The sequence below is a fragment of the Rhinoderma darwinii genome, chromosome 13 (assembly GCF_050947455.1).
Source record: "Rhinoderma darwinii isolate aRhiDar2 chromosome 13, aRhiDar2.hap1, whole genome shotgun sequence".
Classification (NCBI taxonomy): Eukaryota; Metazoa; Chordata; class Amphibia; order Anura; family Rhinodermatidae; genus Rhinoderma; species Rhinoderma darwinii.
In genome coordinates this window covers 70,993,444-71,137,622 of record NC_134699.1, presented here as the reverse complement: position 1 = coordinate 71,137,622, position 144,179 = coordinate 70,993,444, and the positions used below count along the sequence as shown (strand labels likewise).

Below are 144,179 nucleotides of genomic sequence, written 5' to 3'. Positions count from 1 at the left end.
TGCTGTGCGGTGTGTAGTGATACAGAGGTGACGCTGTGCGGTGTGTAGTGATACAGAGGTGATGCTGTGCGGTGTGTAGTGATACAGAGGTGATGCTGTGCGGTGTGTAGTGATATAGAGGTGATGCTGTGCGGTGTGTAGTGATACAGAGGTGATGCTGTGCGGTGTGTAGTGATACAGAGGTGATGCTGTGCGGTGTGTAGTGATACAGAGGTGATGTTGTGCGGTGTGTAGTGATACAGAGGTGATGCTGTGCGGTGTGTAGTGATACAGAGGTGATGCTGTGCGGTGTGTAGTGATACAGAGGTGATGCTGTGCGGTGTGTAGTGATACAGAGGTGATGCTGTGCGGTGTGTAGTGATACAGAGGTGATGCTGTGCGGTGTGTAGTGATACAGAGGTGGTGCTGTGCGGTGTGTAGTGATACAGAGGTGATGCTGTGCGGTGTGTAGTGATACAGAGGTGATGCTCTGCGGTGTGTAGTGATACAGAGGTGACGCTGTGCGGTGTGTAGTGATACAGAGGTGATGCTGTGCGCTGTGTAGTGACACAGAGGTGATGCTGTGCGGTGTGTAGTGATACAGAGGTGATGCTCTGCGGTGTGTAGTGATACAGAGGTGATGCTGTGCGGTGTGTAGTGATACAGAGGTGATGCTGTGCGGTGTGTAGTGATACAGAGGTGATGCTGTGCGGTGTGTAGTGATACAGAGGTGATGCTGTGCGGTGTGTAGTGATACAGAGGTGATGCTGTGCGGTGTGTAGTGATACAGAGGTGATGCTGTGCGGTGTGTAGTGATACAGAGGTGATACTGTGCGGTGTGTAGTGATACAGAGGTGATGCTGTGCGGTGTGTAGTGATACAGAGGTGATGCTGTGCGGTGTGTAGTGATACAGAGGTGATGCTGTGCGGTGTGTAGTGATACAGAGGTGATGCTGTGCGGTGTGTAGTGATACAGAGGTGATGCTGTGCGGTGTGTAGTGATACAGAGGTGATGCTGTGCGGTGTGTAGTGATACAGAGGTGATGCTGTGTGGTGTGTAGTGATACAGAGGTGACGCTGTGCGGTGTGTAGTGATACAGAGGTGATGCTGTGCGGTGTGTAGTGATACAGAGGTGATGCTGTGCGGTGTGTAGTGATACAGAGGTGACGCTGTGCGGTGTGTAGTGATACAGAGGTGATGCTGTGCAGTGTGTAGTGATAGAGGTGATGCTGTGCGGTGTGTAGTGATACAGAGGTGATGCTGTGCGGTGTGTAGTGATACAGAGGTGATGCTGTGCGGTGTGTAGTGATACAGAGGTGATGTTGTGCGGTGTGTAGTGATACAGAGGTGATGCTGTGCGGTGTGTAGTGATACAGAGGTGATGCTGTGCGGTGTGTAGTGATACAGAGGTGATGCTGTGCGGTGTGTAGTGATACAGAGGTGATGCTGTGCGGTGTGTAGTGATACAGAGGTGATGCTGTGCGGTGTGTAGTGATACAGAGGTGGTGCTGTGCGGTGTGTAGTGATACAGAGGTGATGCTGTGCGGTGTGTAGTGATACAGAGGTGATGCTCTGCGGTGTGTAGTGATACAGAGGTGATGCTCTGCGGTGTGTAGTGATACAGAGGTGACGCTGTGCGGTGTGTAGTGATACAGAGGTGATGCTGTGCGGTGTGTAGTGATACAGAGGTGACGCTGTGCGGTGTGTAGTGATATAGAGGTGACGCTGTGCGGTGTGTAGTGATACAGAGGTGACGCTGTGCGGTGTGTAGTGATACAGAGGTGATGCTCTGCGGTGTGTAGTGATACAGAGGTGATGCTCTGCGGTGTGTAGTGATACAGAGGTGACGCTGTGCGGTGTGTAGTGATACAGAGGTGATGCTCTGCGGTGTGTAGTGATACAGAGGTGATGCTCTGCGGTGTGTAATGATACAGAGGTGATGCTCTGCGGTGTGTAGTGATACAGAGGTGATGCTCTGCGGTGTGTAGTGATAGAGGTGATGCTGTGCGGTGTGTAGTGATACAGAGGTGATGCTCTGCGGTGTGTAGTGATACAGAGGTGATGCTGTGCGGTGTGTAGTGATACAGAGGTGATGCTGTGCGGTGTGTAGTGATACAGAGGTGATGCTGTGCGGTGTGTAGTGATACAGAGGTGATGCTCTGCGGTGTGTAGTTATACAGAGGTGATGCTGTGCGGTGTGTAGTGATACAGAGGTGATGCTCTGCGGTGTGTAGTGATACAGAGGTGACGCTGTGCGGTGTGTAGTGATACAGAGGTGATGCTGTGCGGTGTGTAGTGATAGAGGTGATGCTGTGCGGTGTGTAGTGATAGAGGTGATGCTGTGCGGTGTGTAGTGATACAGAGGTGATGCTGTGCGGTGTGTAGTGATACAGAGGTGATGCTGTGCGGTGTGTAATGATACAGAGGTGATGCTGTGCGGTGAGTAGTGATAGAGGTGATGCTGTGCGGTGTGTAGTGATACAGAGGTGACGCTGTGCGGTGTGTAGTGATAGAGGTGATGCTGTGCGGTGTGTAGTGATACAGAGGTGATGCTCTGCGGTGTGTAGTGATAGAGGTGATGCTGTGCGGTGTGTAGTGATACAGAGGTGACGCTGTGCGGTGTGTAGTGATACAGAGGTGATGCTGTGCGGTGTGTAATGATACAGAGGTGATGCTCTGCGGTGTGTAGTGATACAGAGGTGATGCTGTGCGGTGTGTAGTGATACAGAGGTGATGCTGTGCGGTGTGTAGTGATACAGAGGTGATGCTGTGCGGTGTGTAGTGATACAGAGGTGATGCTCTGCGGTGTGTAGTGATACAGAGGTGATGCTGTGCGGTGTGTAGTGATATAGAGGTGACGCTGTGCGGTGTGTAGTGATATAGAGGTGATGCTGTGCGGTGTGTAGTGATACAGAGGTGATGCTCTGCGGTGTGTAGTGATACAGAGGTGATGCTGTGCGGTGTGTAGTGATACAGAGGTGATGCTGTGCGGTGTGTAGTGATACAGAGGTGATGCTGTGCGGTGTGTAGTGATACAGAGGTGATGCTGTGCGGTGTGTAGTGATACAGAGGTGATGCTGTGCGGTGTGTAGTGATACAGAGGTGATGCTGTGCGGTGTGTAGTGATACAGAGGTGATGCTGTGCGGTGTGTAGTGATACAGAGGTGATGCTGTGCGGTGTGTAGTGATACAGAGGTGATGCTCTGCGGTGTGTAGTGATAGAGGTGATGCTGTGCGGTGTGTAGTGATACAGAGGTGATGCTGTGCGGTGTGTAGTGATACAGAGGTGATGCTCTGCGGTGTGTAGTGATACAGAGGTGATGCTCTGCGGTGTGTAATGATACAGAGGTGATGCTCTGCAGCCTTATTATAAAGGTGTGGTCCTGTGGGGTCTTGGAGTTCCTGTTCTGCCGGTGCAGGTATTTTGCAGATTATTGCCCCTGGGGTGACCGCTCCCTTTGACCCCGGCCCTCTGGGGCATTTCACAGCCGCTGATTCGCGCCTCACAGATTTGTTTTGGGATCTGGATAATTTGCGGAGGTTTCGGAGACGTGTGCTGCGCAATTCCTGCTCTCAGGTCACGTGATGCGATATTCAACGACTCCACACCGGAGGTTACAACCCCCATCATCCCACTAAAGAGTGCAGTCTCCTGCACACGAAGCGTCGTCATGTTACCCAGAGCGACCAATCACAGCGCAGCTCGCGCGTCAGAAGCTTCTGGAAACACGAAAGCTGCATTGTGATTATGGAAAAGAAGGTCTGTTTTACTGTGAGCTAGATGCTTGCTGTCTGTGAATGGGAACATTCATTATTTACATCCAGAGGTTAAAAACTGTCCTGACCTAATGAATCTTACATCTGATACATTGTAACAAATCCTCAGCTGTGAGAAGTGTTTTCCGGACTGATTCAGGAATGATGAGGAATTGGAAGGAAAGTTTATTAGGAAGTTGCAGAAGTTTTCATTGTAGACGAATGACATAAAACCTGGTGTATGGCGCCGCTTATACTGGGGGCAGACCATTGGATCAGCGGACGTGTTAGAGCCCCTGCCGTCCCCCATACACATTACATGGTGGTCCGCTAGATCCAGTGGCCCCTGAGGGCCCCTCCCTGTACTGGATCCTATCACTACTATTCCTCTACAGATGTGGCCCCCAACCTGTGTGAGACGGTCACCCTGTTACTCCCATCCTTCTATCCAGGTCTCCAATTCCTTGTCTGAAGAGCTAGCACTCTATGCAATAACCGTAGCGACCAATCCGAATCCAGATCTCCCTGTAACTAGGGTATGAAACAATGTATCAGGTGTTGCCGTGGAGACGGGTGATTACACCGGTATGTGACACGCTGGTGTGGTGCGCCGGGCGTGTAGTAACGGTGGCTCCGTGGCCGCCGTCACCCTATCGCTGCCCCGTTACTTCCCCACCCACCTACCTCCGGGAAGGCTGAGGGGGCCGCACGGTTTGCTGATCACGTCGTTCCCATCCACAAATATCTTCTTGGTGCACAACCGCCACAAGCCGAAATGCGCCATCTGGCAGGGCTCCTCGTGGTTGTCCACTTTGGGGCTCATGACGGCCCAGTGGTCACTCATCACGGCGGCCAACATCAGGGACATCCCGACCAGGATGATGCAGAAGGTGATCCGGATCTTCAGGGCTTTGAGGTCGTTCATGGCGGGGGTCTCGTGGTGAGTTTGTCCTGTCGTCTCCTCCGCTCGCGTGTGTCTGAGGCTGGAGCTGAGATTGGAGATGACACTGGGACGGGCCCCGCAGCTGTTGGGATCTGTCAGTGTAGGTTACACACGGAGCAGGGGCTCCTGGGAAGTTCTATTATTGTTGGTTTTCTTGCTGTAAATAATGACGTCGCCGCTTCCTGCTGTTTGTTTATCGTTATTGCGCCATTCTTTATGGTAATAAGTCGCCGTTTTCAGGGTGGGGGGGGGCAGAGCTTTATTGGGAAGGGTTTGTGCCCCTCAATGCTGAGAGAAACTTCATCAAAATAAAAATATCTCCAAAAATGTCAGGGAATTGTAACGGCCGGAGTGGGCACACGTATGTGGGCAGGGCCGGGGAGGGGTGCCTGTGACTGGCACCGATGTCATCTACGTAGGTGTAGACGGGTGACAATGGTGCGGCATGACATATCTGCTGGGTGACAACCGTGTCGAGAGCCGGGAGCCTGGGTCAGGGGTGCCTATGTTTAGTGATAATGACTGGTGGGCTCCTATGTCAAGTGGTGGGCACCTATATTAATTCAAGTGATGGGCATCTATATTAATTCAAGTGGTGGGCACCTATATTAATTCCTCGAGTTGATATTGGGTGATGAGCTCTGGTATTGGGCTATGTTGAGTGATGAGGGTCTCCCCAGGGTGATGGGCTTCTGGGTTGGGTTATAGGAGCCTATGTCAAGTGAAGGGCATCTACATTGGCAGTAGGGCACCTATGATATAGTGGTGGGTACCTATATTAATTCCTCGAGATGATATTGGGTGATGAGCTCTGGTATTGGGCTATGTTGAGTGATGAGGGTCTCTCCAGGGTGATGGGCATTTGGGTTATAGGAGCCTATGTCAAGTGAAGGGCATCTACATTGGCGGTAGGGCACCTATGATATAGTGATGGGCACCTATATAAATAAAGTCCTGGGAGATCATATTGGGTGACAGCCCCTCACATTGAGTGGTGGGTTACGGGGGTGTATGGTGAGTGGTGGTCCGCTATATCTGGTGTTAGGGGTTAGTATATAGGGTTATGGGGAACGGGTATATATATATCTATATATCCTGTGGACCCCTTCCTGTCTTGCACGCGTCCCTCTTCAGGAGTCCTTGCCCTCAGATAACCCACCTGAAGACCCCGAGTTCTGGGCTGTTCCCTGAGATCCTGGAGCCGGTACTGAGCGGTCCCGGGGCAGGTGAATTACCATTATGTGCCCCCCTGGGTCACCTCGGCTCTGGGTGAGGTCCTGCTGTGACTCTGTGGGTATGAGATGGCACTGCAGACTCCTCTCAGGACTGGGTCATCATTACTGACCCCTCTGCCAGCTCACCTCCCCCTCCCCCTCCTGAAGACGCCTGTCCGAGCCCACCAGATGTCTCACTGCTCAGGATGATGTGGGGGTGGACATCACACTGCCCTACCGATTATATTACATGTCCCAGCTGCTGTGTAGTATGAGGTTCTGCAGCAGCTGAGGTGTGTTATGAGGTTCTGCAGCAGCTGAGAAGTGTATTATGAGGTTCTGCAGCAGCTGAGGTGAGTATTATGAGGTTCTGCAGCAGCTGAGGTGTGTATTATGTGGTTCTGCAGCAGCTGCTGTGTATTATGAGGTTCTGCAGCAGCTGAGGTGTGTATTATGAGGTTCTGCAGCAGCTGAGGTGTGTATTATGAGGTTCTGCAGCAGCTGAGGTGTGTAGTATGAGGTACTGCAGCAGCTGAGGTGTGTGTTATGAGGTTTTGCCTCAACTGAGGTGTGTGTTATGAGGTTCTGCCGCAGCTGAGGTGTGTATTATGTGGTTCTGCAGCAGCTGCTGTGTATTATGAAGTTCTGCAGCAGCTGAGGTGTGTATTATGAGGTTCTGCAGCAGCTGAGGTGAGTATTATGAGGTTCTGCAGCAGCTGAGGTGTATATTATGCGGTTCAGCAGCTGAGGTGTGTATTATGAGGTTCTGCCGCAACTGAGGTGTGTATTATGAGGTTCTGCAGCAGCTGTGTGTATTATGAAATTCTGCAGCAGCTGAGATGTGTTATGAGGTTCTGCAGCAGCTGAGGTGTGTGTTATGAGGTTCTGCAGCAGCTGAGGTGTGTATTATGCGGTTCAGCAGCTGAGGTGTGTATTATGAGGTTCTGCAGCAACTGAGGTGTGTGTTATGAGGTTCTGCAGCAGCTGAGGTGTGTGTTATGAGGTTCTGCAGCAGCTGAGGTGTGTGTTATGAGGTTCTGCAGCAGCTGAGGTGTGTATTATGCGGTTCAGCAGCTGAGGTGTGTATTATGAGGTTCTGCAGCAACTGAGGTGTGTATTATGGGGTTCTGCAGCAGCCGAGGTGTGTTTATGAGGTTCTGCAGCAGCTGAGGTTTATATTGTGAGGTTCTGCAGCAGCTGAGGTGTATATTATGAGGTTCTGCAGCAGCTGAGGTGTGTATTATTAGGTCCCGTGTTCTCCTCTCCTCTGGCCTCATTTCGTAATCTGATAATATCTCCCAGGAGGCCACATGTCTGAGTCACAGCTGCCCCCCTCCCCAATCTAAATCCGCCTCAGCCCAGATAGATGGAGAAAACAGCTGAGACTCCTGCAGACCGGATACAGAACTGACCCGAAACCGGAGTCCTCCCGTGTGTATGGGGAGGATGGAGGCTGCAGTGATGTCATCACACTGGAGCAGTGACGTCATACAATACATATGTCACCCACCCAACATCAATGATGTCCATACCGCCCAACCGTCCTGGATTCAGCGGGACAGTCTGGATTTTGGGCAGTGTTCGGCTGTCCCGGGCGGAGGGTGGCATGTCCCGGACTCCCGGCGTCAACTGAATCTGTGTCCTTCAGGATGCAGATACAGTTGAACCCAATGCTGAAGCATGGAACCGTCACCTCCCTGCGTCAGCATTAGTACAGACACTGAGCCCGGGGAGGCCCTTGACGTTACTGTCCATATAAGGACTGTGACGTCAGTAGCTCCTCCCGGAGCGGATCCCCGGCCAGAGTGTGGCCGATGCTCTGGCTGGGCATGCCGCCCCTAGAGGGAGTCCCAATGGCTACTTGGGGGATAGCGCTGTCTACAGGGGGGTGACACTTTCTTTAAGGGGATATGTGGGCGCTGGCACTAGGGGCAGCTAAAGGGGCATTATACTGTGTGGGGGCATTATACTGTATGGGGGAAGCTATAGGGCATTATGCTGTATGGGGGAATTTGTTTTGGCATTATACTTTATGGGGGCATCTGTGTGGGCATTATGCTGCATGGTGGCAGCTATGGGAGCATTTTACTGTATGGGGCAGCTATGGAGGCATTATACTGTACGGGGCAGCTGTGGGGCATTATAATGTATGAGGCAGCTATGGAGGCATTATACTGTATGGAGCAGCTGTGGGGCATTATACTGTATGAGGCAGCTATGGGGGGCAATATACTGTATGGGGCAGCTGTGGGGCATTATATTGTATGGGGCAGCTATGGGGGCATTATACTGTATGGGGCAGCTGTGGGGCATTATACTGTATGGGGAAGCTGTGGGGGCAATATACTGTATGGGGGCAGCTGTGGAGGCATTATACTGTATGTGGCAGCTGCAGGGGTATTATACTGTATGGGGGCATTATACTGTGGGGCAGCTGTGAGGCATTATACTGTATGGGGGCAGCTAAGGAGGCATTATACTGTACGGGGGCATTATACTGTATGGGGCAGCTGTGGGGCATTATACTGTATGGGGCAGCTGTGGGGCATTATACTGTATGGGGAAGCTGTGGGGCATTATACTGTATGGGGAAGCTGTGGGGGCAATATACTGTATGGGGGCAGCTGTGGAGGCATTATACTGTATGGGGCAGCTGCAGGGGTATTATACTGTATGGGGCAGCTGCTGGGGCATTATACTGTATGGGGCAGCTGCAGGGGCATTATACTGTATGGGGCAGCTGCGGGGGCATTATACTGTATGGGGCAGCTGCGGGGGCATTATACTGTGGGGCAGCTGTGAGGCATTATACTGTATGGTGGCAGTTATGGGGCATTATACCATGTGGGCTGAATCAAGTGTGTATGGGCGGGAATTGGGCGGGATTAGAGGCGTGACTTAAAAGAAAAAAAAAATTGGTGCGCTAAGCATCGGTTGACCTTCTTTGCGTTACTTGAAAGTTGGGAAGTATGAAGATGTCACATGACGCAGCCGTCACCCACCATCAATGACGTCACATGAGCTGTAACGGCAGACATATTTGTTGTCACCCAGCTTTCTTAAGAACGGACATAACTAAGAAAAGATTAAATAGAAATGTTAACATGAAATTTTTAGGAGAGCTCCGCCTTCTGCGATGACCTCATCACTTATTACACTGTGGCTCTTATGTCACTGTGGGGGCCCCAGGGTCTAGGACCCGGTTCTGATTATAACGCCTTCCTCCTGGGTGTGTCCCTTTTTTCAGGGCATGGTTCTGATAACCCCTTCCTCCTGGGTGTGTCTCTTTTCTCAGGGCCCGATTCTGATGATAACCCCTTCCTCCTGGGTGTGTCTCTTTTCTCAGGGCCCTGTTCTGATGATAACCCCTTCCTCCTGGGTGTGTCTCTTTTCTCAGGGCCCGGTTCTGATGATAACCCCTCCCCCTGGGTGTGTCCCTTTTCTCAGGACCCGGTTCTGATGATAACCCCTCCCCCTGGGTGTGTCCCTTTTCTCAGGGCCCGGTTCTGATGATAACCCCTCCCCCTGGGTGTGTCCCTTTTCTCAGGACCCGGTTCTGATGATAACCCCTTCCTCCTGGGTGTGTCTCTTTTCTCAGGGCCCTGTTCTGATGATAACCCCTTCCTCCTGGGTGTGTCCCTTTTCTCAGGGCCCGATTCTGATGATAACCCCTTTCTCCTGGGTGTGTCCCTTTTCTCAGGGCCCGATTCTGATGATAACCCCTTTCTCCTGGGTGTGTCCCTTTTCTCAGGGCCCGGTTCTGATGATAACCCCTTCCTCCTGGGTGTGTCTCTTTTCTCAGGACCCGATTCTGATGATAACCCCTCCCCCTGGGTGTGTCTCTTTTCTCAGGGCCCTGTTCTGATGATAACCCCTTCCTCCTGGGTGTGTCCCTTTTCTCAGGGCCCTATTCTGATGATAACCCCTTTCTCCTGGGTGTGTCCCTTTTCTCAGGGCCCGGTTCTGATGATAACCCCTTCCTCCTGGGTGTGTCTCTTTTCTCAGGACCCGATTCTGATGATAACCCCTCCCCCTGGGTGTGTCCCTTTTCTCAGGGCCCGATTCTGATAACCCCTTCCTCCTGGGTGTGTCTCTTTTCTCAGGGCCCGGTTCTGATGATAACCCCTTCCTCCTGGGTGTGTCTCTTTTCTCAGGGCCCGATGCTGTTGATAACCCCTCCCCCTGGGTGTGTCCCTTTTCTCAGGGCCCGGTGCTGATGATAACCCCTCCCCCTGGGTGTGTCCCTTTTCTCAGGGCCCGATTCTGATGATAACCCCTTCCTCCTGGGTGTGTCTCTTTTCTCAGGGCCCGGTTCTGATGATAACCCCTCCCCCTGGGTGTGTCCCTTTTCTCAGGGCCCGATTCTGATGATAACCCCTTCCCCTGGGTGTGTCGCTTTTCTCAGGGCCCGATTCTGATGATAACCCCTTCCTCCTGGATGTGTCTCTTTTCTCAGGGCCCGATTCTGATGATAACCCCTTCCTCCTGGGTGTGTCTCTTTTCTCAGGGCCCGATTCTGATGATAACCCCTCCCCCTGGGTGTGTCCCTTTTCTCAGGGCCCGATTCTGATGATAACCCCTTCCCCTGGGTGTGTCGCTTTTCTCAGGGCCCGATTCTGATGATAACCCCTTCCTCCTGGTTGTGTCTCTTTTCTCAGGGCCCGGTTCTGATGATAACCCCTTCCTCCTGGGTGTGTCTCTTTTCTCAGGGCCCTGTTCTGATGATAACCCCTTCCTCCTGGGTGTGTCTCTTTTCTCAGGGCCCGGTTCTGATGATAACCCCTCCCCCTGGGTGTGTCCCTTTTCTCAGGACCCGGTTCTGATGATAACCCCTCCCCCTGGGTGTGTCCCTTTTCTCAGGGCCCGATTCTGATGATAACCCCTTCCTCCTGGGTGTGTCCCTTTTCTCAGGGCCCGATTCTGATGATAACCCCTTTCTCCTGGGTGTGTCCCGTTTCTCAGGGCCCGGTTCTGATGATAACCCCTTCCTCCTGGGTGTGTCTCTTTTGTCAGGGCCCGGTTCTGATGATAACCCCTCCCCCTGGGTGTGTCCCTTTTCTCAGGGCCCGGTGCTGATGATAACCCCTCCCCCTGGGTGTGTCCCTTTTCTCAGGGCCCGATTCTGATGATAACCCCTTCCTCCTGGGTGTGTCTCTTTTCTCATTCATGGAGTTCTATACTGGGAACAGGTGTCGGGCTATCAGATGGCAGATTAGAGGATCACAGTGTGGGTGCCGGTGTTTATACGGTATCTCATCAGGTCGCGTCCGACCTCAGTGGTTGATGATAACCATCCCAGTGTGGAGAAAGACGCCATGACCGCGAGAAATGTGCGCACGTCTCCATCATGATCTCACCCCGACCGATCCTATAAGCGAGCTGTGATCATTACATACGAGACGCCAGGACGCAGCGCGGGGCCACTCTATAACTGGCGCACGGAGGCGGTGAGCGCTCTCTATATGCGGAGCCTCTCGTTTTGTATTGGATCCATTGTTTGAGGATGAGAATAAACGGCGCGCGATACCCGTGACATAATTACTATCTCTCCGGAGGACGATCAGCGTCGCGTTTTAGCCGGAAAATGGATTCATTTCACATCTATAAATCCAGATCTGTAGCCGCCGCGCTGCTTGTGTAACAATCCTAACCACGCTGATCAGGGGACTGACCCTGCGACGCTTCTCTTTACACCATGGGGTCACAGGGGTTAAAGGTCACTGACGTGCTCTGCACTGCGGGCGGTTATATGAGATAGAAAGAGGCCGATCAGATGTTTAGTAATAAGAGGAAGACGGGAGAGCAGACAACGGCTCAGCAGACAGTATCACACATGATAGGATTAGATACACGGCTCAGCAGACAGTATCACACATGATGGGGATTAGATACAGGGCTCAGCAGGCAGTATCACACATGATAGGATTAGATACAGCTCAGCAGACAGTATCACACATGATAGGATTAGATACACAGCTCAGCAGACAGTATCACACATGATAGGATTAGATACAGCTCAGCAGACAGTATCACACATGATAGGATTAGATACACGGCTCAGCAGAGAGTATCACACATGATGGGATCAGATACACGGCTCAGCAGACAGTATCACACAATATAGGATTAGATACACAGCTCAGCAGACAGTATCACACATGATAGGATTAGATACACAGCTCAGCAGACAGTATCACACATGACAGGATTAGATACACGGCTCAGCGGACAGTATCACACATGATAGGATTAGATACACAGCTCAGCAGACAGTATCACACATGATAGGATTAGATACAGGGCTCAGCAGACAGTATCACACATGATAGGATTAGATACACGGCTCAGCAGAGAGTATCACACATGATGGGATCAGATACACGGCTCAGCAGACAGTATCACACAATATAGGATTAGATACACAGCTCAGCAGACAGTATCACACATGATAGGATTAGATACACAGCTCAGCAGACAGTATCACACATGATGGGATCAGATACACAGCTCAGCAGACAGTATCACACATGACGGGATCAGATACACAGCTCAGCAGACAGTATCACACATGATGGGATCAGATACACAGCTCAGCAGACAGTATCACACATGATGGGGATTAGATACACAGCTCAGCAGGCAGTATCACACATGATAGGATTAGATACACGGCTCAGCAGACAGTATCACACATGATAGGATTAGATACACAGCTCAGCAGACAGTATCACACATGATAGGATTAGATACACCGCTCAGCTGACAGTATCACACATGATAGGATTAGATACACAGCTCAGCAGACAGTATCACACATGATAGGATTAGATACACGGCTCAGCAGACAGTATCACACATGATAGGATTAGATACACCGCTCAGCTGACAGTATCACACATGATAGGATTAGATACAGCTCAGCAGACAGTATCACACATGATAGGATTAGATACACAGCTCAGCAGACAGTATCACACATGATAGGATTAGATACAGCTCAGCAGACAGTATCACACATGATAGGATTAGATACACGGCTCAGCAGAGAGTATCACACATGATGGGATCAGATACACGGCTCAGCAGACAGTATCACACAATATAGGATTAGATACACAGCTCAGCAGACAGTATCACACATGATAGGATTAGATACACAGCTCAGCAGACAGTATCACACATGATGGGATCAGATACACAGCTCAGCAGACAGTATCACACATGATAGGATTAGATACACAGCTCAGCAGACAGTATCACACATGATAGGATTAGATACAGCTCAGCAGAGAGTATCACACATGATAGGATTAGATACACGGCTCAGAAGACAGTATCACACATGACAGGATTAGATACACGGCTCAGCAGACAGTATCACACATGATAGGATTAGATACACGGCTCAGCAGACAGTATCACACATGACAGGATTAGATACACAGCTCAGCAGACAGTATCACACATGACAGGATTAGATACACGGCTCAGCAGACAGTATCACACATGATAGGATTAGATACACAGCTCAGCAGACAGTATCACACATGATAGGATTAGAGACACAGCTCAGCAGACAGTATCACACATGATAGGATTAGATACACGGCTCAGCAGACAGTATCACACATGACAGGATTAGATACACGGCTCAGCAGACAGTATCACACATGATAGGATTAGATACACAGCTCAGCAGTCAGTATCACACATGATAGGATTAGATACACAGCTCAGCAGACAGTATCACACATGATAGGATTAGATACACAGCTCAGCAGACAGTATCACACAGGAGAGGATTATATACACAGTTCATCAGACAGTATCACACATGATAGGATTAGATACACGGCTCAGCAGACAGTATCACACAATATAGGATTAGATACATGGCTCAGCAGACAGTATCACACATGATAGGATTAGAAACACAGCTCAGCAGAGAGTATCACACATGATAGGATTAGATACACAGCTCAGCAGACTGTATCACACATGATAGGATTAGATACACAGCTCAGTAGACAGTATCACACATGATAGGATTAGATACAGCGTCTCAGCAGACAGTATCACACATGATATGATTAGATACACCTCTCAGCAGACAGTATCACACATGATAGGATTAGATACAGTGACTCAGCAGACAGTATCACACACGATAGGATTAGATACAGTGACTCAGCAGACCGTATCACACATGATAGGATTAGATACAGTGACTCAGCAGACAGTATCACACATGATAGGATTAGATACACAGCTCAGCAGACAGTATCACACATGACAGGATTAGATACACGGCTCAGCAGACAGTATCACACATGATAGGATTAGATACACAGCTCAGCAGATAGTATCACACATGATAGGATTAGATACACAGCTCAGCAGACAGTATCACACATGACAGGATTAGATACACAGCTTAGCAGACAATATCACACATGATAGGATTAGATACAGCTCAGCAGAGAGTATCACACATGATAGGATTAGATACACGGCTCAGAAGACAGTATCACACATGACAGGATTAGATACACGGCTCAGCAGACAGTATCACACATGATAGGATTAGATACAGTGACTCAGCAGACAGTATCACACACGATAGGATTAGATACAGTGACTCAGCAGACCGTATCACACATGATAGGATTAGATACAGTGACTCAGCAGACAGTATCACACATGATAGGATTAGATACACAGCTCAGCAGACAGTATCACACATGACAGGATTAGATACACGGCTCATCAGACAGTATCACACATGATAGGATTAGATACACAGCTCAGCAGACAGTATCACACATGACAGGATTAGATACACGGCTCAGCAGACAGTATCACACATGGCAGGATTAGATACACAGCTCAGCAGACAGTATCACACATGATAGAATTAGATACACAGCTCAGCAGACAGTATCACACATGATAGGATTAGATACAGTGACTCAGCAGAGAGTATCACAAATTATAGGATTAGATACACAGCTCAGCAGAGTATCACACATGATAGGATTAGATACACAGCTCAGCAGACAGTATCACACATGACAGGATTAGATACACAGCTCAGCAGACAGTATCACACATGATAGGATTAGACACACAGCTCAGCACACAGTATCACACATGATAGGATTAGATACACAGCTCAGCAGACAGTATCACACATGATAGGATCAGATACACAGCTCAGCAGACAGTATCACACATGATAGGATCAGATACACAGCTCAGCAGACAGTATCACACATGATAGGATTAGATACACAGCTCAGCAGACAGTATCACACATGATAGGATTAGATACACAGCTCAGCAGACCGTATCACACATGATAGGATTAGATACACAGCTCAGCAGATAGTATCACACATGATAGGATTAGATACAGGGGCTCAGCAGACAGTATCACACATGATAGGATTCGATACACAGCTCAGCAGACAGTATCACACATGATAGGATTAGATACACAGCTCAGCAGACAGTATCACACATGATAGGATTAGATACACCGCTCAGCAGACAGTATCACACATGATAGGATTAGATACACAGCTCAGCAGACAGTATCACACATGATAGGATTAGATACACAGCTCAGCAGACAGTATCACACAATATAGGATTAGATACACAGCTCAGCAGACAGTATCACACATGATAGGATTAGATACAGGGGCTCAGCAGACAGTATCACACATGATAGGATCAGATACACAGCTCAGCAGACAGTATCACACATGATAGGATTAGATACACCGCTCAGCAGACAGTATCACACATGATAGGATTAGACACACAGCTCAGCACACAGTATCACACATGATAGGATTAGATACACAGCTCAGCAGACAGTATCACACATGATAGGATTAGATACACAGCTCAGCAGACAGTATCACACATGATAGGATTAGATACAGGGGCTCAGCAGACAGTATCACACATGATGGGATCAGATACACAGCTCAGCAGACAGTATCACACATGATAGGATCAGATACACAGCTCAGCAGACAGTATCACACATGATAGGATTAGATACACGGCTCAGCAGACAGTATCACACATGATAGGATTAGATACACAGCTCAGCAGACAGTATCACACATGATAGGATCAGATACACCGCTCGGCAGACAGTATCACACATGATAGGATTAGATACACAGCTCAGCAGATAGTATCACACATGATAGGATTAGATACACAGCTCAGCAGATAGTATCACACATGATAGGATTAGATACACAGCTCAGCAGACAGTATCACACATGACAGGATTAGATACACAGCTTAGCAGACAATATCACACATGATAGGATTAGATACAGCTCAGCAGAGAGTATCACACATGATAGGATTAGATACACGGCTCTGAAGACAGTATCACACATGACAGGATTAGATACACGGCTCAGCAGACAGTATCACACATGATAGGATTAGATACACAGCTCAGCAGACAGTATCACACATGATAGGATTAGAGACACAGCTCAGCAGACAGTATCACACATGACAGGATTAGATATACAGCTCAGCAGACAGTATCACACATGATAGGATTAGATACACGGCTCAGCAGACAGTATCACACATGACAGGATTAGATACACGGCTCAGCAGACAGTATCACACATGATAGGATTAGATACACAGCTCAGCAGACAGTATCACACATGATAGGATTAGATACACAGCAGACAGTATCACACATGATAGGATTAGATACACGGCTCAGCAGACAGTATCACACATGACAGGATTAGATACACGGCTCAGCAGACAGTATCACACATAGGATTAGATACACAGCTCAGCAGTCAGTATCACACATGATAGGATTAGATACACAGCTCAGCAGACAGTATCACACATGATAGGATTAGATACACAGCTCAGCAGACAGTATCACACAGGAGAGGATTATATACACAGTTCATCAGACAGTATCACACATGATAGGATTAGATACACGGCTCAGCAGACAGTATCACACAATATAGGATTAGATACATGGCTCAGCAGACAGTATCACACATGATAGGATTAGAAACACAGCTCAGCAGAGAGTATCACACATGATAGGATTAGATACACAGCTCAGCAGACTGTATCACACATGATAGGATTAGATACACAGCTCAGTAGACAGTATCACACATGATAGGATTAGATACAGCGTCTCAGCAGACAGTATCACACATGATATGATTAGATACACCTCTCAGCAGACAGTATCACACATGATAGGATTAGATACAGTGACTCAGCAGACAGTATCACACACGATAGGATTAGATACAGTGACTCAGCAGACCGTATCACACATGATAGGATTAGATACAGTGACTCAGCAGACAGTATCACACATGATAGGATTAGATACACAGCTCAGCAGACAGTATCACACATGACAGGATTAGATACACGGCTCAGCAGACAGTATCACACATGATAGGATTAGATACACAGCTCAGCAGATAGTATCACACATGATAGGATTAGATACACAGCTCAGCAGACAGTATCACACATGACAGGATTAGATACACAGCTTAGCAGACAATATCACACATGATAGGATTAGATACAGCTCAGCAGAGAGTATCACACATGATAGGATTAGATACACGGCTCAGAAGACAGTATCACACATGACAGGATTAGATACACGGCTCAGCAGACAGTATCACACATGATAGGATTAGATACAGTGACTCAGCAGACTGTATCACACACGATAGGATTAGATACAGTGACTTAGCAGACCGTATCACACATGATAGGATTAGATACAGTGACTCAGCAGACAGTATCACACATGATAGGATTAGATACACAGCTCAGCAGACAGTATCACACATGACAGGATTAGATACACGGCTCATCAGACAGTATCACACATGATAGGATTAGATACACAGCTCAGCAGACAGTATCACACATGACAGGATTAGATACACGGCTCAGCAGACAGTATCACACATGACAGGATTAGATACACAGCTCAGCAGACAGTATCACACATGATAGAATTAGATACACAGCTCAGCAGACAGTATCACACATGATAGGATTAGATACAGTGACTCAGCAGAGAGTATCACAAATTATAGGATTAGATACAGCTCAGCAGAGAGTATCACACATGATAGGATTAGATATACGGCTCAGCAGACAGTATCACACATGATAGGATTAGATACACGGCTCAGCAGACAGTATCAGACATGATAGGATTAGATACACGGCTCAGCAGACAGTATCTCACATGGTAAGGTTAGGTACACAGCTCAGCAGACAGTATTACACATGATAGGATTAGATACACCGCTCAGCAGACAGTATTACACATGATAGGATTAGATACACCGCTCAGCAGACAGTGTCACACATGATAGGATTAGATACACGGCTCATCAGACAGTATGACACATGAAAGGATTAGATACACAGCTCAGCAGACAGTATCACACATGATAGGATTAGATACACAGCTCAGCAGACTATATCACAAATTATAGGATTAGATGCACAGCTCAGCAGAGAGTATCACACATGATAGGATTAGATACACAGCTCAGGAGACAGTATCACACAGGATAGGATTAGATACACAGCTCAGCAGAGAGTATCACACATAATATGATTAGATACACAGCTCAGCAGACAGTATCACAAATTACAAGATTAGATACATGGCTCATCAGACAGTATTACACATGATAGGATTAGATACACGGCTCAGCAGACAGTATCACACATGATAGGATTAGATACACAGCTCAGCAGACAGTATCACACATGACAGGATTAGATACACAGCTCAGCAGACAGTATCACAATATAGGATTAGATACACCGCTCATCAGACAGTATCACACATGACAGGATTAGATACACAGCTCAGCAGACAGTATCACACATGATAGGATTAGATACACGGCTCAGAAGACAGTATCACACAATATAGGATTAGATACACGGCTTAGCAGACAGTATCACACATGATAGGATTAGATACAGCTCAGCAGAGAGTATCACACATGATAGGATTAGATACACAGCTCAGCAGACAGTATTACACATAGGATTAGATACAGCTCAGCAGAGTATCACACATGATAGGATTAGATACACGGCTCAGCAGAGTATCACACATGATAGGATTAGATACACCGCTCAGCAGACAGTATCACACATGATAGGATTAGATACACCGCTCGGCAGACAGTATCACACATGATAGGATTAGATACACAGCTCAGCAGACAGTATCACACAGGATAGGATTAGATACACAGCTCCGCAGACAGTATCACACATGATAGGATTAGATACACAGCTCAGCAGACAGTATCACAAATTATTGGATTAGATACACGGCTCGGCAGAGAGTATCACACATGATAGGATTAGATACACGGCTCAGCAGACCGTATCACACGTGTTAGGATTAGATACATAGCTCAGCAGACAGTATCACACATGATAGGATTAGATACACAGCTCAGCAGAGTATCACACATGATAGGATTAGATACATCACTCAGCAGACAGTATCACACATGATAGGAATAGATACACAGCTCAGCAGACAGTATCACACATGATAGGATTAGATACACAGCTCAGCAGACAGTATCACACATGATAGGATTAGATACACAGCTCAGCAGACAGTATCACACATGATAGGATTAGATACACAGCTCAGCAGTCAGTATCACACATGATAGGATTAGATACACAGCTCAGCAGAAAGTATCACACATGATAGGATTAGATACACAGCTCAGCAGACAGTATCACACAGGATAGGATTAGATACACAGCTCAGCAGACAGTATCACACATGATAGGATTAGATACAGGACTCAGCAGAGAGTATCACACATGATAGGATTAGATACACAGCTCAGCAGACAGTATCAGACATGATAGGATTAGATACACAGCTCAGCAGACAGTATCACAAATTATTGGATTAGATACACGGCTCGGCAGAGAGTATCACACATGATAGGATTAGATACACGGCTCAGCAGACCGTATCACACGTGATAGGATTAGATACATAGCTCAGCAGACAGTATCACACATGATAGGATTAGATACACAGCTCAGCAGACAGTATCACACATGATAGGATTAGATACACAGCTCAGCAGACAGTATAACACATGATAGGAATAGATACACAGCTCAGCAGACAGTATCACACAATATAGGATTAGATACACGGCTCAGCAGACAGTATAACACAATATAGGATTAGATACACGGCTCAGCAGACAGTATCACACATGATAGGATTAGATACACGGCTCAGCAGACAGTATCACACATGATAGGATTAGATACACGGCTCAGCAGACAGTATCACAAATTATAGGATTAGATACACAGCTCAGCAGAGAGTATCACACATGATAGGTTTAGATACACGGCTCAGCAGACAGTATCACAAATTATAGGATTAGATACACAGCTCAGCAGAGAGTCACACATGATAGGTTTAGATACACAGCTCAGCAGACAGTATCACACATGACAGGATTAGATACACAGCTCAGCAGACAGTATCACACAATATAGGATTAGATACACGGCTCAGCAGACAGTATCACACAATATAGGATTAGATACACAACTCAGCAGACAGTATCACACATGATAGGATTAGATACACGGCTCAGCAGAGCATCACACATGATAGGATTAGATACACAGCTCAGCAGACAGTATCACACATGATAGGATTAGATACACCGCTCGGCAGACAGTATCACACATGATAGGATTAGATACACAGCTCAGCAGACAGTATCACACATGATAGGATTAGATACACCGCTCGGCAGACAGTATCACACATGATAGGATTAGATACACCGCTCGGCAGACAGTATCACACATGATAGGATTAGATACACAGCTCAGCAGACAGTATCACACAGGATAGGATTAGATACACAGCTCCGCAGACAGTATCACACATGATAGGATTAGATACACAGCTCAGCAGACAGTATCACAAATTATTGGATTAGATACACGGCTCGGCAGAGAGTATCACACATGATAGGATTAGATACACGGCTCAGCAGACCGTATCACACAGGATAGGATTAGATACACAGGTCAGCAGACAGTATCACACATGATAGGATTAGATACAGGACTCAGCAGACAGTATCACACATGATAGGATTAGATACACTGCTCAGCAGACAGTATTACACATGATAGGATTAGATACACAGCTCAGCAGACAGTATCACACATGATAGGATTAGATACACAGCTCAGCAGACAGTATCACACATGATAGGATTAGATACATGGCTCAGCAGAAAGTATCACACATGATAGGATTAGATACACGTCTCAGCAGACCGTATCACACAGGATAGGATTAGATACACAGCTCAGCAGACAGTATCACACATGATAGGATTAGATACAGGACTCAGCAGACAGTATCACACATGATAGGATTAGATGCACAGCTCAGCAGACAGTATCAGACATGATAGGATTAGATACACAGCTCAGCAGACAGTATCACACATGAAAGGATTAGATACAGCTCAGCAGACAGTATCACACATGATAGGATTAGATACACAGCTCAGCAGACAGAATCACACAGGATAGGATTAGATACACAGCTCAGCAGACAGTATCACACAATATAGGATTTGATACACGGCTCAGCAGACAGTATCACACATGATAGGATTAGATACACGGCTCAGTAGACAGTATCACAAATTATAGGATTAGATACACAGCTCAGCAGATAGTATCACACATGACAGGATTAGATACACGGCTCAGCAGACAGTATCACACATGACAGGATTAGATACACAGCTCAGGAGACAGTATCACACAGGATAGGATTAGATACGTGGCTCAGCAGAGTATCACACATGATAGGATTAGATACACCGCTCGGCAGACAGTATCACACATGATAGGATTAGATACACCGCTCAGCAGACAGTATCACACATGATAGGATTAGATACACCGCTCGGCAGACAGTATCACACATGATAGGATTAGATACACAGCTCAGCAGACAGTATCACACAGGATAGGATTAGATACACAGCTCTGCAGACAGTATCACACATGATAGGATTAGATACACAGCTCAGCAGACAGTATCACACATGATAGGATTAGATACACAGCTCAGCAGACAGTATCACACATGATAGGATTAGATACACCGCTCAGCAGACAGTATCACACATGATAGGATTAGATACACAGCTCAGCAGACAGTATCACACATGATAGGATTAGATACACCGCTCAGCAGACAGTATCACACATGATAGGATTAGATACACAGCTCAGCAGACAGTATCACACATGATAGGATTAGATACACAGCTCAGCAGACAGTATCACACAATATAGGATTAGATACACAGCTCAGCAGACAGTATCACACATGATAGGATTAGATACACAGCTCAGCAGACAGTATCACACATGATAGGATTAGATACACAGCTCAGCAGACAGTATCACACATGATAGGATTAGATACAGGGGCTCAGCAGACAGTATCACACATGATGGGATCAGATACACAGCTCAGCAGACAGTATCACACATGATAGGATCAGATACACAGCTCAGCAGACAGTATCACACATGATAGGATTAGATACACGGCTCAGCAGACAGTATCACGCATGATAGGATTAGATACACAGCTCGGCAGACAGTATCACACATGATAGGATCAGATACACCGCTCGGCAGACAGTATCACACATGATAGGATTAGATACACCTCTCAGCAGACAGTATCACACATGATAGGATTAGATACAGTGACTCAGCAGACAGTATCACACACGATAGGATTAGATACAGTGACTCAGCAGACCGTATCACACATGATAGGATTAGATACAGTGACTCAGCAGACAGTATCACACATGATAGGATTAGATACACAGCTCAGCAGACAGTATCACACATGACAGGATTAGATACACGGCTCAGCAGATAGTATCACACATGATAGGATTAGATACAGGGGCTCAGCAGACAGTATCACACATGATAGGATTCGATACACAGCTCAGCAGACAGTATCACACATGATAGGATTAGATACACCGCTCAGCAGACAGTATCACACATGATAGGATTAGATACACAGCTCAGCAGACAGTATCACACATGATAGGATCAGATACACAGCTCAGCAGACAGTATCACACATGATAGGATTAGATACAGTGACTCAGCAGACCGTATCACACATGATAGGATTAGATACACAGCTCAGCAGATAGTATCACACATGATAGGATTAGATACAGGGGCTCAGCAGACAGTATCACACATGATAGGATTCGATACACAGCTCAGCAGACAGTATCACACATGATAGGATTAGATACACCGCTCAGCAGACAGTATCACACATGATAGGATTAGATACACAGCTCAGCAGACAGTATCACACATGATAGGATTAGATACACCGCTCAGCAGACAGTATCACACATGATAGGATTAGATACACAGCTCAGCAGACAGTATCACACATGATAGGATTAGATACACAGCTCAGCAGACAGTATCACACAATATAGGATTAGATACACAGCTCAGCAGACAGTATCACACATGATAGGATTAGATACACAGCTCAGCAGACAGTATCACACATGATAGGATTAGATACACAGCTCAGCAGACAGTATCACACATGATAGGATTAGATACAGGGGCTCAGCAGACAGTATCACACATGATGGGATCAGATACACAGCTCAGCAGACAGTATCACACATGATAGGATCAGATACACAGCTCAGCAGACAGTATCACACATGATAGGATTAGATACACGGCTCAGCAGACAGTATCACACATGATAGGATTAGATACACAGCTCGGCAGACAGTATAACACATGATAGGATCAGATACACCGCTCGGCAGACAGTATCACACATGATAGGATTAGATACACCTCTCAGCAGACAGTATCACACATGATAGGATTAGATACAGTGACTCAGCAGACAGTATCACACACGATAGGATTAGATACAGTGACTCAGCAGACCGTATCACACATGATAGGATTAGATACAGTGACTCAGCAGACGGTATCACACATGATAGGATTAGATACACAGCTCAGCAGACAGTATCACACATGACAGGATTAGATACACGGCTCAGCAGACAGTATCACACATGATAGGATTAGATACACAGCTCAGCAGATAGTATCACACATGATAGGATTAGATACACAGCTCAGCAGACAGTATCACACATGACAGGATTAGATACACAGCTTAGCAGACAATATCACACATGATAGGATTAGATACAGCTCAGCAGAGAGTATCACACATGATAGGATTAGATACACGGCTCAGAAGACAGTATCACACATGACAGGATTAGATACACGGCTCAGCAGACAGTATCACACATGATAGGATTAGATACAGTGACTCAGCAGACAGTATCACACACGATAGGATTAGATACAGTGACTCAGCAGACCGTATCACACATGATAGGATTAGATACAGTGACTCAGCAGACAGTATCACACATGATAGGATTAGATACACAGCTCATCAGACAGTATCACACATGACAGGATTAGATACACGGCTCATCAGACAGTATCACACATGATAGGATTAGATACACAGCTCAGCAGACAGTATCACACATGAGAGGATTAGATACACGGCTCAGCAGACAGTATCACACATGACAGGATTAGATACACAGCTCAGCAGACAGTATCACACATGATAGAATTAGATACACAGCTCAGCAGACAGTATCACACATGATAGGATTAGATACAGTGACTCAGCAGAGAGTATCACAAATTATAGGATTAGATACACAGCTCAGCAGACAGTATCACACAGGAGAGGATTAGATACACAGCTCAGCAGACAGTATCACACATGATAGGATTAGATACAAAGCTCAGCAGACAGTATCACTCATGACACGATTAGATACACAGCTCAGCAGACAGTATCACACATGATAGGATTAGACACACAGCTCAGCACACAGTATCACACATGATAGGATCAGATACACAGCTCAGCAGACAGTATCACACATGATAGGATCAGATACACGGCTCAGCAGACAGTATCACACATGATAGGATTAGATACAGTGAGTCAGCAGACCGTATCACACATGATAGGATTAGATACAGGGGCTCAGCAGACAGTATCACACATGATAGGATTCGATACACAGCTCAGCAGACAGTATCACACATGATAGGATTAGATACACCGCTCAGCAGACAGTATCACACATGATAGGATTAGATACACAGCTCAGCAGACAGTATCACACATGATAGGATTAGATACACAGCTCAGCAGACAGTATCACACATGATAGGATTAGATACAGTGAGTCAGCAGACCGTATCACACATGATAGGATTAGATACAGGGGCTCAGCAGACAGTATCACACATGATAGGATTCGATACACAGCTCAGCAGACAGTATCACACATGATAGGATTCGATACACCGCTCAGCAGACAGTATCACACATGATAGGATTAGATACACAGCTCAGCAGACAGTATCACACATGATAGGATTAGATACACCGCTCAGCAGACAGTATCACACATGATAGGATTAGATACACAGCTCAGCAGACAGTATCACACATGATAGGATTAGATACACAGCTCAGCAGACAGTATCACACAATATAGGATTAGATACACAGCTCAGCAGACAGTATCACACATGATAGGATTAGATACAGGGGCTCAGCAGACAGTATCACACATGATGGGATCAGATACACAGCTCAGCAGACAGTATCACACATGATAGGATTAGATACAGCTCAGCAGAGAGTATCACACATGATAGGATTAGATACGCGGCTCAGCAGAGTATCACACATGATAGGATTAGATACACAGCTCAGCAGACAGTATCACACATGATAGGATTAGATACACCGCTCAGCAGACAGTATCACACATGATAGGATTAGATACACCGCTCGGCAGACAGTATCACACATGATAGGATTAGATACACAGCTCAGCAGACAGTATCACACAGGATAGGATTAGATACACAGCTCCGCAGACAGTATCACACATGATAGGATTAGATACACAGCTCAGCAGACTGTATCACACATGATAGGATTAGATACACAGCTCAGCACACAGTATCACACATGATAGGATTAGATACGCAGCTCAGCAGACAGTATCACACATGATAGGATTAGATACAGGGGCTCAGCAGACAGTATCACACATGATAGGATTAGATACACAGCTCAGCAGACAGTATCACACATGATAGGATTAGATACACGGCTCAGCAGACAGTATCACACATGATAGGATTAGATACACAGCTCAGCAGACAGTATCACACATGATAGGATCAGATACACAGCTCAGCAGACAGTATCACACATGATAGGATTAGATACAGGGGCTCAGCAGACAGTATCACACATGATAGGATTAGATACACAGCTCAGCAGACAGTATCACACATGATAGGATTAGATACACAGCTCAGCAGATAGTATCACACATGATAGGATTAGATACACAGCTCAGCAGACAGTATCACACATGACAGGATTAGATACAGCTCAGCAGAGAGTATCACACATGATAGGATTAGATACACGGCTCAGAAGACAGTATCACACATGACAGGATTAGATACACGGCTCAGCAGACAGTATCACACATGATAGGATTAGAGACACAGCTCAGCAGACAGTATCACACATGATAGGATTAGATACACGGCTCAGCAGACCGTATCACACATGACAGGATTAGATACACGGCTCAGCAGACAGTATCACACATGATAGGATTAGATACACAGCTCAGCAGTCAGTATCACACATGATAGGATTAGATACACAGCTCAGCAGACAGTATCACACATGATAGGATCAGATACACAGCTCAGCAGACAGTATCACACATGATAGGATTAGATACACGGCTCAGCAGACAGTATCACACATGATAGGATTAGAAACACAGCTCAGCAGAGAGTATCACACATGATAGGATTAGATACACAGCTCAGCAGACTGTATCACACATGATAGGATTAGATACACAGCTCAGTAGACAGTATCACACATGATAGGATTAGATACAGCGTCTCAGCAGACAGTATCACACATGATATGATTAGATACACCTCTCAGCAGACAGTATCACACATGATAGGATTAGATACAGTGACTCAGCAGACCGTATCACACACGATAGGATTAGATACAGTGACTCAGCAGACCGTATCACACATGATAGGATTAGATACAGTGACTCAGCAGACAGTATCACACATGATAGGATTAGATACACAGCTCAGCAGACAGTATCACACATGATAGGATTAGATACAGTGACTCAGCAGAGAGTATCACACATGATAGGATTAGATACACAGCTCAGCAGACAGTATCACACATGATAGGATTAGATACTCAGCTCAGCAGACAGTATCACACATGATAGGATTAGATACACGGCTCAGCCGACAGTATCACACATGATAGGATTAGATACACGGCTCAGCAGGCAGTATCACACATGATAGGATTAGATACACAGCTCAGTAGACAGTATCACACATGATAGGATTAGATACAGTGACTCAGCAGACCGTATCACACATGATAGGATTAGATACACAGTTTAGCAGACAGTATCACACATGATAGGATTAGATACACAGCTCAGCAGACAGTATCACACATGATAGGATTAGATACTCAGCTCAGCAGACAGTATCACACATGACAGGATTAGATACACGGCTCAGCAGACAGTATCACACATGATAGGATTAGATACACAGCTCAGCAGACAGTGTCACACATGATAGGATTAGATACACAGCTCAGCAGACAGTATCACACATGATAGGATTAGATACACAGCTCAGCAGACAGTATCACACATGATAGGATTAGATACACAGCTCATAACACAGTATCACACATGATAGGATTAGATACAGTGACTCAGCAGACCGTATCACACATGATAGGATTAGATACACAGCTCAGCAGACCGTATCACACATGATAAGATTAGATACACAGTTCAGCAGACCGTATCACACATGATAGGATTAGATACACAGCTCAGCAGACAGTATCACACATGATAGGATTAGATACACAGCTCAGCAGCCCGTATCACCTATAAGAGGCTTAGATACAGGAACATTTGTGTGTACAGGTCAGTAAGTTTGTGCCCCCTGCAGGCGCAGTAAATAAACATTCGCTTGGACACACAGAACTTGGAAATATTCTTTAAAAACACAACAATGCAGGAAAGACCCTTCCAAAATCACAAACCCCTCCAGGTGGGGACATATTGCTGTGTTAACCCTTTGCTGCATTCTGTCGGGAGCCTTTGTGGCCGGGGTCCGGGTCCGTGTTACTGTAGGAAGCGCCTCTTATCTGGAGACATCATGGATTTGATCGCCGGCCCATCACCCTGACCCGGTTCTCAGCGTTGTCTGGGGGATAGGAGCTTTGATGAAATATGTTCCTCTTGTCCTACAGACCCAGCCATTGACCTTCCTGGCCCGAACCCCCGGGGGCCACAGTGTAGAAGTCCATAATATGCCCGGCAGGGATGATGTAATGGAGAATGATCCCAGTTCTGCTTCTTGAGGGTTGTGTTGTAGGAACCTGAAGCATCTCCATGGTGCAACCTTGTCCATATATAATGTAATGGGACTGTCCACGTGTCTCTTCTGTAGACGGTGGTGGAGTTGACTCTTCCAATTTGTTTAAGATCCGGACAGTGGACCTCAATGTCCTTATGTAGAACATCACAATGGATTTTGTGGTTTCCACCTCGACAGGTTTCGGAAGATCACAGTGTAGGACTTTACCAATATAAAGGAGGCAATGGAGATTACGAAGTCTCTAGACCACATGATCTGCTGGCATTCCTGAGTTTTTAAGGGTATTGGTTGATCATTGTCTTAGAGGTTTGGCCACAATCAATAGTGGAGAAGACCTTCGAGTTGGGTGGTTGGCAAGACCTATTTGGCACAGAAGACGTATTTCTAGTTCCTTAAGACTTCCCACTACGATCACATTGATATGGACGTTGTCAACATAGATATATTGATTCGACCCAAGACTTCTTCAAGACGCGGCACTGGCATGGCCGCAAGTTGTGGTGAATTGGTTGAGAAATACGAATGTTGACCAAACCCATGGCTACCATAACTAATGAGGGAGCCCTTAATGATGGTGGTTGGACTAACTGGAGGTAGAGATGATGGGTTTACTGATATTTAATGATTATTAATGGCCGACTGGGAATTTAGTAAGGCATTCTCCTCAAGACGAAGGAGAACTTCACACGGGTGGGATGCAGGACCCCTATCACCCCGATACTTATTCAAGTTTTAGTCAATGATATGTTTAGTTTAAGGACTAGCTTATAGTAGCAGCACTGACCCTAATACAAGTTTATGACTCCTTCAAGATTATGGTCGAATTTCCAGCCAAGCCCATGAGGGACCTAAGTGGTGTTGGGTTGGAAGGGCTAATTTTGAGGACCATGAATAGACCTAAGAGGTGGTGGGTTGGAAGGGCTAATTTTGAGGACCGTGAATATAACAACACTTAACGGAGACTCATGGTCAAAGCAATATTGTTATGAACTATTTAAGGAGTCCTATCATTTGTGAGCCGTTGTAAAGTTATTTTTGCCATAGGTTCTGATTGCCTGGGTCAGGAGGCTGCATGTAAAGCAACATTAATTTGGTATGTGTTTTGATGTGGTAAAAAAGTTGTACTTGTGGTCGAAAACATTTGTTTTGATGGATGGAAATGACTTAAAGGGTATGAACACAAAAAATAGTCTTGAATAAAAATAAATCCTTTTGTGTATAGAGCTTCTATACAAACCTATGTGTCTCCATGGTTACAGACTACAAACAATCCTGTGTAGTCAGATCCTGCATTTAAACTCTGTCCCCTACTTCAGATAGAAGGGAGTAAGAGTGCAGAATCAGACTACACATGTTTCGTTTGTAGTCTTTTTCCACGAAGACACATAGGTCTGCATAGGTGCTGTATACGAAAAACGGAAAAAACTTCTAATCAAGGCTATTTTCACAGTTGCTTCATTTTTAATTTGAGATATATTGGCACATTAAATTAAATGGTTGCCAAAGTGTTCATGCCCTTCATTGTGTACATAAGTCCCATACAACAGTTTTGTCATTGATTAACAGTCGTGTTGTTTATAACAGTCCGATCAGATTCTAAATTACTTACAAAAATTAACAAGCAAGACGGGGTTCTGTGAAGAGGCCAAATATTGTCCCCGGTTGGTGCCACCGTCATCTCACCAGTTCAATATCTATTTAATAATATTAGAAATCCAATACTGTATCCAAACAAGTTCTCCATCTGACCTGGATTTTTTGCGCGTATTTTTGGGATTCTTGTTATTAATGGCTTATTTGTGGATTTCGGCTCTCGCTATCGAATTTCCACTCATTCTTCCCCTCTCTATTGTCTGACCTGAAGACCAAAGTGCATTACTTTATAGTAGGGAGGGAAGGGTAAAACATCACACGAATGTGGGGTCAATCTTTACCCCATTGCGGTGCCACTTTTTCCTCTATGTACACCAGATGCCTGGAATCCTGCCTACCCCATCCTAATCCTTCTGAACTCTTTATCCAAATGTAACACTGGTTGGAGTCATGATCCCCAACCCTGGCCGACCCCTCCCATATTCTATCCATCAGGGTAATAAGCTTTGGTCAAACAGGGGTTGTCCTGCGGTTTACCACACTGATGTTAAAACCTTCCTTCAGTTCTTTCTGAAAGCAGTTATGGACTTGCATAAAACTGACGTCTTGGTCTGGGTTAAAGCTGGCAGCTGTTGTGATTTTCAAAGGTTCCCTGGAGAGAGTATACATGGAAATGTCACCCATCGGGATGGCACTGGCATACTTGATGGCAAGTGGAGACACTTCCCGGGACGGAGAAGTTTCTGTAGACCTGGAGCTTGACCTGGAGCGTCTTCGGCGATACCTGTAGCTCGGCATTCTGGCGTAGGGGGAGGAGGACGTGGTCTTTATGAATTCCCTCTTGGACTTGAATCTTATCTCTTTGTTCCTTTCTATATAGATATTTACAGCCAGGACCCCGATAGTCTCTGCCACAATAAAGGACAGCGCCCCGAAATAGAAGGACCAGCCGTAGTTATAATGGTTCTTCTTATCCTCGTCCTTCTTATCGCTGGGGTCTCCGGCGTTGCTGGAAATATAAACTATGATCCCAATGATATTACTGAGTCCTGTGAACAGAAAGAAAAGCATTAAGCTGTGAGGAGACACCGGAGGCGGAGTCCAGACTACCTAAGACTCCAATAGACAATGTAGGGGAGGTGGAGTCTGTTCCGTTAGAGCACCGCCATGATCAGAACGGCAGTTTAAAGCATAGGGGAGGGACAGAGCAGCAGCCTTAACCTCTGAGACTGGAGGCGGAGTCCAGACTACCTCACACTCTGATTATAGCTTTGCCTTAATGAAACAGAGCTGCAGTTTAAAGTATGGCGGTAGGACAGAGCAGTATCCTCTGACACTAGAGGTGCAGTTTAGACTACATCAGACTCCAGTAGACCATGCAGATGATCTGGAGTCCCTGATTATAGCTGAACGAGGCGGCAGTTTAAAGCATGGGGAAAAGACAGAGCAACAGCCTGAGCTTTTGATGAGACTGGAGGCAGAGTTTAGACGACCTCAGACTCCAATAGACAAGGTAGATGAGTTGTAGTCACCGATCATACCTCAATCATACCTATGGCGTAATGCTACAGAGCTGCAGTTTAAAGTATGGGGGAGGGAGAGAGCAGCAGCCTTAACCTCTGAGACTGGAGTCCAGACTACCCAAACTCCTAGATACTCCATAGTGATCACATTGCTGGTGATGGGGCAATGATTACAATGGGTTAATAATAGGTCTATAATATAATATTACTCACCAGCTGCCACGAAGAGGATGCCCGCGCTCAGGATAATGTTATTCCTCCTGTTATAGATGCGTCCTGCCCCGACACACAGGCCGCCCAGTAATAGTAAGATGGTGCTGAGGATGGGGAACACGCTGGAGGCGCGGACGATACCTGCAGGGAATAGAACGGGGACAGTATTACAGATCAGAGCTGGATGATGGGGATTGGACTCCTCACTGCCATGTCATCACCCGCCCCATCATGTTCCTTGCCATTAGCAGAGTTCGGGCCCGTGCTGGGTAATTGCTCGTAGTCTCCTGACAGATAAGTGAGTGACGGGCGCCCGGCAGCGTCTACGGTCAGTGATTGGAGGGTCAGGGCTCCGGGGCGTCACGCAGCATCAGCTTCAATCTGTAACCAGCTCAGATCACAGGGGCGCAAAATCTGCAGAATATAGCAAGCATTACACTCCACAGCCCACAGGGGGCGCTCTATGTAACGGGTGTATGTACCTACTATGGAGGCCGGGGCCAGCAGTCCAACCGCCCGAAAGGCAAGCATTGAAATCCGTGCTGGGGAGGTCTGGCCCGGTGCCCTCCGATGACACTGGGCTCGGTGCCCTATGGAGAAGGGTTACAGGTGCTGGAAGAGGAAATAGGGGTTCAGGGGCCATGGAGGGTGTGCAGTGTGGGGCAAGAGGGTTTAGGGGCTCACAGGGTTCATGAGGGGGATGATCAGGTTATTGAGTAGTGGGGTCAGAGGATACAGGGCAGTGGGGTTACAGGGTTCTGCGGCTACCATGGAGTTTCTGTGGGTCAGTGAGACAATGCGGTGTCGGGACTGATGGGGGCGCTGTTGGCGTTCAGGCTGCTGAGGGTGCGGATGGTGGGACAATGTGGGTCAGGGGCAAATGGGGCTGTTGTCAATGATTGGTCTGCCGGGTGAGGGTTGGGGAACCTGCTTTGTTGCTATGAGCCCCCACCCTGCGTTACTGGAATTCATAAAAGGCCTAAGGAATTTTTGATAAATTTCTGAGCTTTTCCATTGGTCGCAGATCTAGATCAGCCGCATTATTGCTTCACCTCCGGGCGGCCGGGTCACCGCTCGTTACGTTGTATTGTGAGATTGGTGTCCGTGTAGTGTGGGGGAGGGGTAACGCGTCAGTGTAGTGTGGGGGAGGGGTAACGCGTCAGTGTAGTGTGGGGGAGGGGTAACGCGTCAGTGTAGTGTGGGGGAGGGGTAACGCTTCAGCGTACTGTGGCGGAGGGGTAACGCGTCAGTGTAGTGTGGGGGAGGGGTAACGCGTAAGTGTAGTGTGGGGGAGGGGTAACGCGTCAGTGTAGTGTGGGGGAGGGGTAACGGTTCAGTGTAGTGTGGGGGAGGGGTAACGCGTCAGTGTACTGTGGGGGAGGGGTAACGCTTCAGTGTAGTGTGGGGGAGGGGTAACACGTCAGTGTAGTGTGGGGGAGGGGTAACGCGTCAGTGTAGTGTGGGGTGCGGCGGTCTGAGCGGCTCTCGGGGGTCCGGCGGTCTGGGCGGCTCTCCGGCGGTCTGAGCGGCTCTCAGGGGTCCGGCGGTCTGAGCGGCTCTCGGGGGTCCGGCGGTCTGGGCGGCTCTCGGGGGTCCGGCGGTCTGGGCGGCTCTCCGGCGGTCTGAGCGGCTCTCAGGGGTCCGGCGGTCTGAGCAGCTCTCAGGGGTCTGGCGGTCTGAGCGGCTCTCGGGGGTCCGGCGGTCTGAGCGGTTCTCGGGGGTCCGGCGGTCTGGGAGCGGCTCTCCGGCGGTCTGAGCGGCTCTCAGGGGTCCGGCGGTCTGAGCGGCTCTCGGGGGTCCGGCGGTCTGGGCGGCTCTCCGGTGGTCTGAGCGGCTCTCAGGGGTCCGGTGGTCTGACCAGCTCTCAGGGGTCTGGTGGTCTGAGCGGCTCTCGGGGGTCCGGCGGTCTGAGCGGTTCTCGGGGTCCGGCGGTCTGGGCGGCTCTCCGGCGGTCTGAGCGGCTCTCAGGGGTCCGGCGGTCTGAGCGGCTCTCGGGGGTCCGGCGGTCTGGGCGGCTCTCCGGCGGTCTGAGCGGCTCTCAGGGGTCCGGCGGTCTGAGCGGCTCTCGGGGGTCCGGCGGTCTGAGCCGCTCTCAGGGGTCCGGCGGTCTGGGCGGCTCTCCGGCGGTCTGAGCGGCTCTCTGGGGTCTGGCGGTCTGAGCGGCTCTCGGGGTCCGGCGGTCTGAGCGGTTCTCGGGGGTCCGGCGGTCTGAGCGGTTCTCGGGGGTCGGTTCTCCGCTCGTCTGTGTTTGGCTCTTTGCGTGGAAATCTCCGATATGTTTTTAAATAAAACAGAGAAGGATAAAAAATAGGAGGGGTCTCCGGTCTGGGGTCTATTTACGGGGTCTGTATTTATTTGGGGGGTCTGTATTAGTTTAGGGATGTGATGAAGGGGCATCACACACTACTTGTGACTCATATGCCGTAGGTTAGGGGCGTGTCGTCTGTTAATAGGCGGGGCATAATTCCCAATGTTTTGGAGCACCGCTCCCTGTTGTCCCTTCTCAAAAGTTGGAAAATGTAAAATAAAGTTTATTGAATAAAGTGAGCGGGGGAGCAAGAGACTTCTCTTCAACAAACTTTATTTATACTTACACTTGGCTTAGTGTCAGTAAGCTGTTGGTAAAGGAGTGTTCATTTATGTCGTGATGTAGTGATGGGCAAAGCCGTACATCCTATAGAGGGAGCACAAGTGGCTGCTGCGGGGCCCTTAGAGAGTGGGGCTCAGCCCTAGTTAGTCCTCAATCCCCTTTGCGATTAAGTGCTGGACTCTCCTGCGTCGTTAGAAAAGAAGGGGGAGGGGTAATTGGCCGAAGTGTCACGGAGGAGGAAACAAACACCAGACCCTTCTGTCCTGGGTGGCAAATCTGATATAATGGGGGCCCCGGTTTGACCCCCTCTCTTCTATGTATTTGACTGGTGATGCGTCAGGAGGCTACAAACTGCTCTTCTTGGTCCCCGTGTAATTGCTCTTTTTTTTTTCTTTCCTTTAAATCTGAATAACTGCAAAATAGTGAAAAAACCGCACGTATGTCGCTCAGAGAGGCAGCAAGAGCAGTGATCGCCGCTGCCGGTGCAGCAAATGAGGTGTGAAGGAGTAGACGTGCGCGGTAATGACAGCGATCATCCGAGAAAACCTCTCCCCGAGCGACCGTGACATCACAAAGAGACCGCCAATTACACCGCAAAATGTCTATAAAAAGCGTCATCACATCTGTGCGACAAGAAACCCGAGACGTGACCGCAGCGTAATCACCCAACTATTATATCTATATACAACTATTACTACTGACAACCAGCCTGTATATCATGTGTGAGAGGTTGTCACAGCCCCGCCCCCTGTTACTGACATCACTGATATATAATATAATTACATGTGATCAGACATGAGATCCACACATCTTATATACAGTAACAGCTATTCATCTATTACTACTGACAACCAGCCTGTATATCATGTGTGAGAGGTTGTCACAGCCCCGCCCCCTGTTACTGACATCACTGATATATAATATAATTACACTGTGATCAGACATGAGATCCACACATCTTATATACAGTAACAGCTATTCATCTATTACTACTGACAACCAGCCTGTATATCATGTGTGAGAGGTTGTCACAGCCCCGCCCCCTGTTACTGACATCACTGATATATAATATAATTACATTGTGATCAGACATGAGATCCACACATCTTATATACAGTCACAGCTATTCATCTATTACTACTGACAACCAGCCTGTATATCATGTGTGAGAGGTTGTCACAGCTCCGCCCCCTGTTACTGACATCACTGATATATAATATAATTACATTGTGATCAGACATGAGATCCACACATCTTATATACAGTCACAGCTATTCATCTATTACTACTGACAACCAGCCTGTATATCATGTGTGAGAGGTTGTCACAGCCCCGCCCCCTGTTACTGACATCACTGATATATAATATAAGTACATTGTGATCAGACATGAGATCCACACATCTTATATACAGTCACAGCTATTCATCTATTACTACTGACAACCAGCCTGTATATCATGTGTGAGAGGTTGTCACAGCCCCGCCCCCTGTTACTGACATCACTGATATATAATATAATTACATGTGATCAGACATGAGATCCACACATCTTATATACAGTCACAGCTATTCATCTATTACTACTGACAACCAGCCTGTATATCATGTGTGAGAGGTTGTCACAGCTCCGCCCCCTGTTACTGACATCACTGATATATAATATAATTACATTGTGATCAGACATGAGATCCACACATCTTATATACAGTGACAGCTATTCATCTATTACTACTGACAACCAGCCTGTGTATCATGTGTGAGATGTTGTCACAGCCCCGCCCCCTGTTACTGACATCACTGATATATAATATAATTACACTGATCAGACATGAGATCCACACATCTTATATACAGTAACAGCTATTCATCTATTACTACTGACAACCTGCCTGTATATCATGTGTGAGAGGTTGTCACAGCCCCGCCCCCTGTTACTGACATCACTGATATATAATATAATTACATGTGATCAGACATGAGATCCACACATCTTATATACAGTCACAGCTATTCATCTATTACTACTGACAACCAGCCTGTATATCATGTGTGAGAGGTTGTCACAGCCCCGCCCCCTATTACTGACATCACTGATATATAATATAATTACATTGTGATCAGACATGAGATCCACACATCTTATATACAGTAACAGCTATTCATCTATTACTACTGACAACCTGCCTGTATACCATGTGTGAGAGGTTGTCACAGCCCCGCCCCCTGTTACTGACATCACTGATATATAATATAAGTACATTGTGATCAGACATGAGATCCACACATCTTATATACAGTCACAGCTATTCATCTATTACTACTGACAACCAGCCTGTATATCATGTGTGAGAGGTTGTCACAGCTCCGCCCCCTGTTACTGACATCACTGATATATAATATAATTACACTGTGATCAGACATGAGATCCACACATCTTATATACAGTCACAGCTATTCATCTATTACTACTGACAACCAGCCTGTATATCATGTGTGAGAGGTTGTCACAGCCCCGCCCCTGTTACTGACATCACTGATATATAATATAATTACATTGTGATCAGACATGAGATCCACACATCTTATATACAGTAACAGCTATTCATCTATTACTACTGACAACCAGCCTGTATATCATGTGTGAGAGGTTGTCACAGCTCCGCCCCCTGTTACTGACATCACTGATATATAATATAATTACATTGTGATCAGACATGAGATCCACACATCTTATATACAGTCACAGCTATTCATCTATTACAACTGACAACCAGCCTGTATATCATGTGTGAGAGGTTGTCACAGCTCCGCCCCCTGTTACTGACATCACTGATATATAATATAATTACATTGTGATCAGACATGAGATCCTCACATCTTATATACAGTGACAGCTATTCATCTATTACTACTGACAACCAGCCTGTGTATCATGTGTGAGATGTTGTCACAGCCCCGCCCCCTGTTACTGACATCACTGATATATAATATAATTACACTGTGATCAGACATGAGATCCACACATCTTATATACAGTCACAGCTATTCATCTATTACTACTGACAACCAGCCTGTATATCATGTGTGAGAGGTTGTCACAGCCCCGCCCCCTGTTACTGACATCACTGATATATAATATAATTACATTGTGATCAGACATGAGATCCACACATCTTATATACAGTAACAGCTATTCATCTATTACTACTGACAACCAGCCTGTATATCATGTGTGAGGGGTTGTCACAGCCCCGCCCCTGTTACTGACATCACTGATATATAATATAATTACATTGTGATCAGACATGAGATCCACACATCTTATATACAGTAACAGCTATTCATCTATTACTACTGACAACCAGCCTGTATATCATGTGTGAGAGGTTGTCACAGCCCCGCCCCCTGTTACTGACATCACTGATATATAATATAATTACATTGTGATCAGACATGAGATCCACACATCTTATATACAGTCACAGCTATTCATCTATTACTACTGACAACCAGCCTGTATATCATGTGTGAGAGGTTGTCACAGCCCCGCCCCCTGTTACTGACATCACTGATATCATGTGTGAGAGGTTGTCACAGCCCCGCCCCCTGTTACTGACATCACTGATATATAATATAATTACATGAGATCCACACACCTTATATACAGTCACAGCTATTCATCTATTACTACTGACCACCAGCCTGTATAACATGTGTGAGAGGTTGTCACAGCCCCGCCCCCTGTTACTGACATCACTGATATATAATATAATTACACTGTGATCAGACATGAGATCCACACATCTTATATACAGTAACAGCTATTCATCTATTACCACTGACACCAGCCTGTATATCATGTGTGAGAGGTTGTCACAGCCCCGCCCCCTGTTACTGACATCACTGATATATAATATAATTACACTGTGATCAGACATGAGATCCACACATCTTATATACAGTCACAGCTATTCATCTATTACTACTGACAACCAGCCTGTATATCATGTGTGAGAGGTTGTCACAGCCCCGCCCCCTGTTACTGACATCACTGATATATAATATAATTACATGTGATCAGACATGAGATCCACACATCTTATATACAGTCACAGCTATTCATCTATTACTACTGACAACCAGCCTGTATATCGTGTGTGAGAGGTTGTCACAGCCCCGCCCCCTGTTACTGACATCACTGATATATAATATAATTACATTGTGATCAGACATGAGATCCACACATCTTATATACAGTAACAGCTATTCATCTATAACTACTGACAACCAGCCTGTATATCATGTGTGAGAGGTTGTCACAGCTCCGCCCCCTGTTACTGACATCACTGATATATAATATAATTACATGTGATCAGACATGAGATCCACACATCTTCTATACAGTAACAGCTATTCATCTATTACTACTGACAACCAGCCTGTATATCATGTGTGAGAGGTTGTCACAGCCCCGCTCCCTGTTACTGACATCACTGATATATAATATAATTACATGTGATCAGACATGAGATCCACACATCTTATATACAGTCACAGCTATTCATCTATTACTACTGACAACCAGCCTGTATATCATGTGTGAGAGGTTGTCACAGCCCCGCCCCCTGTTACTGACATCACTGATATATAATATAATTACATGTGATCAGACATGAGATCCACACATCTTATATACAGTCACAGCTATTCATCTATTACTACTGACAACCAGCCTGTATATCGTGTGTGAGAGGTTGTCACAGCCCCGCCCCCCGTTACTGACATCACTGATATATAATATAATTACATTGTGATCAGACATGAGATCCACACATCTTATATACAGTAACAGCTATTCATCTATTACTACTGACAACCAGCCTGTATATCATGTGTGAGAGGTTGTCACAGCCCCGCCCCCTGTTACTGACATCACTGATATATAATATAATTACACTGTGATCAGACATGAGATCCACACATCTTATATACAGTAACAGCTATTCATCTATAACTACTGACAACCAGCCTGTATATCATGTGTGAGAGGTTGTCACAGCTCCGCCCCCTGTTACTGACATCACTGATATATAATATAATTACATGTGGTCAGACATGAGATCCACACATCTTATATACAGTAACAGCTATTCATCTATTACTACAGACAACCAGCCTGTATATCATGTGTGAGAGGTTGTCACAGCCCCGCCCCCTGTTACTGACATCACTGATATATAATATAATTACATTGTGATCAGACATGAGATCCACACATCTTATATACAGTCACAGCTATTCATCTATTACTACTGACAACCAGCCTGTATATCATGTGTGAGAGGTTGTCACAGCCCCGCCCCCTGTTACTGACATCACTGATATATAATATAATTACATGTGATCAGACATGAGATCCACACATCTTATATACAGTAACAGCTATTCATCTATTACTACTGACAACCAGCCTGTATATCATGTGTGAGAGGTTGTCACAGCCCCGCCCCCTGTTACTGACATCACTGATATATAATATAATTACATGTGATCAGACATGAGATCCACACATCTTATATACAGTGACAGCTATTCATCTATTACTACAGACAATCAGCCTGTATATCATGTGTGAGAGGTTGTCACAGCCCCGCCCCCTGTTACTGACATCACTGATATATAATATAATTACACTGTGATCAGACATGAGATCCACACATCTTATATACAGTCACAGCTATTCATCTATTACTACTGACAACCAGCCTGTATATCATGTGTGAGAGGTTGTCACAGCTCCGCCCCCTGTTACTGACATCACTGATATATAATATAATTACATTGTGATCAGACATGAGATCCACACATCTTATATACAGTCACAGCTATTCATCTATTACTACTGACAACCAGCCTGTATATCATGTGTGAGAGGTTGTCACAGCCCCGCCCCCTGTTACTGACATCACTGATATATAATATAAGTACATTGTGATCAGACATGAGATCCACACATCTTATATACAGTAACAGCTATTCATCTATTACCACTGACACCAGCCTGTATATCATGTGTGAGAGGTTGTCACAGCCCCGCCCCCTGTTACTGACATCACTGATATATAATATAATTACACTGTGATCAGACATGAGATCCACACATCTTATATACAGTAACAGCTATTCATCTATTACTACTGACAACCAGCCTGTATATCATGTGTGAGAGGTTGTCACAGCCCCGCCCCCTGTTACTGACATCACTGATATATAATATAAGTACATTGTGATCAGACATGAGATCCACACATCTTATATACAGTCACAGCTATTCATCTATTACTACTGACAACCAGCCTGTATATCATGTGTGAGAGGTTGTCACAGCCCCGCCCCCTGTTACTGACATCACTGATATATAATATAATTACATTGTGATCAGACATGAGATCCACACATCTTATATACAGTCACAGCTATTCATCTATTACTACTGACAACCAGCCTGTATATCATGTGTGAGAGGTTGTCACAGCCCCGCCCCCTATTACTGACATCACTGATATATAATATAATTACATTGTGATCAGACACGAGATCCACACATCTTATATACAGTAACAGCTATTCATCTATTACTACTGACAACCAGCCTGTGTATCATGTGTGAGATGTTGTCACAGCCCCGCCCCCTGTTACTGACATCACTGATATATAATATAATTACACTGTGATCAGACATGAGATCCACACATCTTATATACAGTAACAGCTATTCATCTATTACTACTGACAACCTGCCTGTATATCATGTGTGAGAGGTTGTCACAGCCCCGCCCCCTGTTACTGACATCACTGATATATAATATAATTACATGTGATCAGACATGAGATCCACACATCTTATATACAGTCACAGCTATTCATCTATTACTACTGACAACCAGCCTGTATATCATGTGTGAGAGGTTGTCACAGCCCCGCCCCCTATTACTGACATCACTGATATATAATATAATTACATTGTGATCAGACACGAGATCCACACATCTTATATACAGTAACAGCTATTCATCTATTACTACTGACAACCTGCCTGTATACCATGTGTGAGAGGTTGTCACAGCCCCGCCCCCTGTTACTGACATCACTGATATATAATATAAGTACATTGTGATCAGACATGAGATCCACACATCTTATATACAGTCACAGCTATTCATCTATTACTACTGACAACCAGCCTGTATATCATGTGTGAGAGGTTGTCACAGCTCCGCCCCCTGTTACTGACATCACTGATATATAATATAATTACACTGTGATCAGACATGAGATCCACACATCTTATATACAGTCACAGCTATTCATCTATTACTACTGACAACCAGCCTGTATATCATGTGTGAGAGGTTGTCACAGCCCCGCCCCTGTTACTGACATCACTGATATATAATATAATTACATTGTGATCAGACATGAGATCCACACATCTTATATACAGTAACAGCTATTCATCTATTACTACTGACAACCAGCCTGTATATCATGTGTGAGAGGTTGTCACAGCTCCGCCCCCTGTTACTGACATCACTGATATATAATATAATTACATTGTGATCAGACATGAGATCCACACATCTTATATACAGTCACAGCTATTCATCTATTACAACTGACAACCAGCCTGTATATCATGTGTGAGAGGTTGTCACAGCTCCGCCCCCTGTTACTGACATCACTGATATATAATATAATTACATTGTGATCAGACATGAGATCCACACATCTTATATACAGTGACAGCTATTCATCTATTACTACTGACAACCAGCCTGTGTATCATGTGTGAGATGTTGTCACAGCCCCGCCCCCTGTTACTGACATCACTGATATATAATATAATTACACTGTGATCAGACATGAGATCCACACATCTTATATACAGTCACAGCTATTCATCTATTACTACTGACAACCAGCCTGTATATCATGTGTGAGAGGTTGTCACAGCCCCGCCCCCTGTTACTGACATCACTGATATATAATATAATTACATTGTGATCAGACATGAGATCCACACATCTTATATACAGTAACAGCTATTCATCTATTACTACTGACAACCAGCCTGTATATCATGTGTGAGGGGTTGTCACAGCCCCGCCCCTGTTACTGACATCACTGATATATAATATAATTACATTGTGATCAGACATGAGATCCACACATCTTATATACAGTAACAGCTATTCATCTATTACTACTGACAACCAGCCTGTATATCATGTGTGAGAGGTTGTCACAGCCCCGCCCCCTGTTACTGACATCACTGATATATAATATAATTACATTGTGATCAGACATGAGATCCACACATCTTATATACAGTCACAGCTATTCATCTATTACTACTGACAACCAGCCTGTATATCATGTGTGAGAGGTTGTCACAGCCCCGCCCCCTGTTACTGACATCACTGATATCATGTGTGAGAGGTTGTCACAGCCCCGCCCCCTGTTACTGACATCACTGATATATAATATAATTACATGAGATCCACACACCTTATATACAGTCACAGCTATTCATCTATTACTACTGACCACCAGCCTGTATAACATGTGTGAGAGGTTGTCACAGCCCCGCCCCCTGTTACTGACATCACTGATATATAATATAATTACACTGTGATCAGACATGAGATCCACACATCTTATATACAGTAACAGCTATTCATCTATTACCACTGACACCAGCCTGTATATCATGTGTGAGAGGTTGTCACAGCTCCGCCCCCTGTTACTGACATCACTGATATATAATATAATTACATTGTGATCAGACATGAGATCCACACATCTTATATACAGTCACAGCTATTCATCTATTACTACTGACAACCAGCCTGTATATCATGTGTGAGAGGTTGTCACAGCCCCGCCCCCTGTTACTGACATCACTGATATATAATATAAGTACATTGTGATCAGACATGAGATCCACACATCTTATATACAGTCACAGCTATTCATCTATTACTACTGACAACCAGCCTGTATATCATGTGTGAGAGGTTGTCACAGCCCCGCCCCCTGTTACTGACATCACTGATATATAATATAATTACATGTGATCAGACATGAGATCCACACATCTTATATACAGTCACAGCTATTCATCTATTACTACTGACAACCAGCCTGTATATCATGTGTGAGAGGTTGTCACAGCTCCGCCCCCTGTTACTGACATCACTGATATATAATATAATTACATTGTGATCAGACATGAGATCCACACATCTTATATACAGTGACAGCTATTCATCTATTACTACTGACAACCAGCCTGTGTATCATGTGTGAGATGTTGTCACAGCCCCGCCCCCTGTTACTGACATCACTGATATATAATATAATTACACTGATCAGACATGAGATCCACACATCTTATATACAGTAACAGCTATTCATCTATTACTACTGACAACCTGCCTGTATATCATGTGTGAGAGGTTGTCACAGCCCCGCCCCCTGTTACTGACATCACTGATATATAATATAATTACATGTGATCAGACATGAGATCCACACATCTTATATACAGTCACAGCTATTCATCTATTACTACTGACAACCAGCCTGTATATCATGTGTGAGAGGTTGTCACAGCCCCGCCCCCTATTACTGACATCACTGATATATAATATAATTACATTGTGATCAGACATGAGATCCACACATCTTATATACAGTAACAGCTATTCATCTATTACTACTGACAACCTGCCTGTATACCATGTGTGAGAGGTTGTCACAGCCCCGCCCCCTGTTACTGACATCACTGATATATAATATAAGTACATTGTGATCAGACATGAGATCCACACATCTTATATACAGTCACAGCTATTCATCTATTACTACTGACAACCAGCCTGTATATCATGTGTGAGAGGTTGTCACAGCTCCGCCCCCTGTTACTGACATCACTGATATATAATATAATTACACTGTGATCAGACATGAGATCCACACATCTTATATACAGTCACAGCTATTCATCTATTACTACTGACAACCAGCCTGTATATCATGTGTGAGAGGTTGTCACAGCCCCGCCCCTGTTACTGACATCACTGATATATAATATAATTACATTGTGATCAGACATGAGATCCACACATCTTATATACAGTAACAGCTATTCATCTATTACTACTGACAACCAGCCTGTATATCATGTGTGAGAGGTTGTCACAGCTCCGCCCCCTGTTACTGACATCACTGATATATAATATAATTACATTGTGATCAGACATGAGATCCACACATCTTATATACAGTCACAGCTATTCATCTATTACAACTGACAACCAGCCTGTATATCATGTGTGAGAGGTTGTCACAGCTCCGCCCCCTGTTACTGACATCACTGATATATAATATAATTACATTGTGATCAGACATGAGATCCTCACATCTTATATACAGTGACAGCTATTCATCTATTACTACTGACAACCAGCCTGTGTATCATGTGTGAGATGTTGTCACAGCCCCGCCCCCTGTTACTGACATCACTGATATATAATATAATTACACTGTGATCAGACATGAGATCCACACATCTTATATACAGTCACAGCTATTCATCTATTACTACTGACAACCAGCCTGTATATCATGTGTGAGAGGTTGTCACAGCCCCGCCCCCTGTTACTGACATCACTGATATATAATATAATTACATTGTGATCAGACATGAGATCCACACATCTTATATACAGTAACAGCTATTCATCTATTACTACTGACAACCAGCCTGTATATCATGTGTGAGGGGTTGTCACAGCCCCGCCCCTGTTACTGACATCACTGATATATAATATAATTACATTGTGATCAGACATGAGATCCACACATCTTATATACAGTAACAGCTATTCATCTATTACTACTGACAACCAGCCTGTATATCATGTGTGAGAGGTTGTCACAGCCCCGCCCCCTGTTACTGACATCACTGATATATAATATAATTACATTGTGATCAGACATGAGATCCACACATCTTATATACAGTCACAGCTATTCATCTATTACTACTGACAACCAGCCTGTATATCATGTGTGAGAGGTTGTCACAGCCCCGCCCCCTGTTACTGACATCACTGATATCATGTGTGAGAGGTTGTCACAGCCCCGCCCCCTGTTACTGACATCACTGATATATAATATAATTACATGAGATCCACACACCTTATATACAGTCACAGCTATTCATCTATTACTACTGACCACCAGCCTGTATAACATGTGTGAGAGGTTGTCACAGCCCCGCCCCCTGTTACTGACATCACTGATATATAATATAATTACACTGTGATCAGACATGAGATCCACACATCTTATATACAGTAACAGCTATTCATCTATTACCACTGACACCAGCCTGTATATCATGTGTGAGAGGTTGTCACAGCCCCGCCCCCTGTTACTGACATCACTGATATATAATATAATTACACTGTGATCAGACATGAGATCCACACATCTTATATACAGTCACAGCTATTCATCTATTACTACTGACAACCAGCCTGTATATCATGTGTGAGAGGTTGTCACAGCCCCGCCCCCTGTTACTGACATCACTGATATATAATATAATTACATGTGATCAGACATGAGATCCACACATCTTATATACAGTCACAGCTATTCATCTATTACTACTGACAACCAGCCTGTATATCGTGTGTGAGAGGTTGTCACAGCCCCGCCCCCTGTTACTGACATCACTGATATATAATATAATTACATTGTGATCAGACATGAGATCCACACATCTTATATACAGTAACAGCTATTCATCTATAACTACTGACAACCAGCCTGTATATCATGTGTGAGAGGTTGTCACAGCTCCGCCCCCTGTTACTGACATCACTGATATATAATATAATTACATGTGATCAGACATGAGATCCACACATCTTCTATACAGTAACAGCTATTCATCTATTACTACTGACAACCTGCCTGTGTATCATGTGTGAGAGGTTGTCAGAGCCCCGCCCCCTGTTACTGACATCACTAATATATAATATAATTACATGTGATCAGACATGAGATCCACACATCTTATATACAGTAACAGCTATTCATCTATTACTACTGACAACCAGCCTGTATATCATGTGTGAGAGGTTGTCACAGCTCCGCCCCCTGTTACTGACATCACTGATATATAATATAATTACACTGTGATCAGACATGAGATCCACACATCTTATATACAGTAACAGCTATTCATCTATTACTACTGACAACCAGCCTGTATATCATGTGTGAGAGGTTGTCACAGCCCCGCTCCCTGTTACTGACATCACTGATATATAATATAATTACATGTGATCAGACATGAGATCCACACATCTTATATACAGTAACAGCTATTCATCTATTACTACTGACAACCAGCCTGTATATCATGTGTGAGAGGTTGTCACAGCCCCGCCCCCTGTTACTGACATCACTGATATATAATATAATTACATGTGATCAGACATGAGATCCACACATCTTATATACAGTCACAGCTATTCATCTATTACTACTGACAACCAGCCTGTATATCGTGTGTGAGAGGTTGTCACAGCCCCGCCCCCCGTTACTGACATCACTGATATATAATATAATTACATTGTGATCAGACATGAGATCCACACATCTTATATACAGTAACAGCTATTCATCTATAACTACTGACAACCAGCCTGTATATCATGTGTGAGAGGTTGTCACAGCTCCGCCCCCTGTTACTGACATCACTGATATATAATATAATTACATGTGGTCAGACATGAGATCCACACATCTTATATACAGTAACAGCTATTCATCTATTACTACAGACAACCAGCCTGTATATCATGTGTGAGAGGTTGTCACAGCCCCGCCCCCTGTTACTGACATCACTGATATATAATATAATTACATTGTGATCAGACATGAGATCCACACATCTTATATACAGTCACAGCTATTCATCTATTACTACTGACAACCAGCCTGTATATCATGTGTGAGAGGTTGTCACAGCCCCGCCCCCTGTTACTGACATCACTGATATATAATATAATTACATGTGATCAGACATGAGATCCACACATCTTATATACAGTAACAGCTATTCATCTATTACTACTGACAACCAGCCTGTATATCATGTGTGAGAGGTTGTCACAGCCCCGCCCCCTGTTACTGACATCACTGATATATAATATAATTACATGTGATCAGACATGAGATCCACACATCTTATATACAGTGACAGCTATTCATCTATTACTACAGACAATCAGCCTGTATATCATGTGTGAGAGGTTGTCACAGCCCCGCCCCCTGTTACTGACATCACTGATATATAATATAATTACACTGTGATCAGACATGAGATCCACACATCTTATATACAGTCACAGCTATTCATCTATTACTACTGACAACCAGCCTGTATATCATGTGTGAGAGGTTGTCACAGCTCCGCCCCCTGTTACTGACATCACTGATATATAATATAATTACATTGTGATCAGACATGAGATCCACACATCTTATATACAGTCACAGCTATTCATCTATTACTACTGACAACCAGCCTGTATATCATGTGTGAGAGGTTGTCACAGCCCCGCCCCCTGTTACTGACATCACTGATATATAATATAAGTACATTGTGATCAGACATGAGATCCACACATCTTATATACAGTAACAGCTATTCATCTATTACCACTGACACCAGCCTGTATATCATGTGTGAGAGGTTGTCACAGCCCCGCCCCCTGTTACTGACATCACTGATATATAATATAATTACACTGTGATCAGACATGAGATCCACACATCTTATATACAGTCACAGCTATTCATCTATTACTACTGACAACCAGCCTGTATATCATGTGTGAGAGGTTGTCACAGCCCCGCCCCTGTTACTGACATCACTGATATATAATATAATTACATTGTGATCAGACATGAGATCCACACATCTTATATACAGTAACAGCTATTCATCTATTACTACTGACAACCAGCCTGTATATCATGTGTGAGAGGTTGTCACAGCTCCGCCCCCTGTTACTGACATCACTGATATATAATATAATTACATTGTGATCAGACATGAGATCCACACATCTTATATACAGTCACAGCTATTCATCTATTACTACTGACAACCAGCCTGTATATCATGTGTGAGAGGTTGTCACAGCCCCGCCCCCTATTACTGACATCACTGATATATAATATAATTACATTGTGATCAGACACGAGATCCACACATCTTATATACAGTAACAGCTATTCATCTATTACTACTGACAACCAGCCTGTGTATCATGTGTGAGATGTTGTCACAGCCCCGCCCCCTGTTACTGACATCACTGATATATAATATAATTACACTGTGATCAGACATGAGATCCACACATCTTATATACAGTAACAGCTATTCATCTATTACTACTGACAACCTGCCTGTATATCATGTGTGAGAGGTTGTCACAGCCCCGCCCCCTGTTACTGACATCACTGATATATAATATAATTACATGTGATCAGACATGAGATCCACACATCTTATATACAGTCACAGCTATTCATCTATTACTACTGACAACCAGCCTGTATATCATGTGTGAGAGGTTGTCACAGCCCCGCCCCCTATTACTGACATCACTGATATATAATATAATTACATTGTGATCAGACACGAGATCCACACATCTTATATACAGTAACAGCTATTCATCTATTACTACTGACAACCTGCCTGTATACCATGTGTGAGAGGTTGTCACAGCCCCGCCCCCTGTTACTGACATCACTGATATATAATATAAGTACATTGTGATCAGACATGAGATCCACACATCTTATATACAGTCACAGCTATTCATCTATTACTACTGACAACCAGCCTGTATATCATGTGTGAGAGGTTGTCACAGCTCCGCCCCCTGTTACTGACATCACTGATATATAATATAATTACACTGTGATCAGACATGAGATCCACACATCTTATATACAGTCACAGCTATTCATCTATTACTACTGACAACCAGCCTGTATATCATGTGTGAGAGGTTGTCACAGCCCCGCCCCTGTTACTGACATCACTGATATATAATATAATTACATTGTGATCAGACATGAGATCCACACATCTTATATACAGTAACAGCTATTCATCTATTACTACTGACAACCAGCCTGTATATCATGTGTGAGAGGTTGTCACAGCTCCGCCCCCTGTTACTGACATCACTGATATATAATATAATTACATTGTGATCAGACATGAGATCCACACATCTTATATACAGTCACAGCTATTCATCTATTACAACTGACAACCAGCCTGTATATCATGTGTGAGAGGTTGTCACAGCTCCGCCCCCTGTTACTGACATCACTGATATATAATATAATTACATTGTGATCAGACATGAGATCCACACATCTTATATACAGTGACAGCTATTCATCTATTACTACTGACAACCAGCCTGTGTATCATGTGTGAGATGTTGTCACAGCCCCGCCCCCTGTTACTGACATCACTGATATATAATATAATTACACTGTGATCAGACATGAGATCCACACATCTTATATACAGTCACAGCTATTCATCTATTACTACTGACAACCAGCCTGTATATCATGTGTGAGAGGTTGTCACAGCCCCGCCCCCTGTTACTGACATCACTGATATATAATATAATTACATTGTGATCAGACATGAGATCCACACATCTTATATACAGTAACAGCTATTCATCTATTACTACTGACAACCAGCCTGTATATCATGTGTGAGGGGTTGTCACAGCCCCGCCCCTGTTACTGACATCACTGATATATAATATAATTACATTGTGATCAGACATGAGATCCACACATCTTATATACAGTAACAGCTATTCATCTATTACTACTGACAACCAGCCTGTATATCATGTGTGAGAGGTTGTCACAGCCCCGCCCCCTGTTACTGACATCACTGATATATAATATAATTACATTGTGATCAGACATGAGATCCACACATCTTATATACAGTCACAGCTATTCATCTATTACTACTGACAACCAGCCTGTATATCATGTGTGAGAGGTTGTCACAGCCCCGCCCCCTGTTACTGACATCACTGATATCATGTGTGAGAGGTTGTCACAGCCCCGCCCCCTGTTACTGACATCACTGATATATAATATAATTACATGAGATCCACACACCTTATATACAGTCACAGCTATTCATCTATTACTACTGACCACCAGCCTGTATAACATGTGTGAGAGGTTGTCACAGCCCCGCCCCCTGTTACTGACATCACTGATATATAATATAATTACACTGTGATCAGACATGAGATCCACACATCTTATATACAGTAACAGCTATTCATCTATTACCACTGACAGCAGCCTGTATATCATGTGTGAGAGGTTGTCACAGCCCCGCCCCCTGTTACTGACATCACTGATATATAATATAATTACACTGTGATCAGACATGAGATCCACACATCTTATATACAGTCACAGCTATTCATCTATTACTACTGACAACCAGCCTGTATATCATGTGTGAGAGGTTGTCACAGCTCCGCCCCCTGTTACTGACATCACTGATATATAATATAATTACATGTGATCAGACATGAGATCCACACATCTTCTATACAGTAACAGCTATTCATCTATTACTACTGACAACCTGCCTGTGTATCATGTGTGAGAGGTTGTCAGAGCCCCGCCCCCTGTTACTGACATCACTAATATATAATATAATTACATGTGATCAGACATGAGATCCACACATCTTATATACAGTAACAGCTATTCATCTATTACTACTGACAACCAGCCTGTATATCATGTGTGAGAGGTTGTCACAGCCCCGCCCCCTGTTACTGACATCACTGATATATAATATAATTACATGTGATCAGACATGAGATCCACACATCTTATATACAGTCACAGCTATTCATCTATTACTACTGACAACCAGCCTGTATATCATGTGTGAGAGGTTGTCACAGCCCCGCCCCCTGTTACTGACATCACTGATATATAATATAATTACATGTGATCAGACATGAGATCCACACATCTTATATACAGTCACAGCTATTCATCTATTACTACTGACAACCAGCCTGTATATCGTGTGTGAGAGGTTGTCACAGCCCCGCCCCCTGTTACTGACATCACTGATATATAATATAATTACATTGTGATCAGACATGAGATCCACACATCTTATATACAGTAACAGCTATTCATCTATAACTACTGACAACCAGCCTGTATATCATGTGTGAGAGGTTGTCACAGCTCCGCCCCCTGTTACTGACATCACTGATATATAATATAATTACATGTGATCAGACATGAGATCCACACATCTTCTATACAGTAACAGCTATTCATCTATTACTACTGACAACCTGCCTGTGTATCATGTGTGAGAGGTTGTCAGAGCCCCGCCCCCTGTTACTGACATCACTAATATATAATATAATTACATGTGATCAGACATGAGATCCACACATCTTATATACAGTAACAGCTATTCATCTATTACTACTGACAACCAGCCTGTATATCATGTGTGAGAGGTTGTCACAGCCCCGCTCCCTGTTACTGACATCACTGATATATAATATAATTACATGTGATCAGACATGAGATCCACACATCTTATATACAGTCACAGCTATTCATCTATTACTACTGACAACCAGCCTGTATATCATGTGTGAGAGGTTGTCACAGCCCCGCCCCCTGTTACTGACATCACTGATATATAATATAATTACATGTGATCAGACATGAGATCCACACATCTTATATACAGTCACAGCTATTCATCTATTACTACTGACAACCAGCCTGTATATCGTGTGTGAGAGGTTGTCACAGCCCCGCCCCCTGTTACTGACATCACTGATATATAATATAATTACATTGTGATCAGACATGAGATCCACACATCTTATATACAGTAACAGCTATTCATCTATAACTACTGACAACCAGCCTGTATATCATGTGTGAGAGGTTGTCACAGCTCCGCCCCCTGTTACTGACATCACTGATATATAATATAATTACATGTGGTCAGACATGAGATCCACACATCTTATATACAGTAACAGCTATTCATCTATTACTACTGACAACCAGCCTGTATATCATGTGTGAGAGGTTGTCACAGCCCCGCCCCCTGTTACTGACATCACTGATATATAATATAATTACATTGTGATCAGACATGAGATCCACACATCTTATATACAGTCACAGCTATTCATCTATTACTACTGACAACAAGACTGTATATCATGTGTGAGAGGTTGTCACAGCCCCGCCCCCTGTTACTGACATCACTGATATATAATATAATTACATGTGATCAGACATGAGATCCACACATCTTATATACAGTCACAGCTATTCATCTATTACTACTGACAACCAGCCTGTATATCATGTGTGAGAGGTTGTCACAGCCCCGCCCCCTGTTACTGACATCACTGATATATAATATAATTACATGTGATCAGACATGAGATCCACACATCTTATATACAGTAACAGCTATTCATCTATTACTACTGACAACCAGCCTGTATATCATGTGTGAGAGGTTGTCACAGCCCCGCCCCCTGTTACTGACATCACTGATATATAATATAATGACATTGTGATCAGACATGAGATCCACACATCTTATATACAGTCACAGCTATTCATCTATTACTACTGACAACCAGCCTGTATATCATGTGTGAGAGGTTGTCACAGTCCCGCCCCCTGTTACTGACATCACTGATATATAATATAATTACATTGTGATCAGACATGAGATCCACACATCTTATATACAGTAACAGCTATTCATCTATTACTACTGACAACCAGCCTTTATATCATGTGTGAGAGGTTGTCACAGCCCCGCCCCCTGTTACTGACATCACTGATACTACAGTAATCGCTATTCATCTATTAATGTTGAACTTTTTGTATGTAACTTGATCCCCGTCCTCCCCGCATCCTAGTTGAACCCTACAGACATATTGGGCGTTGTACTCACGCAGCAGATATTCAGAGCTGTCATGGTCGTAGTCGTTGTCTTCTGGAAAGTGATTGATCCGGTAGCAGTTTCCTTTGTAGAGACCTGTAGATAGAGAATAAAACATGGCGGATGTTTATTCGGCTTTACGTTATGTAATAATAAACTACGGAAACTTCCAATGAAAATTTTTGCACACATCTGAAAGTCTCCGTCCAGTAAAATTCTCCAGTGTCCCCAGAACCGGCTCCTGTACGTCTGTACTACCTCCTGTCACAGGTACATATATGATTAAAGCTATTACCCCCCAGCTGCTCAGACATTGCCTTTATAATAGTGCGGGAGCGTTATAGGAGGAGCGGCTGATATCAGTGACATATAGAAGGCTCTCAGCACTGGAAACATGTGACATAAATAGTGTGAGATGTATTACTAGTCTGTCCCCCTAATCCCTCAGCTCTGCGCTCACTCCATGACAAGTCAATTGTCTCTCCATGACTTGCCTTCCCATAATGCCTAGCAATCTTCTACTGTCACTTCCATTGTCTTCTCCTGTCCCCGCTCCTTCACATTATGGGTCAGAACTTTTTTGGACTCTTGGAAGGTTTCCTTTTTCTTCTATGGGGAGCAACTTTTATGGAGACAGCAATGTTTCAGCACGATACAACTATTGTCCGCACTGTTGGGTCACACACTATTGCACATAATGCATCATCTGGGTCATTCATGGTGACCCACTATTCATACCTTCTGGCCATCCCATTACAACCGTCAGTCACTACAGAAGAACAGAAGACGTCCCGAGGTCCACACTCCTGGGGCTCCAATTATGTCACTCTTTATTAATGAAGAAAGGACGTGCTAGATATAACGGGTTCAGAGGTAGCAGTCGCTCCCGGGCCTTGGTGCTTAACGGGACCACAGAATCCTGTGCCACATTAGGAGACACCAGTATTATAAATTACACATAGTGGGTGGGGGAACTGCGTTACACATTTTGTTTTGGAGCCCAGATGTTCCAAGCTCCACTTCTTAACGTGAAGGACTAATGCTAGCAACAACTAGAGATGATGATGGTCCAGAATGGAAGAGAGAAAGAAGTCCTGAATTGTGGGGAAGTCAACAGTTTGTTAAAAAGGAAATGAACAAACCACCAAAGTAAAATACTCGGCTACCGCAGTTGAAGACCTAATTACAACAGAAGACCTAGTTGCCTTTGTAGAGGATCTAAACATCACAGTAGAATGCCATACCACCACAATACCATACCCATCTTCCACAGTAAGAGATCCAGCCACCTCAGAAGACCCAACCACCACATTAGAAAACCTAATCGTGACAGTAGAAGACCCAAACATTGCCAACGAAAACCCATTCATTTCAGCAGAAGGCCTAACCACCGCTGGAGGATATCCTAAACACAACAGCAGAAAACCCGACCACCACTGTAGAAGATCCACACATGCCAGTAGAAGACCTGCCGCAATAGAAGACCTAACTGTGACAGTAGAAGACAGGCACCTTGGTAGAAGGCAGACTCCTCTGAAGACCCAAACAACACACTAAAAAACTTAGTCATCTCAATAGAGGCATCCTTCACCTCATTAGAAGGACCAGCCACAACTACTTAAGAATTAATCATCTCAATGGAAGACTTATTCACCTTAACAGAAGACCCAAATACCACGGTAGAGGACTTGACCATCACAGTAGAAGACCCAAATTCCATGGTAGAAGACCCGACCATCAGAGTAGAAGACCTAACTATCATAGTAGAAGACCCAAATACCACGGTAGAAGACTCGGACATCAGAGTAGAAGACCTAACTATCATAGTAGAATACCCAAATACCACGGTAGAATACTTGACCATCAAAGTAGAAGACCTAACTATCATAGTAGAAGACTCAAATACTACGGTAGAAGACTCGGCCATCAGAGTATAAGACCTAAACATCATAGTAGGAGACTCAAATACTACTTTAGAAGACTCGGACATCAGAGTATAAGACTTAACTATCATAGTAGAAGACCCAAATTCCATGGTAGAAGACTCGGCCATCACAGTAGAAGACCCAACTATCATAGTAAAAGACTCAAATACTACGGGACAGTACTCGGCCATCAGAGTAGAAGACCTAATGTAACGTCTGTGGTCGCTGACCACAAACTCCTTCCATCCAGTCGACGTCCTTTTCTCAAGAGATGTTTGCACATACGGCCGTCCTGCTCCACAGTAACCACCAGTCACGATCTCAGTCCAGACTTGAGAAGCCAGAGCGCAAGCATGTTTGTGATTGAGCTAATTGGTCCAGAGTACCCTGGTCTATAAGAAGGTTCCAGCCCATCCTCCCACGCCTGAGCTTTGTTGTGTATTCCTAGTCTGTCTTGCATATGGCCCCCTAGTGGTTCCTGCTCCTAGTGTTCCTGTTCCTGTATCCTATACTTGTATCCTGATCTAGTGCCGTGCTGAGCTGTAGTCGTGCTGTGCTGTATACCACACCTGTCCTGCTTCTCCACGCCTGACGTCCACCTGCTGCCAAGTTCCTGCCAAGCCTGCCTTGCTACTGTCAGAGCTGCCACAGGTACCCTAGACGAACTATAGACTTTTTCCTGCGTCGTGTTGGCCAGCTGCCTTACCGCCAAGACGGTATGGTCCAGTGGGTCCACGAACCCTACGTGACACCTAACTATCATAGTAGAAGACCAAAATACCACGGTAGAAGACACAGCCATCAGAGTAGAAGACCTAACTATCATAGTAGAAGACCCAGATTCCATGGTAGAAGACTCGGCCATTAGAGTAGAAGACCTAACTATTATAGTAGAAGACCCAGATTCCATGGTAGAAGACACGGCCATCAGAGTAGAAGACCTAACTATCATAGTAGAAAACTCAAACACCATGGTAGAAGACGCAGCCATCAGAGTAGAAGACCTAACTATCATAGTAGAAGACTCAAATACTACAGTAGAAAACTCGGCCATCAGAGTAGAAGACCTAACTATTATAGTAGAAGACCCAGATTCCATGGTAGAAGACTCGGCCATTAGAGTAGAAGACCTAACTATCATAGTAGAAGACCCAGATTCCATGGTAGAAGACACGGCCATCAGAGTAGAAGACCTAACTATCATAGTAGAAGACTCAAATACTACAGTAGAACTCAGCCATCAGAGTAGAAGACCTAACTATCATAGTAGAAGACCCAGATTCCATAGTAGAAGACTCAGCCATCAGAGTAGAAGGCCTATCGATCATAGTAGAAGATTCAAATACTACGGTAGGAAACTCGGCCATCTGAGTAGAAGACCTAATTATGATAGTAGAAGACTCAAATACTACGGTAGAAGAGTCGGCCATCAGAGTAGAAGACCTAACTATCATAGTAGAAGACCCAAATACCACGGTAGAAGACACAGCCATCAGAGTAGAAGACCTAACTATCATAGTAGAAGACGCAAACACCACAGTAGAAAACTCGGCCATCAGAGAAGAAGACCTAACTATCATAGTAGAAAACCCAGATTCTTTGGCAGAAGACTCGGCCATTAGAGTAGAAGACCTAACTATCATAGTAGAAGACGCAAACACCACGGTAGAAGACTCGGCCATGAGAGTAGAAGACCTAACTATCATAGTAGAAGACTCAAATACCACGGTAGAAGACTCTCCATCAATGTAGAAGATCTAACTATCATAGTAGAAGACTCAAATACCACGGTAGAAGACTCGGCCATCAGAGTAGAAGACCTAACTATCATAGTAGAAGGCTCAAATACCACGGTAGAAGACACGGCCATCAGAGTAGAAGACCTAATTATCATAGTTGAAGACTCAATTACCACGGTAGAAGACTCGGCCATCAAAGTAGAAGACCTAATTATCATAGTAGAAGACCCAGATTCCATGGTAGAAGACTCGGCCATCAGAGTAGAAGACCTAACATAGTAGAAGACTCAAATACTACGGTAGGAGACTCGGCCATCAGAGTAGAAGACCTAATTATCATAGTAGAAAACTCAAATACTACGGTAGAAGACTCTGACATCAGAGTATAAGACCTAATGTAACGTCTGTGGTCGCTGACCACAAACTCCTTCCATCCAGTCGATGTCCTTTTCTCAAGAGATGTTTGCACATACGGCCGTCCTGCTCCACAGTGACCACCAGTCACGATCTCAGTCCAGACTTAAGAAGCCAGAGCGCAAGCATGTTTGTGATTGAGCTAATTGGTCCAGAGTGCCCTGGGCTATAAGAAGGTTCCAGCCCATCCTCCCACGCCTGAGCTTTGTTGTGTATTCCTAGTCTGTCTTGCATATGGCCCCCTAGTGGTTCCTGCTCCCAGTGTTCCTGTTCCTGTATCCTATACTTGTATCCTGATCTAGTGCCGTGCTGAGCTGTAGTCGTGCTGTGCTGTATACCACACCTGTCCTTCTTCTCCACGCTTGACGTCCACCTGCTGCCAAGTTCCTGCCAAGCTTGCCTTGCTACTGTCCGAGCTGCCACAGGTACCCTAGACGAACTATAGACTTTTTCCTGCGTCCTGTTGGCCAGCTGCCTTACCGCCAAGACGGTATGGTCCAGTGGGTCCACGAACCCTACGTGACACCTAACTATCATAGTAGAAGACCAAAATACCACGGTAGAAGACACAGCCATCAGAGTAGAAGACCTAACTGCCATAGTAGAAGACCCAGATTCCATGGTAGAAGGCTCGGCCATTAGAGTAGAAGACCTAACTATCAAAGTAGAAGACCCAGATTCCATGGTAGAAGACACGGCCATCAGAGTAGAAGACCTAACTATCATAGTAGAAGACTCAAATACTACAGTAGAAAACTCGGCCATCAGAGTAGAAGACCTAACTATCATAGTAGAAGACCCAGATTCCATGGTAGAAGACTCGGCCATCAGAGTAGAAGGCCTAACTATCATAGTAGAAGATTCAAATACTATGGTAGAATACTCGGGCATCAGAGTAGAAGACCTAACTATCATAGTAGAAGACTCAAATACTACGGTAGATGAGTCGGCCATCAGAGTAGAAGACCTAACTATCATAGTAGAAGACTCAAATACTACGGTAGATGAGTCGGCCATCAGAGTAGAAGACCTAGCTATCATAGTAGAAGACCCAAATACCACGGTAGAAGACTCGGCCATCAAAGTAGAAGACCTAATTATCATAGTAGAAGACTCAAATACTACGATAGAAGACTCGGCCATCAGAGTAGAAGACCTAACTATCATAGTAGAAGACTCAAATACCACGGTAGAAGACTCGGCCATCAAAGTAGAAGACCTAATTATCATAGTTGAAGGTTCAAATACCACGGTAGAAGACACGGCCAACAGAGTAGAAGACCTAACTATCATAGTAGAAGACTCAAATACTATGGTAGAAAACTCGGCCATCAGAGTAGAAGACCTAAACATCATAGTAGGAGACTGAAATACTACGTTAGAAGACTCAGACATCAGCGTATAAGACCTAATTATCATAGTAGAAGACTCAAATACTATGGTAGAAGACTCGGCCATCAAAGTAGAAGACCTAATTATCATAGTAGAAGACCCAGATTCCATGGTAGAAGACTCGGCCATCAGAGTAGAAGACCTAACTATCATAGTAGAAGACTCAAATACTACGGTAGGAGACTCGGTCATCAGAGTAGAAGACCTAATTATCATAGTAGAAGACCTAGATTCCATGGTAGAAGACTCGGCCATCAGAGTAGAAGACCTAACTATCATAGTAGAAGACTCAAATACTATGGTAGAAGACTCGGCCATCAAAGAAGAAGACCTAATTATTATAGTAGAAGACCCAGATTCCATGGTAGAAGACTTGGCCATCAGAGTAGAAGACCTAACTATCATAGTTGAAGACTTAAATACCACGGTAGAATACTCGGCCATCAAAGTAGAAGACCTAATTATCATAGTAGAAAACTCAGATACTACGGTAGAAGACACGGCCATCAGAGTAGAAGACCTAACTATCAGAGTTGAAGACTCAAATTCCACTGTAGAAGACTAGGCCATCAGAGTAGAAGACCTAACTATCATAGTAGAAGACCCAGATTCCATGGTAGAATACTCGGCCATCAGAGTAGAAGACCTAACTATCATAGTTGAAGGTTCAAATACCACGGTAGAAGACACGGCCATCAGAGTAGAAGACCTAACTATCATAGTAGAAGACTCAAATACTATGGTAGAAAACTCGGCCATCAGAGTAGAAGACCTAAACATCATAGTAGGAGACTGAAATACTACGTTAGAAGACTCAGACATCAGAGTATAAGACCTAATTATCATAGTAGAAGACTCAAATACTATGGTAGAAGACTCGGCCATCAAAGTAGAAGACCTAATTATCATAGTAGAAGACCCAGATTCCATGGTAGAAGACTCGGCCATCAGAGTAGAAGACCTAACTATCAGAGTTGAAGACTCAAATTCCACTGTAGAAGACTAGGCCATCAGAGTAGAAGACCTAACTATCATAGTAGAAGACCCAGATTCCATGGTAGAAGACTCGGCCATTAGAGTAGAAGACCAAACTATCATATTAGAAGACCCAGATTCCATGGTAGAAGACACGGCCATCAGAGTAGAAGACCTAACTATCATAGTAGAAGACTCAAACACCACGGTAGAAGATGCGGCCATCAGAGTAAAAGACCTAACTATCATAGTAGAAGACTCAAATACTACAGTAGAAAACTCGGCCATCAGAGTAGAAGACCTAACTATCATAGTAGAAGACCCAGATTCCATGGTAGAAGACTCGGCCATCAGAGTAGAAGGCCTAACTATCGTAGTAAAAGATTCAAATACTATGGTAGAATACTCGGGCATCAGAGTAGAAGAACTAACTATCATAGTAGAAGACTCAAATACTACGGTAGATGAGTCGGCCATCAGAGTAGAAGACCTAACTATCATAGTAGAAGACCCAAATACCACGGTAGAAGACACGGCCATCAGAGTAGAAGACCTAACTATCATAGAAGACTCAAATACTACGGTAGAAGAGTCGGCCAACAGAGTAGAAGACCTAACTATCATAGTAGAAGACCCAAATACCACGGTAGAAGACTCGGCCATCAAAGTAGAAGACCTAATTATCATAGTAGAAGACTCAAATACTACGATAGAAGACTCGGCCATCAGAGTAGAAGACCTAACTATCATAGTAGAAGACTCAAATACCACGGTAGAAGACTCGGCCATCAAAGTAGAAGACCTAATTATCATAGTAGAAGACCCAGATTCCATGGTAGAAGACTCGGCCATCAGAGTAGAAGACCTAACTATCATAGTTGAAGGTTCAAATACTATGGTAGAAAACTCGGCCATCAGAGTAGAAGACCTAAACATCATAGTAGGAGACTGAAATAGTACGTTAGAAGACTCAGACATCAGAGTATAAGACCTAACTATCATAGTAGAAAACTCAAATACTACGGTAGAAGACTCGGCCATCAGACTAGAAGACCTAATTATCATAGTAGAAGACCTACATTCCATGGTAGAAGACTCGGCCATCAGAGTAGAAGACCTAACTATCATAGAAGACTCAAATACTACGGTAGAAGAGTCGGCCAACAGAGTAGAAGACCTAACTATCATAGTAGAAGACCCAAATACCACGGTAGAAGACTCGGCCATCAAAGTAGAAGACCTAATTATCATAGTAGAAGACTCAAATACTACGATAGAAGACTCGGCCATCAGAGTAGAAGACCTAACTATCATAGTAGAAGACTCAAATACCACGGTAGAAGACTCGGCCATCAAAGTAGAAGACCTAATTATCATAGTAGAAGACCCAGATTCCATGGTAGAAGACTCGGCCATCAGAGTAGAAGACCTAACTATCATAGTTGAAGGTTCAAATACTATGGTAGAAAACTCGGCCATCAGAGTAGAAGACCTAAACATCATAGTAGGAGACTGAAATAGTACGTTAGAAGACTCAGACATCAGAGTATAAGACCTAACTATCATAGTAGAAAACTCAAATACTACGGTAGAAGACTCGGCCATCAGACTAGAAGACCTAATTATCATAGTAGAAGACCTACATTCCATGGTAGAAGACTCGGCCATCAGAGTAGAAGACCTAACTATCATAGTTGAAAACTCAAATACCTTGGTAGAAGACTCGGCCATCAAAGTAGAAGACCTAATTATCATAGTAGAAGACCCAGATTCCATGGTAGGAGACTCGGCCATCAGAGTATAAGACCTAACTATCATAGTAGAAGATTCAAATACTACGTTAGAAGACTCAAATACTATGGTAGAAGACTCGGCCATCAAAGAAGAAGACCTAATTATTATAGTAGAAGACACAGATTCCATGGTAGAAGACTCGGCCATCAGAGTAGAAGACCTAACTATCATAGTAGAAGATTCAAATACTACGGTAGAAGACACGGCCATCAGAGTAGAAGACCTAATTATCATAGTAGAAGACCCAGATTCCATGGTAGAAGATTCTGCCATCAGAGTAGAAGACCTAACTATCATAGTAGAAGACTCAAATACTATGGTAGAATACTCGGCCATCAAAGTAGAAGACCTAATTATCATAGTAGAAGACTCAGATACTACGGTAGAAGACACGACCATCAGAGTAGAAGACCTAATTATCATAGTAGAAGACCCAGATTCCATGGTAGGAGACTCGGCCATCAGAGTAGAAGACCTAACTATCATAGTTGAAGACTTAAATACCACGGTAGAATACTCGGCCATCAAAGTAGAAGACCTAATTATCATAGTAGAAAACTCAGATACTACGGTAGAAGACACGGCCATCAGAGTAGAAGACCTAACTATCAGAGTTGAAGACTCAAATTCCACTGTAGAAGTCTAGGCCATCAGAGTAGAAGACCTAACTATCATAGTAGAAGACCCAGATTCCATGGTAGAAGACTCGGCCATTAGAGTAGAAGACCTAACTATCATAGTAGAAGACCCAGATTCCATGGTAGAAGACACGGCCATCAGAGTAGAAGGCCTAACTATCGTAGTAAAAGATTCAAATACTATGGTAGAATACTCGGGCATCAGAGTAGAAGACCTAACTATCATAGTAGAAGACTCAAACACCACGGTAGAAGATGCGGCCATCAGAGTAAAAGACCTAACTATCATAGTAGAAGACTCAAATACTACAGTAGAAAACTCGGCCATCAGAGTAGAAGACCTAACTATCATAGTAGAAGACCCAGATTCCATGGTAGAAGACTCGGCCATCAGAGTAAAAGGCCTAACTATCGTAGTAAAAGATTCAAATACTGTGGTAGAATACTCGGGCATCAGAGTAGAAGACCTAACTATCATAGTAGAAGACTCAAATACTACGGTAGATGAGTCGGCCATCAGAGTAGAAGACCTAACTATCATAGTAGAAGACCCAAATACCACGGTAGAAGACACGGCCATCAGAGTAGAAGACCTAACTATCATAGAAGACTCAAATACTACGGTAGAAGAGTCGGCCAACAGAGTAGAAGACCCAAATACCACGGTAGAAGACTCGGCCATCAAAGTAGAAGACCTAATTATCATAGTAGAAGACTCAAATACTACGATAGAAGACTCGGCCATCAGAGTAGAAGACCTAACTATCATAGTAGAAGACTCAAATACCACGGTAGAAGACTCGGCCATCAAAGTAGAAGACCTAATTATCATAGTAGAAGACCCAGATTCCATGGTAGAAGACTCGGCCATCAGAGTAGAAGACCTAACTATCATAGTTGAAGGTTCAAATACCACGGTAGAAGACACGGCCAACAGAGTAGAAGACCTAACCATCATAGTAGAAGACTCAAATACTATGGTAGAAAACTCGGCCATCAGAGTAGAAGACCTAAACATCATAGTAGGAGACTGAAATAGTACGTTAGAAGACTCAGACATGAGAGTATAAGACCTAACTATCATAGTAGAAGACTCAAATACTATGGTAGAAGACTCGGCCATCAAAGTAGAAGACCTAATTATCATAGTAGAAGACCCAGATTCCATGGTAGAAGACTCGGCCATCAGAGTAGAAGACCTAACTATCATAGTTGAAGACTCAAATACCACGGTAGAAGACTCGGCCATCAAAGTAGAAGACCTAATTATCATAGTAGAAGACCCAGATTTCATGGTAGGAGACTCGGCCATCAGAGTAGAGGACCTAACTATCATAGTAGAAGATTCAAATTTACTGCCTGAAGTAGAACGATTAAAATATTGTTTAATTGATAAATCTTTAAAAATGAGCTATCCTAGCCCTCATTACAATAGAACAGGCTTCAGATAAGGTGGTCAGTAATTAGGAGAGGAATACTAGTGTGATGATGTTATTCCAACCACCAAGCAAAACCTCTCCTCTTATAGTATATTGCACTGACACACCTCACTGAAATAGGGGATAATCCAACGCGTTTCCGTGCCACTAATACAGGTGACACATCATCAGGGATTATCAAATCAGTTTATTTATCGTTTCATCTATTACTGCCGTTGAGCACAGTTGTGTGCTAAGATGAACCTCACGGCGCGTGTACGACTCTAATGCATTGGCCGCACACGCGCCGGCGAAGTTCCGGTCTATTTGACAGGCCAAAGCCCACCCACTCAGCTGACGTAGCTGAGGCCAGGCACCAACCCGCAGTGGCCACGTCAGAATATGACGTTGCAGGAGGAATGCCGAGCCTCCTATCCAGCAGCCAATCAGCTGTTCATTTCAACGCTACAGCGTCCCACGTTGCCTAGGAGATCTCCAGGCGGATCATATTCACTGCCGTATGAATTCAAAACCTGCAAACCAATGCAGCTCAAACGAGAGACACAGAAAAACACGAAGCGCAACAAAATCGCCACACAAAGACATAGGGAAGAAACCCAAAGATCGCTGATAAGGAGATGGGCACGTTCCCAGATTGGGAAAAATGTCCACATGTCGCTGAAAAAACCGCATATCAAACCGCATGTCAAAACACTTGTCACAAGATACCTGTATTTAATATCCTTGGCAAAAAACCAATAGATAGTTCGTATATATGATCTAATGCTCGATAAATTTAGTTGTGCTTATATGATCCATGTCTTACCATATAGTTATGTACAGGAAACATAAAAACACAAAAACACAAAAAAACACACAAACAAGAAGACCGATGAAAACCCAAAAAAAAATTATGGACAGATCTTGGAGTGACATTGGTAGCCTAAATGACAAAAAAATTGACAAAAAATTATTTTTGTCAGATGTCCATGAGATTCTGCAAAGTAATTATTAATCTTTGTGATAATGTATAACTCCAAAAAAAACCGTATAAAAAACCGTATAAGAACTTGGGGATATACAGCAAATAATAGATTTTACATATGAGTTTGAACGAGTATTTAGACGTACTAGGGAAATATTATAAGAAGCAGGCAAAGGAGATCTGTTCATTTAAACCTTGGGGACAAATAGTCTGAAGACGATGGATCCATTGCGCTTCTTTTTGCATAATCCTTTTATCCACGTCACCACCTCTTATTGTCTGTCTGATGCATTCCACCCCTTGAAATTTAAGGTTTGAGGAGTCACCCCCATGACATTCCCAGACATGACGGGCCACTGAGGTATCCTCTTGTCGCCTAACATCCCCAATATGCTCTCTAATCCTCCTTCTGAACTCCCTTTTGGTCTTCCCTACATATTGCTTTTTACAGTCGCAGGTGATGAGATACACCAGCCCCTTGGTTTTGCAATTTATGTAGGACCTGTTCTCAAAACTTTTCCCCGTAATGGTACTTCTAAAATTGCTGCTGCATAGTATTGACTCACAAGCTTTGCAGGACCCACATCTAAAGCTTCCTTTTAAGCCACGATTCAACCAGGTGCCAACAGAATCCTGGATATTTAAATGGCTATGAACTAACCGATCCTTAACATTACATCCACGTCTATAGGTGATCATGGGAGATTTTCCTACCAAACCCCCAATGTCTGGGTCGGCTTGCAGAATGCCCCAAAAACGTTGTAGGATGGACCTAACCTCCACACTAGAGGAGTCAAAGGTACCAATAACCCTCACCATTTCCTCCTCCACTTCCTTCGGTTTAGGGTTCAATAAGTCATCCCGATTTCTACCTAATGCATTCTGATATGCGGCTTTGAGTACTTTTCTCGGATACCCTCTCCGCCGAAATCTGTTTTCTAATTCATGAGCCGAAATCTTATAGTCGGATATGGTCGAGCAGTTTCGGCGTGCCCTCAGGTATTGGCCCTTTGGGATGCCCCGTTTCAAATTTACGGGATGACAACTTTCCCATCTCAAGAGACTATTTGTGGCAGTGGATTTCCTAAACATATTGGTTTGAATGGCTCCTGAGGGTGTCTTAGAAATCGTGACGTCGAGAAATGTGATCTTATTATCATTAATCTCTGACGTAAAAAAGAGACCTAGGTTGTTTATGTTAAGGGCACCTACAAACTCCATGAATTGTGCCTTTGTTCCTTTCCACAAGATCAGAATGTCGTCTATGAATCTAATCCATAGAAGGATACAGGAGGTCCATTGTTCCATCAAATCCGTAAAGACACATTCTTTTTCCCACCAGCCTAAATACAAGTTGGCATAAGTCGGGGCACATGGACTTCCCATGGCTACCCCTTTTAGCTGGTGGAAAATCTTTTGATTGAACAAAAAGAAGTTATGCTCCAATACAAATTTCAACAATAAAATGACAAATTCATTGTGGGCCCTAAATTGTGTGCCCTTGTCTCTCAAAAAATAGTCAATGGCACAGCATCCCTGCTCATGGGGAATAGAGCTATACAACGCCTCCACATCTAATGAGGCAAGAAGCACATCATGATCAAGACGGATGCCTTCAAGTTTCCTCAGGGCATCCATAGTATCCCTAATATATGAGGGTAGTGATAATACAAAAGGTCTGAGGATACGATCCACATATACACTGGCATTTTGCGTCAAACTGTCTATCCCAGATACAATTGGGCGACCCTTGAGAGGGGTCGTCCCTTTGTGAATTTTAGGTAGACTGTAAAATGTTGCAACTTGCGGAAAATCGGTATACATAAATTTAAATTCTTTTTCGTTTATCAAATTTAAAGCTTTTGCTGAATCCAAAATGTCCTTCAATTGACTTTTAAAAATCTTAGTAGGATCAGACTCCAGAACCCTATAACAATGTTGATCCTGCAAAATATGAAGACACATTGTTATATAGCGGCTACGATCCATGACCACAATATTTCCGCCTTTATCAGACGGCTTTATAACAATTGTGTCATCGATTTCAAGGGATCGTAGTCCCGTCATTTCCTCCTTAGTTGTGTTGAAATGACCTATCCTGCAGTCATCAAGTGACCTAAGTTGGTCTTCAACAACTTTTACGAACACATCAATGGGGGTGTTGTCATTTAAAGGTGCAAATTTTGTCGATGGGGCCCTCAGGTCTGTAAATGGACCCTCACCTATTTCTCTTTGGCCTTCCTCCCATAGTCCTTCCAATAATCTAAGGTCTGGTAACTCATCCTCCGTTATGCCCAATTCTAGACATTTACGACGATCATGCGTCAGAAAGAATTTTTTCCATTTTAATTTTCGAGCAAATAAATTAATATCCTTTACCCAGGTGAACAAATTAAATCTGTTTGTAGGGACAAATGACAACCCTCTTTTTAGGATACCAATTTCATCACTTGTAAGTACGCGAGAGGATAGATTAATAACCTGGGACTCATCCTCATCAGATCTGGACCTATGGCTTAGATGTCCCTTCTGTCTCTCAAGAGGTAATCCGAGATAGGGTGGCTTTTGGCTAAAAAACCACCCCCGCGGCCTTGTCCTTTTCCTCTACCTCTTCCCCTCATGTTAGCACGGGTGGGATAACGAGTCTGATCCATCCCTCCCCGTTGTCTCCTAAAATGGTTTCTCCCTGGTTCAGAATCAGAGTATTCCTGCTCTGACGATGAAATGTCAGTTTCAGGTTCGAGAGTGGTGCTAGATTTTATGCTATAATCGAATATTTTTCCTTCCTTAAAATCAAGCGTGTCACGAACAAATTGATAATGTTTTCGCTCTTTTATATGGTTCGTAAATTTTTCCACTGCTTGCTGTAGGACGATTTCTTTCCTCTCGTACTCTATATTAGTGGAGAACCCCAGACTTATTGAAGAAATGGGAAACTGAGTCTATTGAGTCTTCATTAAGATTCATGGGTCTGTTATTAGAGGAGGAAAAAAATGGTCTGGTCAAAAGCACACAACAACTTAAAGAAGCGATAATATCGGCACAAAAATTCTCCCAGGTTATTAATCTATCCTCTCGCGTACTTACAAGTGATGAAATTGGTATCCTAAAAAGAGGGTTGTCATTTGTCCCTACAAACAGATTTAATTTGTTCACCTGGGTAAAGGATATTAATTTATTTGCTCGAAAATTAAAATGGAAAAAATTCTTTCTGACGCATGATCGTCGTAAATGTCTAGAATTGGGCATAACGGAGGATGAGTTACCAGACCTTAGATTATTGGAAGGACTATGGGAGGAAGGCCAAAGAGAAATAGGTGAGGGTCCATTTACAGACCTGAGGGCCCCATCGACAAAATTTGCACCTTTAAATGACAACACCCCCATTGATGTGTTCGTAAAAGTTGTTGAAGACCAACTTAGGTCACTTGATGACTGCAGGATAGGTCATTTCAACACAACTAAGGAGGAAATGACGGGACTACGATCCCTTGAAATCGATGACACAATTGTTATAAAGCCGTCTGATAAAGGCGGAAATATTGTGGTCATGGATCGTAGCCGCTATATAACAATGTGTCTTCATATTTTGCAGGATCAACATTGTTATAGGGTTCTGGAGTCTGATCCTACTAAGATTTTTAAAAGTCAATTGAAGGACATTTTGGATTCAGCAAAAGCTTTAAATTTGATAAACGAAAAAGAATTTAAATTTATGTATACCGATTTTCCGCAAGTTGCAACATTTTACAGTCTACCTAAAATTCACAAAGGGACGACCCCTCTCAAGGGTCGCCCAATTGTATCTGGGATAGACAGTTTGACGCAAAATGCCAGTGTATATGTGGATCGTATCCTCAGACCTTTTGTATTATCACTACCCTCATATATTAGGGATACTATGGATGCCCTGAGGAAACTTGAAGGCATCCGTCTTGATCATGATGTGCTTCTTGCCTCATTAGATGTGGAGGCGTTGTATAGCTCTATTCCCCATGAGCAGGGATGCTGTGCCATTGACTATTTTTTGAGAGACAAGGGCACACAATTTAGGGCCCACAATGAATTTGTCATTTTATTGTTGAAATTTGTATTGGAGCATAACTTCTTTTTGTTCAATCAAAAGATTTTCCACCAGCTAAAAGGGGTAGCCATGGGAAGTCCATGTGCCCCGACTTATGCCAACTTGTATTTAGGCTGGTGGGAAAAAGAATGTGTCTTTACGGATTTGATGGAACAATGGACCTCCTGTATCCTTCTATGGATTAGATTCATAGACGACATTCTGATCTTGTGGAAAGGAACAAAGGCACAATTCATGGAGTTTGTAGGTGCCCTTAACATAAACAACCTAGGTCTCTTTTTTACGTCAGAGATTAATGATAATAAGATCACATTTCTCGACGTCACGATTTCTAAGACACCCTCAGGAGCCATTCAAACCAATATGTTTAGGAAATCCACTGCCACAAATAGTCTCTTGAGATGGGAAAGTTGTCATCCCGTAAATTTGAAACGGGGCATCCCAAAGGGCCAATACCTGAGGGCACGCCGAAACTGCTCGACCATATCCGACTATAAGATTTCGGCTCATGAATTAGAAAACAGATTTCGGCGGAGAGGGTATCCGAGAAAAGTACTCAAAGCCGCATATCAGAATGCATTAGGTAGAAATCGGGATGACTTATTGAACCCTAAACCGAAGGAAGTGGAGGAGGAAATGGTGAGGGTTATTGGTACCTTTGACTCCTCTAGTGTGGAGGTTAGGTCCATCCTACAACGTTTTTGGGGCATTCTGCAAGCCGACCCAGACATTGGGGGTTTGGTAGGAAAATCTCCCATGATCACCTATAGACGTGGATGTAATGTTAAGGATCGGTTAGTTCATAGCCATTTAAATATCCAGGATTCTGTTGGCACCTGGTTGAATCGTGGCTTAAAAGGAAGCTTTAGATGTGGGTCCTGCAAAGCTTGTGAGTCAATACTATGCAGCAGCAATTTTAGAAGTACCATTACGGGGAAAAGTTTTGAGAACAGGTCCTACATAAATTGCAAAACCAAGGGGCTGGTGTATCTCATCACCTGCGACTGTAAAAAGCAATATGTAGGGAAGACCAAAAGGGAGTTCAGAAGGAGGATTAGAGAGCATATTGGGGATGTTAGGCGACAAGAGGATACCTCAGTGGCCCGTCATGTCTGGGAATGTCATGGGGGTGACTCCTCAAACCTTAAATTTCAAGGGGTGGAATGCATCAGACAGACAATAAGAGGTGGTGACGTGGATAAAAGGATTATGCAAAAAGAAGCGCAATGGATCCATCGTCTTCAGACTATTTGTCCCCAAGGTTTAAATGAACAGATCTCCTTTGCCTGCTTCTTATAATATTTCCCTAGTACGTCTAAATACTCGTTCAAACTCATATGTAAAATCTATTATTTGCTGTATATCCCCAAGTTCTTATACGGTTTTTTATACGGTTTTTTTTGGAGTTATACATTATCACAAAGATTAATAATTACTTTGCAGAATCTCATGGACATCTGACAAAAATAATTTTTTGTCAATTTTTTTGTCATTTAGGCTACCAATGTCACTCCAAGATCTGTCCATAATTTTTTTTGGGTTTTCATCGGTCTTCTTGTTTGTGTGTTTTTTTGTGTTTTTGTGTTTTTATGTTTCCTGTACATAACTATATGGTAAGACATGGATCATATAAGCACAACTAAATTTATCGAGCATTAGATCATATATACGAACTATCTATTGGTTTTTTGCCAAGGATATTAAATACAGGTATCTTGTGACAAGTGTTTTGACATGCGGTTTGATATGCGGTTTTTTCAGCGACATGTGGACATTTTTCCCAATCTGGGAACGTGCCCATCTCCTTATCAGCGATCTTTGGGTTTCTTCCCTATGTCTTTGTGTGGCGATTTTGTTGCGCTTCGTGTTTTTCTGTGTCTCTCGTTTGAGCTGCATTGGTTTGCAGGTTTTGAATTCATACGGCAGTGAATATGATCCGCCTGGAGATCTCCTAGGCAACGTGGGACGCTGTAGCGTTGAAATGAACAGCTGATTGGCTGCTGGATAGGAGGCTCGGCATTCCTCCTGCAACGTCATATTCTGACGTGGCCACTGCGGGTTGGTGCCTGGCCTCAGCTACGTCAGCTGAGTGGGTGGGCTTTGGCCTGTCAAATAGACCGGAACTTCGCCGGCGCGTGTGCGGCCAATGCATTAGAGTCGTACACGCGCCGTGAGGTTCATCTTAGCACACAACTGTGCTCAACGGCAGTAATAGATGAAACGATAAATAAACTGATTTGATAATCCCTGATGATGTGTCACCTGTATTAGTGGCACGGAAACGCGTTGGATTATCCCCTATTTCAGTGAGGTGTGTCAGTGCAATATACTATAAGAGGAGAGGTTTTGCTTGGTGGTTGGAATAACATCATCACACTAGTATTCCTCTCCTAATTACTGACCACCTTATCTGAAGCCTGTTCTATTGTAATGAGGGCTAGGATAGCTCATTTTTAAAGATTTATCAATTAAACAATATTTTAATCGTTCTACTTCAGGCAGTAAATTTGAATAATTAACGGAACGTAACAACCTTATCATTGTGCACATTTTGCTAGAAGATTCAAATACTACGTTAGAAGACTCGGACATCAGAGTATAAGACCTAACTATCATAGTAGAAAACTCAAATACTACGGTAGAAGACTCGGCCATCAGACTAGAAGACCTAATTATCATAGTAGAAGACCTACATTCCATGGTAGAAGACTCGGCCATCAGAGTAGAAGACCTAACTATCATAGTTGAAAACTCAAATACCTTGGTAGAAGACTCGGCCATCAAAGTAGAAGACCTAATTATCATAGTAGAAGACCCAGATTCCATGGTAGGAGACTCGGCCATCAGAGTATAAGACCTAACTATCATAGTAGAAGACTCAAATACTACGGTAGAAGACACGGCCAACAGAGTAGAAGACCTAATTATCATAGTAGAAGACCCAGATTCCATGGTAGAAGATTCTGCCATCAGAGTAGAAGACCTAACTATCATAGTAGAAGACTCAAATACTACGGTAGAAGACACGGCCATCAGAGTAGAAGACCTAATTATCATAGTAGAAGACCCAGATTCCATGGTAGAAGATTCTGCCATCAGAGTAGAAGACCTAACTATCATAGTAGAAGACTCAAATACTATGGTAGAATACTCGGCCATCAAAGTAGAAGACCTAACTATCAGAGTTGAAGACTCAAATACCACGGTAGAAGACCTAACAACCATAGAAGATAATACAACCATATTTCTACTAATTATAATAAGACTGTATAGAATCTCATTAACTATTTTTGGGTGTAAACTCCTCGTCCTACCAAGACCCCGTCTCTCACCTCCAGGTGGTCACGTGAGCTCTGTAGTGACACTTCGCTGCATCGTGACTACGTTTCGGAAGTGATATCTAAATGCATTTTTTAAAGTGTCTAAAATGTTCACACCTTGAGCTGTTAGGAAGAGTTTTGTGTAAAACTAGGGCACGTCTTCACCGGAAAAAGTGAGAACAGCGTCAGGTAATGGCGCTTACAGGGTGGGAGACGTTCTGGCCTGACATAAATGGGGCTTTTTAGAAGGAAATAAAGTAGCGTGTTGTCAGGGAGCTGCGCTGAGGGCGGACATGTGTCTCCAGCGCCGGGGCTCAGATGTGACTCAGCGCACAGCTCCAGGAGATGGGATAACAAGGCTTCCTAGTGACGTGACGGGGGCAGAGCTCGGGGCATCTCCTGCCGGCAAACGCCTGTCCCTGATTCCTTGTCAAATGCCACGACTCAGATACAAGTGCGCGGCGTCGTGTTTACGGCTGTCGGCTACGATAATCATTCATCCCGACACATTTATTTTCCATACCATGAACCGCTGGATTAACGAAGGCAGAAGACATTACGTCATGTTCATTACCTCCACACATTATTTGTGCGGCTACCATCATTCATTCGCTCTCCAGATAGCTACTTTCAGGAAGACGACGCAGGAGGGCGCCCTTTTGTGCAGCAAAGCTAAGACGTAATCGTATGAAAAGTATAATTGTAATTTTCTAACAAAAGCACAAGGAAAATGTTCACTGTACAACTTCTCTTATACTGTATACATATACACTGCACAGTACCACTTCTCTTGTCCTGTATACTGGGTGTAATTCTCAGTATCTGTATTATTCTGTATACATATACACTGCACAGTACCACTTCTCCTGTGCTGTATACTGGGTGTAATTCTCAGTATCTGTATTATTCTGTATACATATACACTGCACAGTACCACTTCTCCTGTGCTGTATACTGGGTGTAATTCTCAGTATCTGTATTATTCGGTGTATATATGGACACTGCACAGTACCACTTCTCCTGTCCTGTATACTGGGTGTAATTCTCAGTATCTGTATATATAGACACTGCACAGTACCACTTCTCCTGTCCTGTATACTGGGTGTAATTCTCAGTATCTGTATTATTCTGTATATATATACACTGCACAGTACCACTTCTCCTGTCCTGTATACTGGGTGTAATTCTCAGTATCTGTATTATTCTGTATATACACTGCACAGTACCACTTCTCCTGTCCTGTATACTGGGTGTAATTCTCAGTATCTGTATTATTCTGTGTATATATATACACTGCACAGTACCACTTCTCCTGTCCTGTATACTGGGTGTAATTCTCAGTATCTGTATTATTCTGTATATATATACACTGCACAGTACCACTTCTCCTGTCCTGTATACTGGGTGTAATTCTCAGTATCTGTATTATTCTGTATATATATACATTGCACAGTACCACTTCTCCTGTCCTGTATACTGGGTGTAATTCTCAGTATCTGTATTATTCTGTATATATACACTGCACAGTACCACTTCTCCTGTCCTGTATACTGGGTGTAATTCTCAGTATCTGTATTATTCTGTATATATGGACACTGCACAGTACCACTTCTCCTGTCCTGTATACTGGGTGTAATTCTCAGTATCTGTATTATTCTGTATATATATACACTGCACAGTACCACTTCTCCTGTCCTGTATACTGGGTGTAATTCTCAGTATCTGAATTATTCTGTATATATATATATACACTGCACAGTACCACTTCTCCTGTCCTGTATGCTGGGTGTAATTCTCAGTATCTGTATTATTCGGTGTATATATGGACACTGCACAGTACCACTTCTCCTGTCCTGTATACTGGGTGTAATTCTCAGTATCTGTATATATAGACACTGCACAGTACCACTTCTCCTGTCCTGTATACTGGGTGTAATTCTCAGTATCTGTATTATTCTGTATATATATACACTGCACAGTACCACTTCTCCTGTCCTGTATACTGGGTGTAATTCTCAGTATCTGTATTATTCTGTATATACACTGCACAGTACCACTTCTCCTGTCCTGTATACTGGGTGTAATTCTCAGTATCTGTATTATTCTGTATATATATACACTGCACAGTACCACTTCTCCTGTCCTGTATACTGGGTGTAATTCTCAGTATCTGTATTATTCTGTATATATATACACTGCACAGTACCACTTCTCCTGTCCTGTATACTGGGTGTAATTCTCAGTATCTGTATTATTCTGTATATATATACATTGCACAGTACCACTTCTCCTGTCCTGTATACTGGGTGTAATTCTCAGTATCTGTATTATTCTGTATATATATACACTGCACAGTACCACTTCTCCTGTCCTGTATACTGGGTGTAATTCTCAGTATCTGAATTATTCTGTATATATATATATACACTGCACAGTACCACTTCTCCTGTCCTGTATGCTGGGTGTAATTCTCAGTATCTGTATTATTCGGTGTATATATGGACACTGCACAGTACCACTTCTCCTGTCCTGTATACTGGGTGTAATTCTCAGTATCTGTATATATAGACACTGCACAGTACCACTTCTCCTGTCCTGTATACTGGGTGTAATTCTCAGTATCTGCATTATTCTGTATATATGGACACTGCACAGTACCACTTCTCCTGTCCTGTATACTGGGTGTAATTCTCAGTATCTGTATTATTCTGTATATACACTGCACAGTACCACTTCTCCTGTCCTGTATACTGGGTGTAATTCTCAGTATCTGTATTATTCTGTATATATATACACTGCACAGTACCACTTCTCATCTTTTTTAATAAATGTTAACAAACATACACATGCCATAAATCCGCACATACAATACACGGGTCATAAACCAACACAAAATTAACAAGTTATAAACACATTATGAATCTCGGCCGCCTCCTCTCTGGTCCAGATCACATTCCTACCAGCACTCAGTCTTCTGTATTATAACTCACATCATCCACACATCACTCATCATCCACACATCACTCATCATCCACACGTCACTCACATCAGTATAAATACAAATACACAAAACTCATAGTCACAAAATCAATCCAGACGCCTCAAAAGAACAAAATCAGTAACAGTCTAAAAAATAAAATTGTTAAACCACAATAAACCAAAAACTGACCCTAACCGGTCCACGTGCCCATCAAAATATATTAACCAAGGAAAATGAGAAATTTCTACATGAGAAAACACAACATGAGCCCAATCTGCAAATAACCCCCCCTTTTTTTTTTTTTTTTTTATAATTTTTTTTTTTTTTTTTTTTTACATTTTATTATTTTTTTTTTTTTTTTCCCTCCACCCTTTTTCTTAACCACAAATCCGCAATATGAATACCAATTAGTAACCAATATATACAATATATACAAAACAATACTGAACATACATTTATATATATAATATCTACATTATACCCAATTCAAGACCAATGTCCAGTCCAAAGTCCGTACCTTTAAGCTCCGACCGACACCATCGTCCATCCTTCAATGTCTCTTTGATCGGGCCCGGCTTTTTCTTATTATTTGTACCACCCCTCCCCCCCTTTCCCCCCTCCCCACCTAACACCTAACCCCCTCACATCTATACAAAAATACTACACTCTACAAGATATAGTAAGTAAAGACTCAGCCTGTACAATGGCATACATTACCTGACATAACACATAACACATCCTTAACAAATCCTACCCACAAGGCCCTGGTTCGGTACCTGCAAGCCCTATATCCGTCATCAACTATACAGAAAACAAAAAGCTACAGTGACAGCATTAGCCCCCCACCAGGAATAGAGACGACTAGACTAGGGCACGCTGAAGGAGAAACCCCTCCAAAGCATGGAGGCCCTACTCGTGCCCAGTCTCTCGAACTCCAAAGAACGAACCTTCCCCAGGTCACCGAGAATGTTCCTCACCACCTCTTCCTCCGGGAGGGTTTTTTGTCTGGTTGATACAAAACACCGTGAGTTCCACGTGCCGTACCTGACCGCTAAGCTGACTAAGAATAAAGTGCCCCGATCTCGACCACCCAGGTGTCTGAATGTTCCATAGGCCCATTCCGCATAGGAGAGACCGGTCAGACCAGGCCAACCAATGGAGGCACCCACCCTGCTGTAGACCCCTGTATTGAGGGGACAATGAAGCAGGAAGTGCTCCATGCTTTCCAGCACGCCGCCACACTCCTCCCGGGGACAACCCCTTTCCTCAGGGTTCCTGTGTTTCAAGTTGTCCCTCACATACAGTTTCCCATGGAAGCAACGCCAAGCCAAGTCCCAAAACTTTAAAGGGATCCTACTAGAATTTAAAACCCTCAAACCAACCTCCAGATCCCGACTTGGGCAGTCCCTGAGCGCCAGGGGCTTCTGGAAATGGGTCAACAGAACTCTGTTGTCAAGGAGCCTCCTTGACAGAGTCCTGATCTCCCACATCCCCAGACCCCACCGGCGAATTGTTTTCAGAACCACGGTAGCGTAAGCCGGAAGATGCCCATGCGGCGTGCGAAGGTCCTTCACTTGCCCTCCTGTCTCCCATTCCTGGAAGAAAGGCCGAAACCACCCCCTGCAGGAGACTACCCACGGAGGAGCCCTCTCTTGCCAGAGGTTTGACATGTTGATCTTTACAAAGGTATTAACCAGGAATACCACAGGGTTGACCATACACAACCCCCCTAGTCTCCTCGTACGGTATGTCACCTCCCTCTTGACTAGGTTCAGCTTATTCCCCCATAACATCTGGAAGAACAAGCTGTAGACCCGAGTCCAGAGAGGTTCTGGCAAGATGCAGACACTGCCCAAATAGATTAACAAAGGGAGCAGGTAAGTTTTGATCAAGTTGACCCTTTCCCTGAGGGTCAAAGACCAACCCTTCCACTGGTCGACCTTCTGAGCGGCGATCTTTAGCCTGCTGTCCCAATTTTGTTTGGGGTAATCCCCCTGGCCAAATTCGATGCCGAGAATTTTTACAAACTCCTGAGGCCCCGGAAGAGTGTCCGAGAGATCAAAGGTAGGATCTCCCCCTCCCAGCCAGAGACTCTTACACTTATCCTGGTTGATCATGGACCCGGATGCCTCCGAGTAGCGGTCAACTTCAGACATCACCCACTCTGCCTCCCCTCTCGAGGACACAAAGACGGTGACGTCATCCGCATACGCCACCACTCTCAGAGTGGCTTCCGAGGCTGCCAAGTCCATGCTGACTCCCACCAACGGTCCACGATCTACCCTCCTAAGGAAGGGGTCAATCGCGAACACGTATAAAAGCGGGCTCAGCGGGCAACCCTGGCGAACCCCAGACCCAACCTCAAAAGAGCGGCCAATCCAACCGTTCACAAGCGGAAAACTCTCTGCCCCTGCATACAAGATCTTAAGCCAATCAACAAACCCCCCCGGCAGACCATACCTCAGAAGGACCGACCAGAGATACTCGTGATCAACCCGATCAAACGCTTTTGCCTGATCCAAGGACAGCAAGTACCCCTTCCAACGGCCCGCCCTACTCTGCTCCACTGCCTCTCGGACACCGAGTACAGCGCTAAACGCGCTGCGGCCTGGAACAGAGCAATGCTGAGCCCCCGAAAGGAGCCGGGGTGCAAATTTCACCAGCCGATTAAACAGCACCTTTGCCAGAACCTTTCTGTCCACATTGAGTAGCGCTATGGGACGCCAATTCTCAATGTGCGATGGGTCTTTACCCTTTGACAGGATGATCAGGGCCGACCTCCTCATTGACTTCGGCAAAGTGCCCGAGGAAAGACACTCATTCAACACCTCAGTCAACAGGGGAACTAAAATGTCCTTAAAGGTCTTGTAAAATTCAGACGTTAAGCCATCTGGACCCGGCGACTTCTTGAGGGCAAGCCCTTCAATCGCCAGTCTCACTTCCTCTTCCCTGATCGCCTCTGCCAAGACACCAAGAGAGGGGTCTACTCCTGGTTCGGGGACAGTTTCAGCCAGGAAAGCCGACATCGCATCCCGATCAAGATCCATCTTTCCCAAGAGGTGCGAGTAAAAGGATCTGACGACCTCCAAGATCCCTGATCTGGACCTTTTCAGGGATCCTGTACTGTCCATCAGTCCTGAAACCACTTTACTATTTACTGACATCTTGCAGTTCTTGTAGGGGTCGGGCGAGCGGTACTTCCCAAAATCCCTCTCAAAAACTAAAGATGCGTGTCTATCATACTGGCAACTCTTAAGCAAAGATTTCACTCTGGAAATGTCCTCGCGGTCACCTCCAGTCGAGACAAGATGCTCGAGTTTCCTCCTCAGGCCCTGATACAGGCGATACCTGTCCAGGCTCCTGAGGCTCGAGAGCTGGCGGAAGAAACTCGCCACCCTTTTTTTGAACATCTCCCACCACTCCGACTTACTGCTACAAAGATCCAGTAATGGTACCTGGCTCTGAAAGAAATCCTCAAAGGACCGTCTTATCTCCGCTTCTTCCAAGAGAGACGAATTGAGCCTCCAAAAGCCTCTTCCCATCCGGGGGGTCTCTGCAACATTCAGAGAAAATAAAATTAAACAGTGGTCGGAGAACTCCACCTCAACGACGGACACTGCCGAAGAGATGGCATCCTCCTTTAAATAAAACCTATCTATTCTAGACCTACAACTACCTCGATAAAAGGTGAATCCCGCGTGGCCTGGGGTGTGCCGGATGTGGACATCCACCAGGCGAGCCTCACTAGCTATCCTATTTAGGGCCACACAGTCATAAGTCAGCCTGTCTCTGGAACCTCCCCTATCTTGGGACCTCGTGGCAGCATTGAAGTCCCCTCCAAAGACCACCTGCCGACTCGTAAAAAGATAGGGCTTGATCCTCATAAAGAGACTTTTCCGGTCCCAGCTGGTTTGGGGACCGTAGATGTTAATGAGCCTGAGCTCCTGTCCCTTCATGAGGACATCCAAGATCAGGCACCTCCCCATTTCTAATTCAATAACCCGTCTGCATTCTACCGATGCGGTGAAAAGAACCGCCACCCCGCTACCCGGCTCGGCCGCAAGAGACCAATAAGATGGTCCACGCCTCCACTCCTTTTTCGCTTTATGTATGGCTGCCAAGTCTGTCAGCCTGGTCTCTTGCAAAAATAAAATGTCGGCCTCAATTCGGCCGAGAAAATCAAAGGCCGCAAATCTAGCCTTGTCAGATTTAATGCTGGCGACATTAATAGATGCCAGCGTCAACGGGGTGGGTGCCGCCATCCTGGGTGATTGAATTAGATGACCTTTTTCCCCTTCCCCTTGCCCTTCCCCTGGTTTTTATCACTGTCTGATGAAGAGCCGAGGGCCCTTTTGAGGGATGCTGATGTGTCCATATCCCTCCCTTCCTCCACCTCCCCGCCAGCACCACTATCAACCTCACCTCCAGGCTCCGGGACAGCGCTTCTCCCTGAGGGTTCCGCATGCCCTGAGGCAAGAAGCTGGACGCCCCCCACAGACCCCCTCGTCACCTTCGCCACATCCTCACCCCCACACTCCTCATCTGAAGAGGAGATGTCCTTGAGGGTTTGAAAGCGGTTTGAGAGAACAACAAGAGGTGAGTCGGTTGGGCTTTCCTTAGGCACCTGGACCAGGGGAGGAGAAGATTTCTTATCTCCCTTTTTTTTCTTTTTAGCACCCTGCTTGCGCTTTTCATCTAGCCACCGTCTACTGTCCTCATCCATACTTTCATATAGCGAGGAACATGAAGAAGCGGCTTCCTCCTCCCTCTCCAACCTCCTGACCTCTTCATTCAAGTCCTGTTCCCCCAGGGCCTCAGTAGCAATGACACTCGCCCCCGGAGCAGGGCCAAGGGTTACCCCAATTGCCTGGGGCTCCCCGAGCTCCCTACTCCTTCGACGGTTCTCCAATCGCCTTAACTTGGAGGGTGACTTGCCTTTCTTCCCTGGCCCCTCAGCCCCTTCACCTCCACCAGTGCCAACCACGGCAGGAGCAACCTCTCGGCTTTCTCCCGCTGGGCCCGCCATGGCGTTGGCAAAGGAACGAGGGCAGCGACTGAATGGGTGACCTAGATCCCCACACAGGTGACACCGAATATCCCCACAGGCTGTGGCAAGATGACCTATCCCCCCGCACAACGCACACTTCTGCACTCTGCAGTGGGCACTGAAGTGCGTGGGGTCACCACACCTGTGGCAGAGCTTCGGCTGCCCCTGGTAAAAGGCCAGGATTCGGTCCCTTCCTAAAAAGGCTGAGGAAGGGATGTGGGTGACAGTACTTCCTGAACGCTTTAATTTAACCATAAAGGTCCAGGCCCCTGACCAGATGCCAAATTCATCCCTGTTTTTTTTGGGGACCTCCGTTACCTCCCCGTACCTGCTGAGCCAGGTCATAATGTCCATACAAGAAAGACACTCATTGCAAGTTAGGACGGTCACCTTCTTGATTTCGCTCTGACGAGACAACGCTTGTACAGCGAAGTCTCGCCAGCCGGGCTCATTCTTCACCAGCTCATAATTCGACCAAAAGAGCTCCAGGCCCTCCGGCCGAACAAAGCTGATGTCAAATACTGGGGTGCCATAGGGATGTATCAGGGCAAAGATGTCGATCGCCCTGAAATTCATCTTCAAGAGAAGCTCAACTATTTTTGCCCTAGGTGGGCACGTATCATTGCCTCTCCAGCGAAGACGAACAACATTCCTACGAGCCCCCCCAGGCCCGGCTGTCGTAAGGGTCCACACAGTTTCCCCTTCCCTTTCTTCTCGGAAAGCAGTCAGGCCATGCCTGTCTATCCAGAAGGACAGATCAACCGCTCGGCCCTCTACCATTATTGTTCTCTCACCCTTTTTAAGGTCCTCCAGGAGGCGCCGCTGTAAAATACCGTCCCCAGAGCCTGAAGATGTGGAGGAGGCCCCAGCAGTGACACTGGCATAACTGCGAGTAGTCACCCCTGGGGGGGCAGATGGACCGGCCTCACTAGACCTCATACCCCTGGCAGTAACATTCCCACCACTCACCCCGGCCCCAGACACAAGAGAGGGACCATTATCAATAGCACTTGTACCGGCACCATTCATACCCTCACCATTATTAACAGCACTCGTACCGGCACCATTCATACCCTCACCATTATTAACAGCACTCGTACCTGCACCATTCATATCCTCACCATTATTAATAGCACTTGTACCGGCACCATTCATACCCTCACCATTATTAATATCACTTGTATCGGCACCATTCATACCCTCACCATTATTAATATCACTTGTACCGGCACCATTCATACCCTCACCATTATTAATATCACTTGTACCGGCACCATTCATACCCTCACCATTATTAATATCACTTGTACCGGCACCATTCATACCCCCACCATTATTAATATCACTTGAACCGGCACCATTCATACCCTCACCATTATTAATAGCACTTGTACCGGCACCAATCATACCCTCACCATTATTAATATCACTTGTACCGGCACCATTCATACCCTCACCATTATTAATAGCACTTGTACCGGCACCATTCATATCCTCACCCTCTGGACCAGCAGTAAAAAGTGTTTTTGGGCCGGATGTTATCGCCTCGGTGTCATCAGGTTTCCCCTCAACCTCATTGGCGTGACATTTCTTTATTTGAGACAATCCTTCCTTCTTAGAGCCAGCAATGCCCAGACTTGCCCTCACCCCTGGCAAAGCTGGCTCCCGGGCTGGGGATTCATGTGACGCAGCCACCATAGGAATACTAGTGACTGCGCCACCGGACCCAATGACCGCAAGCTTGGGGGGACATTCAACCGTGCCGTCAGTCCCAGCAGCCCCTTCATGCTGCCGCCGCTCAGTAGCACCAACGGGTTCCAGGGACACTGGAATATTCTCTGCCAGCTCTGGTGTCGAGCCGCCCCCCATTACTGAGGAGGAAACCTGAGCACCAGAGCTTTGTTCTGCACCCAACGCTGGGCCACCAACATTATCTGGCGCTATTGACGCCATAAAAACGCCACCAAAAACGCCACCGCTACTACGACAAGCAGGGACATCAGCCTCCATTATCACGCCATCATTAATCTCCCCGCTTTCCTGCACCGGACCCACTTCAGGGCCCGGGCTAGGCTGGATCACGGGGCTTGTGCAGCGAGCTGACCCTGCGGCCAGCTTGGGTAGCACTGAGTGGGGAACAAACTTAAAACTGACCTCCTCCACGATTTTTCCAGCCTTTCTGGATTTTAGTCGCCGCCGGGCTTTGCGCTTTGCTGCGCGCTTGGCATTAACTTTCTCCTCTGGACCCAAGTCCGCGCCAAAAGAAAAATGCTGCAGGCTCACCGGAGACTGGAGCTGCCGTATTTCCGCCATCAGCCTCCCACCTGAATTGCTGCTGCTGATGTCCTGGTCACAGGTGTCCCCCTCACCGGCTGAGCTGGAGTCCATGGGTAAAGCCACTTGCTCTGAAGGCAGCTCGCTGCACGTACTCCGCTGACCAGACGCACCCGGACACATCTCCTCCTCCTCACCCTCATCATCCGTCTGCTTTCCAGGGTCACAGACACCCTTCATTGCCCGGAACCGATCATCATTAAGGAGTTTCTCCTTGAAAGGTCCACTATTCTCCAAAATAAACTTGCGCTTTTCTTTCAGGGCATCCACCTCAGATTTGAGATCCCTGATAGTCGCCATTACTACCAACCTCTTTGCTCCAGAAGTGGCGTGCGACCGAACCCGGGCTGCTTTCAGCTCCTCCTGGAGCTTCCGAATGGCCTTCCTCATACCCGAATGGCCTTCCTCATACCCATGGAGGCACTCCGCAACACGGGAGCTAAAGGTGGTTGTTGACTCTAAGGCATGAAGTTCACCCCAATCTGCCTCCACACCATCATGCATGCTCTGCTGCACATCTCCAGGAGCGATCCTGCTGGCTGCAACACCAGGAACCTTGCGGCTTTCCTGGCTTTCTGTCCTGGTTTCAGGCGGGGGCAGGATCGGGGCCACATCGCTGTGACCACGACTAGATCTTCTCACCCCCACAACTTTGGCTGGTTGCTGAACGCTCCCGCTACCCGCCGGCCTAGACCGGGTAACAGGAGGCTGAGAAGCACTTGGCTGGGAAGAACTTCCTCTCATCCCAAGCAGCAAACTCTCTCCCTGGAGAGGAAAGAGCCGACACCCGGAAAGAGCTTCCTCCAACACACAGACAGCACACACCGCTCCTCCTGTCCTGTATACTGGGTGTAATTCTCAGTATCTGTATTATTCTGTATATATGGACACTGCACAGTACCGCTCCTCCTGTCCTGTATACTGGGTGTAATTCTCAGTATCTGTATTATTCTGTGTATATATATATATATATATATATATATATATATATATATATACACTGCACAGTACCACTTCTCCTGTCCTGTATACTGGGTGTAATTCTCAGTATCTGTATTATTCTGTATATATATACACTGCACAGTACCACTTCTCCTGTCCTGTATACTGGGTGTAATTCTCAGTATCTGTATTATTCTGTATATATATATACACTGCACAGTACCACTTCTCCTGTCCTGTATACTGGGTGTAATTCTCAGTATCTGTATTCTCCTGTATATATACACACTGCACAGTACCACTTCCCCTGTCCTGTATACTGGGTGTAATTCTCAGTATCTGTATTATTCTGTATATACACTGCACAGTACCACTTCTCCTGTCCTGTATTCTGGGTGTAATTCTCAGTATCTGTATTATTCTGTATGTATGGACACGGCACAGTACCACTTCTCTTGTTATGTTTGTTAGGTTCTTAGCATTTGTTACTTTTACAGCTACTTAACTCCTCTCTCCTACTATTCTGCTATTCTGTTTGTGTCAGTACTAACTGTATGTTTAGCATTCTATTCTTCTCCATGAAGCTTCCATATAGATCTCTACCTCCGTGAGATAATGTGTAACAATGCTTTACCCTGGACTGTGAACTATGGGGGTTCATGAGGCGAGGAGAATATTTTTATAACTGTTCATCACTTTTCCGTGTGTCCATCAAAGTGTAGGAAAGGGTTAACAGGGCAGTTATTAGATACAGAATATATCTTGGGTGGAGGCAGTGCCCCCTGCTGTGGGTTACCATAGGCCACAGTAATGTCATCCTCATTATTATGTTAATGTCTGTGCAGGCGGTGACTCAACACTTTGCATTTGTCCCCTCCAGACGGCTGTAGCCAGCGCGTCGTTACATTCACCGTAATCTTCCTGAACTCGCGCTGATGACGCCGTTGGGATTAGGTGATGCTGAACGGGGATTATATCATGTCTAGAGTCTGGGGCCGTCATTGTACCTTATAATATGAGAATAACTGGGGGCTCTACAATTTCTCACATTACCAAAGACACAGACGCAGCATTGTCACAGGATTCATATTATATTGTGTATTCATCTTATCGGGGGCCAACACGGACAACCACGGGCCCCTTTCAAATACAGTGTGTGGCCCCTTCCCTGCTTCCCGACAAATTACTTCTCGTCTGGGGTAATTTATCAGTAGAGATCCTGTCATTTACTGTAATAACACTTGTTGGGATGAGCAGTACAATCTGCAGACAGGGCACCGCGATGGGGGCAAAATTCACCCCTAGCTACACAAATGTGTTTATGGTGCTATGTGGGCAGCGTCTTGTTTATATGGCGCCACCAAAATGTCTTAAAGTAGTGCCGCTATATAGACAAATGTCCCCTCTTTACGGATGAGAAAGAAACAGGGAACTTTATGATAATGAATGAAATATAAGAATGACATTGAGTATCAGCAGATAATGGGCCTCATGTCTGAAAAGTGCCCTTGTTGTTCATAGCGACCAATCACAGCGCAGCTTTTATCTTTCAAAAGCGGTATAAGAAATAAAAGCTGGGGTGTGATTGGTAAGGCGATGTTCACATCATGGTTTTTTTCCTAGGATTAATGTGTACATAAAGTAAGCTCCCGGCATGCACGCTAATATTGTCCATCGGGCTGTACCAGTCAGATGGAGGTCTAGAGAGGGACCTTTTATATTACCCACAAAATATACAGTATATTCTGGAACATACTCTAGAACTCTGTATTGTGTTGTTCCTCTTTTATTCCTCCTAGAGATTTATGAATAAATTAATAACTGGGTGTTACCAGTGATGGGGTGTGTCAGTACATAGACTGACGGTGTCCAATCAGAGCTGATAGAGTGAGACTGTAGGGACACGCCCCTTTAACAAGGGACATGGTAACAACCAGTTGTCAATTTATTCATTAATTTCTAGGAGGAGTAACGGAGGGACAACACAATGTATTTATACCGGACATGTGAGGACAGGGAACGAGTACTCCTTAAGGCGAAAAAACAAGATCTGCATCTGTTATACAAAAAATCCTGCAGTCAATTATCCGTTATCGCGGAGATGATGGATTGTGACCCCACTAATCCGCGGGAGCGGACACGTGGGGATGAATATCCATAACGTCCGGACAGGGATCATGTCCCAGAGTGTTTCAGCACATTTCTATTTGAAATATAAAAATCATCCAAATAATCTAAAAATAATACGGGTATTATAAACCATCAACTCCAAGAGAAATGGAAAGCTTCATGTTGTGAGACTAGGACCCCCGGGAGGACTGGATGTGGTGGGACTAGGACCCTCGGGAGGACTGGATGTGGTTGGACTAGGACCCCCGGGAGGACTGGATGTGGTGGGACTAGGACCTCCGGGAGGACTTGATGTGGTTGGACTAGGACCCCCGGGAGGTCTGGATGTGGTTGGACTAGGACCCCCGGGAGGTCTGGATGTGGTTGGACTAGGACCCCCGGGAGGGCTGGATGTGGTGGGACTAGGACCCCCGGGAGGACTGGATGTGGTTGGACTAGGACCCCCGGGAGGACTGGATGTGGTGGGACTAGGACCCCCGGGAGGACTGGATGTGGACGAGGACGTCCGTCATGTTATTAGGAAGTAAATACTGGGGAGATGTGATTGGGTTTTACTGTTTCTGATAAGACCAGACGTTATTTATTTTCTCATCATGTTTTGTCTTTTTATCGGAAATTCTCAATGACGACGTTGTCCGCTCTGCACCAGCAGTGGAATAGCAGAGAGGGGACCGGCATTGCCTGTGAGGTCTGGTCGGCAGCAGACACTAGGAGCGGTCGTTCAGGAGCACAAAGAAGAGGCAAGGAAAAACGATACCACGTGGAGAGGGGAGATGGGTAAGACCCCCGATGTGCGGCATTGCCGGAAAGATGTTCTGTAAAGCTCCGAGTCCATTGTTTATTTATTGTTTATATACTATGTATAAACTACACATACACTATACACACACTACATACACACACTATACATACACACACTATACATACACTACATACACACTATACACACACACACACACACACACACACACATACACACACACACACACACACACACACACACCACACTATACATACACTACATACACCATACATACAATACGCACTATCTATACATACACACACACACCACACTATATACACACACTACAGACACACTATATACACACACACACCACACTATACATACACTATACACACACTATATACACACACCACACTATACATACACTATACATACACTACACACACGCACACACCATACTATACATACACTATACACACACTACATACACACACTATACACACACACCACACTATACATACCCTACATTCTGCATACATACACTACACACTATACATACGCAGACCACACTATACATACACTACATACACTACATACACCATACATACACTACACACACACACACACGCACACACACACAGACACACACACATATACGACATACACACTATACATACACTATATATATAAATACATACAATACATATACACTATACATACATTAGACCACGCACTACACACTATACATACACTTAAAGAGTGATGAAACGTGGGGCACTTCACTGAGGCGCTGTACACAATTCTGAGATCACTATTCTCAATGGCAGGTGTTTGCTGGAGAGAAGTAAAGCCACTAGAACCGGACTCTAGAACAGAAGAGACGCGTTCTCTGACAGAGAGAGAAACCATCTCCCCCATCTGTACTGTGAGGAGAAAATGTCCTGCAAACTCATCCAACATCAGACAGTGAGCCCAGCCTCAACCTAATCCAACAGTATATTGTGCTCCCAGGCTCAACCTCATGCATCAGACTGTGATCCTGGGCTCAATCTCATCCAACATCAAAATGTGAGCCCAGCTTAAACCTCATCCAACATCAAAATGTGAGACTGGCCTTAACCTCATCCAACATCAGACTGTAAGACCAGCCTCAACCTCATCCAACATCAGACTGTAAGACCAGCCTCAACCGCATTCAACATCACACTGTAAGACCAGCCTCAACCTCATCCAACATCACACTGTAAGACCAGCCTCAACCTCATCCAACATCATACTGTAAGACCAGCCTCAACCTCATCCAACATCACACTGTAAGACCAGCCTCAACCTCATCCAACAACAGACTGTGAGGGTATGTTCACACGGCCAAATTTCAGACGTATACGAGGCGTATTTTGCCTCGTTTTACGTCTGGAAATACGTCTCAAATACGTCGTCAAACATCTGCCCATTACTTTCTATGGGTAGAACGCTGTATTGTCCACACGACGCGTAATTTTACGCGTCGTAATTGCCGTACGAAAGGACAGGACACTTCTTTGGACGTTTTTGGAGCTGTTTTCTCATAGACTCCAATGAAAACAGCTCCAAAAACGGATGTAAAAAACGCCGCGAAAACGGCGTGAAAACGCCGCGAAAAATGCGAGTTGGTAAAAAAACTTCTGAAAAGCAGGGTCTGTTTTCCCTTGAAAACAGCTCTGGATTTTCAGACGTTTTTGTTGACTACGTGTGAACATACCCTAAGACCAGCCTCAACCTCATCCAACATCAGACTGTAAGACCAGCCTCAACCTCATCCAACATCAGACTGTAAGACCAGCCTCAACCTCATCCAACATCAGACTGTAAGACCAGCCTCAACCTCATCCAACAACAGACTGTAAGACCAGCCTCAACCTCATCCAACATCACACTGTAAGACCAGCCTCAACCTCATCCAACATCAGACTGTAAGACCAGCCTCAACCTCATCCAACATCAGACTGTAAGACCAGCCTCAACCTCATCCAACATCAGACTGTAAGACCAGCCTCAACCTCATCCAACATCACACTGTAAGGGTATGTTCACACGTAGTCAACCAAAACGTCTGAAAATCCAGAGCTGTTTTCAATGGAAAACAGACCCTGCTTTTCAGACGTTTTTTACCAACTCGCATTTTTACCAACTCATTTTTTTACCAACTCGTTTTTGGAGCTGTTTTCATTGGAGTCTATGAGAAAACAGCTCCAAAAACGTCTGAAAGAAGTGTCCTGCACTTCTTTTGACGAGGCTGTATTTTTACGAGTCGTCGTTTGACAGCTGTCAAACGACGACGCGTAAATAACAGGTCGTCTGCACAGTACGTCGGCAAACACATTCAAATGAATGGCCAGATGTTTGCCGACGTATTGCAGCCCTATTTTCAGACGTAAAACGAGGCATAATACGCCTCGTATACGTCTGAAATTTGGCCGTGTGAACATACCCTAAGACCAGCCTCAACCTCATCCAACATCAGACTGTAAAACCAGCCTCAACCTCATCCAACAACAGACTGTAAGACCAGCCTCAACCTCATCCAACATCACACTCTAAGGGTATGTTCACACGCACTAATTACGGACGTAAATCGGGCGTTTTTGCCCCGAATTACGTCCGAAAATAGCGCCTCAATAGCGTTGACAAACATCTGCCCATTGAAAGCAATGGGCAGACGTTTGTCTGTTCACATGAGGTGTATATTTACGCGCCGCTGTCAAATAACGGCGCGTAAATGGACGCCCGCGTCAAAGAAGTGACCTGTCACTTATTTGGCCGTAATTGGAGCCGTTATTCATTGACTCCAATGAATAGCAGCGCCAATTACGCCCGTAATGGACGCGGCGTTCAAGCGCCTGCACATGCCGTTACGGCTGAAATTACGGGGATGTTTTAAGGCTGAAACATCCCCGTAATTTCAGCCGTTACGGACGCCCTCGTGTGAACATACCCTTAGGGTATGTTCACACGTAGTCAACAAAATCGTCTGAAAATCCAGAGCTGTTTTCAAGGGAAAACAGACCCTGCTTTTCAGACGTTTTTTTACCAACTCGCATTTTTCGCGGCGTTTTCACGCCGTTTTCGCTGCATTTTCGCGGCGTTTTTTACGTCCGTTTTTGGAGCTGTTTTCATTGGAGTCTATGAGAAAACAGCCCCAAAAACGTCCAAAGAAGTGTCCTGCATATAATGTATATAAGTGTCCTGCACTTCTTTTGCCGAGGCTGTATTTTTACGCGTCGTCGTTTGACAGCTGTCAAACGACGATGCGTAAATAACAGGTCGTCTGCACAGTACGTCGGCAAACCCATTCAAATGAATGGGCAGATGTTTGCCGACGTATTGTAGCCCTATTTTCAGACGTAAAACGAGGCAAAATACGCCTCGTATACGTCTGAAATTTGGCCGTGTGAACATACCCTAAGACCAGCCTCAACCTCATCCAACATCAGACTGTAAGGGTATGTTCACACGGCCTATTTACGGACGTAATTCGGGCGTTTTTGCCCCTAATTACGTCTGAAAATAGCGCCTCAATAGCGCTGACAAACATCTGCCCATTGAAAGCAATGGGCAGACGTTTGTCTGTTCACACGAGGCGTATATTTACGCGCCGCTGTCAAATGACGGCGCGTAAATAGACGCCCGCGTCAAAGAAGTGACCTGTCACTTCTTTGGCCGTAATTGGAGCCGTTATTCATTGACTCCAATGAATAGCAGCGCTAATTACGCCCTTAATGGACGCGGCGTTCAAGCGCCTGCACATGCCGGTACGACTGAAATTACGGGGATGTTTTCAGGCTGAAACATCCCCGTAATTTCAGCCGTAACGGACGCCCTCGTGTGAACATACCCTTAGACCAGCCTCAACCTCATCCAACAACAGACTGTAAGACCAGCCTCAACCTCATCCAACATCAGACTGTAAGACCAGCCTCAACCTCATCCAACATCAGACTGTAAGACTAGCCTCAACCTCATCCAACAACAGACTGTAAGACCAGACTCAACCTCATCCAACATCACACTGTAAGACCAGCCTCAACCTCATCCAACATCACACTGTAAGACCAGCCTCAACCTCATCCAACATCAGACTGTAAGACCAGCCTCAACCTCATCCAACATCACACTGTAAGACCAGCCTCATCCAACATCAGACTGTAAGACCAGCCTCAACCTCATCCAACATCAGACTGTAAGACCAGCCTCAACCTCATCCAACATCACACTGTAAGACCAGCCTCAACCTCATCCAACATCAGACTGTAAGACCAGCCTCAACCTCATCCAACATCAGACTGTAAGACCAGCCTCAACCTCATTCAACATCAGACTGTAAGACCAGCCTCAACCTCATCCAACATCACACTGTAAGACCAGCCTCAACCTCATCCAACATCAGACTGTAAGACTAGCCTCAACCTCATCCAACATCAGACTGTAAGACCAGCCTCAACCTCATCCAACATCACACTGTAAGACCAGCCTCAACCTCATCCAACATCACACTGTAAGACCAGCCTCAACCTCATCCAACATCAGACTGTAAGACCAGCCTCAACCTCATCCAACATCAGACTGTAAGACCAGCCTCAACCTCATCCAACATCAGACTGTAAGGGTATGTTCACACGGCCAAATTTCAGACGTATACGAGGCGTATTATGCCTCGTTTTACGTCTGAAAATATGGCTACAATACGTCGGCAAACATCTGCCCATTCATTTGAATGGGTTTGCCGACGTACTGTGCAGACGACCTGTTATTTACGCGTCGTCGTTTGACAGCTGTCAAACGACGACTCGTAAAAATACAGCCTCGTCAAAAGAAGTGCAGGACACTTCTTTCAGACGTTTTTGGAGCTGTTTTCTCATAGACTCCAATGAAAACAGCTCCAAAAACGAGTTGGTAAAAAAATGAGTTGGTAAAAATGCGAGTTGGTAAAAAACGTCTGAAAAGCAGGGTCTGTTTTCCCTTGAAAACAGCTCTGGATTTTCAGACGTTTTGGTTGACTACGTGTGAACATACCCTCAGGAGAAAATGTCCTGCAAACTCATCCAACATCAGACAGTGAGCCCAGCCTCAACCTAATCCAACAGTATATTGTGCTCCCAGGCTCAACCTCATGCATCAGACTGTGATCCTGATCTCAATCTCATCCAACATCAAAATGTGAGCCCAGCTTAAACCTCATCCAACATCACACTGTAAGACCAGCCTCAACCTCATCCAACATCAGACTGTAAGACCAGCCTCAACCTCATTCAACATCAGACTGTAAGACCAGCCTCAACCTCATCCAACATCACACTGTAAGGGTATGTTCACACGGCCAAATTTCAGACGTATACAAGGCGTATTATGCCTCGTTTTACGTCTGAAAATATGGCTACAATACGTCGGCAAACATCTGCCCATTCATTTGAATGGGTTTGCCGACGTACTGTGCAGACGACCTGTTATTTACGCGTCGTCGTTTGACAGCTGTCAAACGACGACTCGTAAAAATACAGCCTCGTCAAAAGAAGTGCAGGACACTTCTTTCAGACGTTTTTGGAGCTGTTTTCTCATAGACTCCAATGAAAACAGCTCCAAAAACGAGTTGGTAAAAAAATGAGTTGGTAAAAATGCGAGTTGGTAAAAAACGTCTGAAAAGCAGGGTCTGTTTTCCCTTGAAAACAGCTCTGGATTTTCAGACGTTTTGGTTGACTACGTGTGAACATACCCTAAGGGTATGTTCACACGTAGTCAACCAAAACGTCTGAAAATCCAGAGCTGTTTTCAAGGGAAAACAGACCCTGCTTTTCAGACGTTTTTTACCAACTCGCATTTTTACCAACTCATTTTTTTACCAACTCGTTTTTGGAGCTGTTTTCATTGGAGTCTATGAGAAAACAGCTCCAAAAACGTCTGAAAGAAGTGTCCTGCACTTCTTTTGACGAGGCTGTATTTTTACGAGTCGTCGTTTGACAGCTGTCAAACGACGACGCGTAAATAACAGGTCGTCTGCACAGTACGTCGGCAAACCCATTCAAATGAATGGGCAGATGTTTGCCGACGTATTGGAGCCATATTTTCAGACGTAAAACGAGGCATAATACGCCTCGTATACGTCTGAAATTTGGCCGTGTGAACATACCCTCAACCTCATCCAACATCACACTGTAAGACCAGCCTCAACCTCATCCAACATCAGACTGTAAGACCAGCCTCAACCTCATCCAACATCAGACTGTAAGACTAGCCTCAACCTCATCCAACATCACACTGTAAGACCAGCCTCAACCTCATCCAACATCACACTGTAAGACCAGCCTCAACCTCATCCAACATCACACTGTAAGACCAGCCTCAACCTCATCCAACATCAGACTGTAAGACCAGCCTCAACCTCATTCAACATCAGACTGTAAGACCAGCCTCAACCTCATCCAACATCACACTGTCAGGGTATGTTCACACGGCCTATTTACGGACGTAATTCGAGTGTTTTTGCCCCGAATTACGTCTGAAAATAGCGCCTCAATAGCGCTGACAAACATCTGCCCATTGAAAGCAATGGGCAGACGTTTGTCTGTTCACACGAGGCGTATATCTACGCGCCGCTGTCAAATGACGGCGCGTAAATGGACGCCCGCGTAGAAGAAGTGACCTGTCACTTCTTTGGCCGTAATTGGAGCCGCTATTCATTGACTCCAATGAATAGCAGCGCTAATTACGGCCGTAATTGACGCGCCGTTCAAGCGCCTGCACATGCCGGTACGGCTGAAATTACGGGGATGTTTACAGGCTGAAACATCCCCGTAATTTCAGCCGTTACGGACCCCCGCCGTGTGAACATACCCTAAGTGTCCTGCACTTCTTTTGACGAGGTTGTATTTTTACGCGTCGTCGTTTGACAGCTGTCAAACGACGACACGTAAATAATAGGTCGTCTGCACAGTACGTCGGCAAACCCATTCAAATGAATGGGCAGATGTTTGCCGACGTATTGTAGCCCTATTTTCAGACGTAAAACGAGGCAAAATACGCCTCGTATACGTCTGAAATTTGGCCGTGTGAACATACCCTTAGACCAGCCTCAACCTCATCCAACATCAGACTGTAAGACCAGCCTCAACCTCATCCAACATCACACTGTAAGACCAGCCTCAACCTCATCCAACATCAGACTGTAAGACCAGCCTCAACCTCATCCAACATCAGACTGTAAGACCAGCCTCAACCTCATCCAACAACAGACTGTAAGACCAGCCTCAACCTCATCCAACATCAGACTGTAAGACCAGCCTCAACCTCATCCAACATCGGACTGTAAGACCAGCCTCAACCTCATCCAACATCACACTGTAAGACCAGCCTCAACCTCATCCAACATCACACTGTAAGACCAGCCTCAACCTCATCCAACATCACACTGTAAGACCAGCCTCAACCTCATCCAACATCAGACTGTAAGACCAGCCTCAACCTCATCCAACATCAGACTGTAAGACCAGCCTCAACCTCATCCAACATCACACTGTAAGACCAGCCTCAACCTCATCCAACATCAGACTGTAAGACCAGCCTCAACCTCATCCAACATCACACTGTAAGACCAGCCTCAACCTCATCCAACATCAGACTGTGAGGGTATGTTCACACGTAGTCAACCAAAACGTCTGAAAATCCAGAGCTGTTTTCAAGGGAAAACAGACCCTGCTTTTCAGACGTTTTTTACCAACTCGCATTTTTACCAACTCATTTTTTTACCAACTCGTTTTTGGAGCTGTTTTCATTGGAGTCTATGAGAAAACAGCTCCAAAAACGTCTGAAAGAAGTGTCCTGCACTTCTTTTGACGAGGCTGTATTTTTACGAGTCGTCGTTTGACAGCTGTCAAACGACGACGCGTAAATAACAGGTCGTCTGCACAGTACGTCGGCAAACCCATTCAAATGAATGGGCAGATGTTTGCCGACGTATTGTAGCCATATTTTCAGACGTAAAACGAGGCATAATACGCCTCGTATACGTCTGAAATTTGGCCGTGTGAACATACCCTAAGACCAGCCTCAACCTCATCCAACATCACACTGTAAGACCAGCCTCAACCTCATCCAACATCAGACTGTAAGACCAGCCTCAACCTCATCCAACATCACACTGTAAGACCAGCCTCAACCTCATCCAACATCACACTGTAAGACCAGCCTCAACCTCATCCAACATCAGACTGTAAGACCAGCCTCAACCTCATCCAACATCACACTGTAAGACCAGCCTCAACCTCATCCAACATCACACTGTAAGACCAGCCTCAACCTCATCCAACATCACACTGTAAGACCAGCCTCAACCTCATCCAACATCACACTGTAAGACCAGCCTCAACCTCATCCAACATCAGACTGTAAGACCAGCCTCAACCTCATCCAACATCAGACTGTAAGACCAGCCTCAACCTCATCCAACATCAGACTGTAAGACCAGCCTCAACCTCATCCAACATCACACTGTAAGACCAGCCTCAACCTCATCCAACATCACACTGTAAGACCAGCCTCAACCTCATCCAACATCACACTCTAAGGGTATGTTCACACGGCCAAATTTCAGACGTATACGAGGCGTATTATGCCTCGTTTTACGTCTGAAAATAGGGCTGCAATACGTCGGCAAACATCTGGCCATTCATTTGAATGGGTTTGCCGACGTACTGTGCAGACGACCTGTTATTTACGCGTCGTCGTTTGACAGCTGTCAAACGACGACTCGTAAAAATACAGCCTCGTCAAAAGAAGTGCAGGACACTTCTTTCAGACGTTTTTGGAGCTGTTTTCTCATAGACTCCAATGAAAACAGCTCCAAAAACGAGTTGGTAAAAAAATGAGTTGGTAAAAATGCGAGTTGGTAAAAAACGTCTGAAAAGCAGGGTCTGTTTTCCCTTGAAAACAGCTCTGGATTTTCAGTCGTTTTGGTTGACTACGTGTGAACATACCCTAAGGGTATGTTCACACGACCTATTTACGGACGTAATTCGGGCGTTTTTGCCCCGAATTACGTCTGAAAATAGCACCTCAATAGCGCTGACAAACATCTGCCCATTGAAAGCAATGGGCAGACGTTTGTCTGTTCACACGAGGCGTATATTTACGCGCCGCTGTCAAATGACGGCGCGTAAATAGACGCCCGCGTCAAAGAAGTGACCTGTCACTTCTTTGGCCGTAATTGGAGCCGTTATTCATTGACTCCAATGAATAGCAGCGCTAATTACGGCCGTAATTGACGCGGCGTTCAAGCGCCTGCACATGCCGGTACGACTGAAATTACGGGGATGTTTTCAGGCTGAAACATCCCCGTAATTTCAGCCGTAACGGACGCCCTCGTGTGAACATACCCTTAGACCAGCCTCAACCTCATCCAACAACAGACTGTAAGACCAGCCTCAACCTCATCCAACATCAGACTGTAAGACCAGCCTCAACCTCATCCAACATCAGACTGTAAGACCAGCCTCAACCTCATCCAACATCACACTGTAAGACCAGCCTCAACCTCATCCAACATCACACTGTAAGACCAGCCTCAACCTCATCCAACATCACACTGTAAGACCAGCCTCAACCTCATCCAACATCATACTGTAAGACCAGCCTCAACCTCATCCAACAACAGACTGTAAGGGTATGTTCACACGGCCTATTTACGGACGTAAATCGGGCGTTAATGCCCCGATTTACGCCCGAAAATAGCGCCTCAATAGCGCTGACAAACATCTGCCCATTGAAAGCAATGGGCAGACGTTTGTCTGTTCACACGAGGCGTATATTTACGCGCCGCTGTCAAATGACGGCGCGTAAATAGACGCCCGCGTCAAAGAAGTGACCTGTCACTTCTTTGGCTGTAATTGGAGCCGCTATTCATTGACTCCAATGAATAGCAGCGCTAATTACGGCCGTAATTGACGCGGCGTTCAAGCGCCCGCACATGCCGGTACGGCTGAAATTACGGGGATGTTTTCAGGCTGAAACATCCCCGTAATTTCAGCCGTTACGGACCCCCGCCGTGTGAACATACCCTAAGACCAGCCTCAACCTCATCCAACATCAGACTGTAAGACCAGCCTCAAGCGCATTCAACATCAATCTGTAAGACCAGCCTCAACCTCATCCAACATCAGACTGTAAGACCAGCCTCAACCTCATCCAACATCAGACTGTAAAACCAGCCTCAACCTCATCCAACATCAGACTGTAAGACCAGCCTCAACCTCATCCAACATCACACTGTAAGACCAGCCTCAACCTCATCCAACATCACACTGTAAGACCAGCCTCAACCTCATCCAACATCAGACTGTAAGACCAACCTCAACCTCATCCAACATCAGACTGTAAGACCAGCCTCAACCTCATCCAACATCAGACTGTAAGACCAGCCTCAACCTCATCCAACATCGGACTGTAAGGCTGGGTTCACACACCCTATTTACGGACGTAATTTGGGCGTTTTAACCTCGAATTACGTCCGAAAATACGGCTCCAATGCGCCGGAAAACATCTGCCCATTCATTTGAATGGGCTTTACGATGTTCTGTGCCGACGGTCATTTTTTGACCAGCCTCAACCTCATCCAACATCACACTGTAAGACCAGCCTCAACCTCATCCAACATCAGACTGAGAGCCTGGCCGCAACCTCATCCAACATCAGACTTAGACCAGCCTCAACCTCATCCAACATCAGACTGAGAGCCTGGCCGCAACCTCATCCAACATCAAACTGAGAGCCTGGCCGCAACCTCATCCAACATCAGACTGAGAGCCTGGCCGCAACCTCATCCAACATCAGACTGAGAGCCTGACCGCAACCTCATCCAACATCAGACTTAGACCAGCCACAACATCATCCAACATCAGACTGAGAGCCTGGCCGCAACCTCATCCAACATCAAACTGAGAGCCTGGCCGCAACCTCATCCAACATCAGACTGAGAGCCTGGCCGCAACCTCAACCAACATCAGACTTAGACCAGTCTCAACCACATCCAACATCAGACTGTGATCCCGGGCTGAACCTTATCCAACCTCAGACTGTAAGAACGGTCTCATCCAACTTTAGACTGTGTTCCTGGCCTTAATGTTATCCAACATCAGACTGTGAGCCCTGCCTAAATCTAAGACAACCTCAGACTATGATCCCATCCTCATCCAACATCCAACTGTAAATCCAGCCTCAACGTCATCCAACATTACGATGCTGGTTATCGAGTCTGGAATGCAACAATGCAATTCACAATAATAGTCAGTGATAATGCAGAGTTTAGAGCACTTTAAGGAGTTGTAATTCCGCAAGCTAAAATGTGGAACAACCAGAATTAGGTTAGCGCAGGCTACCTGTGGTGCAGAAACTAAGAAATCCCCTGGTCTTCAGCCTGAGCCCCCGGAAGAGGTTATGGACTTTGCTGCAAGAGGATTCCCAGATCACGCACCCCAGTACGGCCCCCAAATGACGACTGGGCTGCAGGTGAAGCAGTACAATGGAGAGAGGGATCAGCTGTGGTCATATGTATTCAGGTTTCAGTACACAGGAGCGGAAGATCAGACATGGTTAGTCGTATGCAGAGTTCAGTACACAGAAGAGCACTAGTGGTTAACCATGGGAAAGCTAGATTATTGGGATAACGAGAATAATCAGGCACAGGAAGTACAAAACTGTGGGTAAGGGAAGGGCAGCAAATACTGAGATTGGCCATATAACAGGGTCGATCACGAACTAATCACCAAGAGCAGCAAACACATGGCTCGGATGAAGCTAGAAAAGCCAAAGTTCTCTGTAGCAGAGTGGTCAAGACTGCAAAGCGAAACTGGAGTCCAGAGTTCAAGTCCAGGATGTTCAGACTGTGAGTTTGCAGCAGAGGGGGGGACCAGCTCCATATCAAAGCACTTTTTCCCACAGACAACAGTTATCCCCTGCCCAGCGGATAGGGATTAAGTATCTGATTACTGAAGCCCCCTCCACTGGGACCTCCACCAATGGCAAGAACAGGGGACCCCACTGCCCCAATTAACTCTATGTGAATGGCAGAGATAGCGGAGCGCTGTACTCGGCCATTTCAGAGTGCGCGCGCCCAACCATCGCTACAATCAACCGGAAGACACGGGTATCTTCTTCTCACAATCGGTGGCTGTTCTAGCAGTGGGACCCCCAGTGATTAGACACTCATCCAGTGGATCGGGGATGTGTTGTTTGATCTTCAAGCACATGTGTGGATATAAAGGGGCCACATATGTGTAGTGCTCATAGTGCTTTATATAGGAGTACTGTAGGTGTAACTTTACAAAGTCCCAGAAATAAGAGATGACTCCCATCATCCAGTCATGTCCAGTAATCCCATACATTACAAATAAGTAACATTGTAGAAGCAAAAGGACATTAAAAGTCGGAGGAGGATAATGGTCCGTTACATAATACCCCCCCCCCCCCTCCATCCGCCACTAGAGAAATATCACATTATAATGTAGAGTGTAATAACTCCAGATCCATTATTACCTTTCCAGGTGGATGGAACAATTTCTCCAACATCCACAGGCAATTAACCCCTGTGCACTCATTTAGAAAGTCAATACCAATCTACAAGAGAGGTAATAATCATTTAGCGGGGGGGGGGGGGGTGCTCCCTACAGACTGGAGCCCCAGGTGCATCTAACCTGTATAATCTGTGTGTCTCACATGTGCACTGTATAATCTGTGTGTCTCACATGTGCACTGTATAATCTGTGTGTTTTACATGTGCACTGTATAATCTGTGTGTTTTATATGTGCACTGTATAATCTGTGTGTTTTACATGTGCACTGTATAATCTGTGTGTTTTACATGTGCACTGTATAATCTGTGTGTTTTACACGTGCACTGTATAATCTGTGTGTTTTACATGTGCACTGTATAATCTGTGTGTTTTACATGTGCACTGTATAATCTGTGTGTTTTACATGTGCACTGCATAATCTGTGGTCTCATATGTGCACTGTATGATCTATATGTGCACTGTATTATCTGTGTGTGCACTGTATGATCTGTATGTGAATTGTATGATCTGTATGTGCATTGTGTGATCTTTATGTGCACTGTATGATCTGTATGTGTATTGTGTGATCTGTATGATCTGTATGTGCATTGTGTGATCTTTATGTGCACTGTATGATCTGTGTAATCTGTATGTGTATTGTGTGATCTGTATGATATGTATGTTGCACTGCATGATCTGTATGTGAATTGTATGATCTGTATGATCTGTATAATCTGTATGTGTATTGTGTGATCTGTATGATCTGTATGTGCACTGTATGATCTGTATGTGCATTGTATGATCTGTATGTGCACTGTATGACCTGTATGTGCACTGTATGATCTGTATGTGAATTGTATGATCTGTATGTGCACTGTATGATCTGTATGATCTGTATGTGTATTGTGTGATCTGTATGTGCACTGTATGATCTGTATGATCTGTATGTGTATTGTGTGATCTGTATGTGCACTGTATGACCTGTATGTGCACTGTATGATCTGTATGTGCACTATATGATCTGTATGTGTACTGTGTGATCTGTATGTGCACTGTGTGATCTGTATGTGCACTGTATGATCTGTATGTGTACTGTATGTGCACTGTATGATCTGTATGTGCACTGTATGATCTGTATGTGCACTATATGATCTGTATGTGCACTGTATGATCTGTATGTGCATTGTATGATCTGTATGTGCACTGTATGATCTGTATGTGCACTGTATGTGCATTGTATGATCTGTATGTGCATTGTATGATCTGTATGTGTACTGTATGATCTGTATGTGTACTGTATGACCTGTATATGCACTATATGATCTGTATGTGCACTGTATGATCTGTATGTGCTTTGTGTGATCTGTATGTGCACTGTATAATCTGTATGTTCACTGTATGATCTGTATGTGCAATGTATGATCTGTATGTGCACTGTATGATTTGTATGTGCACTGTATGATCTGTATGTGCATGGTATGATCTGTATGTGCACTGTATGATCTGTATATGTACTGTGTGATCTGTATGTACACTGTGTGATCTGTATGTGCATTGTATGATCTGTATGTTCACTGTATGATCTGTATATGCACTGTGTGATTTGTATGTGCATTGTGTGATCTGTATGTGCACTGTATGATCTGTTTGTGCACTGTATGATCTGTATGTGCACTGTATGATCTGTATGTGTACTGTATGCACACTGTATGATCTGTATGTGCACTGTATGATCTGTATGTGCATTGTATGATCTGTATGTGTACTGTATGCGCACTGTATGATCTGTATGTGCACTGTGTGATCTGTATGTGTACTGTATGTGCACTGTATGATCTGTATGTGCACTGTATGATCTGTATGTGTACTGTATGTGCACTGTATGATCTGTATGTGCACTGTATGATCTGTATGTGCACTGTATGATCTGTTTGTGCACTGTATGATCTGTATGTGCACTGTATGTGCACTGTATGATCTGTATGTGCACTGTATGATCTGTATGTGCACTGTGTGATCTGTATATGCGCTGTATGATCTGTATGTGCATTGTATGATCTGTATGTGTACTGTATGTGCACTGTATGATCTGTATGTGCACTGTATGATCTGTATGTGTACTGTATGATGTGTATGTGCACTGTATGATCTGTATGTGTACTGTATGATCTGTATGTGCACTGTATGATCTGGATGTGAACTGTATGATCTGTATGTGCACTCTATGTGTACTGTGTGATCTGTATGTGCACTGTACGATCTGTATGTGCACTTTGTGATCTGTATGTGCACTGTATGATCTGTATGTGCACTGTATGATCTATATGTGCACTGTGTGATCTGTATGTGCACTGTATGATCTGTATGTGTACTGTATGTGCACTGTATGATCTGTATGTGCACTGTATGATCTGTATGTGCACTGTATGATCTGTATGTGCACTGTGTGATCTGTATGTGCACTGTATGATCTGTATATGCACTGTATGATCTGTATGTGCATTGTATGATCTGTATGTGTACTGTATGTGCAATGTATGATCTGTATGTGCACTGTATGATCTGTATGTGTACTGTATGATGTGTATGTGCACTGTATGATCTGTATGTGCACTGTATGATCTGTATGTGCACTGTGTGATCTGTATGTGTACTGTATGTGCACAGTATGATCTGTATGTGCACTGTATGATCTGTATGTGCACTGTGTGATCTGTATGTGCACTGTATGATCTGTATGTGTACCTGTATGCACACTGTATGATCTGTATGTACACTGTATAATCTGTATGTACATTGTATGATCTGTATGTGTACTGTATGTGCACTGTATAATCTGTATGTGCACTGTATGATCTGTATGTGCACTGTATGATCTGTATGTGCACTGTGTGATCTGTATGTGCACTGTATGATCTGTATGTGTACTGTATGATCTGTATGTGCACTGTGTGATCTGTATGTGTACTGTATGTGCACTGTATGATCTGTATGTGCACTGGATGATCTGTATGTGCACTGTGTGATCTGTATGTGCACTGGATGGTCTGTATGTGTACTTTATGTGCACTGTATGATCTGTATATGCGCTGTATGATCTGTATGTGCATTGTATGATCTGTAGGTGTACTGTATGTGCACTGTATGATCTGTATGTGCACTGTATGATCTGTATGTGCACTGTGTGATCTGTATGTGCACTGTATGATCTGTATGTGTACTGTATGATCTGTATGTGCACTGTGTGATCTGTATGTGTACTGTATGTGCACTGTATGATCTGTATGTGCACTGGATGATCTGTATGTGCACTGTGTGATCTGTATGTGCACTGGATGGTCTGTATGTGTACTTTATGTGCACTGTATGATCTGTATATGCGCTGTATGATCTGTATGTGCATTGTATGATCTGTATGTGTACTGTATGTGCACTGTATGATCTGTATGTGCACTGTATGATCTGTATGTGTACTGTATGATGTGTATGTGCACTGTATGATCTGTATGTGTACTGTATGATCTGTATGTGCACTGTATGATCTGGATGTGCACTGTATGATCTGTATGTGCACTCTATGTGTACTGTGTGATCTGTATGTGCACTGTACGATCTGTATGTGCACTTTGTGATCTGTATGTGCACTGTATGATCTGTATGTGCACTGTATGATCTATATGTGCACTGTGTGATCTGTATGTGCACTGTATGATCTGTATGTGTGCTGTATGTGCACTGTATGATCTGTATGTGCACTGTATGATCTGTATGTGCACTGTATGATCTGTATGTGCACTGTGTGATCTGTATGTGCACTGTGTGATCTGTATGTGTACTGTATGTGCACTGTATGATCTGTATGTGCACTGGATGATCTGTATGTGCACTGTGTGATCTGTATGTGCACTGGATGGTCTGTATGTGTACTTTATGTGCACTGTATGATCTGTATATGCGCTGTATGATCTGTATGTGCATTGTATGATCTGTATGTGTACTGTATGTGCACTGTATGATCTGTATGTGCACTGTATGATCTGTATGTGCACTGTATGATCTGTATGTGCACTGTGTGAACTGTATGTGCACTGTATGATCTGTATGTGTACTGGATGATCTGTATGTGCACTGTGTGATCTGTATGTGCACTGGATGATCTGTATGTGCACTGTGTGATCTGTATGTGCACTGGATGGTCTGTATGTGTACTTTATGTGCACTGTATGATCTGTATATGCGCTGTATGATCTGTATGTGCATTGTATGATCTGTATGTGTACTGTATGTGCACTGTATGATCTGTATGTGCACTGTATGATCTGTATGTGCACTGTATGATCTGTATGTGCACTGTGTGAACTGTATGTGCACTGTATGATCTGTATGTGTACTGGATGATCTGTATGTGCACTGTGTGATCTGTATGTGCACTGGATGGTCTGTATGTGTACTTTATGTGCACTGTATGATCTGTATATGCGCTGTATGATCTGTATGTGCATTGTATGATCTGTATGTGTACTGTATGTGCACTGTATGATCTGTATGTGCACTGTATGATCTGTATGTGTACTGTATGATGTGTATGTGCACTGTATGATCTGTATGTGTACTGTATGATCTGTATGTGCACTGTATGATCTGGATGTGCACTGTATGATCTGGATGTGCACTCTATGTGTACTGTGTGATCTGTATGTGCACTGTACGATCTGTATGTGCACTTTGTGATCTGTATGTGCACTGTATGATCTGTATGTGCACTGTATGATCTATATGTGCACTGTGTGATCTGTATGTGCACTGTATGATCTGTATGTGTGCTGTATGTGCACTGTATGATCTGTATGTGCACTGTATGATCTGTATGTGCACTGTATGATCTGTATGTGCACTGTGTGATCTGTATGTGCACTGTATGATCTGTATATGCACTGTATGATCTGTATGTGCATTGTATGATCTGTATGTGTACTGTATGTGCACTGTATGATCTGTATGTGCACTGTATGATCTGTATGTGCACTGTATGATCTGTATGTGCACTGTATGATCTGTATGTGCACTGTATGATCTGTATGTGCACTGTGTGATCTGTATGTGCACTGTATGATCTGTATGTGTACTGTATGTGCACAGTATGATCTGTATGTGCACTGTATGATCTGTATGTGCACTGTGTGATCTGTATGTGCACTGTATGATCTGTATGTGTACCTGTATGCACACTGTATGATCTGTATGTACACTGTATAATCTGTATGTACATTGTATGATCTGTATGTGTACTGTATGTGCACTGTATGATCTGTATGTGCACTGTATGATCTGTATGTGCACTGTATGATCTGTATGTGCACTGTGTGATCTCTATGTGCACTGTATGATCTGTATGTGTACTGTATGATCTGTATGTGCACTGTATGATCTGTATGTGCACTGTATGATCTGTATGTGCACTGTGTGATCTGTATGTGCACTGTATGATCTGTATGTGTACTGTATGATCTGTATGTGCACTGTGTGATCTGTATGTGTACTGTATGTGCACTGTATGATCTGTATGTGCACTGTATGATCTGTATGTGTACTGTATGTGCACTGTATGATCTGTTTGTGCACTGTATGATCTGTATGTGCACTGTATGATCTGTATGTGCACTGTGTGATCTGTATGTGCACTGTATGATCTGTATGTGTACTGTATGATCTGTATGTGTACTGTATGTGCACTGTATGATCTGTTTGTGCACTGTATGATCTGTATGTGCACTGTATGATCTGTATGTGCACTGTATGATCTGTATGTGTACTGTATGATCTGTATGTGCACTGTGTGATCTGTATGTGTACTGTATGTGCACTGTATGATCTGTATGTGCACTGTATGATCTGTATGTGTACTATATGTGCACTGTATGATCTGTTTGTGCACTGTATGATCTGTATGTGCACTGTATGATCTGTATGATTTGTATGTGCATTGTATGATCTGTATGTGCATTGTGTCATCTGTATGTGCATTGTATGATCTGTAAGACTGTTGTCCTGTGTGAATACATAGTCAGCGCCTACTCTCTCTGGTTCAGCACTGCCGCTTGTGGACAGCAGCCTCCCCAAACTGTATGGAGAGCAGCTTTCTTGGGTTTCTGTGCATAAGCTTCTTTGTGTCTCGCACCTCATCCATCTCCTGCATTATCACCTGTGCAACCAGTCACATTGTTCAACTTTCCCTCTTTGCAGAAGTCTTCATACCTCATGTTACCCCAGAGTTGAGACACCTGCAGCTGAACAATGATAAATTCGGTACCAGAGCCCATTGGTCTCTAATTGTGGGGTCCTCAGTGATGGGACCTAAGTAGCGTCCAGTGATTCCTCCCATCAATCGTCCAGTTACCAGGCAACTACATGAAATACACAATACAACCTGCAATTAACCCTCTGAAGACGGCAGCACTTACCCTCAATGCAACAGATCCTCCAGAGCCCGGAATGGGTAAGGTCCCCCTTGGTCTTCTTGGGTTGGGTTTGGGCATCCTCCATGGTGAAGTTTGTCCCATTGCAGATGTGAGCCCGGGAATAGAGCCAGTAGTCTGTCCCAATGGCGATAGTCATTAGACTGAAGGCTGCAAAAGCCCCCACTGTGGTCAGCAACATCTGCACCCCACGATCACACCAGACCATGGTGCTTCATACTCCACATACACAGCTTGGAGGTGGAGCAACAGGATCTGACTGCTGTGTCTCCAGGGAGTCGTGGGTGAGGCAACAATTCCATCCACAGTCTCAGACAAAGGACTCCAACCAGGAGGCATGAGGACCAAAGTGCCTCCTCCTGGGCTCCACTCTTTAGAGGTGCTCAGGTGCTGGGGGAGGGGAGCTCTGGACTTTTTTGGGGATGCACTTACATAAAAGAAAAGTGCCAGGGCTTCCAGGAGCCTCTCGTAATGTAGAACTCATCAAGATGTTGAGCTACTAACCTTCCATCCAGGAACCTCCTCCTGGAAAATCCACCAATCTGCAAGGAGTATGCAAATTGGCATGTGGTGCTCTGGCTGGCGGAGACCCCCCAGGGACGACTAGGGAAGAAAACAAGCCGCCCCCTCCAATAGCCTGATGAAGCTTTGATGGCTTGATAGCTCCATGCATGGTCATAAGATGTTGGAGGGAGCACTGACCATCACCTGGGTGTGTGGAGATGTCCTATCTGTAATGTGCACTCAACCCAGCACAGATAGGGTGTATCAATGAGAAGTTGTTGTTTTTTTGGGTGCGGGGCAATTATATAGCAATGTAGGGGGCCGGGGCCGAGTTAAATATTTATGATAGTGGGAGCGGAAATATTCTCTCTGCCCTGGACAACTTATGATACGGAATATTTAAAGTAGAAAAGCCTGGAAAAAGAGGGGTTAAGCCATGCACCCTCCCTCCTTAACCCATTCATCACTCCACAAAAATACAAAGCAGCCGATGAGCCGTCAGGACGCATTAAGCCCGTTTCTTTGGTTGCTGTGCTCCAGGGTTTGCACTTGGGAAGAAGGAATAAGTTGGGGTGGGGGGGGGTTAGACTGATGCGAATTGTGGGTGTCGGAGATTTGTACAGGGAGCAGGCTGTGGGGGCGGGGGTCTTGTGTTTTGGAGAAATATCTGGAGGTGGTTTTTATTGATGTAGATAGTAGCGGGCGATGGTCTGCAGACAGGGAATGGGTTAACTACACCAGACAACATGTCGCTAGAACAAAGCCCCGAATCGCAGGTTGTCATTGCTTTTAGTGTCCTGGGAAAGAACATTGTAGAAAAGGAGGATCCTGGGCAGAAGACACTTCATCTAACTCACGGTGTAGCTAGAAAAACTGTTCATGGTAGGGGCCCGATGAGAAGGGCCCCATAACAGTGATCAAACTGATGGATACCAATACTCCCCCCATCCCGGGACATCAAGCCCTCCATCACTTGTAGGAGAAAAGAGCCATATGACCCTCAGACCCCACCTTATTTATTCTTATGGAGAGGGCCCCTACACACGTTCACACCACCCATTGGGATTGGCAATAGTCATGAGGACATCAATCTGAGTGGGTGCCCCCCAGTCATGAGGACATCAATCTGAGCGGGTGCCCCCAGTCATGAGGACATCAATCTGAGCGGGTGCCCCCAGTTATGAGGACATCAATCTAAGCTCGTGCACCCAAGTCATGAGGACATCAATCTGTGCGGGTGCCCCCCAGTCATGAGGACATCAATCTGTGCGGGTGCCCCCCAGTCATGGGGACATCAATCTGAGCGGGTGCACCCCAGTCATGAGGACATCAATATGAGCGGGTGCCCCCTGTCATGAGGACATCAATCTAAGCTGGTGCCCCCCAGTCATGAGGACTTCAATCTGAGCGGGTGCCCCCCAGTCATGGGGACATCAATCTGAGCGGGTGCCCCCCAGTCATGAGGACATCAATCTGAGCAGGTGCCCCCCAGTCATGAGGACATCAATCTGAACGTATGCCTCCCAGTCATGAGGACATCAATCTGAGCGGGTGTACCCCAGTCATGGGGACATCAATCTGAGCGTGTGCCCCCCAGTCATGAGGACATCAATCTAAGCGGGTGTCCCCCCAGTCAATAGACAATCTTGAGCGGAGCATGCTGCTCGTGGGTTAGAACTGGAGGGTGAAGACATGGGTGAGCAGGATCCGGCAAGTAGCTGGGTTAATGTAGTTAGGGGCAGTAGAAAGGGGTCAAAGAAAAGGAAGGCCGATCCGGTTTCTCACATTCCAAGCAAAATTGCCAAGTTGGGTGATGATGCGAGGGTGTCAGTCTCAGAAATGGCAGCCCTAGTGGATACTGATCTCCCTAACAGCCGGGAGAACAGCCCAGCTAGTAGTCGGCGGGATGGCAATGCAGGTAAGCCAAGGCTATTGATAGTCATAGGGGATTCTATAATCAGGAAGACGGATAGAATAATTTGTCGCCAAGACCACCTCAACCGAATGGTTTGCTGTCTCCCTGGTGCCAGGGTTCGGCATGTGGTGGAACGGGTGGACAAATTGCTGGGAGGGGCTGGTGATGATCCAGCTGTCGTGGTCCATGTTGGTACCAACGACAGAATAAATGGTAGGTGGAGGAGCCTTAAGAATAATTTTAAAGAACTAGGCTACAAGCTGAAGGGAAGGACCTCCAAGGCTGTATTCTCAGGAATACTGCCTGTGCCATGCGCATCACAGGAAAGACAGCGGGAGCTCAGGGAGTTAAATGCATGGCTTAAAGGAACAGTGTCATCACAATTTTTTTTTTCATATGTTAAAGATGTTAGTGCTTTATTAAAAACGTTTATATTTATTTGTGTGTTTGTGTTTTACTTTTTCTTATTTTTACACTTTTTCTTCCCTATGGGGGCTGCCATTTTTTGTTCCATTTCTGTATGTGTCGATTAACGACACATACAGACATGGAATACGGCAGCCACAGTCCCATAGGGACTGCGAACGGCTCCCGTCCCATCCACTTCTGTGTACGCCGTCTGTGTGGGAACTGCGCATGCGCCGTTCCCACACAGTCCAATTTGAAATTGGCGCCGTCCGGCGCCATTTTACTGTGGACCGGAAGTCGCGGCCGGACAGTAAGATTACTACTTCCGGTCGCGGCTTCCGGACTTGTGCACTTGGACCAGCGGCAGCAGACGGAGTGGACGGGCCGGAGGGAGCCGCGGCGGCAGGAGCAGGTAAGAGATTTCAATGTATGTTCGTGTTTGTGTACGTTTACTACTGTATGTAAACCTACTACACTGTGTGTTAGCTCAAAAAATGGCGACACACAGTGTAGGAGGTTAGACCGTTCAAACCCCTCGTTTATCCCGGCACTAGCCAGGATAAAGGAGGGGGGGATGCTGAGAGCTCACTAGAGCGAGGGCTTTTTACCCAATTTTGCAATGCTGCAATTTTGGGAATAGCTCCATCTAGTGACCAGCAATGGGAAATATTATAAATTAGAATCTAATTTATAATATTTCCTGACTCGTGAAAAAAATAAAAAAAATTTGAACAATGTTTAATCACCTACACACTAAATGTTTAATTAAAAAAAAAACAAACATGTTTTTCTGGCAACACATTCCCTTTAAGTCTTGGTGTAGAGGAGAAGGATTTGGGTTCCTAGAGCACTGGGCTGACTTTTCATTGGGGTACAAACTGTATTCTGCAGATTATTTGCACCTAAATGGAAGGGGGTCCTCTGTGCTGGGGGAGAGAATTCTAGCTGGGTGGCGGAGTATTTAAACTAGGGCTGAGGAGGGAGGTCAATGTAGAAAAAAAAAGGGGTAGCCAGGTTAGAGAGGGGTCAGACTATATTGGTGGGGGGAGAAACAGAATGTGGGGAGAGGACTAGTCAACAAGATAAGGAGATCCTTTTGTTACAAAACAGCAGTGTAAATAAAAATGCCCAAATAATGTCAAATCACATTTCTGATAATAAAAGTGAAAAACTGACAGGCAAGTTAAAGTGTATGTTCACAAATGCGAGAAGTCTAGCAAGCAAAATGGGGGAGCTGGAGGCCTTGATACTGGAAGAAAATATAGATATAGTTGGTGTTGCTGAAACATGGCTGGACTCTTCACATGACTGGGCTGTAAATCTACAGGGTTTTACACTGTTTCGGAAAGACAGGGCAAATAGGAAAGGAGGTGGTGTATGTCTGTATGTGAGAAGTGATATGAAGGTGGTGGCGTATGTCTGTATGTGAGAAGTGATATGAAGGCGGTGGTGTATGTCTGTATGTGAGAAATGATATGAAGGCGAGTGTGAAAGAGACAATAGTGGGTGAGGTGGTTGAAACCTTGTGGGTGGAACTAGAAAGGGAGGTAAACACTTTTGGTGTAATCTATAGACCCCCCAATATAACTGAGGAGATGGAAGTTCAGCTATATAAACAGATGGAGCGGGCTGCACAGGCGGGTACTGTAGTGATAATGGGAGATTTTAATTTCCGGGATATTAATTGGTGTCATGGTTCGGCTTCAACTGCAAAGGGGAGACATTTCCTCAACCTGTTGCAGGAAAATTTTATGGGCCAGTTTGTGGAAGACCCGACTAGAGGTGAAGCTCTGTTGGATCTGGTCATTTCTAATAATGCAGATCTTGTTGGGAACGTCAATGTTCGTGAAAACCTCGGTAACAGTGATCATAATATAGTTACATTTTACCTATACTGTAAAAAACAAACGCAGGCTGGGAGGGCAAAAACATTTAATTTTAAGAAAGCCAATTTCCCCAGGATGCTGCTGAAATTCAGGATATAGACTGGGAAGAACTAATGTCAAATAATGGGACAAATGATAAATGGGAGATTTTCAAATCTACTTTGGGTAATTTATAGTGCAAAATTTATTCCTACAGGTAACAAGTATAAACGACTAAAATTAAACCCCACATGGCTTACACCTTCTGTGAAAGGGGCAATACACGACAAAAAAAGGGCATTTAAAAAATACAAATCTGAGGGTACAGCTGTAGCCTTTGTAAAATATAAAGAGCTTAATAAAATCTGTAAAAATGTAATAAAATCAGAAAAAATACAAAATGAAAGGCAGGTGGCCAAGGATAGTAAAACAAATCCCAAAAAATTCTTCAAGTATATAAATGCTAAAAAGCCCAGGTCTGAACATGTAGGACCCCTAGATAGTGGTAATGGGGAGTTGATCACAGGGGATCAAGAGAAGGCAGAGTTACTAAATGGGTTCTTTAGCTCTGTATATACAACAGAAGAAGGAGCAGCTGATGTAGCCGGTGCCAGTGCTGTTAATATATCAGTTGATATAATGAATTGGCTAACTGTAGATATGGTCCAAGCTAAATGAAATAAAATAAATGTGCACAAGGCCCCGGGACCAGATGCGTTACACCCTAGAGTTCTTAAGGAGCTTAGTTCAGTTATTTCTGTCCCCCTCTTCATAATATTCAGAGAATCTCTAGTGACTGGTATAGTGCCAAGGGACTGGCGCAGGGCAAATGTGGTGCCTATTTTAAAAAAGGGCTCTAGGTCTTCCCCGGGTAATTATAGACCAGTAAGCTTAACATCCATCGTGGGGAAAATGTTTGAAGGGCTATTGAGGGACTATATACAGGATTATGTGACAAAAAATAGTATTATAAGTGACAGCCAGCACGGTTTTACTAAGGACAGAAGCTGTCAAACCAACCTGATCTGTTTTTATGTCTTCATAATCCTGTATATAGTCCCTCAATAGCCCTTCAAACATTTTCCCCACGATGGATGTTAAAGGCATGGTGTTGCCCGAAAAACATGTTTTTTTATTTTTTATTAAACATTTAGTGTGTGGGTGATTAAACATTGTTCAAATTTTTTTTATTTTTTTCACGAGTCAGGAAATATTATAAATTATTTCTAATTTATAATACTACCCATTTTTGGTCACTAGATGGAGCTATTTCCCAAAATTGCAGCATTGCAACAGTGGGTTAAAAGCTCTCGCTCTAGTGAGCTCTCAGCATCCCCCCCTCCTTTATCCTGGCTAGTGCCGGGATAAACGAGGGGTTTGAACGGTGTAACCTCCTACACTGTGTGTCGCCATTTTTTGAGCTAACACACAGCGTAGTAGGTTTACATACAGTAGTAAACACAAACAAACACGAACATACATTGAAATCTCTTACCTGCTCCTGCCGCCGCGGCTCCCTCCGACCCGTCTGCTCCGTTTGCTGCCGCTGGTCCAAGTGCACAAATCCGGAAGCCGCGACCGGAAGTAGTAATATTACTGTCCGGCCGCGACTTCCGGTCCACTGGAAAATGGCGCCGGACGGCGCCAATTTCGAATTGGACTGTGTGGGAGCGGCGCATGCGCAGTTCCCACACAGACGCCGTACACTGAAGTCAATGGGACGGGAGCCGTTCGCAGTCCCTATGGGACTGTGGCTGCCGTATTCCATGTCTGTATGTGTCGTTAATCGACACAGACAGAAATGGAACAAAAAATGGCAGCCCCCATAGGGAAGAAAAAGTGTAAAAATAAGAAAAAGTAAAACACAAACACACAAATGAATATAAACGTTTTTAATAAAGCACTAACATCTTTAACATATAAAAAAATAATTTGTGATGACACTATTCCTTTAAGCTTACTGGTGAGCAGAAGCCTAGACAGAGGGGCCGCTGTGGATATAATGATTATATGAGGGGTGAGCAGAAGCCTAGACAGAGGGGCCGCTGTGGATATATAATGATTATATGAGGGGTGAGGAGAAGCCTAGACAGAGGGGCCGCTGTGGATATATAGTGATTATATGAGGGGTGAGCAGAAGCCTAGACAGAGGGGCCGCTGTGGATTTAGTGTTTTTGGACTTTGCAAAGGCATTTGACACTGTCCCCCATAGACGCCTAATGGGTAAATTAAGGACTATAGGTTTAGAAAATATTGTTTGTAATTGGATTGAGAATTGGCTCAAGGACCGTATCCAGAGAGTTGTGGTCAATGATTCCTACTCTGAATGGTCCCCAGTTATAAGTGGTGTACCCCAGGGTTCAGTGCTGGGACCACTATTATTCAACTTATTTATTAAGGATATAGAGGATGGGATTAATAGCACTATTTCTAGTTTTGCAGATGACACCAAACTATGTAATATAATTCAATCTATGGAAGATGTTCGTGAATTGCAAGCGGATTTAAACAAAGTGTTTGGGCGTCCACTTGGCAGATGAAGTTTAATGTAGATAAATGTAAAGTTATGCATCTGGGTGTAATAACCTGCATGCATCATATGTCCTAGGGGGCGCTACACTGGCGGATTCACTTGTTGAGAAGGATCTGGGTGTACTTGTAGATCATAAACTAAATAACAGCATGCAATGTCAATCAGCTGCTTCAAAGGCCAGCAGGATATTGTCGTGTATTAAAAGAGGCATGGACTCACGGGACAGGGATGTAATAATGCCACTTTACAAAGCATTAGTGAGGCCTCATCTAGAATATGCAGTTCAGTTCTGGGCTCCAGTTCATAGAAAGGATGCCCTGGAGTTGGAAAAAATACAAAGAAGAGCAACGAAGCTAATAAGGGGCGCGGAGAATCTAAGTTATGAGGAAAGATTGAAAGAATTAAACCTATTTAGCCTTGAAAAAAGACGACTAAGGGGGGACATGATTAACTTATATAAATATATTAATGGCACATACAAAAAATATGGTGAAATCCTGTTCCATGTAAAACCCCTCAAAAAACAAGGGGGCGCTCCCTCCGTCTGGAGAAAAAAAGGTTCAACCTGCAGAGGCGACAAGGCTTCTTTACAGTAAGAACGGTGAATCTATGGAATAGCCTACCGCAGGAGCTGGTCGCAGCAGGGACAGTAGACACCACAGGAGCCGTCACAGCAGGGACAGGAGATGGCTTTAAAAAAGGGTTAGATAATTTCCTAGAACAAAAAAGTATTAGCTCCTATGTGTAGAAATTTTTCCTTCCCTTTTCCTTTCCCTTGGTTGAACTTGATGGACATGTGTCTTTTTTCAGCCGTACTAACTATGTAACTATGAGGACATCAATCTGAGCGGGTGCCCCCCAGTCATCAGGACATCAATCTGAGCGGGTGCCCCCCAGTCATCAGGACATCAATCTGAGCGGGTGCCCCCTGTGCGTTGGACAGTCTCGGTGTCGGTAGGAGAAGTTCATGTTATGGTGTCACTATTTCTTATAATTCTTCTTATTATATTTTTATAATTTGCGCTTCTTGAGGGATCGGCTTTATTCTGCCGTAGACTCCGCGGCTCTACATCAAAGATTCTGAGGATTGTTATCAGACCATATTATGTCTCTTTCTTCGCCTTGTTCTTCTTTAATCTTCCTTCCTCCATGTCTCGCAGGCTGACATTTAAGGTCTCTTCTGGTATCAATTAAGGAACAGTCCTGCTGGAGAGCATCACCTTGGGGAGCAGCAGAGGCTCAGATAATTTTCTGGATGAGGGACCCCTCATGTCCAAACAATCTCCTCACCGCAGACCCTCCTCGTCCTGCCTGGATCTATATGGAGATGGTGAGTGACAGCCTGGATTGTGAATGACTTGTCAGAGCACGGAACGTGTAATACAACATGATGTCTGGCTCCAGGAGAATCACATGTTCCTCAAGACCTAAGTGGACATGTGTTCTTCAAGACCAACATAATGTCTGGCTCCAGGAATATCACATGTTCCTCAAGACCCAAGTGGATATTCTGTATGTTCTTTAACACTCACCAAGCTCTGACACTCTCATTAGAAGGTCTGGTAGAATCGGAAATGTTCCCAAGTGTTAGGAGGGCAAGAATGGCATCAAGTTGGGTTTGACTCTTGGTGATGACAACACCCGAAAAACTGAACTTCCAATAATATCACTTGTGTGTCGGGAAAACTCTCATCTCTCTCTCCCCTGCCCTCTCTCTCTTGCCTGTCCTCTCTCTCTCTCTCTCTTCCCTGTCCTCTCTTTCTTCCCTGCCCTCTCTCTTCCCTGTCCTGCCTCTCTCTTCCCTGTCCTCTCTCTCTTCCCTGTCCTCTCTCTCTCTTCCCTGTCCTCTCTCTCCCTGTCAGTTCTCTCTTTTCCCTGTCCTCTCTCTCTCCCCTGCCCTCTCTCTTCCCTTTCCTCTCTCTTCCCTGTCCTCTCTCTCTCTCTCTTCCCTGTCCTCTCTCTCTCTTCCCTGTCCTCTCTCTCCCTGTCATCTCTCTTTTCCCTGTCCTCTCTCTCCCCTGCCCTATCTCTTCCCTGTCCTCTCTCTCTTCCCTGTCCTCTCTCTTCCCTGTCCTCTCTCTCTCTCCCTGTCATCTCTCTCTTTCCCTGTCCTCTCTCTCTCCCCTGCCCTCTCTCTTCCCTGTCCTCTCTCTCTTCCCTGTCCTCTCTCTCTTCCCTGTCCTCTCTCTCCCTGTCCTCTCTCTCCCCCTTTCCTCTCTCTCCCCCTTTCCCCTATCCTCTCTCCCCCTGTCCTCTCTCTCTCCCCCTGTCCTCTCTCTCTTTCTCCCCTGTCTTCTATCTCTCTCCTCTGTCCTCTCTCCCCCTGTACTCTCTCTCCCCTGTCCTCTCGCTCTCTCCCCTGTCCTCTCGCTCTCTCCCCAGTCCTCTCGCTCTCCCCTGTCCTCTCTCCCTTTCTCCCCCTGTCCTCTCTCTCCCCTGTCCTCTCTCTCTCACCCCTTTCCCCTCTCTCTCCCCTATCCTCTCTCCCCCTGTCCTCTCTGCCTCCCCTGTCCTCTCTCTCCCCTGTCTACTCTATCCCCTGTCCTCTCTCTCTCCCCTGTATTCTCTCTCCCCTGTATTCTCTCTCTCCCCTGTATTCTCTCTCCCCTGTCTTCTCTCTCCCCTGTCCTCTCTCTTTCTCCTGTCCTCTCTCTCCCCTGTATACTCTTTCTCCCCTGTCTTCTCTTTCTCCCCTGTCCTCTCTTTCTCCCCTGTCCTCTCTCTCTCCCCTGTCCTCTCACTCTCTCCCATCCTCTCGCTCTCCCCTGTCTTCTCTCTCCCCCTGTCCTCTCTCTCTCCCCTATCATCTCTCTCCCCTGTCCTCTGTCCCCTGTCCTCTCTCTCTCCCGTGTCCTCTCTCTCCCCCTGTCTTCTCTCTCTCCTGTCCTCTCTCCCCCATGTCCTCCCTCCCCTGTCTTATCTCTATCCCCTGTCCTCTCTCTCCCCTGTCTTCTCTCTCTCCCCTGTCCTCTCTCTTTCCCCTGTCCTCTCTCTTTCCCCTTATTCTCTCTCCCCTGTCCTCCCTTTCTCCCCTATCTTCCCTCTCTCCTCTGTCCTTTCTCCCCCTGTCCTCTTTCTCCTCTGTCCTCTCTCTCTTCCCCCCTGTCCTCTCGCTTTCCCCTGTCCTCTTTCTCTCCTGTCCTCCCTCTGCCCTGTCCTTTCTCTCCCCTGTCCTTTCTCTCCCCTGTCCTCTCTCTCCCCTGTTCTATCTCCCCTGTCTTCTCCCTCTCCCCTGCCCTCTCTCTTCCCTGTCCTCTCTCTTGCCTGTCCTCTCTCTCTCTCCCTGTCATCTCTCTCTTTTCCCTTTCCTCTCTTTTCCCTTTCCTCCCTCTCCCCTGCCCTCTCTCTTCCCTGTCCTCTCTCTCTTCCCTGTCCTCTCTCTCTTCCCTGTCCTCTCTCTCCCTGTCCTCTCTCTTCCCTGTCCTCTCTCTCTTCCCTGTCCTCCCTCTCTTCCCTGTCCTCTCTCTCTCCCTGTCAGTTCTCTCTTTTCCCTGTCCCCTCTCTCTCCCCTGCCCTCTCTCTTCCCTGTCCTCTCTCTCTTCCCTGTCCTCTCTCTCATCCCTCTCCTCTCTCTCTCTCTCTTCCCTGTCCTCTCTCTCCCTGTCATCTCTCTTTTCCCTGTCCTCTCTCTCCCCCCTGCCCTCTCTCTTCCCTGTCCTCTCTCTCTCTCCCTGTCATCTCTCTCTTTTCCCTTTCCTCTCTCTCTCCCCTGCCCTCTCTCTCCCCTGCCCTCTCTCTTCCCTGTCCTCTCTCTCTTCCCTGTCCTCTCTCTCTTCCCTGTCCTCTCTCTCTTCCCTGTCCTCTCTCTCCCTGTCCTCTCTCTTCCCTGTCCTGTCTCTCTCTTCCCTGTCCTCTCTCTCTTCCCTGTCCTCCCTCTCTTCCCTGTCCTCTCTCTCTTCCCTGTCCTCTCTCCCTGTCAGTTCTCTCTTTTCCCTGTCCTCTCTCTCCCCTGCCCTCTCTCTTCCCTGTCCTCTCTCTCTTCCCTGTCCTCTCCCTCTTCCCTGTCCTCTCTCTCTCTTCCCTGTCCTCTCTCTCCCTGTCATCTCTCTTTTCCCTGTCCTCTCTCTCCCCCCTGCCCTCTCTCTTCCCTGTCCTCTCTCTCTTCCCTGTCCTCTCTCTTCCCTGTCCTCTCTCTCTCTCACTGTCACCTCTCTCTTTTCCCTGTCCTCTCTCTCTCCCCTGCCCTCTCTCTTCCCTGTCCTCTCTCTCTTCCCTGTCCTCTCTCTCTTCCCTGTCTTCTCTCTCCCTGTCCTCTCTCTTCCCTGTCCTGTCTCTCTCTTCCCTGTCCTCTCTCTCTTCCCTGTCCGCTCTCTCTTCCCTGCCCTCTCTCTCTTCCCTGTCCTCTCTCTCTCCCTGTCAGTTCTCTCTTTTCCCTGTCCTCTCTCTCACCCCTGCCCTCTCTCTTCCCTGTCCTCTCTCTCTCTTCCCTGTCCTCTCTCTCTCCCCTGTCCTCTCTCTCTCTCTCTTCCCTGTCCTCTCTCTCTTCCCTGTCCTCTCTCTCCCTGTCATCTCTCTCTTTTCCCTGTCCTCTCTCTTCCCTGTCCTCTCTCTCTCCCCTGTCCTCTCTCTCCCCTGTCCTCTCTCTCCCCTGTCCTCTCTCTCCCCTGTCCTCTCGTTCTCTCTCTCCCTCTTGTCCTTTCTCTTTCCTCTATCCTCTCTCTCTCCCCTGTCCTCTCTCTCTCTCTCCCCTGTCCTCTCTCTCTCCCGTGTCTTCTCTCTCTCCCCTGTCCTCTCTCTCTCCCCCCGGGCCTCTCTCTCTTTCTGTCCCCCCTGTCTTTTCTCTCGCTCTCCTGTTTTCTCTCTCCCCTGTCCTCTCTCTCTCTCCCCTGTCCTCTCTCTCTCCCCTGTCCTCTCTCTCCCCTGTCATCTCTTCCCTGTTCTCTCTCCCCCGTCCTCTCACCCTGTCCTCTCTCTCTCCCCTGTCTTCTCTCTCTTCCCCATCCTCCCTCTCTTCCCTGTCCTCTCTCCCTTGTCCTCTCTCTCCCCTGTACTCTCTCTCTCTTCCCTGTCCTCTCTCCCCTGTCCTCTCTCTCTCCTCGTCCTCTCTCTCCCCGTCCTTTCTCTCCTCTGTCTTCTCTATCTCCTCTGTCCTCTCTCTCCCCTGTCCTCTCGCTCTCTTCCCTGTCCTCTCGCTCTCTCCCCTGTCCTCTCGCTTTCTCCCCTGTTCTCTCGCTCTCCCCTGTCCTCTCTCTCTTTCTCCACCTGTCCTCTCTCTCCCCTGTCCTCTCTCTCCCCCTTTCCCCTATCCTCTCTCCCCCTGTCCTCTCTCCCCCTGTCCTCTCTCTCTTTCTCCCCTGTCTTCTCTCTCTCTCCCCCTGTACTCTCTCTCTCCCCTGTCCTCTCGCTCTCTCCCCTGTCCTCTCGCTCTCTCCCCAGTCCTCTCGCTCTCCCCTGTCCTCTCTCTCTTTCTCCCCCTGTCCTCTCCCTCCCCTGTCCTCTCTCTCTCTCCCCCTTTCCCCTCTCTCTCTCCCCTTGTCCTCTCTCTCTCCCCCTGTCCTCTCTCTCCCCTGTCCTCTCTCTCTCCCCTGTCTACTCTATCCCCTGTCCTCTCTCTCTCCCCTGTATTCTCTCTCTCTCCCCTCTATTCTCTCTCCCCTGTCTTCTCTCTCCCCTGTCCTCTCTCTTTCTCCTGTCCTCTCTCTCCCCTGTCTTCTCTCTCCCCTGTCCTCTCTCTCCTCTGTTCTCTCTCTCCCCTGTATACTCTTTCTCCCCTGTCTTCTCTTTCTCCCCTGTCCTCTCTCTCTCCCCTGTCCTCTCGCTCTCTCCCGTCCTCTCGCTCTCCCCTGTCTTCTCTCTCCCCTGTCCTCTGTCCCCTGTCCTCTCTCTCTCCCGTGTCCTCTCTCTCCCCCCTGTCTTCTCTCTCTCCCCTGTCCTCTATCCCCTGTCCTCTCTCTCCCCTGTATTCTCTCTCCCCTGTCCTCTCTCTCCCCTGTCCTCTCTCTCTCTCTCCCCTGTCCTCCCTCTCTCCCCTGTTCTCCCTCTCTCCCCTGTCCTCTATCTCTCCCCTGTCTTTTCTCTCTCTCCCCTGTTCTCTCTCCCCTGTCCTCTCTCTCTCCCTCCACTCTCTCTCCCCTGTCCTCCCCCTGTCCTCTCTCACTCCCCTGTCCTCTCTCTCTCTCCCTGTCATCTCTCTCTTTTCCCTTTCCTCTCTCTCTCCCCTGCCCTCTCTCTCCCCTGCCCTCTCTCTTCCCTGTCCTCTCTCTCTTCCCTGTCCTCTCTCTCTTCCCTGTCCTCTCTCTCCCTGTCCTCTCTCTTCCCTGTCCTGTCTCTCTCTTCCCTGTCCTCTCTCTCTTCCCTGTCCTCCCTCTCTTCCCTGTCCTCTCTCTTCTCTGTCCTCTCTCCCTGTCAGTTCTCTCTTTTCCCTGTCCTCTCTCTCCCCTGCCCTCTCTCTTCCCTGTCCTCTCTCTCTTCCCTGTCCTCTCCCTCTTCCCTGTCCTCTCTCTCTCTTCCCTGTCCTCTCTCTCCCTGTCATCTCTCTTTTCCCTGTCCTCTCTCTCCCCCCTGCCCTCTCTCTTCCCTGTCCTCTCTCTCTTCCCTGTCCTCTCTCTTCCCTGTCCTCTCTCTCTCTCACTGTCATCTCTCTCTTTTCCCTGTCCTCTCTCTCCCCTGCCCTCTCTCTTCCCTGTCCTCTCTCTCTTCCCTGTCCTCTCTCTCTTCCCTGTCTTCTCTCTCCCTGTCCTCTCTCTTCCCTGTCCTGTCTCTCTCTTCCCTGTCCTCTCTCTCTTCCCTGTCCTCTCTCTCTTCCCTGTCCTCTCTCTCTCCCTGTCAGTTCTCTCTTTTCCCTGTCCTCTCTCTCACCCCTGCCCTCTCTCTTCCCTGTCCTCTCTCTTCCCTGTCCTCTCTCTCCCTGTCATCTCTCTCTTTTCCCTGTCCTCCCTCTCTCCCCTGTCCTCTCTCTCTCCCCTGTTTTTTCTCTCTCTCCCCTGTCCTCTCTCTCTCTCTCCCCTGTCCTCCCTCTCTCCCCTGTTCTCCCTCTCTCCCCTGTCCTCTCTCTCTCCCCTGTTTTTTCTCTCTCTCCCCTGTTCTCTCTCCCCTGTCCTCTCTCTCTCCCTCCACTCTCTCTCCCCTGTCCTCCCCCTGTCCTCTCTCACTCCCCTGTCCTCTCTCGCCCCTGTCCTTTCTCTCTCTCCCCTGTCCTCTCTCTCCCCTGTCCTCTCTCACTCCCCTGTCCTCTCTCTCCCCTGCTCTCTCTCTTCCCTGCCCTCTCTCTCTCTCCGCTGTCCTCTCTCTCCCCTGTCCTCTCTCTCTCCCCTCTCTCTCCCCTGTCCTCTCTCTCTCCCCTGCTCTCTCTCTCCCCTGCTCTCTCTCTTCCCTGCCCTCTCTCTCCCTTGATCTCTTTCTTTCTCTTTCTTTCTTCTTTCCTTACTCTCACGTCTGAGCTTCTGTAATGTTCTGCTGTAGTCACGGAGGGGCGATCATCACAGCCCTCAAACAGTCATCTTTTTTTTTTGTCTTTTATTCTTCCTACTAGTAGCGCTCCCCTGTATATCCATAAATTTTTCTTCCAATTCCACTATTACATTGCGGTACCACGCTTCCATGTTACCGGCATCTGGATTTGGGAGCAGCAGCTGTTTGTTCAAATTCTTACATGCTTACATCAGTGTTGTACCTGAATTGTACAACCTGTAAAGGTGAGCGCTATCACCTTCCTTTACATTTGTTCTCCCTTTTCCATCAGGTTTATCTTGCACCATGTGGCGCTGTGTACTCTTTTTTTTCCCTTAGGTTTTTCTCTCTCCCCCTGTCCTCTCTCTCTCCCCTATCCTCTCTCTCTCCCCGTCCTCTCTCCCCTGTCCTCTCTACCCTGTCCTCTCTCTATCCCGTGTCCTCTCTCTCCCCCTGTCTTCTCTCTCTCTCCTGTACTCTCTTTCCCATGTCCTCTCTCCCCTGTCTTACCTCTATCCCCTGTCCTCTCTCTCCCCTGTATTCTCTCTCTCTCTCCCCTGTCTTCTCTCTCTCCCCTGTCCTCTCTCTTTCCCCTGTCCTCTCTCTTTCCCCTGTATTCTCTCTCCCCCTGTCCTCCCTTTCTCCCCTATCTTCTCTCTCTCCTCTGACCTCTCCCCCCAGTCCTCTATCTCCTTTGTCCTCTCGCTTTCCCCTGTCCTCCCTCTACCCTGTCCTTTCTCTCCCCTGTCCTTTCTCTCCCCTGTTCTCCCTCTCCCCTGTCTTCTCTCTCTCCCCTGTCCTCTCTCCCCCTATCTTTCCTGTCTTTTCTCTCTTCCCTGTCCTCTCTCTCCCCTGCCCTCTCTCTTCCCTGTCCTCTCTCTCTTCCCTGTCCTTTCTCTACCCTGTCCTCTCTCTCTTTTCCCTGTCCTCTCTCTCCCCTGTCCTCTCTCTCTCTTCCCTATCCTCTCTCTCTCTCTCCCTGTCATCTCTCTCTTTTCCCTGTCCTCTCTCTCCCCTGTCCTCTCTCTCTTTTTCCTGTCCTCTCTCTCCCCTGTCATCTCGTTCTCTCTCTTTCTCCCCCCTGTCCTATCGCTCTCTCTCCCCCTGTCATCTCTCCCTCCCCTGTCCTCTCTCTCTCCCCCTGTCCCCTCTCTCCCCGTTTTCTCTCTCTCTCTCTCCCCTGTCCTCTCTCTCTCTCCTCTGTCCTCTCTCTCCCCTGTTCCCTCTCTCCTGTCCTCTCTCTCTCCCTCCACTCTCTCTCCCCTGTCCTCCCCCTGTCCTCTCTCACTACCCTGTCTTCTCTCTCTTCCCTGTCCTCCCTCGCCCATGTCCTCTCTCTCCCCTGTCCTCTCTCTCCCCTGCTCTCTCTCCCCTGTCATCTCTCTCCCCTGCCCTCGCTCCCCTGTCCTCTCTCTCTCCCCTGTCCTCTCTCTCTTCCTCCCCTGCCTTCTCTCTCTCTCTCCCTCCCCTGTCTTCTCTCCCTCCCCGTCCTCTCTCCCCTATCTTTCCTGTCTTCTCTCTCTTCCCTGTCCTCTCTCTCCCCTGCCCTCTCTCTTCCCTGTCCTCTCGTTCTCTCTCTTTCTCCCCCCTGTCCTATCGCTCTCTCCCCCTGTCATCTCTCCCTCCCCTATCCTCTCTGTCTCCCCTGTCCTCTCTCTCTCCCCCTGTCCTCTCTCTCCCCGTTTTCTCTCTCTTGCTCCCGTCTTCTCTCTCCCCTGTCCTCTCTCTCTCTCCCCTGTCCTCTCTCTCCCCTGTCCTCTCTCTCTCCCCTGTCCTCTCTCTCTCTCTCCCCTGTCTTCCCTCTCCCCTGTCCTCTCTCTCCCCTGTCCCTCTCCCCTGTCTTCCCCCTGTCCTCTCTCACTCCCCTGTCTTCTCTCTCTTCCCTCTCCCCCCTGTCCTCTCTCTCTCCCCTGTCTTTTCTCTCTCTCCCCTGTTCCCTCTCCCCTGTCCTCCCCCTGTCCTCACTCACGCCCCTGTCTTCTCTCTCTTCCCTCTCCCCTGTCCTCTCTCTCCCCTGTCCTCTCTCTCTCCCCTGTCCTCTCCCTCTCTCTCCCGTCTTCCCTCTCTCCCCTGTCCTCTCTCTCCCCTGTCCCTCTCCCCTGTCTCTCTCCCCTGTCTTCCCCCTGTCCTCTCTCACTCCCCTGTCTTCTCTCTCTTCCCTCTCCCCTGTCCTCTCTCTCCCCTGTCCTCTCTCTCCCCTGTCCTCTCTCTCCCCTGTCTTTTCTCTCTCTCCCCTGTTCCCTCTCCCCTGTCCTCCCCCTGTCCTCTCTCACTCCCCTGTCTTCTCTCTCTTCCCTCTCCCCTGTCCTCTCTCTCCCCTGTCCTCTCTCTCCCCTGTCATCTATCTCTCCCCTGCCCTCGCTCTCTTTCGCTCCCCTGTCCTCTCTCTCTTCCTCCCATGCCTTCTCTCTCTCAAGACCCTTTCTTCTCTCTCTCCCTTGATCTCTTTCTTTCTCTTTCTTTCTTCCTTACTCTCACGTCTGAGCTTCTGTAATGTTCTGCTGTAGTCACGGAGGGGCGATCATCACAGCCCTCAAACAGTCATCTTTTTTATTGTCTTTTATTCTTCCTACTTTCTTTCTTCTCTTTCTTCCCTCTCTTTCTTACTTCTATTGCTTTCCTTTCTTTCTTTCTTTCTTTCTTTCTTTCTTTCTTTCTTTCTTTCTTTCTTTCTTTCTTTCTTTCTTTCCTTTCTTTCTTCCTCCTTTTTCCTCTGGCTCCAATCGCACTCGGATCTCTGATATCACATACGAGAGAATATTTTCTATGGTACATCACAGATCTTCCACTGCTAGGAATGTATTAGCGCTCATTGGTGATCTATACGATTCATCTGCAGCTATTAAACCCCACAGGGCTGCTGAGCTTCTGTAAGGTTCTGCTGTAGTCACGGAGGGGCGATCATCAGAGCCCCCAAACTGTCATCTTCTTTTATTGTCTTGGGCTCCGCAAGGCTCTCTGAGCCGTCTACAGATCTGACAATCTTGAAAAATTAGCCTTAACATTGGAGGATACCCTGCAGCTACAGTGATTCAGTGTCCGCTCAGTGTGGGGCTTAGTCAAAGCCGATTATTGCACGTTACGTTCACTTGTGTGATATCCAAGCATTAAAAGGACATTTACTTTTCAATTGTTTAAAGTCAGGAATTTCCAGGAGTTTAACCATTTGGCGGATGGAGATCCGGGTGTAGTACTGATCACTATACTCTAGATGAGCTCTCACCAGTGATGTATATACAGTGATATCACTAGCTCTATATACTGGAGATCCGGGTGTAGTACTGATCACTATACTCTAGATGACCTCTCACCAGTGATGTATATACAGTGATATCACTAGCTCTATATACTGGAGATCCGGGTGTAGTACTGATCACTATACTCTAGATGACCTCTCACCAGTGATGTGTATATACAGTGATATCACTAGCTCTATATACTGGAGATCCGGGTGTAGTACTGATCACTATACTCTAGATGAGCTCTCACCAGTGATGTATATACAGTGATATCACTAGCTCTATATACTGGAGATCTGGGTGTAGTACTGATCACTATACTCTAGATGACCTCTCACCAGTGATGTATATACAGTGATATCACTAGCTCTATATACTGGAGATCCGGGTGTAGTACTGATCACTATACTCTAGATGACCTCTCACCAGTGATGTATATACAGTGATATCACTAGCTCTATATACTGGAGATCCGGGTGTAGTACTGATCACTATACTCTAGATGACCTCTCACCAGTGATGTATATACAGTGATATCACTAGCTCTATATACTGGAGATCCGGGTCTAGTACTGATCACTATACTCTAGATGACCTCTCACCAGTGATGTATATACAGTGATATCACTAGCTCTATATACTGGAGATCCGGGTCTAGTACTGATCACTATACTCTAGATGTCCTCTCACCAGTGATGTATATACAGTGATATCACTAGCTCTATATACTGGAGATCTGGGTGTAGTACTGATCACTATACTCTAGTGACCTCTCACCAGTGATGTATATACAGTGATATCACTAGCTCTATATACTGGAGATCCGGGTGTAGTACTGATCACTATACTCTAGATGACCTCTCACCAGTGATGTATATACAGTGATATCACTAGCTCTATATACTGGAGATCCGGGTGTAGTACTGATCACTATACTCTAGATGACCTCTCACCAGTGATGTATATACAGTGATATCACTAGCTCTATATACTGGAGATCCGGGTCTAGTACTGATCACTATACTCTAGGTGACCTCTCACCAGTGATGTATATACAGTGATATCACTAGCTCTATATACTGGAGATCCGGGTGTAGTACTGATCACTATACTCTAGATGACCTCTCACCAGTGATGTATATACAGTGATATCACTAGCTCTATATACTGGAGATCCGGGTGTAGTACTGATCACTATACTCTAGATGACCTCTCACCAGTGATGTATATACAGTGATATCACTAGCTCTATATACTGGAGATCCGGGTGTAGTACTGATCACTATACTCTAGATGACCTCTCACCAGTGATGTATATACAGTGATATCACTAGCTCTATATACTGGAGATCTGGCTGTAGTACTGATCACTATACTCTAGGTGACCTCTCACCAGTGATGTATATACAGTGATATCACTAGCTCTATATACTGGTGATCCGGGTATAGTACTGATCACTATACTCTAGGTGACCTCTCACCAGTGATGTATATACAGTGATATCACTAGCTCTATATACTGGAGATCCGGGTGTAGTACTGATCACTATACTCTAGATGATCTCTCACCAGTGATGTATATACAGTGATATCACTAGTTCTATATACTGGAGATCCGGGTGTAGTACTGATCACTATACTCTAGATGACCTCTCACCAGTGATGTATATATAGTGATATCACTAGCTCTATATACTGGAGATCTGGGTGTAGTACTGATCACTATACTCTAGATGACCTCTCACCAGTGATGTATATACAGTGATATCACTAGCTCTATATACTGGAGATCCGGGTGTAGTACTGATCACTATACTCTAGATGACCTCTCACCAGTGATGTATATACAGTGATATCACTAGCTCTATATACTGGAGATCCGGGTGTAGTACTGATCACTATACTCTAGATGACCTCTCACCAGTGATGTATATACAGTGATATCACTAGCTCTATATACTGGAGATCTGGGTGTAGTACTGATCACTATACTCTAGATGACCTCTCACCAGTGATGTATATACAGTGATATCACTAGCTCTATATACTGGAGATCCGGGTGTAGTACTGATCACTATACTCTAGAGGACCTCTCACCAGTGATGTATATACAGTGATATCACTAGCTCTATATACTGGAGATCCGGGTGTAGTACTGATCACTATACTCTAGATGACCTCTCACCAGTGATGTGTATATATATAGTGATATCACTAGCTCTATATACTGGAGATCCAGGTGTAGTACTGATCACTATACTCTAGATGACCTCTCACCAGTGATGTATATACAGTGATAGCACTAGCTCTATATACTGGAGATCTGGCTGTAGTACTGATCACTATACTCTAGGTGACCTCTCACCAGTGATGTATATACAGTGATATCACTAGCTCTATATACTGGAGATCCGGGTGTAGTACTGATCACTATACTCTAGATGACCTCTCACCAGTGATGTATATACAGTGATATCACTAGCTCTATATACTGGAGATCCGGGTGTAGTACTGATCACTATACTCTAGATGACCTCTCACCAGTGATGTATATACAGTGATATCACTAGCTCTATATGCTGGAGATCCGGGTGTAGTACTGATCACTATACTCTAGATGACCTCTCACTAGTTACATAGTTACATAGTTACATAGTTAGTACGGCTGAAAAAAGACACATGTCCATCAAGTTCAACCAAGGGAAGGGAAAAGGGAAGGAAAAATTTCTACACATAGGAGCTAATATTTTTTTGTTCTAGGAAATTATCTAACCCTTTTTTAAAGCCATCTACTGTCCCTGCTGTGACGGCTCCTGCGGTGTCTACTGTCCCTGCTGTGACCAGCTCCTGCGGTAGGCTATTCCATAAATTCACAGTTCTTACTGTAAAGAAGCCTTGTCGCCTCTGCAGCTTGAACCTTTTTTTCTCCAGACGGAGGGAGTGCCCCCTTGTTTTTTGAGCGGGTTTTACAAGGAACAGGATATCACCATATTTTTTGTATGTGCCATTAATATATTTATATAAGTTAATCATGTCCCCCCTTAGTCGTCTTTTTTCAAGGCTAAATAGGTTTAATTCTTTCAATCTTTCCTCATAACTTAAATTCTCCATGCCCCTTATTAGCTTCGTTGCTCTTCTTTGTATTTTTTCCAACTCCAGGGCATCCTTTCTATGAACTGGAGCCCAGAACTGAACTGCATATTCTAGATGAGGCCTCACTAATGCTTTGTAAAGTGGCATTATTACATCCCTGTCCCGCGAGTCCATGCCTCTTTTAATACACGACAATATCCTGCTGGCCTTTGAAGCAGCTGATTGACACTGCATGCTGTTATTGAGTTTATGATTTACAAGTACACCCAGATCCTTCTCAACAAGTGAATCCGCCAGTGTAGCGCCCCCTAGGACATATGATGCATGCAGGTTGTTGGTACCCAGATGCATAACTTTACATTTATCTACATTAAACTTCATTTGCCAAGTGGACGCCCAAACACTTAGTTTGTTTAAATCTGCCTGTAATTCATGAACATCTTCCATAGTCTGAACTATATTACATAGCTTGGTGTCATCTGCAAAAATAGAAATAGTGCTATTAATCCCATCCTCTATATCATTAATAAATAAGTTGAATAATAGTGGTCCCAGCACTGAACCCTGGGGTACACCACTTATAACCGGGGACCATTCAGAGTAGGAGTCATTGACCACAACTCTCTGGATACGGTCCTTGAGCCAATTCTCAATCCAATTACAAACTATATTTTCTAAACCTATAGTCCTTAATTTACCCATTAGGCGTCTATGGGGGACAGTGTCAAATGCCTTTGCAAAGTCCAAAAACACTAAATCCACAGCGGCCCCTCTGTCTAGACTTCTGCTCACCTCTTCATAAAAACAGATTAGGTTAGTTTGACAACTTCTGTCCTTAGTAAAACCGTGCTGGCTGTCACTTATAATGCTATTTATTGTCACATAATCCTGTATATAGTCCCTCAATAGCCCCTCAAACATTTTCCCCACGATGGATGTTAAGCTTACTGGTCTATAATTACCCGGGGAAGACCTAGAGCCCTTTTTGAAAATAGGCACCACATTTGCCCTGCGCCAGTCCCTTGGCACTATGCCAGTCACTAGAGATTCTCTGAATATTATGAAAAGGGGGACAGAAATAACTGAACTAAGCTCTTTAAGAATTCTAGGGTGTAACCCATCTGGTCCTGGGGCCTTGTGCACATTTATTTTATTTAATTTAGCTTGGACCATCTCTACATTCATCCAATTCAGTATATCAACTGATATATTAACAGCACTGGCACCGGCTACATCAGCTGCTCCTTCTTCTGTTGTATATACAGAGCTAAAGAACCCATTTAGTAACTCTGCCTTCTCTTGATCCCCTGTGATCAACTCCCCATTACCATTATCTAGGGGTCCTACATGTTCAGACCTTGGCTTTTTTGCATTTATATGCTTGAAGAATTTTTTAGGATTTGTTTTACTATCCTTGGCCACCTGCCTTTCATTTTGTATTTTTGCTAATTTTATTACATTTTTACAGATTTTATTAAGCTCTTTATATTTTACAAAGGCTACAGCTGTACCCTCAGATTTGTATTTTTTAAATGCCCTTTTTTTGTCATGTATTGCCCCTTTCACAGAAGGTGTAAGCCATGTGGGGTTTAATTTGAGTCGTTTATACTTATTACCTGTAGGAATAAATTTTGCACTATAATAACTCAAAGTAGATTTGAAAATCTCCCATTTATCATTTGTTCCATTATTTGACATTAGTTCTTCCCAGTCTATATCCTGAATTGCCGCCCTCATCCTGGGGAAATTGGCTTTCTTAAAATTAAATGTTTTTGTCCTCCCAGCCTGCGTTTGTTTTTTACAGTATAGGTAAAATGTAACTATATTGTGATCACTGTTACCGAGGTTTTCACGAACATTGACATTCCCAACAAGATCTGCATTATTAGAAATGACCAGATCCAACAGAGCTTCACCTCTAGTCGGGTCTTCCACAAACTGGCCCATAAAATTTTCCTGCAACAGGTTGAGGAAATGTCTCCCCTTTGCAGTTGAAGCCGAACCATGACACCAATTAATATCCCGGAAATTAAAATCTCCCATTATCACTACAGTACCCGCCTGTGCAGCCCGCTCCATCTGTTTATATATCTGACCTTCCATCTCCTCAGTTATATTGGGGGGTCTATAGATTACACCAAAAGTAATTTTTTCAGTGTTTACCTCCCTTTCTAGTTCCACCCACAAGGTTTCAACCTCCTCACAGTCTTCACCCACTATTGTCTCTTTCACACTCGCCTTCATATCACTTCTCACATACAGACATACACCACCACCTTTCCTATTTGTCCTGTCTTTACGAAAAAGTGTAAAACCCTGTAGATTTACAGCCCAGTCATGTGAAGAGTCCAGCCATGTTTCAGCAACACCAACTATATCTATATTTTCTTCCAGTATCAAGGCCTCCAGCTCCCCCATTTTGCTTGCTAGACTTCTGGCATTTGTGAACACACACTTTAACTTGCCTGTCAGTTTTTCACTTTTATTATCAGAAATGTGATTTGACATTAATCGGTCCTTTTTATTTACACTGATGTTTTGTAACGAAAGGATCTCCTTATCTTGTTGTCTAGTCCTCTCCCCACATTCTGTATCTCCCCCCACCAATATAGTCTGACCCCTCTCTAACCTGGCTACCCCTTTTTTTTCTACATTGGCCTCCCTCCTCAGCCCTAGTTTAAATACTCCGCCACCCCAGCTAGAATTCTCTCCCCCAGCACAGCGGACCCCCTTCCATTTAGGTGCAAATCATCTGCAGAATACAGTTTGTACCCCAATGAAAAGTCAGCCCAGTGCTCTAGGAACCCAAATCCTTCTCCTCTACACCAAGACTTCAGCCATGCATTTAACTCCCTGAGCTCCCGCTGTCTTTCCTGTGATGCGCATGGCACAGGCAGTATTCCTGAGAATACAACCTTGGAGGTCCTTCCCTTCAGCTTGTAGCCTAGTTCTTTAAAATTATTCTTAAGGCTCCTCCACCTACCATTTATTCTGTCGTTGGTACCAACATGGACCACGACAGCTGGATCATCACCAGCCCCTCCCAGCAATTTGTCCACCCGTTCCACCACATGCCGAACCCTGGCACCAGGGAGACAGCAAACCATTCGGTTGAGGTGGTCTTGGCGACAAATAATTCTATCCGTCTTCCTGATTATAGAATCCCCTACGACTATCAATTGTCTTGGCTTACCTGCATTACCATCCCGCCGACTACTAGCTGGGCTGTTCTCCCGGCTGTTAGGGAGATCAGTATCCACTAGGGCTGCCATTTCTGAGACTGACACCCTCGCATCATCACCCAACTATATAGTGATGTATATACAGTGATATCACTAGCTCTATATACTGGAGATCCGGGTGTAGTACTGATCACTATACTGTAGATGACCTCTCACCAGTGATGTATATACAGTGATATCACTAGCTCTATATACCGGAGATCCGGGTGTAGTACTGATCACTATACTGTAGATGACCTCTCACCAGTGATGTATATACAGTGATATCACTAGCTCTATATACTGGAGATCCGGGTGTAGTACTGATCACTATACTCTAGATGACCTTTTACCAGTAATGTATATACAGTGATATCACTAGCTCTATATACTGGAGATCTGGGTGTAGTACTGATCACTATACTCTAGATGACCTCTCACCAGTGATGTATATACAGTGATATCACTAGCTCTATATACTGGAGATCCGGGTGTAGTACTGATCACTATACTCTAGATGACCTCTCACCAGTGATGTATATACAGTGATATCACTAGCTCTATATACTGGAGATCTGGCTGTAGTACTGATCACTATACTCTAGATGACCTCTCACCAGTGATGTATATACAGTGATATCACTAGCTCTATATACTGGAGATCCGGGTGTAGTACTGATCACTATACTCTAGGTGACCTCTCACCAGTGATGTATATACAGTGATATCACTAGCTCTATATACTGGAGATCCGGGTGTAGTACTGATCACTATACTCTAGATGACCTCTCACCAGTGATGTATATACAGTGATATCACTAGCTCTATATACTGGAGATCCGGGTGTAGTACTGATCACTATACTCTAGATGACCTCTCACCAGTGATGTATATACAGTGATATCACTAGCTCTATATACTGGAGATCTGGCTGTAGTACTGATCACTATACTCTAGATGACCTCTCACCAGTGATGTATATACAGTGATATCACTAGCTCTATATACTGGAGATCCGGGTGTAGTACTGATCACTATACTCTAGGTGACCTCTCACCAGTGATGTATATACAGTGATATCACTAGCTCTATATACTGGAGATCCGGGTGTAGTACTGATCACTATACTCTAGATGACCTCTCACCAGTGATGTATATACAGTGATATCACTAGCTCTATATACTGGAGATCCGGGTGTAGTACTGATCACTATACTCTAGATGACCTCTCACCAGTGATGTATATATAGTGATATCACTAGCTCTATATACTGGAGATCCGGGTGTAGTACTGATCACTATACTCTAGATGACCTCTCACCAGTGATGTATATACAGTGATATCACTAGCTCTATATACTGGAGATCCGGGTGTAGTACTGATCACTATACTCTAGATGACCTCTCACCAGTGATGTATATACAGTGATATCACTAGCTCTATATACTGGAGATCTGGGTGTAGTACTGATCACTATACTCTAGATGACCTCTCACCAGTGATGTATATACAGTGATATCACTAGCTCTATATACTGGAGATCCGGGTGTAGTACTGATCACTATACTCTAGATGACCTCTCACCAGTGATGTATATACAGTGATATCACTAGCTCTATATACTGGAGATCTGGGTGTAGTACTGATCACTATACTCTAGATGACCTCTCACCAGTGATGTATATATAGTGATATCACTAGCTCTATATACTGGAGATCTGGGTGTAGTACTGATCACTATACTCTAGATGACCTCTCACCAGTGATGTATATACAGTGATATCACTAGCTCTATATACTGGAGATCCGGGTGTAGTACTGATCACTATACTCTAGATGACCTCTCACCAGTGATGTATATACAGTGATATCACTAGCTCTATATACTGGAGATCCGGGTGTAGTACTGATCACTATACTCTAGATGACCTCTCACCAGTGATGTATATACAGTGATATCACTAGCTCTATATACTGGAGATCCGGGTCTAGTACTGATCACTATACTCTAGGTGACCTCTCACCAGTGATGTATATACAGTGATATCACTAGCTCTATATACTGGAGATCCGGGTGTAGTACTGATCACTATACTCTAGGTGACCTCTCACCAGTGATGTATATACAGTGATATCACTAGCTCTATATACTGGAGATCCGGGTGTAGTACTGATCACTATACTCTAGATGATCTCTCACCAGTGATGTATATACAGTGATATCACTAGTTCTATATACTGGAGATCCGGGTGTAGTACTGATCACTATACTCTAGATGACCTCTCACCAGTGATGTATATATAGTGATATCACTAGCTCTATATACTGGAGATCTGGGTGTAGTACTGATCACTATACTCTAGATGACCTCTCACCAGTGATGTATATACAGTGATATCACTAGCTCTATATACTGGAGATCCGGGTGTAGTACTGATCACTATACTCTAGATGACCTCTCACCAGTGATGTATATACAGTGATATCACTAGCTCTATATACTGGAGATCCGGGTGTAGTACTGATCACTATACTCTAGATGACCTCTCACCAGTGATGTATATACAGTGATATCACTAGCTCTATATACTGGAGATCTGGCTGTAGTACTGATCACTATACTCTAGATGACCTCTCACCAGTGATGTATATACAGTGATATCACTAGCTCTATATACTGGAGATCCGGGTGTAGTACTGATCACTATACTCTAGAGGACCTCTCACCAGTGATGTATATACAGTGATATCACTAGCTCTATATACTGGAGATCCGGGTGTAGTACTGATCACTATACTCTAGATGACCTCTCACCAGTGATGTGTATATATATAGTGATATCACTAGCTCTATATACTGGAGATCCAGGTGTAGTACTGATCACTATACTCTAGATGACCTCTCACCAGTGATGTATATACAGTGATAGCACTAGCTCTATATACTGGAGATCTGGCTGTAGTACTGATCACTATACTCTAGGTGACCTCTCACCAGTGATGTATATACAGTGATATCACTAGCTCTATATACTGGAGATCCGGGTGTAGTACTGATCACTATACTCTAGATGACCTCTCACCAGTGATGTATATACAGTGATATCACTAGCTCTATATACTGGAGATCCGGGTGTAGTACTGATCACTATACTCTAGATGACCTCTCACCAGTGATGTATATACAGTGATATCACTAGCTCTATATACTGGAGATCCGGGTGTAGTACTGATCACTATACTCTAGATGACCTCTCACCAGTGATGTATATACAGTGATATCACTAGCTCTATATACTGGAGATCTGGCTGTAGTACTGATCACTATACTCTAGGTGACCTCTCACCAGTGATGTATATACAGTGATATCACTAGCTCTATATACTGGAGATCCGGGTGTAGTACTGATCACTATACTCTAGGTGACCTCTCACCAGTAATGTATATACAGTGATATCACCAGCTCTATATACTGGAGATCTGGGTGTAGTACTGATCACTATACTCTAGATGACCTCTCACCAGTGATGTATATACAGTGATATCACTAGCTCTATATACTGGAGATCCGGGTGTAGTACTGATCACTATACTCTAGATGACCTCTCACCAGTGATGTATATACAGTGATATCACTAGCTCTATATACTGGAGATCCGGGTGTAGTACTGATCACTATACTCTAGATGACCTCTCACCAGTGATGTATATACAGTGATATCACTAGCTCTATATACTGGAGATCCGGGTGTAGTACTGATCACTATACTCTAGATGACCTCTCACCAGTGATGTATATACAGTTATACAGGGCCGGACTTAGATAAAAAAAAAACAGCCCTGGCACACAAGCCCCAGCAGCCAACACACTCTGTCTAAAACCGACCCTGGCCTTAAGCCCCCCAATCACAGCCCCCCAGTCACAGCGCACGTTCGTCGATTCGGTCCAAAGTGATTTCTGTGGAATGTCAGGTTACCGCACTTTTTTATCAGGTGGAGATGCGTTCCGGTGGAGCAGCGAGCTCACAGCTTATGTGCTCAAGATTCAGCTCTCTCCCTTCCCCATAGAGCGTCACCTACGGGGGGACGGAACGTGATATTTGATTGAGTGATAAGAATATTGTTGAAACCTGCAATAGTATTCTGTAAAAGAGAACCGGTCCAACTGCATATGTACAGCTTTCTTATGCAGCAATCTCCTCACTACACCACCTCCTCCCAGCAGGGTCTCCTCTCAGACAAGGCCACAATTCAGGATCTGAACCAGGTCCAAAGATCTCTGCTGATAAATTTAAAGGCAATGTGTTGCCAGAAAAACATGTTTTTTTTTTTTTAAATTAGTGTGTGGGTGATTAAACATTGTTCAAATTTTTTTTATTTTTTTCACGAGTCAGGAAATATTATAAATTAATTCTAATTTATAATACTACCCATTTTTGGTCACTAGATGGAGCTATTCCCAAAATTGCAGCATTGCAACATTGGGTTAAAAGCCCTCGCTCTAGTGAGCTCTCAGCATCCCCCCCTCCTTTATCCTGGCTAGTGCCGGGATAAACGAGGGGTTTGAACGGTGTAACCTCCTACACTGTGTGTCGCCATTTTTTGAGCTAACACACAGTGTAGTAGGTTTACATACAGTAGTAAACACACACAAACATTGAAATCTCTTACCTGCTCCTGCCGCCGCGGCTCCCTCCGGCCCGTCCGCTCCGTTTGCTGCCGCTGGTCCAAGTGCACAAATACGGAAGCCGCGACCGGAAGTAGTAATATTACTGTCCGGCCGCGACTTCCGGTCCACAGGAAAATGGCGCCGGACGGCGCCAATTTCGAATTGGACTGTGTGGGAGCGGCGCATGCGCAGTTCCCACACAGACGCCGTACACTGAAGTCAATGGGACGGGAGCCGTTCGCAGTCCCTATGGGACTGTGCTGCCGTATTCCATGTCTGTATGTGTCGTTAATCGACACAGACAGAAATGGAACAAAAAATGGCAGCCCCCATAGGGAAGAAAAAGTGTAAAAATAAGAAAAAGTAAAACACAAACACACAAATTAATATAAACGTTTTTAATAAAGCACTAACATCTTTAACATATAAAAAAATAATTTGTGATGACACTGTTCCTTTAAGGCGTGAGGACCATGTGAGTTCTATCTCCAAGATCGACAGCTTTAAAAGCGGTTAACCCCCAAGCCACTGTGCTGGTGTGTCCCAACATCATCCAAGGTTTTTCTTGTTGAAGGTCCGGTTACTCGTTTTTAAAAGAGGTGAAAAAAAATGTGTCCATGTAAGACTGCTGTGCAGCTGGCTCACAGCTTGTGTGATCTGAGTTGAGTGCAGGAACCACTTCTGTACAATGTGGGTTCTAATCCCCATGTTGTCCTACTGGTGACCTTGGCCTCCTTTCCCAAAGTACCACCTATGGAGGAATGGATTATGATACCTGTTTGATTGCTGAAATCTGCAATAAACTACTATATAAATACAAAAGAGACAACTGCTTAAGTAACTATCTTATGCAGCAACAATCTCATTGCACTGCCTCCACACCACTAAGAAAAGTACCATTTTAGACAAACCACACATCAGGTTTTGAACCAGGAGTTGCACAGAAGACACTCACCATTTAGGCTGCAGCCTAAGCACCAGACCACCAGCTCAGGACTATCTTGTTGCTCCCATGAGACCACATGTAATTGTCGCTTCCAGCAGGAATAAGAACATGTCATCTTTGGAAGAGTTTGTGGCTGGCTCTAAGCAGCAGAGATAGCACACTCGTAATGTTGTCTGCTGATAAACTAGAAGTGTCAGGGATGTGTTGTTTCTATCCCCAGGATCTCCTCCTTGTGTCTCAGTTTTGAAAGTCTTTCACCAGTGCAGGTTCTTTTAAAGGAGAAACACGTTGCCCTGTCGAGCGTCAGCCGCTTGCCAAAATTGTTGGAAAAACATCACCAAGTGCAAGCAACAAACTCGTATAAACGAGGAGACCGCCACCTACCACACATGCAGGATTCCTTGAACCTAGGAACATGGGCTAACTCCATAGCAAACCAGGTCTAGGCACTTAAGCCCCAAGCTACCACACTGCCCTACTGCTGCCCCCCCTTCCCAATGTGATCTAAAGTTTTTCTTGTTGAAGGTCTGCATACCCGTTTTTACAAGAGATGAAAAATGTGTCCTTGTAAAGCTGCCGTGCAGCTAGCTCACAGCTTGCATGATCTGAGTTGAGTGCAGGGATCACTTCTGTACAATGTGGGTTCTAATCCCCATGTTGTTCCCCATGTTGTTCTCCTGGTGACCTTGGGCTGCTTTGCTCTTTCCCAAAGGGCCACCTATGGAGTGAGTGATGAGTCTGTTTCCATAATATGCAATAATCTACTATATAAATACAGCTGTCTCAAAGGAAACAGCTGCATAACTATCTTTCTTAATATAAGTAACATTCTTCATATATGTAACTTTCTTATGCAGCAACATACTTACTGCGCTGCCTCCACACCACTATAAGAACAACCCAGTCACACACACACTTTAGGAGTTTTAACCATACCCACAACACACAGTCAGGTAACCCTTTAGACAAGGCCACACATCAGGATTTGAACCAGAGTACACACAGAAGACACTCTCTGTTTAGACACTACATAAGCACCAGACCACCAGCTCAGGTTGACATCTCAGCTTTCTTATTGGCCTCATAAGACCAAATATCAACGTCACTTCCAGCATGTAGAAGAACAGGTCATCTTTGGAAGAATTTGTGGCCAGCTCTCAGCAGCTATGGTAGCGCACTGGTAAAGTTCTCTGCTGATAAATTAGAAGTGTCAGGGGCATGTGGGTTTTATCCCCAGGATCGTCTCTTTGCGTCTCCTCCTCGTGTCTCCAGCCTTTCACTAGTGCGAGTTCACAAGGCGAGGGATTCTTTTAAAAGATAAGTACATTGCCCAGTTTGCTGTCAGCAGCTTGACAAAATTGTTGGAAAAACATTGTCACCTTTAATCACCGGCAGCAAGACCGTATAAGTGAGTAGACCGCCATCTACCACACAAGCAGCATGCAGCAAGACTCGAACCCAGGAACGTGGGCTAAAACCATAACAAACCTGATCTAAGCACTAAAGCTCCAAGCCACAGCACTGTCATGCTGCTGCTCCCTCCCCAACATGATCTAAAGTTTCTCTTGTTGAACGTTTTAAACCCCCTTTTTATTATTTTAAAGAGGTGATAAATGCATGGTTGTGTATCTGCTGTTCAGCTGGCTCACAGCTTGTGTGACCTGAGTTGAGAGTGGGAATCACTTCTATGCAATGTGGGTTCTGATCCCCATGTTGCTCTCCTGGTGACCTTGGGGTGCTTCCCCCTTTCCCAAGGTGCAACCTATGGAGTAATGGGTTATAATACCGGTATGAGTGATGTGGAAATTGTTGTAAAATTTTCGCTAAGTACAGCTTGCCTGAAAAAAGAGACAGCTGTATAAGTAACTTTCTTATGCAGTAACATACTTACTGTGCTGCCTCCAGACCACAAACAACCCAGTATGTGACACTTTTGGAGAAGGGCCCCTACCTGCAACAACACAGCCAGGTGCCTTTTTAGAGACTGCCACACATAAGGATTTGAACCAGGGTTAGCACAGTAGACACTCATTCACTATTCAGACACTCACTATTCAGACACTCACTATTCAGACACTACTTAATCAGCACACCACCAGCTCAGGTTGATCTCTGAGCTTTCTTATTGTCCCCATAAGACCAAATGTAATCATTACTTCCATCAGGAATAAGAACGTCATCTTTGGAAGAGTTTGCGACCAGCTCTCAGCAGCAGAGGTAGTGCACTGGAGATGTTCTCAGCAGCAGAGGTAGTGCACTGGTAATGTCCTCTGCTGATAAACTAGAAGTGTCATGGACGTGTTGGTTCTATCCCCAGGATCTTCTCCGTGTCTTTGTTTTGAAAGTCTTTCACCAGTGCAGGTTCACAAGGCGAGGCATCCTTTCAAAGAAGAAACGCATTGCCCTGTTATGCGTCAGCCGCTTGCCAAAATTGTTGGCACCTTCAAGCAACAAACTCATTTAAGTGTGAAGACTGCCACCTACCACACATGCAGGATGCTTTGAACCTAGGAACATGGGCTAACTCCATAGCAAACCAGACCTAGGAATTTAAGCCCCAAGCCACCACGCTGTCTTACTACTCACCTCCCCAATGTGATCTAAAGTTTTTCTTGTTCAAGGTCCAATTACCCGTTCTTAAAAGTAAAAAAAAAAATGTGTCCTTGTAAAGCTGCTGTCCAGCTGGCTCACAGGTGTGTGATCTGAGTGGAGCACAGGAAACACTTCTGTACAATGTGGGTTCTAACCCCCATGTTGTTCTCCTGGTGACCTTGGGCTGCTTCCCCTTTTCCCAAAGTGCTACCTATGGAGAGCTGGATTATGATACCTGTTTGAGTGATGAGTATATTGCTGTAATCTACTATATAAATACAGCTGTCTCAAAAGAGACCGCTGCATAAGTTTCTTTGTTAATATAGGTAACTTTCTTAGGCAGCGACATACTTACTGCACTGCCTCCACACCACTATAAGGACAACCTAGTAAGGTACACTAGGAGTTTTAACCATACCTGCAACACACAGTCAGGTACCCTGCTAGACAAGGCCACACATCAGGATTTGAACCAGCGTACACACAGAAGACACTCTCTGTTTAGACACTACATAAGCACCAGACCACCAGCTCAGGTTGACATCTCAGCTTTCTTATTGGCCTCATAAGACCAAATATGAACGTCACTTCCAGCATGTAGAAGAACAGGTCATCTTTGGAAGAATTTGTGGCCAGCTCTCAGCAGCTATGGTAGCGCACTGGTAAAGTTCTCTGCTGATAAATTAGAAGTGTCAGGGGCATGTGGGTTTTATCCCCAGGATCGTCTCTTTGCGTCTCCTCCTCGTGTCTCCAGCCTTTCACTAGTGCGAGTTCACAAGGCGAGGGATTCTTTTAAAAGATAAGTACATTGCCCAGTTTGCTGTCAGCAGCTTGACAAAATTGTTGGAAAAACATTGTCACCTTTAATCACCGGCAGCAAGACCGTATAAGTGAGTAGACCGCCATCTACCACACAAGCAGCATGCAGCAAGACTCGAACCCAGGAACGTGGGCTAAAACCATAACAAACCTGATCTAAGCACTAAAGCTCCAAGCCACAGCGCTGTCATGCTGCTGCTGCTCCCTCCCCAACATGATCTAAAGTTTCTCTTGTTGAACGTTTTAAACCCCCTTTTTATTATTTTAAAGAGGTGATAAATGCATGGTTGTGTATCTGCTGTTCAGCTGACTCACAGCTTGTGTGACCTGAGTTGAGAGTGGGAATCACTTCTATGCAATGTGGGTTCTGATCCCCATGTTGCTCTCCTGGTGACCTTGGGGTGCTTCCCCCTTTCCCAAGGTGCAACCTATGGAGTAATGGGTTATGATACCGGTATGAGTGATGTGGAAATTGTTGTAAAATTTTCGCTAAGTACAGCTTGCCTGAAAAAAGAGACAGCTGTATAAGTAACTTTCTTATGCAGTAACATACTTACTGTGCTGCCTCAAGACCACAAACAACCCAGTATGTGACACTTTTGGAGAAGAGCCCCTACCTGCAACAACACAGCCAGGTGCCTCTTTAGAGACTGCCACACATAAGGATTTGAACCAGGGTTTGTACACTAGACACTAACTATTCAGACACTACTTAATCAGCACACCACCAGCTCAGGTTGATCTTTGACCTTTCTTATTGTCCCCATAAGACCAAATGTAATCATTACTTCCATCAGGAATAAGAACATGTCATCTTTGGAAGAGTTTGCGACCAGCTCTCAGTAGCAGAGGTAGTGCACTGGAGATGTTCTCAGCAGCAGAGGTAGTGCACTGGTAATGTCCTCTGCTGATAAACTAGAAGTGTCATGGACGTGTTGGTTCTATCCCCAGGATCTTCTCTGTGTCTTCATTTTGAAAGTCTTTTACCAGTGCAGGTTCCCAAGGCGAGGCATCCTTTCAAAGAAGAAACGCATTGCCCTGTTATGCGTCAGCAGCTTGCCAAAATTGTTGGAAAAATGTTGTCATCTTCAAGCAACAAACTCATTCAAGTGTGAAGACTGCCACCTACCACACATGCAGGATGCTTTGAACCTAGGGACATGGGCTAACTCCATAGCAAACCAGACCTAGGAATTTAAGCCCCAAGCCACCACGCTGTCTTACTACTCACCTCCCCAATGTGATCTAAAGTTTTTCTTGTTGAAGGTCTGCATACCCGTTTTTACAAGAGATGAAAAATGTGTCCTTGTAAAGCTGCCGTGCAGATAGCTCACAGCTTGCATGATCTGAGTTGAGCGCAGGAATCACTTCTGTACAATGTGGGTTCTAACCCCCATGTTGTTCTCCTGGTGACGTTGGGCTGCTTCCCCTTTTCCCAAAGTGCCACCTATGGAGAGCTGGATTATGATACCTGTTTGAGTGATGAGTATATTGCCGTAATCTACTATATAAATACAGCTGTCTCAAAAGAGACAGCTGCATAAGTTTTTGGGTAATATACATAACTTTCTTAGGCAGCAACATACTTACTGCACACCACTATACAGACAACCTAGTAGGGTACACTAGGAGTTTTAACCATACCTGCAACACACAGCCAGGTACCTTTTTAGACAAGGCCACACATCAGGATTTGAACCAGAGTCTGCACAGAAGACACTCTCTGTTTAGACACTACATAAGCACCAGACCACCAGCTCAGGTTGACATCTCAGCTTTCTTATTGGCCTCATAAGACCAAATGTCAACGTCACTTCCAGCATGTAGAAGAACAGGTCATCTTTGGAAGAATTTGCAGCCAGCTCTCAGCAGCAGAGGTAGCGCACTGGTAAAGTTCTCTGCTGATAAACTAGAAGTGTCAGGCATGTGGGTTTTATCCCCAGGATCGTCACTTTGTGTCTCCAGCCTTTCACCACTGCAGGTTCACAAGGCGAGGGATTCTTTTAAAAGAGAAATACATTGCCCTGTTTGGAATCAGCTGCTTGACAAAATTGTTGGGAAAACATTGTCACATTTATACACAGGCAGCAAGATTGTATATGTTATGAGAATGTCATCTACCACACAGCAAGTCTCGAACCAAGGATTGTGGGCTAAATCCATAGCAGACCTGAAATAAGCACTTAAGCCCCAAGCCACAGCGGTGTCATACTGCAATGGGATCTAAAGTTTCTCTTGTTGAAAGTTCGAAAACCCCTTTTTATTTTTTAAAAAAGGTGAAAACTGTGCTGTCATGTAGCTGCTGTCATGTAGCTGCTGTCATGTAGCTGCTGTCATGTAGCTGCTGTCATGTAGCTGCTGTCATGTAGCTGCTGTCATGTAGCTGCTGTCATGTAGCTGCTGTCATGTAGCTGCTGTCCAGCTGGTGTGATCTGAGTTGAGTGCAGGGATCACTTCTGTACAATGTGGGTTCTAACCCCTATGTTGTCCTCCTGGTGACCTTGGGCTGCTCCCCCTTTCCCAAAGTGCCACCTATGGAGGGTTGGATTATGATAACTGTTTGAGTGATGAGAATATTGCTGAAATCTGCAATAATCTACTATATAAACGCAGCTGCGAAACAGACAGCTGCATAAGTAACTTTCTTATGCAGCAAAAATCACTCAGCAGATTTCCCCTTTAGACAAGGGTACACATCAGGATTTGAACCAGGGTCTTCACAGAAGACACTCACTACTTAGGGTGCAGCAGACCACCAGCTCAGGTCAACTTCAGGACTTTCTTATTGTCCCCATAAGACAAAATTAAATCATTACTTCCAGAAGGAATAAGAACATGTCATCTTTGGAAGAGTTTGTAGCAAACTCTTGACAGCAGAGGTAGCACACTGGTAATGTTCTCTGCTGATAAACTAGAAGTGTCAGGGACGTGTTGGTTCTATCCCCAGGATCTCCTCCTTGTGTCTCAGCTTTGAAAATCTTTCACCAGTTTAGGTTCACAAGGTGAGGCATTCTTTTAAAGGAGAAACGCATTGCCCTGTTGAGCATCAGCCGGTTGCCAAAATTGGCGGGAAAATGTTGTCGCCTTTAAGCACAAGCAGCTCACCTGTATAAGTAAGGAGACCGCCATCTACTACACAAGTTGCATGCAGCAAACTCAGGTACATGGACTAACACCAGAGTGTTCCTGAACTCAGCACTTTAGCTCCATGCCCCCCAGGCACAGCGCTCTCATGAGACCATGTGGTCAAAAGTGACTTCTGGTGAAAGTCAGATTACGGCGCTTTTTTTTTAATGAGGTGTAAGATGTGATCTGGTGGAGCCGTCGTCCTGCAGCTTATATGTTCAGACACAACAGTAAATGCCACTAGCGCCTTATTAGTAAAATGGTGGAGACTGATGACCATCAGTTGTCAGAAGGTGGAAAACCCCTTTAACAGATTACGTCTAAACCAACTTTCTGTGCCACTTGTTGTAGCCGGGTCACCACAGATAACACATCGGAGAACAGTTTTGAGACCCGACAGATTTTGGTTTTCACAGTTTTCTCCTTCAGGGTTTTTCGATCTTTTAGTCGGATATTTCTCTGGTTACTGAAGCACAATTATAAACATTTCAGAAGTTTTTAAACTTTTATTGACAAATACATCAAGTTTATGCAAAGACTCAATATTTACAGTGTTGACCCTTCTCTTTCAAGACATCGGCAATTCGCTCTGCCATGCTGGATGTCAGCTCCTGGGCCAAACCCTGACTGATGAGCAATTCTTACCTAATCAGTGCTTGGAGTCTATCACAAGTTCTGTGGGTTTTTTCTGTCCACCCACTTTTTGAGGAGTGACCACAGGGTCTCGATGGGATTGAGATCTGGGGAGTTTTCTGGCCATGAACCCAAAATGTCAACATTTTGTTCACCGAGCCCCTTAGTTCTCACTTTTGGCTTGTGACATGGTCCATCATGCTGGAAATAGCATTGTCCATCACCAAATTGCTCCTGGATGGTTGGGAGAAGTTGCTTCTGGATGGTTGGGAGAAGTTGCTCCAGGGTGGTTGGGAGAAGTTGCTCCTGGGTGGTTGGGAGAAGCAGCTCCTGGATGGTTGGGAGAAGCAGCTCCTGGATGGTTGGGAGAAGCAGCTCCTGGGTAGTCGGGAGAAGCTGCTCCTGGGTGGTCGGGAGAAGCTGCTCCTGGGTGGTCGGGAGAAGTTGCTCCTGGGTGGTCGGGAGAAGTTGCTCCTGGATGGTTGGGAGAAGCAGCTCCTGGGTGGTCAGGAGAAGTTGCTCCTGGATGGTCGGGAGAAGTTGCTCCTGGGTGGTCGGGAGAAGTTGCTCCTGTGTGGTCGGGAGAAGTTGCTACTGGATGGCTGGGAGAAGTTGCTGCTGGATGGCTGGGAGAAATTGCTCCTGGATAGTTGGGAGAAGTTGCTCCTGGGTGGTTAGGAGAAGTTGTTCCTGGGTGGTTGGGAGAAGTTGTTCCTTGGTGGTTGGGAGAAGTTGCTCCTGGATGGTTGGGAGAAGTTGCTCCTGGGTGGTTGGGAGTTGTTCCTGGGTAGTCGGGAGAAGTTGCTCCAGGGTGGTTGGGAGAAGTTGCTCCAAGGTGGTTGGGAGAAGCAGCTCCTGGATGGTTGGGAGAAGCAGCTCCTGGATGGTTGGGAGAAGCCGCTCCTGGGTAGTCGGGAGAAGCTGCTCCTGGGTGGTCGGGAGAAGTTGCTTCTGGGTGGTCGGGAGAAGTTGCTCCTGGGTGGTCGGGAGAAGTTGCTCCTGGGTGGTCGGGAGAAGTTGCTCCTGGGTGGATGGGAGAAGTTGCTCCTGGGTGATCGGGAGAAGTTGCTCCTGCGTGGTCGGGAGAAGTTGCTCCTGGGTGGTCGGGAGAAGTTGCTCCTGGGTGGTCGGGAGAAGTTGCTACTGGATGGCTGGGAGAAGTTGCTGCTGGATGGCTGGGAGAAATTGCTCCTGGATAGTTGGGAGAAGTTGCTCCTGGATGGTTGGGAGAAGTTGCTCCTGGGTGGTTGGGAGTTGTTCCTGGGTAGTCGGGAGAAGTTGCTCCAGGGTGGTTGGGAGAAGTTGCTCCAAGGTGGTTGGGAGAAGCAGCTCCTGGATGGTTGGGAGAAGCAGCTCCTGGATGGTTGGGAGAAGCCGCTCCTGGGTAGTCGGGAGAAGCTGCTCCTGGGTGGTCGGGAGAAGTTGCTTCTGGGTGGTCGGGAGAAGTTGCTCCTGGGTGGTCGGGAGAAGTTGCTCCTGGGTGGTCGGGAGAAGTTGCTCCTGGGTGGATGGGAGAAGT

The 144,179-nt window shown here is 45.3% G+C and overlaps 1 protein-coding gene across 1 annotated transcript; it reads right to left on the bottom strand.

Moving 5' to 3' along the window:
- Positions 1–28,325: 28,325 nt before the first annotated feature.
- CACNG4 (calcium voltage-gated channel auxiliary subunit gamma 4) lies at positions 28,326–106,180 on the bottom strand. The gene is made up of 4 exons (XM_075846444.1): positions 105,691–106,180; positions 53,805–53,888; positions 32,023–32,163; positions 28,326–31,335 (listed from the first exon to the last, which is right to left on the bottom strand). Exons 1-4 carry the CDS (start codon positions 105,911–105,913, stop codon positions 30,797–30,799), a joined length of 987 nt encoding a protein of 328 aa, XP_075702559.1. The 5' UTR covers positions 105,914–106,180; the 3' UTR covers positions 28,326–30,796.
- Between the last annotated feature and the right edge of the window lie 37,999 nt (positions 106,181–144,179).

Coding starts and splice junctions, on each gene's coding strand:
- CACNG4 (XM_075846444.1), bottom strand. CDS start 105,913: ATGGTCTGGTGTGATCGTGGGGTGCAGATGTTGCTGACCACAGTGGGG. Junction 53,889..105,690: donor GAGGATCTGTTGCATTGAGG/GTAAGTGCTGCC, acceptor CTCTATCTACAG/GTCTCTACAAAGGAAACTGC. Junction 32,164..53,804: donor CAGCTCTGAATATCTGCTGC/GTGAGTACAACG, acceptor TATTCCCTGCAG/GTATCGTCCGCGCCTCCAGC.